Source organism: Lepidochelys kempii, chromosome 15 (assembly GCF_965140265.1).
Source record: "Lepidochelys kempii isolate rLepKem1 chromosome 15, rLepKem1.hap2, whole genome shotgun sequence".
Lineage (NCBI taxonomy): Eukaryota > Metazoa > Chordata > Testudines > Cheloniidae > Lepidochelys > Lepidochelys kempii.
This window is the reverse complement of record NC_133270.1, coordinates 15,285,615-15,422,795: the sequence shown is the minus strand read 5'-3', so window position 1 is coordinate 15,422,795 and position 137,181 is coordinate 15,285,615. Positions and strand designations below refer to the sequence as shown.

Sequence of the window (137,181 nt, the reverse complement as noted above, 5' to 3'; positions counted from 1 at the left end):
GGTGAGCTTAGACCAGTTCTTTGAAGACAAGCTTCCACATCACAAAAACCATCATCACAACCAGTTTCCTTGTTGGCACCAGAATTCTAAGAAATAAAGTTGTGATATGTTGCAACCTTTCAGCATGAGTACTTATGTTTTTATCTAACTTCTTTGTGTGTATGCTCTGAACATAAGACATTGGCAAGTCCTTGCAGGGAGATGCATATTGCTGCTCTCCATGCTGCACTAGTTCTGTGGATAAATAGAAAATATCAGTCTCTTCTACTGGCAAACCAGCACTTTGCACCAGGACTAAATCCACACCCACTATGCTGATACCTCAGAGTGCATATAAGCACATTATATATAAATATTACATGCATTACAGATGTCAGTTTCTACACTCTAAAGTTGATAATGCACTGTTCATTTTCAAAGTAACAACTTGCAATTTTGCATAGGCTTAGCAGAGAGCAGCCTGGCAGAAGTTACATGGGTTTCCTAGAGGAAGTGATAACACAGTTTTGAAGAAAAAAAAAGTTTGAGCTGTTATCTTTTGGAATTCGTGTGGTGCTCTACTGGTAATGAAGTATATTCTAAGGCTTCCTGTTTATTGTGAGGAGATACAACGTTGATCACACTGTAAAAGCTTCAAGCATTTGTTAGTAAATGCTGCACAAGAAAAATAATATCCAAACACAAAATGGCCTGTGGTGTCCATGGTATTTATCAACAAAAGGAGATTTTCCTGCCACATCAAAGGGATTACTTGTGCAAGACAGACAAGAATGGAATGGGAGCCATGCTTAATTTGTAACGAAAGAGGCATTAAAACATTAAGCACTGGGTGGGTGGCCAGAGAGCAGTGGCTTCTGGCCAGATACCCAGCTCAGAAGGGCAGCGGCACAGAAGTTACTAAGGGTGGCCTGGTATGGTGTTTTGCCACCCTTACTTCTGCGCTGCTGCTGGTGCTGCCTTCAGAGCTGTGCAGCCAGAGAGAAGCAGCTGCTGGCCAGGAGCCCAGAGGTGCTGGGGCTATGAACTGCCAAGCCTAGTGGTGCTGGGGCTCAGCCCTGGCACAAATTAAGCACTGAATGGGAGCCAATTCCACTCCCCCTGAAACCAATGTCAAATCTCCCATTGATTTCAGTGGGAGCAGGATTAAACCTCTGGCCGAGGCTTTTGTTTCTATATGTGAGTTGGAAGACTTTTGAGTAAGTGAATGTTTTTTTAATTTAATGTTTGTGGGGTTTTATACAACAATTGTGTGCAGAGAATTAAAATCGGCATAATTACAGGATAAAGTATCTAGAAATGGCACAAGATTTAGATTTAATTAAGATTTGTTTCGAACAACAATCCATAACAGTCCAAAGAGTGAATCAAACACACAGTATGTAGAGACATACAGAAGTATGCATACTTGCTATGTGGATCTCTCACTCAACAGCTTTGTTTTCTCAGTTAATTAGTCTTGCTAAATTAACACTAGCCCAGACCAGTAGATTTGTAAGAAACAGGGGGGCAAATTCTACAGCAGTACAGACTGAATTTACAGTGCAGCTTATCCTGGTGGCAGATATAAAATATTTGGCAGGGAAATAAATGAAGCTGAAATCTTGAAACTGGTGCAGGATGGTCTCTGTGCTTGTGGTCAAGTCATAAGTATTACAGAGGAAGCTAAGAAATTAGCATTGAGCTAGGTAATATAAAATACAATGAAAAAAAACGGTCCCTGCCTCAAAGAGCTTCCCATCTAAGTAGGTTTGTTGACCTCAGTGCAGACTACAAGACTTATCTGTTTCTCCAGACTTCATTCAGTGGAGTGTTTGAACTGGGTTCAGGGGCTTTTTGTTTGGTAAGTGTGGTGGATGGAAGTTTAAGACCTGAGGTTGACTCGATATAATTAGTGCTCCTTTAAAGGACTAATATTCTGTGTATTAGAATTAAAAATCTTGCCAGCTGGAATGGTTTGGAGCCTGAATTCCAGAATGGAATGAGCAGATGTATATTGTCAATAAGGATCCACCCATTCTGCCAGCTCCATTCATTTTTGTTAGTACTTTATTTGTCTTGTTCTTCGGAGCTAGTTAACATCATTGTAGTTAATTAAAAAGACATATGGCTTTTTAGATTTTGGAAGACCTAACAGTGGGAGAATTACTCTGGTTGCATTTGTATTTTTTTTTATTTCAGATGTACATAGAGGATGATAGGACCGTGTGATAAATGGAAACTATAACTACACTATATGTAATGTAGATATATTCATACACACTACATCTCCTTCTTCCTCCTGCCCCCTCCATGGGATGGATCATGGTCGAGTGTTTAGACCAACAGACCAGGAAGCAGGAGTTCTAGTCTCAGTTCTATCACTGACTTGTGCAACTTCGTGCAAACAAGGTAGCCTCTCTGCGCATCAGTTTCCTGATCAATACATCCAGTGGTTGCCTTACAGGGGTGCCATGCAGCATACTCAGTATTCATAAAGAGCTTTGAAATCCTTGGACTAGCGCAGCAAGAAGTATTTTCTATTATTACGATAAAGGCAGCCCTTCTTTGAGGAGATTACAAACCGCCTGTCAGGTAGGAGTTATCACCCCCATTTTAGAGACAGGAAAACACACACACACACACACCCCCCCCAAGTGTCTTGTCCCAAATCATATAGCAAGTGTAGGAGAGCAGGAGACAGATGGCCTGATGCTCAGGCCTGTACCGCAACTACTAGACCCTAAGATGTAAACATATACAAATAGTTAATCAATTACAAATTGTTTGGATTGATGACTCTGAAAGAGTGCCATGAGAAATGAATAGGAGCAAAGTGAGTACACTCAGCCCTCCTACAGATCTCCAAAGTTCTCCATTTTCATATCAAACACTTTATACAAGGGCAGTGTACCACCACCATTTCCCATTACTTTCATGAAGTGCAGCTGGATAAATGCCAATATGCTAATAAATTCCCAGCCGACTCTGAACAGCTTTTACTGCAACTTATCTCAGATAATAAAAATACAGCAGTTGTCCTGTTAATGAAATCCCAAGTTTAGGGAAGTCCCCTCATGGGCGTAAACTAACTCCTAATGCATCCATCATGGGAATATCAAGGAGGAGTTCTTTGTGAAAGTACAGGAAGGAGATTTATCAGGGACCTTAAAAGAACCCCAATGGCAAAGCATTTTACAGAATGTTAAAAATACTTCTATGGATCTCAGGCCGTTTGATACAATTCAAAATGTATCAGTCACCATCAAAGCTGTCCAAGATAAGGCCCTTATCTACTGGTATTTGTTTGTGCTGAAACAAAAAGAACCCTGATGCATATACTGTGAAGCTGTCCAACAGTCAGGCAGCTGTGGAAAGACGTGGGTACAAGAGTTAAAACCATGCTCAGTTTAAGGAGCCAAATCTCAGTTGAAAATTTTGTCCTAGCTTGTTTACCTGCTCACCTGGGTTTAGTCCATCACAAAGACTTTGCAGCCCCCAAGAACCAATGATCACCAAGCACATGATTGTACACAGATGAAAAAGTAGGCTTATGCCCAGAATAGAGCCATGGTATTTGGACTTGTCTGAATTAGCAGCCAAAGAAAGAATAGCTTATCAACAGAGAAAGCAATTAAATGGATCTGAAGACATTTGGACCATGTTCTAGATACATTTGGCTAAAAGTGCTGAGATGGCTCAAGGAATGCTAGAGTTCATTCCTCCTAATCCCTCCTCTTATTCCCTCACCACCCGTTATACTCTCCTTCCCTTCTCTCCCTATTCATATAGGTCTTCTCCTATTTTAAATCAGTTACCGCCACTCGAACGTGTTCCGTCTATGTAGTATTGTCTTGTAACTTTGGAAAGTTGTAAAATTGCATAATTCTATTGGCACTATCACAAAGCATGCAGTATTTGGAAATATATACCAGCTGTAAGTCATTTATCTTTTGGTACTTTTCATTGTTTGTTTCTTTATGAAAATCAATAATAGATTAATAATAATAAAAATATTAGATAGCTAGATTGGATAGCTCAGGCTATTATTCTTGCATACAGAGTGCTTCTCTGTTCAACTCAAGTGCACTTAGCAGCAGCCTGTTCATGTGAAGTCACTTTCTTCCCTTCCTCCTCTTACTGTTGCCAAGACTACTATCCTCCCTGTCCCACTGGACCACAACCCCAGTGTAATTTTTTAACCCATCTCCACTCCGAGGACTGACACAAAGTCCTTCTGGAATGTCTCCAAAACCCCATCCATTACTCTCCCTTCCTACTGCCAGCTCCCCCTGTCCAGGTGCTGATTGTCTGGTTCTGCTATCAGTGATGCACCCACCTACAATGTTGAGGAGGGCAAGGAGTGGGAATGCAATAAGTGCCAAATCTGCACTTACGCTCAAATAATAAAATGTTGGGGGAGCACACATCCCTGATACTCTCCCTGGTGGTTACATCTATGATCTCGGCTACTGCTAACTACATCTCTCTGTCTCTTGCATCGCTCTTCTCCAATCTAGCCATAATGCAGTAATAAAATTCATCTACCATGCATATACTTTAATGGTTACTCCAACCTACTTCTCTCCCCCACGCCTTTAGTCCCATAGCGGTGCCTAAGCCACACAACCAACCACTCTTTCGTTGCCTTTCCCTGCTTTCCTTGTCATGCCTGATTCCATGCAGTTAACCATGTCTGGAAACCCTTCCTAACCCAGCCCACCCTGCTTTAGCTTCTTCAGATCTCTCCCTTAAAAACACACTGCTGCACTGAGGCAGACAAACAAACACTAGTTTTACCTTCTTAATACTTGTATCCAAAAAGCACAACCAAACAAAACTGTACATAACCTGCAAAAGAAGGCATTCACCCAAACAATCCCATTTATCTTATTTCCCTGCCTTTCAATGCTTGTTTCCATCCTTCATCACATCAATGTCTTAAAGACAGATTCTGATCACTGACACCTGTACAAATCCAAAGTCACTGAGTGGAGCGACTACGGATTTTTTAATATACGTGTAACAGTGATCAGAATTTGGCCCTTTGACCATAAGCTTTTAAAGACAGGGATATTGTCTTTTGTTTGTTTTTAAAGCACCATGAACATTTATAGTATTATATAAATAACATATTTAAACCTGCCATGTGGAATCCATTGCTAGCTGTGATTCTTTGCTTTTCTCTTGCTGATAATATGGTTAAGTGTGATATTGTCCTACAAGACACAAAGATCCAGTGACTGAAAGGTGAAACTAAAATTCAAACTGGAAATAAGGTTGTCAAAGTTCCTTCCCCACTCTGAATTCTAGGGTACAGATGTGGGGACCTGCATGAAAGACCCCCTAAGCTTATTCTTACCAGCTTAGGTTAAAAACTTCCCCAAGGTACAAACTTTTCCTTGTCCTTGAACCGTATGCTGCCACCACCAACCATGTTAAACAAAGAACAGGGAAAGAGCCCACTTGGAGACGTCTTCCCCCAAAATATCCCCCAAGCCCTACACCCCCTTTCCTGGGGAAGGCTTGATAATAATCCTCACCAATTGGTACAGGTGAACACAGACCCAAACCCTTGGATCTTAAGAACAATGAAAAATCAATCAGGTTCTTAAAAGAAGAATTTTAATTAAAGAAAAGGTAAAAGAATCACCTCTGTAAAATCAGGATGGTAAATACCTTACAGGGTAATCAGATTCAAAACAAAGAGAATCCCTCTAGGCAAAACCTTAAGTTACAAAAAGACACAAAACAGGAATACACATTCCCTCCAGCCATTTTACCAGTTTATTTTACCAGCCATTAAACAAAAGAAAATCTAACGCATTTTCTAGCTAGATTACTTACTAACTTAACAGGAGTTGGACGGCTTGCATTTCTGATCTGTTCCCGGCAAAAGCATCACGCAGACAGATAGAACCCTTTGTTCCCCCTCTCCAGATTTGAAAGTATCTTGTCCCCTCATTGGTCATTTTGGGTCAGGAGCCAGCAAGGTTATCTTAGCTTCTTAACCCTTTACAGGTGAAAGGGTTTTGCCTCTGGCCAGGAGGGATTTTATAACACTGTATACAGAAAGGTGGTTACCCTTCCCTTTATATTTATAACAAAGGTGTAATTTTTTTAAATAACAGTGAGGTTAATTAACCATTGGAATTGATCAAGGGTCATGGAGGATTCTCTATCATGGGCCATTTTTTAAATCACTATTGGATTTTTTCCTAAAAGATATGGTCTAGCTACATCAGGAATTATTTGCGGGGGAGAGGGGAGTTCTATGGCCTGTGTTATGCAGGAGGTCAGACTAGATGATCACTTGGGTAACTCCTTCTGGCCTTAATCTATCAAATCTATAAAATGTAGGTAGGATATGTGCTAAAAAGTCTGATGCAAAAACAAACCAAAAAAAAACATTCCTGAGACACTCTGACCTCCGAGCATTCTAAAAAACACTCTGTGGACTGATGTTCCCATTTGTAATAAATAAATAAAATAAAATAAATAAAGATACCAGGTAATTGACAAGAATAAGAATCTCAGAACTTCATTATGAGCCCTGGAGCAAAGCTCCCTGGTAATTTATTAAATAGAGGTGAACACTGACTGAGCTTCCAAAGCGTTGAAAGATACCACTGGCTGAGCGGGTTAGCGTCAGTTAACCATCTTGGTGTTTTGCTCAGTCCTGTCTTGGGACTCGAATGATTCAGCAACAGCAGCTGCATGTGCCATTTACCTTCCCAAGGCTAGAGCATCTTTCAATTGAAAGGAAAGGTTAACGTCTTTTGCAGCGATCAGTCCTTCATTCCATATGGCACAAGAATGTAATCTGTAATTATGCAGTGTATTATTTGAAGAAGTTAACCTATTTGTTCAGCTGAGGGATTGACAGGTGATATTGTTGTGAAATTCACTAACAGGATATTTATAGACCTTTTATCTCTACCCACCATCAGTCCTAAAATGTCAAATAATATCTAGATGGAGGGTTGTCTCAGTTCAACTTTCCTGCTCTGTTGCTTTCTGTTGGTTTTGCTTTTTGAGTTCACCCCCCCGCCCCAACCCTTAGTGCTTAGAACTTGGCAGAGAGAAGCAAAAGGGAATGTGACTCACCCTGGTGATTTCATTTGCTGTAAAAGACCTGAGTAACTGCTCTAGCCCAGTTACAGGAAAGCTGCCCCCCTCCTCCCCCAGCCTCAGAAAAACTTAGGCCCATGTTTGTAACATGAGCAGCCCAGCTGATCTCAGCGGTCATTATATCATTCCTCTTCTGTTCACTAAAGTTTCTTGTTCTGTATTCAAGTTAACCCCTTCTTGGAACTTGAAAGAGCCTTGAGATGAGGGGGCAGCTTCCTGCTACGAACAGATTTCCGATTAGTTTAAGAGTGGAGAGGTTTCAAGTTCTTTCACATGGAGCTGTAGTTCTAACAAAGCAGGATTCAAATGCCTCCCTCCCTTTCACTTTTGTTACTGCAACAATAAAAACAAAGCTTAGACATTAGCTAATCTGGCAGCAATTGGACGAGAGTAAAAACTTGTCGTGGGCTGGTTTAAAACAGTGTCAACATAGAATATAATAAAGTAGTTAGACAGCCCAAGAAAGCTCAGTGTGACACTGCTACAACAGCTTCATTACAGAGTTGAAGGGAAGCTGAAGCAGTTTCCCTCTGGATTTTTTTTTTCTTTTTTTTGAAGGGGAGGGATGGGTCAGGAATATAAGAAAAATCACCACAGATGCCTTTGCTGCATTCTACCAAAATATATTTTCATTTTTAATTATGTCATCAACAGGGACAGTGGCATTCGCATTGAGGGGGTGGAACAGATGGCCAAGGCTTAGTGTAAGTAAGATGTTAATTAAAACAACTTTGGTTTCTGCTCGAATAGGGTTTTTGTTCAGCTTCAACATGGTTAGCATGAGCACTTGTTACAAAGGACAAACCAGAATGCCCCAGCTGCTTCAAGGCTGCTCCACATCCATGTCAGGGCGGCAAGAATCCTCCCATAAATGCTTCAATGTCCCAAATCCTTGCAGTTACAGAAGCAAGTGCTGGGTCCCCCTCAGAAGCTAGGAATCCTCCTTCCCCATGGGAAAAAGCTCCTATTTCTAACCCAATGGGCATATAATGACTTTAAAGTGACAAAATTTTTAACATACCAAGGGCAAATGGAGGGGGAACTAAGGTGGCTTTAAGCCACCTTTGTGCCATCCTGCTCCTGGGCTGCTCGGGGGGCTGGGGCGTCCCCTGTTGTAATTTAGGAGACAATCCCAGCAACTTGTCCAAGTTAGGACAGCCCCAGGGAGGCTGCCCTATCAGCCTGCAGACCTGCCAGAGATCTCCATAATGGTGCATCCTGTGGACACACCCCTTATGCCAGATCTTGCAATGTGGTCCATAGAAGGCAGCTTTATGGCTGTGTCTGCACCAGGAAATTTCCCCCCTAGTCAGATACACGCTTTCAGGACCCTTTACACTGCTCTGGCCCTTGCACTTGTTGAAAAGGGGCCCTAATGGCAGCTACTTGAAGAGGATGTTAAAATAGAGAGAGAAGCTCATGGACAGAAGGTAGGTGAAATAGACCTATGCATCTTTGACTATTTATCACACGGCTTTGCAATTCATCACACAGCTATCACCTCTCCACCTGTAGAGTATAGGGTTGTGTGTATGTGCACACACACCGTATATATTTATCTACTCCACAGTTCTTATAAGAGTGCCCATCACCACAGGGTTTGTGCAACACAGCATACGACTTTATACATCACAGGCTAGACACCATGTTATGGAAACCAGCCCCAGCCCCTGTATAAACGATCTGAACTTATCTCGCTATTTGTGATGATTAAAAGTGAAGCTTTCCCAGACGTTGGGTGAGGTTTCATCTCCCGAATTTCCTATGCGCCACTCATTCTGATTTTAAATCTTAAGTAGACCAGAGGCAGGTAGTGAGTTGGGTTAACTACAGCTGTGCTGCGGTAGGGTAGATGCTTCCAGCAGTGACAGAAAGGGCTTTTTCCCCTCAATGCAAGTAGGCCAGCCTTCCGATAGGTGGTAGCTAAATCAATGGAAGAATCCTTCTCTTGATCTAGCCACATCTACCCTGGGGAATAGTTCGACCTAACTATGGTGCTCAGGGTGTAACTTTTTATCACAGCCCTGCGTGATGTAGCTAGGCTGACCCAAGTTTTGTGTGTAGACCAGGCCTTAGTAAAAGCCATCCCAAGAGTGGCTGAATCAGAGAGCTACTTGGAAGAACAGTTCTCAAAGAGTAAATACTATTATGCATGCACATGTGCCACCTAAACAGAATGCACTGGGCCACAACATTCATAGGTGGAAGGTCTGGCATCTGCTTTTTATATTGCAATATAATGGGGGTGGTTAGACCGCCAGTCACATTCAAAGTGCTCCGTGGCCCATTTGCTGATTTGCCACTGCTGCGGCTTCTTCCACCCCAGTGCTGAAAAACAAAATGAGGTAGATAAGGCTCCATCTTTGGAGGGATTTTATAGAAACAGAAAGTTTGGTGGAGGCCACGGAACTCTTCTATGAGTTTGCCACATTCATCAATGGATATTTTTTTCCCCAGGGTGGCAAGGTGACAGTTACAAGGAAGAGGATAGAAGTTGGGGGGAGGAGAGCAGGTATACAGTGGGGGAGAACAAGAGAAGAGGGGAAGGAGAGAGACAAGGACAGGAGTTGGGCAGGATCTGGGCGAATAGGAGCAGAAGGGTTGATAAACACTAGAGCATAAATTGCCAAAAACAGTGGTATGTGAGCTCGTTGGTAGTGATGCGCTATAATAGGTTTCTCTGTCCCCTTTAAGGGATAGTGGGGGCTGTGGCTACCCAGCCCCATTCCATGACATGGCTTCTTGAAGGAAAAAGGTATTCAAGGGAGTGAGCTATCTCCTTAACATGATAAAAATACAGCTGTTAGATGCCTTCTAGGAGGATTAAAAGGGAGAGGGCTAACAGTGAGGAGAGAGAGACTCCCTAAGGTGAGAACCAGAACCAGGAGGGAGAGTGGTGGGATGGGGAAGACTTCCTGAATCATGGCCCTGCATCGAGGAGGGTGGCTGGTGGGCCCTGGAATCCAGAGGGCAAATGTGAGTCTCAGGACCAAGGGAGGCTCCATGGAATGGGGTTGGAACCTCAATACTGGTGGGCTGGGAAAGCCTGTTTGAATCATTTCACAACCCCGTGCAGGAGGGCTGTGGAATTCCTTAACCAAGAGGAAGGAACGGTGAGACCGGGACAGGAGGAGACGCGAGGGAAAGAATCCAGAATGGTCAGGGGCCACAGCTTCCTGGCTCAGAGGGAACTAGGAACATGAAGCCTTGAGGAGAAAAAAGGGCGAACTGGAGTTGAAGTCCCGCACTTCCAAACAAACCTCCTGCAAGCTCTCTGTCCCCCGCCCCCTGTTTTTACACATACCCCGTCAGAACCCTTTCTGCCCTTCCCCCCAAGCCCTCCCCACACTTCAGCCAGAATCCCACCCCCCTCCGCTCCCAATCTAACTTTGTTAGACCTGAGTGGGAAAATGAGTTTTCCTGTTTTGTGAAACTTTTCGTGATTTCAAGAATTATCCCACTCTGCATCAGGACAAAAAACTGAGACCTTTCAGAGATGGTCATGAAAGATCAGAGAGAGAGAGAGAGAGAGAGAGACCCATCAACCCATCCTAGAATAGCCAATAGCCTGGTGGGCAGGGCACTCATCTGAATCAAGCCAAGTAGGGACTATGCACCTGGTCTGTGCATCCCAGGTGAGCATCCTGTCCCCAGGCTGTTCTGAGGTGTTTGTCTATCTCGTTTTGACTAGAAATTCTATCCTAAACCTGAGAAACCTTCCCAGTGAAAGTTCTGTCAAAACCGGTGGGTTCCTGGAAAACGTAAGTTTCTACAAAACAGCCTTTTCAGTTTCACTGAAAAATTCCCAGCCAGCTCTAAACCTCATGCCTTCTACCCCTCCCACTTTGACTTCCCCAGCCTAACTCCCTTCACATCGAATTCCCCCCAGGCAGATCTCCATCAGATACATTCCACAATGAAATTAAGTATTTACAGACTTGTAGTAAATTAAGCTATTGTGGCCTAAAATAAAGGTGCACAAAAAGGAGAAATTTGCACATGGTTCTTCAAACGTCCGTTTAAGAAGGTGACACACGTATCAATAATGTTTGGGAAATGCTGCACTAGAGCACATTCCCCTAAAGAAAAACAACCCATCAAACCCATTAAAATAAAGGGAACCAACAGCTCTTGCATAAATGTAAACGTTGATTTAAGTGGAGTTGCAGGGATGAGTTTAGCTTGAAATTTATAAAGCACTTTCAAAGCAGGAGCATATTGCATACAAATGAGTGGTAAATAATTTGCATTGATAATAGAGCTCCAAGCAGCTCATATAGACTGAGAAAAAAAACCAAAGCAAACATACTGTACAATTAGGAACTGGTCATTAAATAGCATCTAGCTATCTACATTTGTATATGCACTCATTACCATGGTGTCTGTGCAGTTATTATTCACATTTTATGTTATTTTTTGATTTATGTAACCCTTAATATACACACCTTGGAGTGCATTACAAATTGGCAAACCATATCACTGAAATAAGCAATACTTGGCATTTATTCAGTGTCTTTCAAAAGGCAGAAGAATACTGTTCTTCTGAATGGATTCTAGGATATCACAGGGAAACCTAGATAGATAGGCAAAGGGCTTTAGCCAGGATCACCCAGTGAGATAGAACCAGGGGTCCTGATTCCCAGTTCCTTGGTTTACCACTAGACCACACAGCCTCTCTAACTACTGCTACTGTACATCTTGGATAAAACATTGCAGCAGCTTTAGAAGCATATAGCAACACTACACAGCAGGTCAGGTGCAGGAAGTGAAATATGCAGCCAATTGAAGCTTCAGGGCAATTTAAGTGGGTTGAATACACTTACAAATATTAGCAAAATGAAGAATTTGACTTAATATGTATAGCAAGCATAGCAAAGCAATGAGTAGGGCAGAGCAATGAGAGAGTCAGGAGATTGCAACAGCCTACAAATTGAAGTAGAGATGGGAGGGCTCTTTGAGTTGCCCCAAACTTCTGCCTTTCATAGAATATCAGGGTTGGAAGGGACCTCAGGAGGTCATCTAGTCCAACCCCCTGCTCAAAGCAGGACCAATCCCCAACTAAATCATCCCAGCCAGGGCTTTGTCAAGCCTGACCTTAAAAACTTCTAAGGAAGGAGATTCCACCACCTCCCTAGGTAACGCATTCTAGTGTTTCACCACCCTCCTAGTGAAAAAGTTTTTCCTAATATCCAACCTAAACCTCCCCCACTGCAACTTGAGACCATTACTCCTTGTTCTGTCATCTGCTATCACTGAGAACAGTCTAGATCCATCCTCTTTGGAACCCCCTTTCAGGTAACTGAAAGCAGGTATCAAATCCTCCCTCATTCTTCTCTTCTGCAGACTAAACAATCCCAGTTCCCTCAGCCTCTCCTCATAAGTCATGGGTTCCAGTCCCCTAATAATTTTTGTTGCCCTCCGCTGGACTCTTTCCAATTTATCCACATCCTTCTTGTAGTGTGGGGCCCAAACCTGGACACAGTACTCCAGATGAGGCCTCACCAATGTCGAATAGAGGGGAACGATCACATCCCTCGATCTGCTGGCAATGCCCCTACTTATACATCCCAAAATGCCATTGGCCTTCTTGGCAACAAGGGCACACTGTTGATTCATATCCAGCTTCTCGTCCACTGTAACCCCTAGGTCCTTTTCTGCAGAACTGCTGCCGAGTCATTCGGTCCCTAGTCCGTAGCGGTGCATGGGATTCTTCCGTCCTAAGTGCAGGACTCTGCACTCGTCCTTATTGAACCTCATTATTAAAGTATTTGTATCTGTCGAAGACTGAGATTAGATTGGGCAAAACATCTGAAAGCAAAGCCCAAAGGCCAACCCCCCCTTCAATAGTCTGCAGCCAGGAACACAGTTGCGATCTAACAGGTCCTTGTGAAACACTGTGGCTACTTCCCATGCACCTGCCTCTCTGCTGCTGCTGGGAGTTTAACAGTTCATAGCAGCCATTACCATCACAAGCTGTTTTTATGCTGTCCCATTCTAGAACCATTTCAGTACAAGGAGCATCCCCAGTGGTCTCTTACTCACCCCCAGCTCCTGTCTTCCCGGGACATCTCAACCAACACTTTGTGAATCTGCATAGGCCCTGTGAGCCCATGGAATCTCTGCTTCATTTCATTAGCTGCCGGCATTTGTGCATGTCACAGACGCTTGCATGGATCACTGATGGATTCCAAGCTCCAGCAGTCTTACTTATTAGTAGATGGACACAACTAGCCCACTCCAGATCTCACTGCCCTAGAGCAGCTCTGGGAGCTCTAGAGGACATCAAATAATCTTGTTCAATATTCACTGAAAATTGAGTCACTACTAGGTATTTAACTCAGAGTAAATAAAAAAGCAGTTTGATTCCCCTCCCTAATATGAAGCATATGTGTTCAGAGCGCTCCAAGGGGCTATGGCTACTGTAGTGGGAAGAAATGAAGAACGGCAAAACTAAGACGGAATAACAAGAAAGGTTTCATGGTCAGGAAGCCTATTAGCTGGTGGAGTAGTCTCCCAGTGGGAGGACTAGAGTGCTTTGGCAGACCTAGCTTCAGTGCTCCTAGCAAGTTGCTGAGAGACACAGGGCCCACCGCCATGCAGGACATTCACCACTAGCCTACTAATGAGCCTCCTGGCTTGGCTTATTGCTGCTATCTGAGAAAAGCCCATTGATTTTAAATTTCATTAAAAACAAGATGTTTGACAACAATTTTCTGCAGCACAGCTGCAGTTTAAAGAGTAACTTTTGGAATCATGGGAGAAAATACCAGGCAGAACTTCTGAACAACTTTTCACTAATATTTTGAATATTTATTTTAAACCTTTTCCTAGACTACTTAAATAAAGATTCCAACACTGCTTGAACCCCCTTTCTCTCCCCCTGCTACCCTCTCCCCAGAAGCTAGCTGCTTTTTCAGATGTACCCTCCGATCTAATAGCCACTTTCCTTTCTATTATTTCCAGATAAAACAAAAACAATAATAATAACAATAATAAAATAATGTTAAGGCAGCGTTAAGGTTGGGAATACATAATCAGTAATTTCAATAAAAGCCAATACAAGGATGCTGTAACTATCCCAAAAGCCAGCATTACAAGAAATCAAAAACACATTAGAGAAATACAGAATTAAGGCACACAAAGTACCTTAACTCTTCCCTGTAACAACACTATATGTTTATGATGAAAGCATTTGTAAGAGTCTGTGGACCACTACGCCTCAACCTTAATTCCATTTTAACAGTTTGGTGTCTTGGAATTTCCTTAATTTTTAAAAATATCACACCTGAACACTAAACAAGAAACCTAAAGAGAATGCTACCTTACAATGGCTGCTTTGGTGTGAATTTGGCCCTTAAAATTTGCAGTTGACTTATTGGTTTAGAGGGCTGTGTTAGTAAGACTGGCACTATGTGCAGGAAGGCAGAGAGAGCCAAATGCTTTCCCAACACTGCTGCCTCCGTTCTGCCCGTAGCGCTGTTCCAATGGGCAGTAGAGCTGAAGCTGCAATGCCATGGGAATCTTTCCAAACACTGATGCCAGAGCTAGTATGCAGCCAGTGAGCCTTTAAAGAGCAGACACAGTTGGGCCTGTTAATGTACCTATGAAAAACTCTTGACAAGCGTCCAGTCTCCCTTATATCACTGAGTCATTACAACTCATTGCAAAATACCTGTAGAGAAAGGGTGGTGATTGGTTGAATTTCCTCTGTCACAATGGCCCCATGTAAAAGTTACCTGAGCCTGGCTAGAACCTGTACAGTCAAAACGATTAGATAAAATCATTAATTTAGCTTAATTACAACCTAATTTCTTCAACTGCAGGTGCTGTGCAAGATTTCAACTAATTTTCATTATATTGAAGTGTCAGTTATTCCATTGGTAAGGTATTTGAGGAAAGAAAAAAAAAAACTGACACAGGATGCTAAGTTTCCTAAAGAACCCACTTTTCAATTCATAAAGTAATTAATGATGAATGCTCAGAAAATATATTCTGCATGCAAAGAGTAAGTTTGGGGGACACTAGGCTGTATTTTTGATACAAAACAAAGACTGAATCCCTTTAATTGCAAAATGAAGCTCAGCCTTACCTGCAACCAGCACCTCCGTAATAAAGAAGGGCCTAGTCTAACACTTGCTCACACAGGTACCAGTATCTCTGCAGGACCCAAAAATAGATGAGATATTACTATTAACACTGGACATGCATGTTTACAGGGAAAGCACAAAACACCAACAAAAGAATTTTCAGAGAGATATAACCCTTGTACTTCAGGGCTTAAACCAACCTTTAATTAATGGGAATTAGGAAGAAACTTTCCCTGGGACAAGTTATCCCCTCCCTTCGAAATGTAGGGTTTCTTGCCCACTTCTCTGAAGCAACTGGTATTGGCCACTGATGGAAACAGGAGTGGATGGCCCTTTTGGTTTTAAGGCATGACAGAACCTAATTTAAAGATAGTGTCCAAACTGCTAGATCGTGCCTTTCTATGCCTTTTTCTTTTAAATCATGTCAGTGGCAGGCTTACTGCACTCACAAGTATCCCTAGCATAATAAACCACACAGGCAGGAAGGTATTAATGTACTATGAAAACATTTCACATTTTAAGCTTCGAGAGACAAGGCAAAAAAACATGAATGCAACATTGGCTGTTTCTTTGTTAATAGTGCCAGCGGGCACAACCAAAAACCTTTTTCGGAACTCTTTTGCCAAAAGGTAACAGAGCCCTCTAGAGGCAGGAAACATAAACAGACCCTTCATAAACCTAAAGGAAAGGAACGCACAGATGCCTGCAGCCTCTGTCTCTCCTGCATATCAGAGGCCTTGTTCCTCAGGATACGAATGGCTGCCATTGACTTCTGCAAGGCCCCTGGAAACTACTGATTTATTCCATTGCCTTCAGCCTTTTGATTTTAATGATGATTGTTCTTCAGCTGCAGTTAGGAACACAGAAATAATTAAGTCAAGAAAACCAGGCATTAAGAATAAACTTCACCTAAACAGCCCAGTCAACGTTGCTATTAAATGATTTCCTTGGCATTTTTTCTTTAGTCCCTCCCGCCAGGTAAAATCCTAGTCCTATTGAAGTCAAAGGGAGTTTTGCCATTCATAGCCAGGATTCAGGAGCCTAAGTCATTAATGCTTGTAAAGTGTTTTGAAATCTTTGAAAATAAGTGCATTTTACTCTGAGCCAGCATTTGTGTTGTTACTTCACTAAAAAGATTGCTAGAGAGAAAGAGGGCAGATATTAAAAATCTGACTCCATTAAGTGGGAAGTAGAAACTCAGAACTTTTGCCTATTGCTTTAAAAAAAAATCATATTGAATACTGGAAAGTGACAGGAGTGTAGGTTACCTTATGTAACAGTTTCCTGGAGGTATCTGCTATGCTGCCCAGAGCGTGATTTGGAAAGTACATCCCTTTACATGACAGTAGAATCTATTTCAGGATCAGGAAAATAGAATCTCAAACTTCTTACCCAAATATTGTAGCTAATCTGCTCCATTACAAACAGTGGAGTTAGAATAATTTCTTTCTGGATTATTCTGAATGAAAGACTCTCCTCAAGGGGAAAAATGTACCATAAGTGCTTGTATTACATGACCAAGTTGATGTTTTCCCAGACTTATTCAGAACATTTATAAGAGCTCTCTCTCATTTAATGTTTAAATAGCTGCTGCCCCATTTTAAACATTCTCCCCATTCTAACTGATAATTAAACTCTCTCCCATCTCCTCAGCGCACTGCCTTATTAGAACAGTGGTTTTCAACCTGTGGTTTGTGGACCTCTGGAGGTCCACAGACTATGTCTAAGACTAGAAAAAGGAGTCTGCACCTCCATTTGAAATTTTGTAGCGGTCCACAAATGAAAAAAGGTTGAAAACCACTGCTTCAAGGGAATGCCTACATTGCAGCTGGGAGAGTGCCTCCCAGCCTGGACAGATGGACTTGTGCTCGTGGGGCTTAAGCTACTGCGTGAAAACTAGTGTGGATGGAACAACTTGAGCTGGTCGGGTGGGCTTGAGAGCATTAGCTGCAGCTCAAGCTGCAACATCCACACTATTTTTAGTACACTAACTTGAGCCCTGCAGTTCAAGTCTGTCTACTGGGCTGGGAGGCAGGCTCTTGGCTGCGGTATAATGTCCCTAAGCAGGAAAACAAACATCTTACATGTGACAAGGTATAATACTATCCACTAGCCCATTACCCTGGTCAACTTTTGTTTGGTTTGCTGGAGCTAGTCAGCAGGGGTACCCACATCCAGCTACACCTACTTAATGTATGTTAGATCAAAACCCACCGTATTCTCTAGTACTTTATTTTGAACATTGCTTCTTGCTTGAGTGCCCCAGCAGTACACAGCTGTAGCTGATTAGCTCTGCCATTGCCCTGTATCAGAGGGAAGAGGTCAGCTGAAGACACTTGGCCAAGAAGAGCTATGGAAAGGGATGCTCATGGGGAAATTTGGGCACTCTAATAGATGACTTGAGAACAGATGCTGCTGATTCACTCTGCATAGGTGCAAAGCAACAAACTCTGGAAAAGCTGAAGCCAGGTACCAGTGAGGAGGACCAATACAATGACAGGATGGAACTTCAGTACCAAGATGCAATCCTGCTCTCCTTGAAGTCAGTATCCGATTGCAGTGGCAATGGACTCAAGTCCTTACGGAGGAGATTGGCCCTTTGGACACCCATTGCCAGGGAGCAATGGGAATGCGCAGGACATATAAAGTGAATGCAAGTTGTACATGGATTCTTTACTAATAGCAATCCCTTCTGCAGCCGTCAACGAACTGCCGCTGCTCTAGATTATGGATTTACTTGGACCCTGTGAAAGCAGGATCAGTCAGTTCTCTAAGACCACAGGTAAAGGCTCAGTGGATCACAAACTAGAGAATCTCTGCCTTAGGAAATTAGGCAATCTAGGTCTGGGTATTCGCCAGTTTCCTAAGGGTTAATGCCAACATATCCCCATCCCTCTAGATACTGCTAAGCCATCCCCCGCCAAGGCTGTCTTACTTTTAGCTCAACAATACTTCTGAAGAGCGATTACTTTGCTTTTAGAATGCGCCAAGCTGTACAAAGTGACAGCCATTTTCAAATAGTTACCCATTGCTCTGGCACTGCAGAACATTAGTCACTGGGCCAACTCAATCCTGGGTGTAGTTTGTGTTGCTAAGTTCAGGGTATAGAGAAGCAAAGGAAACCCATAATGAGCCAATGGCATATATCTGAAGACAAAGTTTGACTGTTTGGTTTTAGAGTACCCTCAGTAATAAAACATTTTAAAAATGCACTATATTAAATTATTGGATTTTTTTTTAACAACCATGTTCATTGTAAGAGATTTTCAAAACCACTATTCTCGAGTCAAAGGGTTGCTTGTTATATTTTTGAAGGCAGCTTTATGGTGGTCTTCACAATAGTGTCCTTTCATTCACAGGTGGTGGAACTGAGGGGGCTATCACCCCGCAATGGGAATATTGGGGGCAGATACATGTTTCACCTCTGCAAGGTATTTTGGGGGCAGAAGAGTGGGACCTGGCTACCTTTCCATGCCTGCATGTAGAAGGATGCGGGGGAAGGAGGATGTGGAAATGAGAGAAGGATCCCAAAGGACACAAGATCAGGCTGGTTGCCAGAGAGCAGGTAGGACTCCCTGGTCCAGTCCAGACCAGGCTTCCAGCCACTGCGAGTTCCAGCAGAGATGTTTGGCCCAGGAAGAGGCAGGAACACATGCACCAGCTCAAGGGGTGTGGGGGACAGGACAGGGTGCATCCATGCACAGGCACAAGTAGCTGAGGGGAGGTTGAGGACCACAGGGCACCAGCTTCCACTGCCATAGGAACAGCAGCAGCAACTGTTGGGATGCCTTTTCCCAACCTGGAGTCAGCTGTGCGCCCCTCCATCTCATCTCAGTATTTCCCCCTTACTTCTGCTCCTATCCTATGCCCCCATTAAAGGAAGTTTTCGTTCTCCCCCTCCACCTCCCATTTTCACCTTCAAACCTGTTCTTTCCTTCTAGGTACTGCGAGGGTTCTTTCCTTCCAGAGCTCCAGCAATCTTTTCCAGTAGAAAGCCTACTGAAAAATTCTGACAAGACGAAGCTGTATTTGCCAGCCTGAAATGGAAAAACATGATCTTGGAAGTTAGTCATATGGCTCAAGTGTTTTTAAGCCACTTCTGTGATTAAAATGAAGAAATGAATAACAGAATCTTTGGATCCTTGCAATTTATTAACACTTCAAAACACGTCCTACAGTAAGGGAATCTCTTGCCCCTACTCCCTTTGCTACTCAATCACTGTTCTGAAACAATTTAAATTCCTTGCAATAGGCAAATAGATACTTCAGGCACTATGTGAATACAAAAGTGACAATATAAAAACAATTAAACCACATGCAATACACGTAAATATATAAGGAAATGTAGCATCATAACAACACACACAAGCACTGTTAGAACAATTCACATAAGTGAATATACAATATGCATAGCATGTTTAATAACAGGTTTACAGCTCATGTACAAGTAATCAGTCAGCCTAAATAGGAAAGAAAAAGTCTTAAAATACTGGATAACTGCTTAAGCCACAGCTTACAAAACCTGCTGTATCTCAGCCTCTCTGCAACTGCAGAGTAACAGTCAAAATAAATAAGTGAGGACTATGTTTAAATGACACAACTAACAGATCCCTTATTTCTAATAATGGGTCCTTCTTGTTTTCACCCAAGGTTCATTAGCCAACATGCTAAGAGGAGGTTGCCAGAATAAAGCAATAGTTGTGTACTCAAAAACTATTTTAATACTGATCATAATTATGTGCATTTTTAATCAATACAAGTAGTTACAAAAGTCTAACATTACTGCTAGATGTCTGATACTGTGTTTACATTATATTATGTACCTAACACTGGAGAAATGTCTTGGTGAGAAGTTTGAAGTATACGTATTAGATTGTCTTTCTTTTTTGTTCACTTGGGGTGGGGAGCAAAAGGAGAACCGAAGAGGCAAATAATTCTCCTTTCAAACCAGCCTAAAATGGCTGGAAACAAGCGTGATTCCTCTACAGGCAGGGTGATAGCAAGGTGTGTCCCAGACGAGGATAGAAGTTAAGCAATATAAACCCTCATACTACAGGCATAAGAAGCTCTAACTGCCTGGATTTTAGATGAAGCATCCCCTATTGGCAGGTTATGGCATAATAGGAGATTAAGGTCTTCCTCTGAAGCATCTGGTATTGGCAAAATGTCAGTTACATCCAATCAATGGGTCATCTAGTCCTGCGTACTCTGTATGGTATTTCCTATGTTCCCAATGCCAAAGGCTCATTTGCAGCATCGGACCACAGATCTGTATTTTTATAGTGGAATTAAGTCAGACTGGACAAAATTATACAGGGCATCTGCACTGAGCCAATTCAGGTGGAGTTTATTGTCTAGAGTTGCACACAAACTTTGATGCTGGTTCCAAAAGAAGACCATTTTTCCTTTCTAGATGAGGAATGGCAAGGGAGAAGTGGGAAGAAAAGGAAAAATGAGGTGGGGATAAGAGGCAGACTTAGATCTCTTGAACTAAAAGGTAAAAATAGATGCATTGTTTATACTAAAAGAAAAGGAGTACTTGTGGCACCTTAGAGTCTAACAAGTACTCCTTTTCTTTTTGCGAATACAGACTAACACGGCTGCTACTCTGAAACCCATTGTTTATACTAGTATAACATTTCCTCCCATCACAGAGAATCTCTAGCAAATAAGAATGACATTTTATATACTATATTGCTCAAACCCTAGAGCAAACAGCATCATTAATAAATAGCTTAGCAATAACTAGAATCACATTAGACAAAAAGAACAATATGCAGAGGCAACTACAGAAATGGATTGCATTGGGGATCCCTCTCAGAAGCCCTTAAGATTCCTCTTGTTTTCTAGCTGTGTCTCCCTTATCCTTGAAGTCCTAAAGGACACCATCCTTTTGACCAAGGAATGGATAATACTCCCTTCACAACTGGCAAAAGTCACACCTTAACTAGGTCACTGCTGAATGACACAAACCCCTAGGAGCTGAGTGCATTACTTCCCATATCTTGCTAGGCCTTGGAGATCAATCCACCAGGGGAGGAAATACTAGGGTCTTCAGTATGACAATACAGAGCAGTGTCACTAGGCTGGCCAAATACATGAGTTATCACCAAAAAAAAGCCACTACTAGTGATATTAAAGTGTTGTTGAGGTTTGGTGCAATATGGCTCGTTACTTGTGAAAGCAGAAAGCTCTGGTAAATCATGTTTTAACTAGGGGAAATCTGCAGAAACAGATCCCCAGTCCTCAGCAAGTTAAATAGATGTCTGATTTCTTCATGCTAAAAAGTACATATCAGCAACAAGACACGAACCCCTGGGTGTAGGAAACTTGTCAATAAAATAAAGCAGACAAAATGCATTAGCTTAGAACAGTGATTTCCTTAACTAAGATATATTCAAACAGCACACTGCCAACTTTCTTCTAGCTTGGATTTTTTGTATTCCATTGTTTGTATTCCAAGAAGCTTGAAAATATTTTTTCTCTCTATTGATTTTGTCCTCCTTTATTGGAGGAACGTTGCATTTTGCAAAATTTCCTATGCTGCCAACACAGCTGTCTTTTGTTGCTGGTGCACAGGAAAGTAAACAATCTCAGCAGGAATGTGCACAGCTTGGAAAACCCACACAAAACTAGAACTGCAGAACAACTTAGGATGCTCACATGGGTTTCCTCTTTTCAGAGGGTCTCATGAAAACGGGGACTTTAAAATTGAACCAGAATTCAAGCTTATAGCGTGGATGGGACTAACCTAGTCTTGTCCATACTACAAGTTCTAACCCTTTTGGTAGAAATGGGGTTCTGGGTTTTGTAGCATAGACCTTCCAATGGTAGCATTCTGCAAACCAAATGGGTGCTTCAGCGCAGTAGTTTTCACCCTTCTCCAGACCAGGACTCTGTTACAACAGACATTTTTGGAACCACCTCCTCCACTAAACCAGAAAGAAAGCGGTGGGAGGTCACAACCGCCCTTCCTGTTCACAACCCAAACTAGAAAAGATATATACATAATAGATGCATGGGGAAAACCACCAATTATTCAAGACAGTTTAGATGATTTTGCATTAATTTTCCAAACATTAATTTTTGGATGAGATAAAGCCTGGGAAATTTCAACCCAAAAGGAATTAGTCCAAAAGTTATGAAAAACTGCAAAGAGGCTGTTAATTCTGTGCTAGTATTTTGCCTAGCACAGTGTGGCTAGGATATTGCACTAGAGCCTAAAGGCACCTGTAAGTAAGAACGGAAGTTTTAATCCAAATGTAACTAACAGCTATCTATATATATAAAAACCACCTGCAGTCTTCAAGTGTTAGATTAACAAGGATCAGAAAAATTCGTTAAGGCTGATTTTTCCCCCACACATCCCCAGAAGCATTTGCTTTTACTCAAATACAACACGTGGCAATACATAACAGTGATCCATTAATCTTTCAGCAATTGTAGAACACCCATCACTGTGGCATCTAAGTGCTAAGAATGGAGTAGCAACATTGACTCCAATTTTCCTAGCTTTTGTCTGTTAAGTTAGACCTTGAATTTTCTTTTAACATAGCTTTTTTAATCTTAGGAAGTTTCAACTGAAACAATCTTTCAATATATACCCTTCATAGACTTGTATGTGATTTAAGCAATTCTCTGGTGACATCTTAGGAGCCAAGACCTATTGTCCAATACATATTTAAAAAACACCTGTATTTCCTTGGTGGTCTTTAATAGCATCTCTGTTTGGAAAGCTCCTTTTAGGATTTGTGGGAGGTGGCTGCTACGTTTCAGCTCAAAACTATTCTTTTACTAAAATATCAAGTGAAAGTGCAGATTTCTAATGGAAAGCGCAGCAGACCTATATCCAGAACCCAGAAAGCAAGCACTTCTCAAACAGAGGACGAAAAAAACCCCCCACAACTTTCTTCTGGCAGTTTTAGTGTCTTTTTACCATACAATGCTAATAGCCCTGGGAATGCTTTTTTTTTTTTTTAAAGCAATATATCATCTGATCTGAATTCAAGTAAGTGTCTATTAAATGCTATTAAAGTCATCACTATGATTAACACTATTCAACTGCCAACTCTGCTGAAACAACTCCACGCCAATTACTCATCCTAGCAGATCCAACCCGCAATATCAATTCATTAACACACTTCATGGCATTTACTTACAGCAGCAACTGTGTGGTAGCCGATAACCTGTGTACACAGAACTGTATATCTCAGCCTAGTTCCCTTGCATGCAATATGTTTAGAATTCCACTTATCAGCATGAACCTCTAAGGACACAACAATACTGAGCAAGGTCACAGAAATCACCTAGGATGCTTTACTTTGACCCCATTCCTGACCCCACACCTCACTATTATAAGACAAGGTTATCACTCTAGTTCTGCCATTTTAAAAGTGTTTTTAATTTCTTCCAGCACTTGGTATTTCTCCATAAGAAACTGACATTTGTAGCTCTATTTTCCAGCCCACTTCCTTTTTAAAATAGGCACTAATAACACTTAAACGTGTTCCTGTCTTGCATGCTCTCTTTCATTCCTCTGTCACTGTTAGAGGGTAAATTTTACTTAATTCCCCCTCCCGCACTGTTCTAAAAATTGCTCTGTCTCTATATCTCTCTCTAGCTCTCAAAGGTTCTACAAAAAACATGTCAAACAGACATTAACAGGTTGTGACAGGAGTCCTTTTCCCTTGAACAACTCTCCTTGTTTACAACCATGAGTTATGAATTTTTGGTCCTTTTGTTTACGTTAGACCCAGAACATTTGTTTTATTAATTTATTTTACATTTCTTTCAAGGACTAAAGAATAAAAGTAAAAAGGATTAGAACTGAGCTGTTCAAGCACAAGGGAGACTTGTACCATATCTAAGCATCATGAAAAAAGCAGGTTTTCATCCCACAGAAGATGAGGCTTTTAAGTGTCTGTTGCATTGTTTTTAAAAGACTACATTTTAGTGCTTGGTTACTCTGAGCTACTTCTTAAAAAGGGACACAATCCAACTTGAAATCTATTCAGATGAAAAGTAGTTTCAGGTACTACATCTGCCCTGAGTCCCTCAGCCAATTTTTGTGGTTTCACATCACTTTCCCCTCCTTTACTATTGCTATGTAAAAGTCCCCAAAATAAGGGAAATCTGACTGACTACACAGAGGAAACAGTAAAACTGACTATATATAAATTGCTGTTTATATGCAGAAACAAACAGACTGACAAAATAAAGACTATATTCTTCCCGCTGCCCCCGTCTTGCTCAGGTTATAGTAACCTTAACACAAGAATGTAAAAAAAATAAATTTCAGGCAGAAATGTGATTTTTAATTTGATGGTGCCCCTTTGAACTCTGTTACCAGTATCTAAAGTGTGTCATGTCCAGTACTTCTCTTGATCAGACGATTATACTAGTTTTCTAGTACACTCACGGATGATAGACCCATTTCTATTTCAAGAGCATGTTTAGTTCCTGGCAAGCTGAACTTAAATTCTACAGAAAGATTCCGGGATTCTGCAGCCATTTGTTGAGGCAGACTAGGAATTCTGCAATAGTTTCATTTAAAGGGAGTTTAAATATGAAAATTAATAGTACAACAGGGAGAGTAACTCCCTGTGTTTAAATCTGATGCTGTTCCCACATGTTCAACATGCCAATTTCTTTTACATCAATGATGTACAACTGCATCTTAGACATTGTCACGGGTGAAGCTGCAGGTTTTGACAGCTGGGTAGTTTGGGGTTGTGGGATAATCAAAGCTTTTAGCTAAATCATTTAACTATTTTGCAGTTGATCATTTTATGTTGACATTTAAAGGTCTATCATTAGGTTTCAGCATTACCAACCCAGTTACATGAATAAGGAATGTCACATTTCTCAGATCATTTCAGGCTTTCTATCGTCTCTGGAAGAAGCCAGTGTCAAGGTTTGCATTCAGAGTTTCAAAGAAAAGCATAAAGTTAAGGGCTGGGTTTTTAATTTTGTTTTAATTAAAAGCTTACTTTCTTAAGCACAATTCTGCACTCTAGGAATTCACAGGGCCCTACCTATAACTCAAACCTATGGGTCTAAATCTGAGAAATTGTCTGGAATCATGAACAGTTTTATGTGCTAAGCTCAACAAGAGAGCCCAAGACATGTCCTTGCTGTTAGCTATAAAGGCAACTTAGCCTGCCCCCCCTGCCTCCCAAAAATAAAAATATATGCATTTTTAAAAGCGTTCACACACTTGAGACTATTCCCAGATAATAGCAAACCTTGGTTAAGCTGCGCCATACCAATAATTTAAGGAGGTGGCGGTGGGAAACAAATATGAAGAGAATGGTAAGTGCAAAGAAAACCAGGAAATTTTGAAGAGAAAACTTGTAAAAAGATCAAGCATTTGAACGTATGGAAATAAAGTTAAGATCAAATGACCTTAACTCCCTATCCCATTGCCCAGAGAACAACCAGAATTATATGATAACTGTAATCAGTCAATAATACACAGGATCAAAAAGAAAAAGAAGACTTATACAGTGAATGAAGGTCTGTGTCTTTTTCATGGCCATAGACAGGTCTCAGGAAAAGTAGAACTTTTTAAATGTAGATGAATAAGCAAAGGAACTCATTCCTCATGATCCATAAGGGGTACATATGCTACCAATCATGTAAGTGTCATATACAGCACGAGGATACGTACATATACAAAGCCTCCTAAATCAAGATAAAATGTGCCACTTATACAGAGAGCAAAGGATAGGTTTAAAGCTTCCTGTGTTTCCAATATTTTTTATGCATGTCACTCAAAGAGACACTCTTCCCACCTTCCTTTTTAAATTCCTGATATTTACTAAATGCTACAGGTTGAAGTTTTTCTTTTATAAAAATTCATTTATCAAATTTTGATCAAGGACAACTATTGATGCAGAAGTAGTTTCAGAGGTAAGTACTGTGTACAACAGGTTGCACCTTTAATGACAACAGTGTGTCAGTCATAACGTACTTGTCTACGTACATAAAATCTGCTAACTTTTTAGCCTGGTTGGTTCTGCTTAGATCTGTAGGAGCTGCTGACCTTTGAAAGCCTGTAGGAGCCTCTGTGAAGCTTAGAGGATGACATTCTGGCCCCACTGAAGTCAATTAGAGTTTTGTCATCCGCTTCAGCAGGACCAGGATTTCATCCAGAAATTCTCCATCAGTCCATGAAGATTCAAAAAAATCCACAGCAAATAACTCCAAATCAAAGTATCCGTATTTCCCACTAACTATGGATTCTGCTAGTCTAAGTCATTCATTGGTTTCTGCTTTAAGCTGAAGTCTCATTTTAGCTCCCATATCTGAAAAATATCATGTCTTAGCCACTTGATAGTTGGCTAAGATATTCTCACCTGGCAAGGAGCCTCGGTCAGAAGTTTCAGGTGGATTTGTTTAATTTTGGCAGCATTACCGGGCAGACGATTATAACAGAAAGGTAGGTACAAAGGGCTTGGCTTTTAAAGTGTGCCTGCTTCCCTCCATATCTTTGAAATGCTGTCAGAGTTCTGAAACAAAAACAGCAACTTCATGAATCTTCCAAATCTTACACCACCTCTATAAGCTATCCTGGTTTTGACAAAAGTAACAGTGAACCTGAGAGGTCCAAAAGACACAGATAGAATGCTCAATTTCTGAATATGGGGACTTGTCTCCTCAAGATGCCAAAATGCACTAGGTCACCAAAACCCCAGCAAACAAACCTAAGCTGAAGTTTCTGGGTTGCATCATTATAGAGGTAGGATATGACAAAGATTCACTGAATTATTCTTATAATCAGGGAAGTCTCCAAATTTGAACAGCCAGATTTGGCACAAAAAATTCCCTCTCACCTTCCACCTTACCTACCTCACTTGCAGTAAGAGAAAGCTTCTCCCAAGCATTTTAGAAGGGTAGCAAAATTTCTCTTTATAATAGAAAAATGGTTACAACCTTAACTATGGAGAGGCTACCGCCTTTCCATAATACATTAACAGAGCCACTGTCAGAGTTACTAGGTGGTGGAATATTCCTCCACCCCTCACTCATGGAGTTACTATGTTGAATTGTATGATCTTTTGGGGGTAACCTGACAAATAAATCACTTGGATAATTGAATTATCTTACGTTAGCTGATAGCTTATCATAGCACGAGCACAATCAGTGCTGCTCTGCCTCCTCACCCCACCTCATTATTTTAAGGCTGCTATCTGATCAAGCTAAGACAAATCTCAATTTTCCATAGACGTTTACTCCCCTTAAAACATTTCCGATTTAAAATATTCGGGGCATTTTAACCAACAGGACTGCAGTATGAAAACAGTATGCCTAAGTCAAAAGTGATGTTACATTCTCACCACCTGAGGGGCTGCTTTTCCTGTTCAGATACAAAAGTTATAAAATAAATTTGCAACATAGCTCTCAGATCCTGCTCATACAGAAAGTTTCCCGGTGATGGGAACAGTGACAGAATCAGACTAGAGGCTCCAGCAGCACTGACTGTGACTGTCATGTGTCTGCTATCTGCTAAGCAATGCAATTATATATGCACGCATACTGCGTGCTTGCACCCATGCATATGATATACACGTCACATAGTTCTCTAATATAATCTCAACTTCTCACCGCCTCAGAAAGTTACTGTATCAAAATATATATACAATCATCAATGCAGTATTGCCAACATCCAGCAACTGTGAGTCAGGCCTAACTCTTTTTTTTTTTTTTTTTTAAACACACACACTTGGGGTTCTTTTTATTGAAAATCTGCACAGTGATATTGGTGCACATAGGGTTTGCCCTCTACAAAACTGAGGGTTAGAATTTTTTTTAAAATGAAATTGAAGATTCTCAGGTAAATAACCTGAGGCCAGCTAGCCGGGGCCTTTAAGCAAACACCAAACATCAGGAGTCTCACAAACACCACAGAGTTTGGCAACACTGAAAAACAAAAATGTTCTTGGAACACAGTTCCTGCTCAATCATTCACAAAAAAATGAAAGAGCTGTAAGTGCATTAAAATATTTATATTAATGAAATAAACTAAATTTTAAAAACAGAACTAGAACATGGTCACCTGAATTTGATAGAAAACTAACCTTTCCCATCCTTTTCTGAAACATTTAAGGCACTTGAAGGTGGCCAGTTTTTAAAGCCAGACAACAAAAGTGTACATTTTTAAAATCCTATTTAAATAAAAAAAATTTAAAAAAATCCAGTAACACTGCAAAAAAAGTTCCCACAACCATAACGTTCAGTAAATACTCAAAAACTTTATGAAAAGAAAAAAATAAAATACTTCACTTTGTTTATAGCAAACCATAAAAAACGATGTGGCAAGTACAGGGCCTATTGAACTGGCAGAGCATAAACACACAATTTCTATGGACCCCTTACAAACACAGTCAGCAAGTGTCCTCTCTTTTCAGGTTACCAAATAGCTAATAAAGTGTGTTTGTGTCACAGAAATAACTCACCCTTACTCTTAAGTTATTCTTTCCATATCAGTCAATTAAATTAATTACCAGACCATGCCAGAGAGTAATTAACTACAGATTGCTTCTTCTGTTTAGGATATTCCTAGTTTCCCTCCTTAAGTGTTCCGTTGTATTTTCCCCATAATTATGAAAAGTCAAATGGTTCTTTAAAAGGATGAGGTTTCTATTATATCACCATCTTTCACAATTTTGTCTTTGGTACAAAATGATGAAGTTGAGAGGTCTCTGAGGGTATAACACGAAAAGCACAAGATCCCGTTTCTGGACACCTGATCCTCTAGAATACTGAACCTGTTCATGGAGATAGTGTGCAGTAACAAGCTTCGACTTGATGATGGCTTCTCTCCCCCACACACACCCTAAATAGGTAACATTACAATTAAACTATCTGCATGTTAGCTTTCTTTTTTAAGCACTATTTTGAATTAAAGCAGAACCCAAATAAGCATAATACAAATAAGTATTCTCCTCCATTAGCTTATACATTCCTTATCACCTCCAGGACAGAGGGACATGAACTGGCAACCTGGCAAACACTTTAAAACTATGTCCAGGGAAGAAGTAGCTGCACAAGTCTTCCAGCCTGCTCAGCTGTTTCAGGGGAAGAGGGGACAATGGATACAGTAAGATGAGCTCTGACATTTTTCTTTGTGGAATTTTGGTCACCTTATTCCTGACGTTTTACCCAACCTACTAGCAGCTTCTTTAATGGAAAGAAATTTCTTTAGTGGAACATATGAGAGTTAAGATTTTATCGTTGTGTGGCTGTCGCTCTGATTGTTCATCTCAGAGCTGAAAAAGTTAAAGGGTGAATCCTCTGCACCCTCATCAGCACTGAGGCTTTTAGGGTCTCCCAAGCAGTCTGCCAAGATGTCTGGGGGGTTCCTTAAGAAGGCCACCAAGACAGTGATGTTGTCACTGGATCCATTTTCCTTTGCTGCAGCCACCAGTCTCTCTGCTGCCTTGAGACCATCTCCTTTGTTTTGCTTTAAGTGATCTAGGACCAGATCCACCACGTCATATGGTCTGATGGCATCAAAGAATCCATCGCAGGCCAGGAGCAAGTAATCTTCAGAACCTGTCAGCTCAAATGAATTGCCATCTGCATTTCCAGAGATAAAGGGCTTCTGATATAGATCACCTAACAAGAAAAGATACAAATCTGATTGCTTTAATATGAACCATTGCCTCCTCTACCACCATTTCAATGATTCTCCAGCGTTGCAATGCTTTCTTTTAGGGCCAGATCATACCCCAGAGATCCATGCACAGCTCTCTCAATGCCCCATGAAGGAGATGGATGGAGGCTACAAAGCCAATGGAGAAGGCCTTCAACTCCTAACAATCCCCTGTGATTCATATGGACTTAAGGGCATCTACTGTGTTTTGGGGATGTTACCATGGCTCATTATACCCCTCCTCTAGAGCAGAATGATATGAGGAGCTCACCAAGGAAAACATCAAATTTTCCTCCCTCAGGAAATGCTGGGATGCTTTGGGTTTTGTTTGTTTGTTTGTTTTGGGGGGGGGGGAGGGCAAGGGAAAAGTGTGCATCTTGTGAAACCCTTGGAACACCAGGGAGGAAGCTTATTTTCATTAGCGATAATGACATGAGAGGAATAAGAACATCCCCTTGCACGCAGTATAGTGCCCAAATACTCAATTCAACAGTTCCACCTGTACACATTCATTTCAACACAAGTGATACAAGCTTACCACTTCTCAATTAAAGAAAAAAAAGAAGATACTGTATAAATGTATGATAACTTGCTTCAGTTCAGCCATTACAATTCTTCATTCACTGCTGTTGCCTAGGGTCTTTTCTAATTTTACTTTAAGTGGCAAGCATCCAAGAAAGTTCTTTCCACGGCATTTGGGAATATTATCATTTAAATGCAAATGGTCCACTGCCAATGTTTATGTTAGCTATTTGCAGTTTGAAGGATGACACAACAATTTGACTTTTGAAACACAGCGAAGAGAACAACTTGTAGATACTAAAATGGATAAATAAACTCTAAGGTCAAAAGCTTGTCTCTTTATTTAACAGAAGTTGATCCAATAAGATATTAACTCACCGACCTTATATGGAGATATTCAGACATCTATCAGATCAGAAGCCAATATTTGCTCTAGTGTCATGTACAATATACTCCGTAAGCTTGTTGGGCTTTCAGTTGCAACAGGATAGGTTATTAGAGGTGTTTCAAAGAAGGAATTGAACTAATTTTATTTTTTCCTTCAAAAACTGATAAGGGTTGTGCTGACCAAGCAATTTAATACTCCATTATTCAAGCAATTACAATAATAGAAGCAATTTACTCTTCAGCCCAAGCTGGGCAAACACTATAATCTCTTTATTAATAAATGGTTGTTTACTTATTCAGCCCCAGGATTTTTTAGATTATGTGTTTAAGAATAATTCAATTTTGACTAATTTAGATGGCGTTACTTACCTATTGCCCTGGAAACAGCAAGGGTTCCATTGACCCGCCAGCAGTCCATGTAGGTCACACAGCCACCTAGGGCTTCTATACGCATTCTCTCATCCTAGAAGAAAGAAGCACATCAACTCTTTATACTAAGAGCATATCCTATATCTTACTAAATTCACTGCTATCCAGTGTTGCAGAGAAAAATCTTAAATCCCTTCAACTTGTATACTTATAGTAGGATGCAAACAGCTTTATATTATCAAAGAAATGGGAATCAATAGTGTTCAGAGAAAAAATATGCTTAATAAAAAAAATCAGTCTTATTGCAATGTTAAGTTGAATATACATGAACAAGACGACATCTTCCCTATGACTGCATCATTGCTTGCTCGTGAAACTAAAGGGAAGAATCCCTATCTAAGTCATTTCTATAGGAACAAACTGGCAATATCCCCATCACTGTGCAAATATTTAAGATTGTGAATGGAAGTAGGAAGAAAAGGATAATTGTAAGGCTAAGGTTTTTAGATGTAGAAATAAAAACTGTATTTAGAGGCAAATTTCATTTTTATTAATATAATCCATACTCCTCAAGCCCTACAAAAACTTTAATATTCATACTATAAAGGAGAAGGTTCATGCAATGCCACCTCTAAAAACTTGCTACTGTCTTTTCAGATTGTACATAAGTCAGTTGAGTTATCTTTGACCTATTTTAATAAAAAGAAATGTAAGATTAATTAAGCCTGTTATGATACTAGACTATTATTGCCGTTTGGATGATGCTATTATGTAAGCCAGGTCTGAAATTAAAACATTAATTTACTAACTCAATGGTAACTTTAAAAAAAAAATCAGTTAATTTTGTTAATAAAAGGCTTGCAGTTGTAGATTTTTCATGGTTGCCCTGTATGCAAAGTTCCATAGTACTACAGTATTCACAAGGTTCTTTTTATTTTTTCTAAGGGGATTCCCAACTGAGAGTACAGATCAAATCTGTTCTTCAGCACAATCCTTTTTTCCTTTGGAAAAACATGCACTGAGAACACACACCTAGACAGAAGAAAGGCAAGACTGACACAACATAATTATGCTCCGTAACCGTCCAACTTAAAAGGGATGAAATCACCGAAAAGTGGCTCCATCTAGTCCTGCTAGAGACTTTAAATTTAATAGATGTAATTCATGAACACTTATCAAAAACTGCCAACAGACTGTATCCTCATCCATTTCAAGGATGAGATCGGCCACCAATACCATCAGCTCATCTTAATTAATTAGCCTCTTACAGTTTGTATGGCAACTTCCACCGTCTCTGTATGTATGTATTTATATCTTCTTACTAGATGTTCCATTCTATGCATCCGACGAAGTGGGCTGTAGCCCACGAAAGCTTATGCTCTAATAAATTTGTTAGTCTCTAAGGTACCACAAGTACTCCTGGTCTTTTTGCGGATACAGACTAACACAGCTGCTACTCTGAAACCTATCAGCTCAGTTTGTCATTCTAGTTATAGACTTGCATATGTGCCAGACTCCAGGAAATCTAGAGATTCCAAATAGTTCCAAAGCTACTTAGAGACCTTTTTTATAACATGTCTACAAAGAGACCAGTTCAACGTCAGTTGGTAGTTGGCCAGGTCTTCATTTAAAGAGATTCAGTGAGCCAAAAGTAAATTAATTACAGCCATTAGAGGAGAGAGCCAAAGAAAACAGGCTTACTTCTCTTTCAGGTTTGTGAGGTTCCATCAGGGTCACAGCTTTTCCCTGCTGCACCAACATTACCTGGGAGTCTCCAACCCAGGCTATGTGTAACCTGTTCCCCACAATTAAGGCAGATACACCTGTTGTACCACTCCGCAGCCTCTACAAAGGAAAACAGAGCAGTGCAAGTTAAACTGCAGTTTAACATCATAACATTGTAAATTAGGGTTAAGGCTACATTTATGTAACGGAGGTCATGGAAGTCATGGAATCTGTGACTTCCAGAGACCTCCGTGACAGTCTCTGCTTCAGCCCCAGGGGCTGCAGGATTCTGGAGCTGGAGCTGGCAGCCAGCAGGGTCTTGGCAGGGTTCCAGCAACAGGTGGCCCCCTGCAAGGTCCCACTGACACATGACGGACTCCTAGAGGGGGCCCTCGTCCGGGTTCCGGTGATGGGTGACCGCCTTGAGTGGTGAGGGGGGTGCCTCAGGAGAGAGGCTGGGTGTCCCATTTTTTCTTTGGGAAATATGGTCACCCCGCTGTGCTCAACTGCCGTGGGCAGGGGGAACTGGCCCCATAGCTCCTATCCACCACGGTGGCAGGGGAAACCATGGAGCTGCAGCAGCAAAAGTCACCGACAGGTCACAGCTTCCTTGAATTTTTGTTTATTGCCCGTGACCTGTCGGTGACTTTTACTAAAAATAACCATGACAAAAAACTTAGCCTTAATTAGGGTTAATTAAAGCTTGTTAACTGTGCAGTAATTTAGATTTTTGTGACTGGCAATCCACTGAATAAAAGGTACAAACATAAGAGAAAACACAGGTTTAGAGGAAACCCTATTCTAGCTTTCAAGTGTCTGACACTGCTATAGTTATGCTCTTCCCCTCGTCTTCACTAACTCCAACATTAGCTTCAAAGGGCCCAGAACCATTTGTTTACTTGGGTTTTTCTGAAAAGCAGAGGAATCAGTTTGATTTTAACTTCAGCAGGAAGAACCTTTCAGTACGTGACTTTTCTTCCCCATACAAACAGATGTAGCCACCCTATCTCTGCCTTCCTAGTGGCAGTGAAAAAATATTCTCAAGGTAAGCATTTCTCCACTGCTATATTACAGTCCATTATAAAAAGCCATCCTTGTTACACTTTGAATGGTCAAGTTTCAATGCTGCTGCTATAAAGATGGAAGAGTATCCTTCATTTGACGTTTACCACCTTCAGTTCCCTTACAATACTTTGAACTCAAGAACCTAGTTTAACTCATTTTTAAAATTTCTCATCCTCCAGTTATCTTGCCATACACCAACTTCACTCTCCCAAATATGGGGAAAGGAGGAAGAGAAAGGTCAGTGATGGTGCTAGTGGAACCAGCCTTAAGAAAATAAATAGAAAGATTTTCTTTGCCTTTCCTGTATTAAATTATGCAGATACAATTGAGGCTAGTCTTTTTTTTTTTTTCCCCCCTTCTTCTTCTCTCCAGGGAAGCAACTCTTTGTTGCCTGTATATTCCCTGAGATTGAGGATCCTGAAATAGCACTAACTCCTCACTTCAAAGTTTCCATCTCCCTGAACTTGCAGGCACTGGTTCTGATGAGAAGGGAAAATTTAATGTGACCAGTGAAATATTTTCCACTTAGGATACTTGGCAAACAAATTAGAATGAATTCAAAGTCTAACTGTAGGAGAACAAAATTTTCTGCATAACACCATTCCTGTTTACTGTTACCCAAGCAATTTCCCAACTGCTTAACCATAATGGAATCTGGCTCTATGTTAGGGTTGCCAATTTTGATTGGATGTATTCCTGGAGGTTTCATCACATGACAATCTTTAATTAAATATAAGATTAACCTTTAATTCCTGGAGACTTCAGGACAGTCCTGGAGGGTTGGCAACCCTACTCTACACACTCACCTCTCTTTCAGCTTTGAAAAGGAACATTTCATCAGTTTGCTGGAAAGAGCCTTTCAAGGCCTCAGTTGGGTTCTTAAGAATCTCCTTGTGTAATGCAACATTTACATGCAAATGAGTCGCTGCATAATTGGCGGCATCTACTCCACCATGGCCATCAAATACAGCAAAGTATACTCGATCAACATCATCCTTTTGGCAGGAGGGAGATACAAAGAGTTCAGAAATAAAAGTCAATTACCAGATTTTATGCAAGCATTTCAGTGAGAGAATATGCACACATATGTATGAGAGAGTGCAAGCATGTACATGGATACAATACTATGCAAATACACTGAGAGCCACAAACACCATGATCTTCCCTGGGAAAGGAAAGTAAGGTGACATGATCTAGCAAACTAATTTGGAGAGTAGGAATTAGGATACCTGTATTCTACTCTGAGCTTTCCCACTAACTGTGTGTAACCTCGGGTAATTTGCATCAGTTTACCAATGTGTAAAATAGATAGAATATAATCTCATGGGGGTATGTGTTATTTTTCTTTGCTCCTTGTTGATCACTGACCAGATTCCTGAAAAGGAATAGGAATTGAAAAGGCAGATTGGAAGGTTGTGTGGTTCCATTATATATTTAGTAAGCATCCCTGAATCCTCAACCAAAATGCTATTTTTCACCTTTACATCATCAATTCTCTCACAAAATATAGCAACACCCCGCGCCCCCAAAGTGAGTTATTTTCCCGCTCTCACCCTTGTGGTGGGAGCATATCAATGTCACAAAAAAATGTTATATAGCTAACCGAAACACACAAATCCAGTAGGTCTCTGCTCCACTACAGACCTGATAAAAGGACTGCTGTCAGAAAATCCTTTGTAGCACCTCCCAAAAGTGCTCACTCTGTGATACTAGGACATGAGTGTGTTTCAAGGGGTGTTTGAATGAATGCTAGAACTGACCTCTCCTGGCCACAGAGACTTACCGACAAGCCAAAGAGCTGATTGAATTCTGGGAGAGAAACATGTCTGTCCTCCATTTTCCGGCGGACGTTGCGGATGGCATGGCTGGAAATCAGCAGGAAGCACTTCAGTGACTTCAGGGATGGCAGTTGCTTCTGCCATTCACAGCAAATGTCTCGCAGCTTATTAAAGAAACAGCGCTGCAAAGAGCCTCCATCCAGCACTGATGGCAGAGAGACAGTAGGTGACTTAGTTGTATGTTTGGGAAAAGGAGAAGGAAAACAAATGAGGATATTCAAACCCAATCTCCTCTCTCCTACTTACCCCCTCACTTGTCTTTTCCTACAAGTTTTCTTCCCTAGGACTAAATGCATTCTCTCAATATATTCTGCCTGTACTAGCCTCTGGCTTGGAGCCAGAGTTCTGTCCCTCCCTTTAATCCACTGGTTTTAGACATATGAGCGCCTATGGATACACAGAATACTCCCTCCAAAAATCACTCCACTGGGACACTATGAAAAAAGGAGCAACAAATATATATCATTATGCTTGGCCCACACACTTCTGAGTCAAACCCCTCTTCAGAATCACAGGCAAAAAGTTCTGACCCAACAGTAGAGTATTATGGACAACAGGTCTTTCAGTCACCAGTTTATTAAATAGTTATTACCTCTGAAGCTCATCATGCTATCAAATGGCTGACAGTTCTCCAGGGCAATAGACTGCTTAAGGTCACAATGAGGATCCAAGGTCAGTTTAGTAAATTAGACATAAATGATCCAGTACTGGGAATTGTGAGTGCAATGTATTGTGCATACTGGCAGAAATGTATCCGTTTATAAAGAAAATTAGATGCAGATCAGAAAACTCTAAAGACTGTGCACAGGGCTTTTGTTCTCTTGACACAAGTCACAAATATTAGTCTGGGTTAGACCTAGGTTAAGTGCAGTTGAATTATATTCACTGAAAACAATGGATACACAGAATGTATCACGTGACAGATCAACTAGGTAATAACCCAGCACTATCAGACTGCAGAAATGTTTAAACTGTTGTCTTCTTCAATCATTTTCACACAGAGAGTGAACTATCGAATGTTAAAAGCATGAGGGACAGAAGACCATCTCTGCCACACTACTACTTTGCCATTACAGAGCAGAATCACAACACTACAGAGAGCAACAGGAAAAGTACTAGCCAGACACTCAAATCCTTTCCTGGACTCATCTCAAATTTCATTAATCCCAGCATTCAGTCTGGTGAGCAATAAACTGTGATATTTGTGATCATTTCTAGCTTAGCAATGCAGGGTCTCTCAGGTAGGCTGCAATTTTAAGTTTGCTGTCCAAGTAAAATCTCTCACCCACTGCTAAATCAACTTGCTTAAAGGGCGAGTAGAACTAAAGCAATTAACTATCACAGATCTTTCTACTTTACAGCACTGAAATTCTTTACTGGGTAAACTACCTTTTCAATTTCTATACTATAGCAACTCTTGCTAGCACTAAGAATGTCTCAGCATTAACTCCAGTTTCTCAAGCACATTCTCTCATCCACAGTACTGGATGTCCAGTTTCAGATACTTTCTTGCACCTGGTGAATGAAGAGCTTTGGTTTAATGCACCAAATATTGGCAAGTGGTCAGTCTGTGATATAATCACTTTTGATTTACTTATTTTTAGAAATTTTAAATAGGCAAGATATTTAATTCTGAGAAGTGCACTCATCACACATGCAGCTATTTTTAAATTGAGAAGATCAATATAGATGCTGGTCTACATATGCTGGTTAATATAGTCTAAATATGCATACCATTACACAGCATAATGCCTGTGAGGCAGATTTCCTTAACCAAGCATTTAAATAGTATAGTGATATTGTGTCACTAACCCAAGTTTTTAAAATTAGTTTGAAGTCTATTTTCATGAAAGATCAATGGTATTCTGGTCTATAATGGCAAGTCTCTCATCTCAAGACAAAAATTTCTCTTTTTAAAAAGATTAAAACATATCCTAGCAAATCAACAAAGTTATTTATTATTCGTATTATAATAGTACTTATAGGAATCAGTGAGGAGCGAGGCCCCATTGTGCTAGGCACTGTATAAACAGAGTGAAAGATGGCTCCTGCCCTACAGTTAAGGCAAGACAAGTGGGTTTAATAAGCAACTGAAAAGTAGGGCAAGGGAAACCATAAAACAAACAAACAAACAAAAAAGCCACATACATAGTTCAGATATGTGCATAGCTGGATGGTTTCAAATGCTATACTCCCCTCCCCACCCCCATACTCTAGCATAGTTGCTTGCAACCTTTTTGCTTTCTGTCCATATTCTTTCCACAACTCCTATTTCTCTTTCCCTTTGTATCTGGTCTCATTTCTCTTTTCTGTGATTTTTGTTCTGGTTTTGCTTTATATTTTTCCATTCTTGTTTTTATTCTTTACGTAAGTTTTAAGCAGTTTGTGAACTCCATGCCATGGTAAGCTGACACCGTTTTTTTTTAAATGATTTACAAGCTAAATTTTGAGTAAAAAGTTACCTGGAAACCAATGTTTGGAAAAGATAATATGCTGACATTAAGGATAGTTTTTCATAACTTTTCTACTTAAATGAAAAGGTTATGCTAATAAATAATTTAGGATATACATTTTTGTTCATGGAACATATTGTGTTGGAGAGTATATACAAGAGGAAGATAAAATGTAATGCTAAAAAAAATCCCTGTGTTGAGGAAAAACAGTAATACGGTGATAAGGAGACATGACAAAAATAGTGTAGAGAGCAGAAGTTATGTTAATTGAAGCTTGCACATGTGTATTGCACAGGTTACAGAAGATACAATGCTCAATGTTGACTGGAAGAAAGGCAATGAATAGGTCATGTGGAAAGGTATTAAAAAACAAAACAAAAAAAACCAAGCGAACAAGGGACCTAGTAGGAGAATGCTGGACCAGACACTGAGAAGACCACCATGAAGTGGCTAGGAGCAACCCAGAACCCTGGAACTCAGTAATTCGGGCCCCCAGCTGTTCCATCTTGCCTACTTATCTGTCAAACTATAAATAAATGATTGTCTGAAAATTTATAAACAAAAAGGCAAAACTGATTAAGTCTAAACTGAGTGGACTTGTGTCTCCATTTCCTACCTTACACCACACTGCTCAGACTACTGGAATTTTTGCAAGGTCATCTTCAAAAAGGTATGTTTTGTTGGTTTGCCCTTCCGGTTTTGGAATGTATTTTAGTGCCATAAGAATGATCCTTGTTTAAAACATTTAAGCTTGCTTTTCTAGACTACGTAGGACCACACTGACATAGATCTCTGGTTCCCACGCAGTGACATGCACTGCACTGGTGAAATCACATTGGCTACAGAACTCTAACCTCCAAACACCCTACCCCCAAAACAAAGAAATCCACATCTAGAATCCAATCAAGGGGATACAAATATTGAGCCAAACTTTCACCTTGAGTACCCAGGGCACAAATTGCATCTCCTTAACCCTGTGTGACAGTTGCTTTGGAAAGCAGATTATCCTGGAGGATGGTAATCAGCAGTATCATGACCACACTGCCGTGAGAATTCTAACCAGTGAAGGCAGCTTTAAATTCCAGCCAGGCTCTATATGAACCTCTCTGACAGAGGCTGCCTGGGAAGAGTGCTGGTCCCATCTCTTAGCGACTGGTTCTACCTACTTTGGGAACTGCAGCAGTCAACTCTGCTCTCCTCCCCGCAAAAAACAGGAAGCATTGGAAGTTTACACCACCATGTCCCCCTCTAGGCAAACTTCTGTTGGCACAGTCAGAATACAAAGGATTAAATCCAATGAATCAGATAGCAGCAGCAGTCTATATACAGCGAGTGAATACTTATGATTACTAGTGCTTTGTCCAGCATGGGCTATTTTGCCATCCTTACTCATATTGAGTATTCTAAAAGTAGTTCTATTTAAATCAGTGGGACTGCTCTCAGAGAAAGCTATTACTCAAGTGAGTAAGGATGGCAGACACTAGGCCTATGAGACTGAAAATTTATGAAAGGGTTATGAGGCATCCACAATGTCATCTAGGGTATTGTGGGAATGAACAAGCCAGTTTCATAAAGAAATGCTTGCAGCTCTTGAGAGATCATCACAATTCTAAAAAAGAAAAGGAGTACTTGTGGCACCTTAGAGACTAACCAATTTATTTGAGCATAAGCTTTCGTGAGCTACAGCTCATCCAATGAAGTGAGCTGTGGCTCACGAAAGCTTATGCTCAAATTGGTTAGTCTCTAAGGTGCCACAAGTACTCCTTTTCTTTTTGCGAATACAGACTAACATGGCTGTTACTCTGAAACCATCACAATTCTAAGTAGCTCAGCTTTCCATAAGGGCCTGCAGTTTTCAAGTATCCCAGGAGATGGAGCCAATTTACTATCAGCTCAATTCTGAGAAAGCAAACTGGGTTGGCATATGAATGAAAAAATGTTTCCTGAATCTGTGGGACTAAAGAGCTGCCAAATGTCTTGAGAAGACTGTGTTTAAAAACAAATTTTGTTTATACTTCCTGCACTTCCCTTCCAACATTCTCTATTAAAGTCTACCACCACATAATTTTTCTATGCTCTGGAGGAGGAGAGCTAGTACTCGCTATTTAGGCCTTGGCCAATTTGATTGAAACCAGCTATTTCCATATAAAGAGGGGGCGTGATAACAGTCTACAAACACATGAAGGCTGTACACATCAAGGAGGGAGAGAAAATATTTAGGATGCTGTAAAGGATACAGCCAAGAGTTATGGGATGAAATTAAGAAAGAAAATTTAAACTGAATATTGGAAAATATTCGACAATGAAACCTAATGGCCAGTGGATTAGTCTTGCAAGGTAAGAAGTGGAAGCCCCATCCTGCAGGGCTTTTAAAAACAGATTGGAGAACGTGTGTAACAGGAAATAACGTTTCATTGTCTGTGATGGTCTAGATTACCCAAGAGATTATTTCCATTTCTAGCTTCTGATTCCTGCAGCATCCGACCCTCACTCCAGCTCCAAATCAAATGGTAAAAGGAGGTTTGGTAATGCTTAAAGTTAAACATTCTAGTGAATAAATGCGATGGAACTGGTTGTTACACAGTGCTCAAACAGTGCGCAACTGTCTGTTCCCTACCCAACGTCAGCTGGTTGTGAGGGAATGAAGGCACCAGGTAGAAGGTCCAACAGTGCTCCACCCATCATCAAGTAGTCCATACAGTAATGATGATCTTATAGAAGATTAGGGTTGGAAGAGACCTCAGGAGGTCATCTTGTCCAACCCCCTGCTCAAAGCAGGACCAACCTCAACTAAATCATCCCAGTCAGGGCTTTGTCAAGCCAGGCCTTAAAAACCCCTGAGGATGGAGATTCCACCACCTCCCTAGGTAACCCATTCCAGTGCTTCACCACCCTCCTAGTGAAACAGTGTTTCCTAATATCCAGCCTAGATCTTCCCCATTGCAACTTGAGACCATTGCTCCTTGTTGTGTCGTCTGCCACCACTGAGAACAGCTGAGCTCCATCCCCGTTGGAACCCCCCGCCCCTTCAGGTAGTTGTTTCACCAAATGTAAGGGCCTGGGGTTTTGACACTTGCAGGCTCAAGCGTGACCATAGGTGCTGTCATCTTGACCCTGCGTGTGGGCAGAGATGCTCAAAGATTTAAATGGGTTGTACTTATGATGTTTAATGTAGCTGCGTAGTAGAGACCCCACCGATTCCAATGTGGACTGAAAAGGCACATTAATGGACTACCATTAGCTAATCATTGAAAAGGTTACTCGTGTAAAGAAACAAACGTACTTCAAAATTACAAAAGGTTAACTCCTCAAGAAAGACTGACAATCAACTCTTCACAGAAGTCTCTCCATTTAGCAACAAAAGAGCTAGAGTGCAGTTACTCCTTCCAATGTGACTCAACTCTGATTTTCAGGAAGTAGGTAGCTTAGCAGTTTCTGAAAAATCACGCCTCTTTATTGGACACCCCAAATCACTAATCAGTTTTGAAAGTCTTGATCCAGGTCTCGACTCCATGCTTGCACCTTGACCACAAAGTCATCCTTCATCCCACATTCTGTAAGAGCGATAAACGCTCTGCTCCCTATTTGCTTGCCAAAACATCCCACCAGGTACTCCAGGAAGTATTTCAAATTACAAGTGTTCCAGCAGACAACCTGTGGAAATCCACAGAGGGATATTATACTTACAGGTGAACTTCCTCTGGTCTCCCTCTTTCTCCTCTTCCACACTCTGCTTCTTAAAAACAGAAAGATCAGTCTGTAGCACTTTGTCAATTGCAGCGTGGATCAAAGATGCTGCAAGAAGAGGCGGTGCATTCCTGATGCGAGGAAAAGAAAAAAAGAAATATATTGTATTAAATTTAAACTGAACCGTGGCCTTCCTGAAGTCAGCAACCTCATGGCTCAAAAAGTTAGAAAGCCCCAGCAGCTACCAATAATTGTGACTCCTGGTCAGGGATGTAACTTTAATAGTCTCCAGAGACAACCGAAAACAAGTGTCACACTTTAGTATTACCAGTATTTGTAGTATACAAAGACCTTTATAAGTCTCTAAACTCAGTTTAGATTCAAAGATAGCAGTTCCCTTGAGAATGCAGGGGCCAGAGGTGCATGAAGTGTGATTTCGAACTGCTGCCTCATTTTTAACTCTTTCAATCACAGACTGCATCTTGTGCTCTTGCATTCTGTGATGGGAACTGTTACCTACAGAGCCTTGTTAGGACTGAGCTCAGGCACTCTGCTTCTCTCACTGTGTGCCATGTCTTCTTTATTTTTAAACAGATATGATAGGAGTTATTCACCTTCCCACCCCCAGTACTCATTTCTTTTGGTGGGTTTTTGCTGATTTCTTGCTTGAAATGTGGATAATTATCCATTGTGATATTACAAAGCATATTAGAATCCCAGTGTATGGTATGTGCACATCACTAAACACATAGCATCCAGAGCTCCAATACACTTTGGACAGGTGAAGGGAAAGGTGACTGAATTTTTGTGCAAAGTGTAACATCTTAGCACAGCATAGGTCAGAGAGAGGTTGGAATGTTTTGCCTCTAGCATTCCAGTCCCCAGGTTCTCCTGAGCGGAGGCTCCACAAAACCAGTGCAGAGTGGAACTGAAAAGAGAGTGTCCACTGGGGATGAGGCTTTAAACAGATATACTACATGCATAATGAGAGTTTTATATGATACACACAAGAGACTCGTGATAAGGCTTTAAATAATAAATTTGCAGATTCAAGGGAAGCCTGTTCCAACTTTAAAGTTGTGTGACTGCAAAATAATCATTTCATATGCAATATATCTTTGTAGCAGGTATCAAGAATTCACTGCCGAGGATCTCTGGGAGGAGAGGCAGTGAAATAAAAACACTACTGGGAACGAAGAAGTTCATGAACACAGGACTTCAAACATGGCTCTGAGAGTCTCTGGATATCGACAGGATATTAACACTGCATCCAAAGAAGTAAAATGGTAAGCTATCTGGATCAGGTCAAGGACAGGTTTGGGTGGGAGCGGGGTTTCCTGGAAAGAGTTTGGGAAGGCCTGCATAAATTGGCTGGCTTTAACATAATAAATGCTCTATAAAGATTCAAACCCCAGTTTTCAAATCTTAAAAGAACATTTTTAGCACCACTAGGAACTATGAGCTCAAATGTACAGTAAAAGCGATTTTATCCAGCACTTCACCAATCGGAAATCTCTAGAAACCAGCACTTCTGATCTTCATTGAAAGTCCGGTTTATAGCCTGGTTGGCACGGGGCCAGCAAAGGGTTGGGGGGCTTGGGGGGAGGGGTGCGAGGTCCCATATCTGGGGGATGCTCACCTCAGGTGGCTCCCCACAAGCAGCAACCTGTGCACTGCCTCCGCCCGCAGGGGCCACCCTCGCAGCTCCCATTGGCTGTGGTTCCTGGCCAGTGGGAGATGCGGAGCCGGCGCTCGGGGCGGGGGCAGTGTGCAGCGCTGCCTGCCATGTCTCTGCCTAGGAGCAGCTAGGACAGGTCGCCACTTGTGGGGAGCTGCCTGAAGTGAGCGCCCCCCGGACCCCCTCCCACACCCAATCTTCCTTCCTCTTATATAGCTGGCATTTTTCACTTACCAGCACCCCCCCTTCACCCAACATGCCGGATAAAACAGCTTTTACTGTATTTCAAAAATCCTTGCTGAAAAGCAGACTTTGTCAAGTATTCATGGCCATGTGTACCTCCTGCTACTGCAAACAAATCTTCATGCAGGTCAGCTGGCTGCTAATATAGAACTTGTTTTATGCAATGTTCTGTAGCAACGATGTCCTACTTTAGTTTGAGAGTGCCTTCAGTACTCCAAAAACGCACAGAAGTGTATTTGCAGTCCTCCTTTCATTTCAAAGCTTTCTTGCCAAAACCAGAAGCTACTTTGCCATTTCTGTTAGTGCATGGTTAAGCCTGAAAAGGTCTTTGTTTTCCTATCCAATCTAAACAGACAAAAGCAAATCACATCTGCTTACTAGGAATATGTTTGCATGACTGCGCTGACAAAATGGACAACTGGAAGTTTCAAGACCACCTTGCAGACGAGAAATGCAGTCAACCTACGTAGAAATGCAACAGCAGTAGGAAAGTGTTAAGCTGAAAATGTTCTACTTCTCCCCCTTTTGAGCTGCTGCATCTTTGTGGGGGGGAAGGAGGAAGGAAGGAGAATTCAAAACAACATGAGTGCAAGAATGCTTCAGCAACTGTCAGCTGCACAGCTAGTCTCTGCATTGCAGAACAAAGCATAGCATGAGGAAGTCATGCAGCGGCACCGATTTAGCATGTCCAGTGAAGACACATTACATGGACAGGAGAACGCTCTCCCATCAATGTAATTTACTCTATGTAAACGAGAGGTGGAAGCTATGTGACCAGGAGAGTGTCCCTCGCCGACATCAAGCAGCGTCTACACCATGCTAAATCAATGTAAGTTATGTTGCTCTGGGTGGGTTGGGGGGTTCACACCTCTGAGCAACGTAACTTACATCGACTTAGGCGGTAGCACCTTTACATCATAAGCCTTGTCTACACTAACGTGTTCGAAAAGTCTAGTCTAGACAAAGTAGCATATACATTAACCTGTGCTAGGCTGATCAAGTTAAAGCCTATACTCCCACCTGAGCTTTCATTCAGCCAGATAGCTTGTCTACATTAGATATTTCAAGCGTATTAGTTAGAACATGTTACCTAAGATATTCTAGCATCACACCTTTTATCTTAGCCTAGAAATGGTGCAAGTGTTTGTACCATGATTAAGTGTCAATATAAGTTCTATCTCCAGAGATGGAAACAGAAAATATTATGAGGAAAACAGCAGGAAAGAAAATGGGTGAAACAAGAAGAGAAATCACAGTATACTTTAATGGCCATTAAGAGCCACAGTTAAGGATCTTTTCTAGACTTACCTATGGTGCCTTGTGAATGGAATTTGAAAGCTAAACCAGATTTCTAGTTGACATTAGAATAGTGTTCAATACTTTGGTTTCAGGCATGGCTTTTGTTCTACCTTCAAAAGCCTTGGCTCAGTATGGGCTGGACCCTAGACACAACTTTAAAGCACAGGAAATGCTGTAATGCACAAGTCTCACTGAGACCTCTAATCACAGGAAGCGTGCAACATTCTTGGTAGATTCTGCCCTCCAAGTAAAGGAAAAGAATTACAAACCATCATGTCACATCCTTCCATTCTTGCCAATTACCACTCAGCTCCCAAAAGGAAATTCACTGAAGATTCCTTAGCATTTTCAGGAAGCAGAGCAGGACACTGCCAAGTGAGATGTGGAAAAAATAGCTTTGCAGTGTCCTTTTTTGACCTGAAATGAACCTAGATGTTCTGAGCTACATTTTATAGGGTTTTACTAGCAGCACTATCTATCAAACCGGGCACAGTGGCACGTGCCTGTAATCCCAGCTATTTGGGAGGCTGATGGATCACTAAGGTTGTTCTGGGCTTTGGTGCACTATGCTGATCAGGTGTCCTGTGCCATTGACAGCCTAGCCAGTGGGTGGCTGAAGGACTGGCTACAACAACACGAACCAATCGATCAAGGTGAAGCTGACTATCTACCTTGCCTCCTCTTTACTTTAGCTCATATGAAGTTACCTGCATGGCAGTGGTGTTTGAGATTCAAATTAGATATTAATAGGCTCCAGCCCCACCTGCTCCAAAGCAGAAGATTAACCAAAAAATTTATATATATTTGGTTAACTGAGGAAGGGAGCAATGGACAGTTACAATCAGTCTCTCTTCTCCTGGGAGAGAGATAGTATGGAGGAACAGGAGCTGATTTAGAAGAGGAGGAATTGGGAGCAGAAACAGTGCCTGTGTTCACGGTCCCTTGGTAGGCTACACCTGCTGTTTTTTTGCAGGGATGCTCTCTCTGTATGCACCCCACGGGGCCAAGCCCCAGGCCTTTACCGCTAAGGGTGGAATTTGCAATTTACATACTCTCAGACCAGGAGAACCTGGGCTACAGATCCCTGGTATCAACCATGACTAATTCAGCAGGTCTAACAGGAGGTGGACTATTGTGTTAACTCGGTTTACAATTTACCTAAATTGTAAGCTCAACTGTAAAAAGTGAATGACAGTTCATAAGTTGTCACAATGACCTGTTATATAAAATTGTTTAAGAAAAGATGCAAGGAGATAGAAAGACAATTAATTTAAACTGAAAAGGTTTTACGGGTAATCTTAACACTGTTCTTGAGTAGTATGACTGGTAAACAAGAGGAGTAGAGCACTGGAAATCAATTGACCAAAACTGGCATGTCAGAAATTAGACCTATTGGTGGACAAAATAATGAGGAGATTGGCTATTCCACCCATCCCTTTTGGGAATTTTAAAAAGCAACGAGACTTTGGGGGATGAAAATTAGCAGAAGGGAAAACTGCAATGCTGGCTGACTGGAAGACAAGACAAGGAGAAGGAGCACATTTCACCACCAAGACTGCCACCCCCCACCATCTCCTGGGACCCCAGACCTTCTTCATCCTAATCCTGAGACACATCCTGACCAGACCAGACCCTAGAGAAGGACCCAGATGACAACACCTCATCCACCGGCTCTGGCTAAATCCTGAACACAACTTGGGATGTGAGACTGTCTCCTTCCCTTGTCCCCAAATTTGTCCTCTCGCTCTCCTTTTTCTTTCTGTCTAATTAGTGTCTGGTTTAGTCAGGCAAGCCTGCATATTTTGCAATACCACTGTAAGCCTGCGAAAGAGGCAGCTAAAAGCAATGCCCCAAGCAGCCCAATGCTGGTACCAATGTGTCAAGTCTGAGTGGCTGATAAGACAAATGTGTGTGCCAGTGTTTTTCCAGCAGTGAAGTTGCAAGAGAACACCAGAGACAGAAGCTGCATTTTATATCTTTGCTGTTCTTTTCTCTTCCCTCTTGTATGTGTATCTGTCTTGTTTTGTCTTCGAGGCGGAGGGTCTCGGGGGTATGGACATTGGGCAGGGGGCTGCTCGGGCCCCAAGTCCAGGGCAGGTGGAGGGTCCGCCACGGCTCCCCACAGCTGCCCGCCCGGCTATTAAAATGGCTGGCGCCACTTCCCTCCCCCCCCCCGCCAGGTCTGCGAGAGCCACTCGGGCAGCTGTGGGGAGCCTGGGTCCCTCCACCTACCCTGGGCAGAGGGCCTGGGGGGCAGGGAAGCAGGGACACTGGGCAGGTGGCTGCTTTGGCCCCCCACCCAGGGCAGGTGGAGGGTCTGCTGCAGCTCCACAGCTCTTATCATGGCTGGGCTGCAACTCCAAGCCGCCTCACAGCTGGAGCTGGGTCCAGGACAGCCACACTGGCAGCTGTGTGGAGCCTGGGTCCCTCCACCTGCCCTGGGCAGGGGGCTGGGACACTGGGCAGCAGGCTGTTTGGGCCCCCCACCCAGGGCGGGTGGAGGGTCCACCGCAGCTCCCCACAGCTGCCAGCGCGGCTCTCCCCAACCCAGCTCCGGCCGGCTCAGAGCCGCAGCCCAGCCATGGTAGGAGCCAAGTGGGCAGCTGTGGGGACCTGCAACAGACCCTCCACCTGCCCTGGCTTGGGGGCCCAAGCAGCCCCCCGGGCAGCTCCACAGGTCTCCCCTCGCCCTCACCAGCATGGAGCCCAGCTGGGGAGCTGCAGGAGAGGGGGGAGCTGAGAGCATCCCCCAGCCGTGTCCCAGCCCTCCAGGCTCCCTGCCCAGCCGAGGGCAGGTGGAGGGTCTGCGACTCCGCGCGGGCTCCCCACAGCTGCCCACATGGCTGTCCCCGACTGGGCTCTGGCAGGGGGGGATGCCTCAGAGCCTCAGCTTGGCCCCCAGCGTATAGCCCTGCAAATCTGCGGATATCCACAGATAATTATTGCGGATCCTCGATCGGATGCAGACTCGCTATCTTCTCCAGAGTCACTGCCCCAATTATGACACTTTCGGAAAGGTTCTGAAAGCACGATACCGACCTTCTGTTGTGCTCTGTGCCCACAGATTACAGCTGCTTTAGAACTGAGAATTGTGCAACAGATGGCAGACTCTGAACAGCTGTTCTCTGGTGTGCTATACAGGGAAAAACAAGCTCTATACAACTTAGTAGGTGGTGGCATGAGGACTTGCAAAGACTGATCAATACCTAAAGCCCCAAGTCCTCCTGGCTCTTTTAAAAATCTAGTTTAGATTCTTCCTCCCTGTCTCAATCGCCCCATGTGATACTTTCAGAAGATCATCTCTGTTATACGACCAGACAGATAAGAGGCTCCCGACTGTACCTGTGAAGTTTAATGCAGGGGTTCTCAACCTTTTTCTTTCTGAGGACCCCCCAACATGATATAAAACTCCACAGCCCATCTGTGCCACAATAACTGGTTTTCTGCCTATCAGAGCCAGGGTGGCGTTAGGTGGTAGCAAGCAGGGCAATTGCCTGTGGCCCCATGCCACAGGGCCCCCATGAAGCTACATTGCTCAGGTCTCAGCTTCAACCCCGGGTGGCTGGGCTTCAGCCCCATGCAGTGAGATTTCAGCTTTCTGCCCTGGGCCCCAGCAAGTCTAATGCTGGTCCTGCTCAAGACCCCCTAAGGGCCCCAGACCCCTGGTTGAGAACTACTGATTTAATGGATATATATATATATCAGAGAATGGTATGCTGGCCACTTGCCCTTGTCCAAGAAACTCATATGGAGCTATTCTAGATGTTCAAATACATGGAGTCACACTAATACTGCTGTGATGAGCATGGTATAAAAGTCTAAACATATTAGATAGAAGTTTTTGTTAAGAGAACAGAAGATTGGCGGGGGCAGTCTGAAAAAGTGTAGATGGATTCTCTGCTTGGAAGGGAAGTGACAGCATTTCCAGATCAGAAATCGTCTAGGAAACAAAAGCGGTCCTTAATAAAATATTCCTCCCCTCCTGCCTTGTAATTAACTGCAGAACATTTTCATTCAAGTGAATCTAATGGTCATTACCTATTTATATTGTGGTAACACCCAAATGCCCTGATTAAGGTTGGAGCCCTATTGCACTAGGCAAGATACAAACATCAGTCAAAAAGAGAACAGCTGAATGTTCCTAGATGACAGAAAATGATTACTACACAATTTCAGCAGCCCACTTGTTGACTTTTGTGATCAATGTTTTCCTGGTCTTTAAAACACACAGGGAAAGGAGGAGAATGAGGGATTTTAAAGATAGAATTTTCATCTTCTCTCAGAACGGTTTTCATCCAGCTGGAAAAATAAAATAATCACCATAGGATTCTTTTCTGACAAAACTGTCAAAGACTAGACTTCAGGATCTGATCTTCAGAATCTCTATTATTGCTGGCTGAAGTATCTATATTTTGATAACAGCCTTATAGAAAGTAGATACTACTAAAGAACCACCCACCATTCCCTCTTCATTCCCAAGAGCAAGATCAACAAAACTCAAACACACATAACATGTTGGGGAGGAGGGGATAAACAATCCCCGCCCTTCCCACCTCATCCATTCTCTGCTGAGTCAATTCCAAGGGGAATACAGCTCTCACTGAAGAAGTCTGATTCCAAGTCCTAGATGGTGACAGGTTATTGATCACAGTAAGGGGTTGAGAGATTATAAAACTCCCTGGGGAAAAAAACAACAACCCAGTAACATCTGTTATTAACCTTCCCTCTGTGAGCCATAAAGTGAAGCCCAAGCCTTGTGGTGTGGGGCACAGAATTGCTATGTATCAATTAACATTTTAAAGAGTCACATGGGGGTTGGCTCTCTTAACTTAATTGTGTATATATAAAGTCTGCTGCAGTTTCCACGATATGCATCTGATGAAGTGAGCTGTAGCTCACGAAAGCTTATGCTCTAATAAATTGGTTAGTCTCTAAGGTGCCACAAGTACTCCTTTTCTTTTAACTTAGAAGCATCCCCTCCCCTTTGGGAATGTTCAGAATTGTAACTGACAGATGCATGTAGAGACTTCTCTGCAGTAGAAGCCCTGCCCCAAGACAGCCACCCACCCATGGCTATGAACTAAATGGCACTGTTCAGAAGTGGAACATAACATTTAGGATAACAACGATTTCAACAGAAGCAGAGTAATTTCATACAAACTACTGGAGCAGAGCCTGCAAATTCTACAAGTGGAAAACTGAATTAGTTTTTCCAAGGATCAAAATAAATCAATGTATTTTACACAACTTCTGGCAGTTCACAGAATCCCACAGTGCACTGGTCACTTCTTAGGTGAGCTGTCTAGTCTATTTTCTGTTTTCTACTTGCAATGGGTCAAGTTTGCCAGAAACCAGTTACCTGTATTGATGAGTGCTACTCTGCGCGGAGCGCTCAATTATGCATTATTTTGTCAGTATCAAGTTCTACAGTATTGTCCTGCCACCAACTCCTTCAGCAGTAAGCATGTTTCAGAAGATGACACAGGCAAACACTTGGGTCTAGGTAGGGGGCAAGAAATTACAGCTGCAGCTGAACTCTGCAGTTTTCCACCACCATATCCAAAGGCCTTGTTGAGCATGGCATCAGCCAGCCTGGAAAGCTGCTCCTAGTTAGGGAAGAAGTGGTCAGCACATCATGCACAGCAACAGCTTGAGCCATGCCAAATTTAAAGAGATGGACAAATGGTCTATATTTTTGTGTGTTTAAAATAGAAAGGAAATCAAACTAAACATGGAAAAATTGATAGAATTTAGCTACTTACTTGGCTCGATGGCACCAGCATTTATATTACATTGTGTCTGCCAAGACCAGAGATCCTTTTTAGCAATCTGCTCTTCTCCGGATGCAACTCATAATTTATTGTGCATTTCTATTTAATACATGAACACAAGCACAGCATTACCAGGGGCAAAATTCTTATTCAACTTCCACAGGCCAAAGCTGAGTGGGGGCAAGAATGGAAATATTACACAGCTCAGTCTATCTGCTGCCAGCCATCAAATGTACATAAAGAACTCTGGTGCAAAAACCAGCTAAACTTATTCCTGAGAAATGGGGGAAAGCTGGACTATGATATGATATGACACTGATCTAAGATGGCAATCCCAATACCCTAAGATTTTTTTTTTGTCCCCAACAGAAAACAGCACAGTGTCTCCAATTTAGATGCTGATCTCCTGATATCATGCAAACACGTGTTCAGATTTAATCCAAACAAGAGCTCCAAACCAAGCAATATCCAGTGTTACCAACTCTCATGATCATGAGTCTCATGATATTTGATGTTATACTTAAATCCCCTGAAAGCATACAATTAGCAGAGATCTCCACTTCCATTTAAAAAAATGAAGTAAGTTTCTAGTCCTCATGTTTGCAGAGAAAAGCTGGAAAACATAACATGGCTTAAATGACTTTTGAACATTTCTTCTGGCAAAACTGATAATCTCATAGCTGTTCTGATGTGGAACTTTTCCATCTCATCACGACAAAGATACCAGTTTGAAAGATGACAGAGGGAATACAATAATGGTTTATACGAATATACTCACTATAATTGTATTAATCCCAACCCAGCTGTGGTGGTAAAGGAATTTTAGCACATATTAATTATGGATGAATCATCTGCAATAAAAAAAAGTTAACTTTGCAAGTCTGAAGTGGAAGCAGCCAAGGCAAAATTCTGCTTCATTGGTCACAAACAACTATTAGGGCTTGTCTCCACTTACTGGGGCATCGACACTTGGGTCTAGGGAAGACCCGCTAGATCGACTGGCATACACTCTCCCATCGTCACTGGTACTCCACCAGAATGAGAAACACAAGGTAAGTTGATGAGAGAGTTTCTCCCTTCAGCCCAGCATGGTGTAGACACTGCAATAAGTCAACCTAAGGTACGTCAACTCCAGCTACGTTATTCACGTAACTTAGGTCGACTTAGCCCCGTAGTATAGACCTGCCAATGCACTGGTTATTTTAGCAAGCTGTGTTAATAAATGACATCACATTACTATTGATGTCATTTTCATCTTGTGTGCAGGACTCTAAAAAGATGCTTCTGATTCCAACAATACCATTGATTAGTGTGAACAATGGGGTTTCTAGAAGAGGCAGCCATTTCTGTTAATCCCATGATTTCCTTCAATCATGCTACTACAGAGTACAGCAGTTCCCACCAAATACAGAAAGAATAGTTTGTAAAGTCATGCTTCACGTGAGATATCACCAACAATCTGTAACTCCTGGATGAGTCACTCTTATTCTAAAGGCTTGCTGTGAAAACAATGTTGGTACGCCCACTACATTCCATTATGATATTTGTAATGTCGCTAAATACTTTGCATTACTGTATTATATGTTGTGACAGGGTCAGATGGCTAAAGGAGAGCAATAGAAGGCAGATATATTAGCCCCAGGTTAAGTAGGTCCCTTTTCCCTGGGTAAGGTAACAGGGAAGGTTCCAGAACAATCAGGAACCTTCTGGAGACAATTAAGACAGGCTGATTAGAACACCTGCAGCCAATCAAGAAGCTGCTAGAATCAATTAACGCAGGCTAATCAGGGCACCTGGGTTTTAAAAAGGAGCTCACTTCAGTTTGTGGTGTGCGTGTGAGGAGCTGGGAGCAAGAGGCAGTAGGAGCTGAGAGTGATAACATGGACTGTTGGAGGACTGAGGTGTACAAGCATTATCAGACACCAAGGAGGAAGGTCCTATGGTGAGGATAAAGAAGGTGTTGGGAGGAGGTCATGGGGAAGTAGCCCAGGGAGTTGTAGCTGTTGCACAGCTGTTCCAGGAGGCACTCTAGACAGCTGCATTCCACAGGCCCTGGGCTGGAACCTGGAGTAGAGGGCAGGCCCGGATTCCCCGCAGATCCTCCCAACTCCTGGTCAGACACAGGAGGAGTCGACCTGGACTGTGGGTTCAGAAAAACGGCCAAGCTGAGGGCTGCCATGAAGCTCCAAGGTGAGCAAATCCGCCAATAAGTGCAAGATCCACCAAGGTAGAGCAGGAACTTTGTCGCAATGTGTGTGTGTGTGTATATATATATATATACACACACACACACACACACACACACATATACTGAAACTACTGGATCACAGTGCTACTGAAAGCAGAGGTTGTGTCAAAAAAGAGTTACCAGCATCACCCAAAAAAGGAGGTATGAGAAAGAGCCATTAAGGAGGATTCAGGGGAGGTATAGGGACAAGAGATCATTTTCTCTTTATATACATAATTACACCAAAGCAAACACTGACAACCTGAATTCCCACATTTCCTAATTGTTGAGTGCTTGCCTTACAACCTGAATAATGTTCTTTTAACATACTATTTTTACCATAGCAAATCCTTGCCTCATTTGTCCAGAATTCCTGTCCCACTCTCCTTGCCCAGGCATCCCAAGTTCCCCTTTCAACCTTCCAGCTCCTTATCACAATCTTCCTTCTCTGCACCTTGGCTCCTCATCAGATCTATCACCTTCTTCCCCTTGTCCAAATGCTTCTCAGCTCCAGTCTCGTTTTGCCCAGCCAGTGCATCTCAGCCCTCCCTTTCCTACTGGCTCCCAGAGCTACTGTGATCCTATTTCTCTCCCTGATTCCAAGTCCATTTCCTTTCCCAGACAGTCACAGTTATTTCTCCCATCCTCCACCCACAGCTCACAGCCCCCTTCCCCTTCAAGCTCCTTGTCCCAATCTGCTCTCCCTGCATAGGTGTGACTCTTCTCCTCTTTGCATTCAGATCAGGTAGCTTCCTCCTCCACATTACCTGGGCCCAGCATTGGGGGGGGGGGGTGCAGTCTGGCCCTGAGAACCCAAGAAAGAGACAGTATCTTTGCTTTCAGTTCTGGGGCACAATATGGCTCTCAGCAGCCCAGAGCTGCAACTGCAGGAAAAGTCCTGCTCTGCCATGCGTTAGAGTTCTGTGTACTGGCTCTTTAGGGAATTTAACTGCTAAAATCTAAGTCACCTCTAAAGAGCATGTGCAATTTTTCACATGCTTATAACTTGGCCAAATGTGGGCAGATTTTCACGGGGACAGCAAGAAGCCCAAACACAAAAACCACTCTCCTGCCCAATTGCAAGTCCCTCCTACCAAGTAATGGGGGGTGCTACAGCTTTTCAAAAAAAAAAAAAAGATCTCTGGATTTAACATAGGGAAAACATTTTTCCCTAGCCTCATTCTTGGAAACTGCTTTACCATTTTGGCTAAAGTTTTCCAAAACATCCATCCTGAGGTAGACACCCAGCATGGAAAACTTCAACCCGAATGGTTAATATTTGGCAAAGTTATAAGAAAGACCCTGTTGTCAGTTGCTTATAACAGGAAATGTCAGGCAACTTTAATAGGCGGCTCTATCAGCCTGAGCCTAGAGCAGCAGATTTTATTATGGATTTAAAATATAATTCATTTAAAGAATAATGTCACTGGAATACATTCCAGGAATCTGTAGACATCACAAGCTAATCAAGACTAAACCACAAGAGTGACTAGGATCCATCTTGTATTTAAAAGCCTAATGAAGCCTATTTATTGACTTTCAATTTATACACATAGGGTAAAATTTTCAAAAGCACCTATCCTAAGTCCCAGTGTAACTTAGGTGCTTTTGAAAATTTTGCTCACATTGCACAAGGACTGAAGATTTCAAGTGTCAGAAGCATAATTTTCCTTCCTGTCCCAAGACTTATTTCCAGTTCTGAGATAATTCCAGGCACTTCCAGTTATTCTCTCTCTCAATGCAACTGTACTCTGTACCAGATGTATGGCAGCACTATTTTTTCCTCTCAGAAGGAAAAGAAGACAATCACAGAAGACAATCTGCATATCTCTGAGTAATACTTGGCTCCCGGTCAGGGAAAATAAATCGGGATGCAATGGGAAAAAGGTGAAATAATAGACAAAAAGCACATAACGCGCCCTTTGAAAAACGGGAATGCTGGATCAGAGCATTACTGTGAAATAGTGGAACTGGTGTCACAATTAATCTTGAGGCAAAATTAAAATAATTTAGATTTTCCTTTTAAAAGTGTTTTTTTGAAACCAGAATGCCTGGAAAAGAAATCTAACATTAACTGAAGGGAAAAGAGAGAGGACAAACCCTTATTGAGAACAGAAATATTTGACATTTATTGAAAACCATCAACAGGGTGGTGAATATGTACTGGCAAACAAACAAAACCAAAAAAACAGTCAGAAAGGCATTGGCGGTTGGGGAGACAGTCAAAACAGGAAGTTAGGAGGAGTCTCACAACAATTATTGTAGTAGAGTCTCTTCAAACAGGAAGCCTGCTTGTGTTTTATATTGTGTGTAACCAAAGAGCCACCATCTTCTAATAAATTTCAGCTCCTTTAAAAAGGGAATCTGAAACATTTCTATACTAGGATGGGACACATTTCACTTTACTTTCTAGTATGTGTAAATTAAAAAAGTTTCAGATTAATTAAAACCTTTAAAGCTACTGGAAAGCATTTCTGGATTCCTTACGCATTGACCCATTTTCTATAAGTCTTCATGGCAGGTGGCTTTTACCTGAAAATATTTTTCAAATAAAAATTCTACAAAAAAATATAAGAGTATTATTTAAGTTCTCACAAGCCCTCATTCTGCAAATGCTTAGGAATGTGTTTAACTTGGCAGAATGCAAACAATCCTGTTGACTTAAATCGCACTACTCACAGTGTATAAAGTTAAACCCACATGCAAGTCTTTACAGGATCAATGCCTCAGACTGCATAATCTCTCAGACAAGGAAAGTATTTGATGTGTATAACTACAGAGCTATATAAAACTATTATTCATAGTGCCATCTATAAAGACAACAGTGCGTATCGAGAGCAAGAGTTGGATTGGGCTTGAGCTAGCTAGCTGCTTCTTCACCATAAACTGCAAAACTGGTGGTCCAGAGTCCCTTATAGAACCTGAAGAATCCCATTTAGTTTTCCACTCATTCCTCTCAAAAGCCGTGCCACAGAAACCCTTCTCCCACTGGTGGATGTCCGAACACGGCTCCCTCCAGAGGCAACAAGTGTTTTTCCTTGCATTGGATTGCTAAACAACAACACTGGATGCAATCTCAAGAAACAAGGATGCTGCCAGTCCATGAATTCTGGGCTTGTCTATGTGGTGCAGCAAAGCACACCAGAAAGGTGTGATCTGTAAAGTCCTCTACTGCTGTGTGCAGATCCAGCTGGTGCGCTCTAAAGGATACCTAGTTTGTATTAAGAAAAGGAGTACTTGTGGCACCTTAGAGACTAACACATTTATTTGAGCATAAGCTTTCGTGAGCTACAGCTCACTTCATCGGATGCATTCAATGGAAAATACAGTGGGGAGGTTTATATACACAGAGAACATGAAACAATGGGTGTTACCATACACACTGTAACGAGAGTGATCAGGTAAGGTGAGCTATTACCAGCGGGGGGGGGGGGGGGAGAGGGAGAGAGACCTTTTGTAGTGATAATCAAGGTGGGCCATTTCCTGTAGTTGACAAGAACGTCAGAGGAACAGTAGGGTTGGGTGGGCAGGGGAGGGGGGGAAATAAAAATGGGGAAATACTTTTACGTTGTGTAATGACCCATCCACTCCCAGTCTTTATTCAAGCCTAAGTTAATTGTATCCAGTTTGTGAATTAATTCCAGTTCAGCAGTCTCTCTTTGGAGTCTGTTTCTGAAGTTTTTTTGTTGAAGAATTGCCACTTTTAGGTCTGTAATTGAGTGACCAAAGAGACTGAAGTGTTCTCCGACTGGTTTTTGAATGTTATAATTCTATAATTTTTCTAGCAGTAGACCAGGAATAAATAAGCCTGGGGGGGGAGGGGGGAATATTAGAATGAGGTTGTGGGACTCAAGGAACTCTCAGATGTAGGCTGTGTAATCACAACTGGCTGGAGGGCAGGTATGTGAAGAATTCTGCTACTGACAGGGAAAGCTCCTTTCTGTGTAAACAGCATGAGTGACAGATAGGTTGAAAGCACTGCAAAAGCAGCATGGACTCTCCACTTCCACTGATTCACACAAGAACAGAACTGAATTTGCAGCTATAACTAGCAGAAGCCCCAATTCCTAAAAGTTAGTTCTTTTTCAGGTGACCAAAACACAGAAAGCTCCTTTTTCCTGCATAGAATTTTAGGAACATCATCTTGGTTCACTTGGTGATTAGTTGGCTGGGTGTTTGTTCAAGACATGCACCACCGTGCATTGGTGGGATCCATAAAGTGCACATCCAAAACTACTCTAATCTCCTAACAGTTTAGAAATCACACCACACACCACGTATTTCAGATCCAACTTAAAAATACAACACTTTCATTAAACGGTGCTCTGATCAAAGACAGCTCAGTCACAAGTTCATAAATGAGGACTGTCTTGAGATCACTACACTACTTTTCATTTCTGACCTTAATCGGAGACTTAATTTGCATTTTTGGTGTTGGAAAGCTCAAGAGTATGAATCTAATACACCAGTCATAATAGCCTGACAATTGCAGCTTTTAGGCCACTGATATTAGAGGAATATATTGTAGTTGCATTTTTTAAAAAACAGTTAAAGGATTATGTTAAAATGTTTGACTTTTCCAGAGAAAACTTACATCCTTTCAAGGCTATGCTTTTTATGCACTCAACTGCTGAAAATAAAATCATTGCATTTGTCAAAGAGACAAGTGTGGTCTAGAGGTCAGAGCACTACAGTGGGGCCAGGATAGTCCCAAATCAGATCACTTTTAGGGCCTTGGGTATGTCATTGAACAAATAGGAGTGAATTTCAAAGTCACCTAGGTGACTTGGGAGCAAAAGTTGCTAAGAAAGTTAATGGGACTGGTACTCCTAAATGACCTTGATGCTTTTGAAAACCCTACCCGATGTCATCCCACCAACCCCAAATACCCACCCGAAAACTGGATACACAGTTTACACGTTAGGGAGGTGTGTGTACCTAAATGGAAGCAATCTTAATTTTCTCTCATTCTTCACTTCATTAATTCCTAGCTGCTTTGACAGCACAAAGCCATCTTTTTATTTAGAAGACCTGTGAAGATCTACATAAATCCACAATATTCTTCTGCAAGTCCCCTGTAATTATTACCTTCCATAAAGCACACACTGTGGTAGGTGCTTTGCAGAACATATCAAATATGGTCCCTACTCTGAAGTGCTTACCAGAGACAGAATGTAACAAACAGGTAGGCAGACAATGGGAGGGAAGAGAATCAGAGGTCAAAGGGTTACATCAATAAAATAATGTGGTTGTTCTGTCTGGGTAGAGAATCATCATTTACTGATTAAATTATAAAGCAACAACAAAGCCAGAGGTTAATGGGCCTCCTTCATGAGTGAGTGGGTGAGTTCTGTTTCCTGAAGCGTGCAGGTGGTCAGACTGTATGATCATGATAGGCCCTTCAAGCCTTAAAAATCTATGAGTCTATGAGAAGGAGCCTCCACCAATTAGAATCAAGGTGAAAAAAATATTTCCCTTGAAATTGTGATGTAGGATCATCAAAGCAGCGTAAGTTTATAATGGCAAGCTGTTAAGAACTGCAATCTTGGATGCTGAAAATGACAATGTCAACTTTGTCTAAATATTTGTATCTATTCTAGTTAGAAGTATCATACTTCAACTGCAGTCAGCTTGGGTAAGTCTGAAAAATTGTGTTTTTTCAGTTTATTTTGTGCATTTGACAGTCCTTTGTGCACAGTGAGCTGTGTTCCATGCCGAGTCAATCATTTAGGCCTTGATCCTGCAACTGGATCTACACACGGGTAGAACACAGCACCCACTGAGACCCACTCTGAAATCGCAGGCTCACCCGCTTAAATCCAGTTGGAGGATTGGGACTTTTAGTTTCCCGCATTTATGTGCGTCTGTCACAAAGGAAAAAGAAAAACATTTTAAAAAGAAAATGAGACTGTAAAAATTACAAAAGTTGGCAGGGGTCAGAGGAACATATGTATTAAAAAACCTTGTGTTTACATTTGTTTTGTTTTTTTAATACTAATTAGATTTCAAGACAGCATCTCTTTAAACTTAGTCCAATTCAAGCAGTAGATAGCACAATAACAATAGCAAGGACCCTGTCAAGGTTAGAGATGTTTTCTGAAGATTTCTTAACAGATGTGCGGGATGGTAAGTTCCACGGACATTAGCAACACTAGGAATCCTAGTGCAAATAGGATGCTGGTGTATTATGTCATGTAACCTGGCTCAGAGCAAGTCTAATCACACATGCCAGTCCACCTAAAGCTCCCAGTGTGGTGAACACCAGTGCAACTCAACAGGTGATAGCAACATTTTCCTATCCTAGACTCGCCATTACTCCTGTTTCCATGCATGGAGCTTCACTCTCTGCAGTTACACCAATAGAGCTCTGCACACCTTTGTCACCCTGTACCAGTTTCACTGCTTACTATGGGGTTACTATCTTTCTGATTCATGCCCCAGACGACTTTAAGGGGCATTGTCAAGCCTGCACAGGCACCCTGGACACAGGGTCTCCCAACCCCACCATGTAAAGTTGGAAGTGTCCACGCAATACACATGGCTCAGTTTTCAGCAGTGCATAGGGCAGAGAGCCAGTTACTCGGTGCTTCCCAAAAACAGAGCATGTGCCCCAACCCATGGGCATAAGAAAAGAGACATGGTACAGCCCCTCGCTCTCCTGCACCAACCCACCCAATCATACACCCACATTACTTAAACCCCCAACCCCACTAACAGCCCCCGTCCCCAGTGGGCACAACACCCTCCTTTCCTTCCCCTCCCGTGCAGTGGGCACAGGCCCCTCTCATCCCCGGCTGACGGGCACAGGCATCCTTGTCCCCACAGCCACGTCCTGGCTGGCAGGCACAGCCTCCCCATCCCCCTCCAGCTCGACTGTGTCCCCCCTGCCCCAGCTAATGGGCACAGCCCCCTTCAGTTCTCCCCAGCCGACAGGCACAACCACCCATTCCCCCCAGCTTTACTGCCCTCCAAGCCCCAGCTAACAGGCACAGCGTCCCCAGCTCTACTGTACCCCCCAGCCCTGGCTGACAGGCACAGCCCTCCGCCAGCCCCCCCAGCTCTACTGTCTTCACCCCCCCCACCACAGCTGACCGGCAGCCCCACTCCCCCCCCCCCGCCCCAGCTGACAGGCACAGCCCCCCCCCCAGCTCTACTGTCTCCCCCCCCAAGCACCGGCTGACAGGCACAGCCCCCCCCAGCTCTACTGTCTTCCCCCCCCCAGCACTGGCTGACAGGCACAGCCCCCCCCCAGCTCTACTGTCTCCCCCCCCCCCCCCAGCACCGGCTGACAGGCACAGCCCCCCCCCCGCTCTACTGTCTTCCCCCCCCCAAGCACCGGCTGACAGGCACAGCCCCCCCCAGCTCTACTGTCTTCCCCCCCCCAAGCACCGGCTGACAGGCACAGCCCCCCCCCAGCTCTACTGTCTTTCCCCCCCCCCAAGCACCGGCTGACAGGCACAGCCCCCCCGCAGCTCTACTGTCTTCCCCCCCCCCAAGCACCGGCTGACAGGCACAGCCCCCCCGCAGCTCTACTGTCTTCCCCCCCCCCCCCAAGCACCGGCTGACAGGCACAGCCCCCCCCCAGCTCTACTGTCTTCCCCCCCCCCCCAAGCACCGGCTGACAGGCACAGCCCCCCCCCAGCTCTACTGTCTTCCCCCCCCCAAGCACCGGCTGACAGGCACAGCCCCCCCCCAGCTCTACTGTCTTCCCCCCCCCCCCCAAGCACCGGCTGACAGGCACAGCCCCCCCCAGCTCTACTGTCTTCCCCCCCCCCCAAGCACCGGCTGACAGGCACAGCCCCCCCCCCCAGCTCTACTGTCTTCCCCCCCCCCCAAGCACCGGCTGACAGGCACAGCCCCCCCGCAGCTCTACTGTCTTCCCCCCCCCCCAAGCACCGGCTGACAGGCACAGCCCCCCCGCAGCTCTACTGTCTTCCCCCCCCCCCCCAAGCACCGGCTGACAGGCACAGCCCCCCCCCCCCAGCTCTACTGTCTCCCCCCCCCCCCCCCAAGCACCGGCTGACAGGCACAGCCCCCCCGCAGCTCTACTGTCTTCCCCCCCCCCCAAGCACCGGCTGACAGGCACAGCCCCCCCCCCCAGCTCTACTGTCTCCCCCCCCCCCCAAGCACCGGCTGACAGGCACAGCCCCCCCCGGCTGACAGGCACAGTCCCCTGGCAACCCCCCGCTCTCACCTGCCGCCCAGGAAGCTCCTGGCCAACTCGGCCAGCTCCCCCGGCGCCTCGGCCCTGCTGAGGGCGGCGCTGCCCTGCGCGCTCCAGGGCAGGGGATCCTCCGGGCCCAGCGGGGACGGGAAGTCCCGCAGCAGGGAGCCCAGGACGCCCCGGGCCGCCTCCGCGGGCAAGGCCATGGCCGCGTTGGTACGGCCCGGCGGGCGCGGCGGCCGCGTTGGTACGGCCCGGCGGGCGCCTTGCCTGGAGCGGGGCACGCCACGCGCCACCGCCGGAGGGGGAGGGGGGAGCGAGGCCACCAACCGCCCCTGACGGCGGCTTTAAGGGCAACAGGGAAGGGGCGGGCGGAGGAGGGGGCAGGGCCTCCGGGGGCGGGGCCAGGAGCCACCCGGCCGGGGGGGGGTCCACTGGTGTGTGGGGGAAGGGCAGGAGCTGCTGGAGGGGCAGCGCGAGCTGAATGGGCGCGAAGCGGGAGGGGAGCTCTGGCTTCACTGCGGGGGGCGTTTACACAGGGGGAGCGGGCCCGCTGCCGCTCTGCCAAGGCCAGGGCTTAGTCTGCGCCAGTCTGGCTTGCCAGGGATGAGCCCCGACACCTCTGGGCGGGGCTGTTCACAGCACCCCCCCCCCGCACACACACACCCCGCTCTGGGCTTGCTGCACCAGCTCTGAATGTAAAAAATTGCTTGAGCCCCAGCACCTCTCTCATTACAAATTAAGCATTGGCCAGGGACCAGGGAGAGCCGGGGGCGGGGGGGGGGCTGACCTCGAGAACCTTTTTTTGCCCCCCCTCCCCCTTTTCAATATTTCCATCAAAGAAACAAAATATTACAAAGGATTTTTTAAATGCCTCACACCACCTCATAGCCAGTCTCCGCCCGGGCTGCTGCTGGGGCTGGCAACCTGCCCCTTTTCCACTAGAAAAAGCTGATCCTCCAGCACAGAGTATAGGACTGGATCAAACTTTTCACTGGAAAGCAGGCTAGCCAACTGCCCCCTTGGGCTCCTGCCTGTGCCTGCCCATGCCCAGAGCTTCAGTAGGTGATCCTGGGGCTGCCCTTTTTAAATTCCTCTTGGACATGGGAAATTGTCCACAGGGTACAAATTCTGGTTCCTTAGCTCTGCTGCTGAGGTGTTCCCAAAGCAATCCTAGAGGGTAGGTGGGAAGGGAAGCTTTAGACATTTGACAGGTTTCAGAGTAACAGCCGTGTTAGTCTGTATTAGTCTGTATTTGCAAAAAGAAAAGGAGTACTTATGGCACCTTAGAGACTAACCAATTTATTTGAGCATAACATTTCGTGAGCTACAGCTTATGCTCAAATAAATTGGTTAGTCTCTAAGGTGCCACAAGTACTCCTTTTCTTTAGACATTTGGTGCATGTGCTCAGTTAGGGAGCCAAGGGGGCAATATTCCCTTATGACCTCATGTCTCTTAAGTGAGAATCTCCCCCAAGCCTAAGGATACTGCAGCACAACTGAGCTTTGGGTGACCGTGCTAGGCAGATGTTCCCACTCTCGAGCACAGGGCCTGGTGCAGAGTGTCATTTGCCCTCATCCCTAACATACTGTAATGGGCAGGTACATCCATCAGGTTACAGGGACAGAAATGACTAATGGTTAGGAGTGGGAGTTAAGAGATGTATTGTTCACTAAATATGTATGGCTCAGAGGGGTGCATAAAGGCAACATAGATATATTTCACCTACGCTTAGTCATTGGCACACCAGGTGTTCGGGAAATTTTTCAAGATCTTATGTTCATATCCCAACATTGGCTTCCATTCCCACTGAAATGATAAACATTAGCTTACGAACACTCACATTCTCAGCTATAGAAGGTTCTCCCCACCCCCCAAGTGATTCTTTTCAAAATGGATATTGCCACATCTTCAAGGAAATAAGGTACCCCTGCTGGACAGCCTTACACAGCTGTTTAAGCACGAGTTCCATGGAGTTTAATGGAACTAGTCACCACATAAATGTAAGCATGTGCAAAAGTCTTTGCAAGACTGGAGCTTAAGCAACTCAATCCTACGTATTCCATTAATGAACCATGTGATCCTCTGTATTTCCACGTTTCTGCCATCTGTCTCCAGGTTTAGTTGTATCCTCTCCCCTACTATGTTAATGAGGGCAGCGTGACTAGGAGGTAGAACACTTTAAACCTATTCCAAAATCCTATTAAATAGTCCAACAGAAGGGGCAGCAGCAGATCTAGTCTATAATAAATAATTTCAAACAACTTAAACATCAGAATTTGAACAAAAAAGAGGAAAAATGTATTAATCATTCAGTAATGTTTTTTTTTTAAATCAACTACTGAGGTGATCAATTTTTCCAACATTTGAAATTATTTTTGTAAAACTATTTTTAAAAGGTTTGTGTGACTGCGGTCCCAGTAGGGGCCAGCTGTGGTCACTCAATTAGGGTGAACTGCAAAGAATGAGGCAGACAATCCCCATAAAGCTGGTGGATATTCCAATATGTAGATTTACCAAGACAACATAAAACAGCTTCTTAATTACCTCACTGGTTACTCAGAAGTCCAAACAACACAGTTCCCTTAAAATGATCCAGCCTCAGGCCTCCATCCAGGTACCTAAGTCAAATATGATGATGATTCCTAAAAATCTTTTTCATCATATAAAAGAAAAAGTTCTACCAATCCCAAAGGATCAGACACATTACCTCCCAGGTTAATGAATGTTTCAGATCTTATCCAAATAACCATACTCTTTTGTTTTTTAATTTTTAGCTTAGTTAATAAGAATTGGCTGTAGTGTGTAAAAGGTCAATATACATACAGACACGAGTTCAATTCATTGAGGTTCAGATTCATAGCAGAGATGGTGAATTTTGTAGTTGCAAAGAGTTATTTCAGAAATAGTCTTTAGGTTATAGTCCAATGTCATTGCAGGGTGCTCCAGCTTAGGACTGGGATCTCAGTCCTTTTGCTAAGCTTCCGCTGTATGAAGCCTCAAGCAGATCTGAGATGACAGAATCAGGACCCAAGGATCTTTTATACAATTTCATGTCCTCTTTGGCAAGTTGGGAGTTCCTCTGGGAACAAAAGGTAATTAGGATGACTTTCAAGGTGCTCCATCACTAGTACTTCGCTGTAGAATTAACATGAGGCAATTTGCTTGTTCCTCCACCTTTCACAGTATATTTCAAAGAGAGATGAATACCGAGATATCCCGTGTTTACAATTAATTTAAATGCTAGGATGTTCTTTTTGATCTCTAAACTATCAGAATACAGCATAGACAGGGGCTGTTGATTACATTGTCACTACTCATACATATGTAAATACACAAAACCACAAACATTATCCCTCCACATGTCTTTTGAGGGTTATTTATTTTGCAGGATGTTTAACCCTTTCTGGCCATGTGTCAACAGTTTGATTTTTCCCTCCTGTTTCTGAACCAGCTTTAATTAATTAATACAGTTGACTTGTCATCAACCATTACTTTGAATTTCATCCTCATCTAATAGCTCCTCTGACAGAAAAATGGAGAAGTATCTATGTGACCGAATGCACCCCTGTATTCACACCGGACACACTATTGCAATCTGGCATGCTACAGCTATACACAGACACTCAGGGTGTGACCTGCATGCTACTTTACTGTTTGTGAGGCTCCCACATTGGGAGTTACAGCAGCAAAGTTTTGTGAGGCACCCAGGCTGTGAGGCAGGTGGTGATGCAGCCCCTCACTGCTCTGGATTGTACCACAGAATGTCATAATCTCTCTCTCTAAACTAGATAGAAATATCCCTCTGAGGTCCAAGGTTGGGATCTTAAAAGAGGACTAAAGGAGATAGACTGATAATACCTTTAGGCCCCTTCAGAAAACAAAACAAAACTTACAAAACAACAATGTAACACTGACACAAAGGCCCCTTTGCAAAGGTGCCCCTGTTCTTTGCAAACAGCTCTCATCTCAGAACTGCCAAACTCACTACATCTGATAGATTGCTTAAAGTATTGATCTAAAGAGGGAAATATATAAAGTCTCTTTTGAAAGTTTGCAACTTATCAGTGTTCATAATCATGGTGTGATGGGCATACAGGTAGTATTTAAGGTATAATGTAACTATATTGAAGTTTATGCCCTTATGGTTTTAAAGTTAAAAGGCATCACCAGAAGGTAATAGAAGGTGGCCATGAACTCTGCCATCCTCAGAACCAACAGCCAACTGTGACTGGACATCATCATCACAAACAAGGACCAGAAGATGATCATGACGGTGGAAGTCACAATGCCCTTTGAGAACAGGACCCTGGGCTTCCACGACACTCGAGTTCGAAAGGTGGAGAAATATGCCCCTCTGACTGAAACCTTGAGAGCTAATGGTTACCAGGTTCAGATGCGCTGATTGTCAGAGCCCTGGCCGCATGGGACCGCAGTAATGAGCAAGCATTGAGAGAACCTGGAATCAAATCAGCACTACGCTCGGCTGATGTGGCAACTCATGGTGTCGGATGCAATTAGGTGGTCGAGGGACAGCTACGTAGAACACATCACTGGACATCAGCAATACCAGAAGGGATGAACTGGAGGGAGTGCTGATGAGAAGCGCAATTTTGAAAGTAACTAAAATACTTTCCTCATGGATTGTATTTTCTAAATGGACAACCTACCCTAAATTCTCAATTACTGAGGGACAAATCTTCACTCATTGCTATAGTTGCTTTCCACAACCAACTCTCTGTATAACTTTTCATGAGTGATGTACCTGAATACTTGGATGCTAATATCTAAACTGTATTCTTAAATGTATACACCTAAATTTGGGTTATTGCTGATTATGCACTACATGTATCTTATGACTTTAATAAACTTTGTATTTGTGGATAATCTAAGCACTATACCCAGATGTATAGACACTTCTCTTAACCTGTGTACTATATAATTTTTTAACATTGCTTCGTGATAGCCTATTTATGCAGGAGGGAGTTGCCACCCCTCCTTGGTTAACCAGCAATGTAATGCAAAGTTCAATTGTCTACCATTGCCCCATCATAAGACAGTCAATGGAAAATCATCAAAGACAACAGCAACAATCAAAACCAGCTCGAGGTAAAAAGTGAACATTGTAACAGACAGGGGATGGCCCTGTCTATGAATAAAAACAAAAGACTGTCTAGTAGAACCCAGAGTGGGTAGAGGCACTCTGGATTCATTCATTGAGGAGATATCTATTAGAGTGGGGGTGTTTCCATGAAAGGCTGGATCCCGGTTCCCATGAAGCCAGACAGCTCTGCACCATACTGAACTTTGGGGAAAACCTACTTTATTAGGTAGAAAAGATTACTATTTGTAACTGTAGACCCTAGTTAGCATTTTATTATTTCATTTTGTATTGTAAGCATTTGTTTCCATCACTCTGTTTCTAATTTAATCTTTATTCTTTTAAAAAACCTACTTTTGTATTATTGTAAGTGCTCACAAGTACTGTGTGTGATACAGGAGCGGTGGTTTATGGAAAACTGGTAAACTAGGGTACACAGCTCCTTTCGGGGCAGAGGACCCTTGGATTTTTGTGAGTAGCCAACACCAGGAGCTGGATCACAGGGAATGCTTCAAAGGGACTCAGGTACTCCTATTGTTAACTTGCAAGGCAAAGACAGGACTGGCATAGCCCAGAGGAGTGCCCTTGCGTGGCTAATAAGTTGGTGGAGTTAGGGAGCCAAGACCCAGCTACCATGGGCAAGTCTACCTCACGCTAGGGACAAGGGTAAGAAGGTGACTTGGTCCTAGGTACCCTGACAACCATCACAGGCACCCACCTAGAAGAGTTGTACCAGATGCGTCTAGGCTACAATGCCATTCTTCTGATTTGACCCATATAGGCTAGAGATGGAAAAGATCTATTATTTTATCAAGTGAGGGACTGAATCTATTTCTTTAGTCTTCTAGTTTTCTCTCTAGTCTAAATTTTCAATGCCCCAACAGATGGGCCTTTTAGCACTTCCCTCTGGAGACTATTGCACAATCTAACAGCTCTGTCAGGAAGTCTACCCTGATATGAAACCTAATTGCCTAAAATTCCCTCTTCGTAATTTAAAATCCTTAATCCTAGTTATAGTCTATCCTCTCCTCCTCAACTCCAGGAAAGGCAACTTGTCATCTATGCACACCTTAGCCATCTTCAGACTCCATAGACAACAGCAGTTTCCAGTGGGCACTTCGAGCTGAAGTGAGCTGTAGCTCACGAAAGCTTATGCTCAGATAAATTGATTAGTCTCTAAGGTGCCACTAGTACTCCTTTTCTTTTTGCGAATACAGACTAACACGGCTGTTACTCTGAAACCTGCTAGTAACAGTTTTACTTTCTTGTTGGGCCAAGCACCCGCTTGCAAAACTGCCTTCCACAATTCTACATTAAAAGCAAAACAAACAACCTCAAGTGACAGGCACAAAAGCAGAAGCAAAACTTGAGCAAGAGCATTGCATAGCTCCAAGAGGAGCATAGCACAGCCAGTGCACACCACACAGCATGCAAAATAAATACTGAATGGTGCTGTGTCGTGTTTGACCTAACAGGGTGCCATGAATATTGAGTCACTGAATCACAAGCTGTCATAAGCCAAATGTTCCAACTGTCCAGAGAGTTCTAATTATTGACTTACAGCAGGAGAAACCTGGATTGTCATTTAACAACTCCACTTTTAGACGACACTCGCCATGGCTTAGTGCCTTTCATATAAGCTGCTCTGTATTAGGGTGCTATTTAACAGAGGGATCAATACTCCCTGCAGATTCTTGGCCTCTATCTTGTAGAACTGTGGGTTAAACAGACATTTCTGCTTCACTGTTTGCTAGCTTAGCTCAAAAGTCAGAACACCATACTTGTCTACCTCTTAGCCATAGTCACCTTGAAAGTTGTGCAGTATCCAGAGCACAAGCCCCTCCCAATCCAAAATAAAATCACTAAAATCTAACGGCCAGTATTTTGATCTGATAGACATGAAGGACAAATTCATTCAATTATTTCAGTCCAAGAACTGTTGGAAATACTACCTTTGCACAAGAGGGATTCAAAAAGATTCTATGCTTATCACTTCCTAACTGTGCAATAACTAATTAATCCACTATATAAATCAAATACTACAGTAGCTTCTTGATGTAGTCCAAAATAATGGAGTGATGTAACCCATTTATACACAGAATTACTATTTTGGAGGATGAAGGAAGAAGAAGCTGACTGCTGGAAAGCCAGGGTAGAGTGCAGTACCCAAGAACCAGGCCACTGAAAGGTGAGTTTCGTAACACCAGCAATTCTCAAAGTGTGAAGCTGGCCATCTTGGGGAGCCTCCAACAAAACAGGAGAAACAGTCTTGATCATTTTCATTTAAAATTCAGCCAAAGCAGGACCATAGGAAGCAAAAGCAAAGCAAGACTATCCTATAGGAAATACAGTCTGTGCTCCATTGATTTATACTAATTGGCTTTTGCAAAGTCCCAACTGGAAAAGTGAGCGAACACGTAAGGGAAATATTTGGCTCTCCAGGACTATGTTACCCTACCAGAATTCACAATTTGTCCTCCCCTCCCCACTATGATTTTTCTGCAATGGGGAGAGTCTCCCCACAGCCTCATTAACAACAATTGTTTCAAAGACAGTTAGAAGGGATTCTATGACTGAGAAACCCTACTAAAGTGACCATCAAATTCACTGTTCTGTTTATATACCAACCCTCATCCAGAAGGAACTTGATAATTATATACATAGCAATCACTTCATCCACCACTAAAATGCTGTCACCTCTGGGTTGAAACATGGCAGCTGTTAAACTGCAGATATTTAAACTCCACACCATTTAGGACAAGAATATGGACCAAATCCTCAGCTGGTGTAACATAAAAATTGAGGCTTGAGTCCAATTAGACCAGCTTTAGAAAAGAGTCGGCCATTGTTACCAGTTTATCTGCCCATTGACTCCATTAAGGAGCTCTGCTGGGGTAGCATTTCTAGCTGACTATAGATTAAGCAAGTTCAGCAATAATTAGAACTTAATGACTTCAGTATTGCTGCATGTAGCTGCAATGCATTGAATCCCTGAGTCTTTTCCCACCCCCACACCCCAACATTCTTTCCAGACATGTCTATTCAAGACAGTTTAAGTTCCTGTTTCTTCCACATCCCATCACAAAAGCTAATCATACAAATTCAAATATTTTGGAACACAAGAGCTATTTCTGGAAACAAAATGGGGGGGGGGTCTTTGTGTTAAAACCCTGTGCACTGTTACATGTGGGTAACTCATAAGGGAGTTTGTAAAGTTATTTGAAAATATAAAGGGCTACATAAGAGCCACGTAACATTATAACCTTTACCACTGGCTTTAAATTACATGGTTCAGGGCTCAGTTCTTCAAGGGGCTGAGCTCTTCAATCTCCTGGTAATGGGAGTTTAGGGCTCTTCTCAACACAATGCAGCATCAAGCCCTGAGTTGCCATGTGTTAAAGGCTTCTCTACTCCGGTCATATATATATAAAGGGAAGGGTAACCACCTTTCTGTATACAATGCTATAAAATCCCTCCTGACCAGAAGCAAAGTCCTTTTACCTGTAAAAGGTTAAGAAGCTCAGGTAACCTGGCTGGCACCTGACCCAAAAATGAACAATGAGGGGACAAGATACTTTCAAATCTGGAGCGGGTTTTTGGCTCTTAAAAATCCAAGGCTGGTTTGTGCTCATCTTGTTTATTCTCAAGTCTCCCTAGGAAAGGGGGTATAAGGCCTTGGGGGGATATTTTGGGGAAATAGGAACTCTAAGTGGTCTTTTCCCTGTTTTGTCTAAAATCACTTGGTGGTGGCAGCATACTGTTCAAAGACAAAGCAAAATTTGTGCCTTGGGAAAGTTTTTAACTTAAGCTGGTAAAAAATAAGCTTAGGGGTTTTTTCATGTGGGTCCCCACATCTGTGCCCTAGAGTTCAGAGTGGGGAGGGAACCCTGACAACTCCCATATTTTTTAGCCAGCAGGGCCAAGTTCATTCTTACCTTGCCCCCTCAGCTTTTAAACACACTGGAAAGAGAAAAGGCCATTAGCAACTAATACCCCGATCCTGCATGGGCAGAGCCTTGTACTTGCATAGAGATAGTCATGTTCTTCTCACACTTTGGGCCCAAGAAAGTGAAAGTGGGTTCTTGTCAATTTTCTGTCATCTTGAGCCTCAGCTGAATGGGATTTGGAAAACAGGCTTCTCCATAGGTCTGGATCTAATCCCAATGTTTTAAGGTTTGAATCTGGTGATTTCATTCTCAATCCCCCCAAAATGCAGGGGAAGGCACAGATTTTAGATTATAGGTCCCAGTTTGGCCCCATCCCTAGTTATTCTGGAAAAAGTATGAGGGTGAGAGGTTGTGAGAACAAGTTCTATTCCTACATATTGTATGTGTTTCAATCATGGTATAGTTTATTCGCTTTTCATTTCATTTATGAGTCCTGAAACCCTGAAAGCATTTTGGAAGAGAGCCTCTCAGGTTATAGAATTTACATCCAAGATGGCTATCAGGTGGGCAACTTCAAACAAATTAAATCTCTGTAGGTGATGGAGCACACTAGAGCTACCTTCCACCAGTAACATTACATGTTCTTTCAAGAGCAAGAATTACCCAGATATAAAACAACTTACATGAGTGAGCCCAAACTCTGAATAAATTAGTCCTCTCTTGCTGCTTGCCTTAACATTACCCCGTCCACCACCTGTTAAATTATATCTTTGTCCTCTGCGTTGTATCTGTCTTTCCATCCAGAGATCACGTCCCTTCTCCCTTCAGATAAAATCATCTCCTATCCTGTTTCCTTGAAATCCAGATTCTGATATTCTCACCACTCTTAAGCCTCTTTCCTTCACTGCCTGTCCACCTTATAAAGCACCCATGCTCCCAAGAAGCCTAATTGTTACTCCAGCTGTGACCGTAGGGTGCATAAGTGCCTCCTCAGGCAGGGACAAAAATTGCAGCTGAAAACCATAAGTCACGTCGTTTTTTTGTTGTCTTACACGTCATACAGGAGCCAAATGATGGCTGGCCACAGCCATTTTTTCCCACCACGCTCTCCTTTTCCAAAATAGACCGAGCACACATTTTAAAAGAAAGGTTTTAAATAATAGACGCAAGTTATCCTCAGAATGGAGTTTACCCTAGGAAAGTAATGCAAAGGTAGAAGAGATCAATTTTATAAGCTATAGCTCCTCTGTAACTTGACAGTTCTGACTTTTCACAAGAAGATCCACAAGCAGGAGATATACAAAGCTCACCTGAACGTTAGAGCTGCATCTCCAGGGGCCTCACCCATTTGAAAATTCTCTCCCCTTTTTGTGCTTTTTAAAATAAAACCCAGAATGTGCCTTTCATCCAATCGGTTTTAAATACATACTCAAAATTCCCAGTCACCTCCCTGTTCTCGCTATCTCCTCTTCTGTGGGAGACACTTGCCAGCGATGGCTTGACATACCAAGTCTTCACCACACTCAGACGAGGGACAGCGAAGATAACCATGCCACCAGACACTCTGCTTCCTTCCCCAGACCTGAAGAAGAGCTCTGTGTAGTTTGCAAGTTTGTACCTTCCACCAGCAGAAGTTGGTCCAATAAAAAGTATTACTTCACCCACCTTGTCTCTCTCATAGCCTGGGACCAAACATGCCATTTTAGTTATTCTTTGCTGCCCTCTGCTGGGCCACTTCCATCCTGCAGCAATCAGGGACCAACCCCTGCCAATATGCTCAAAGGAAAGAGCATTTGTAAAGACAGGCACTTGGGAGTCTGAACAAACTATGAATATATTTTAAAAGCAAAATTGAATAAAGCCACCCTCAAAATTACAAACGAGAGGCCCACTCCTGTGATGTCAGTTGCAGTGATGGCGCTCTGCTGCTGGAAACTGCACAGCACCTTGCAAGATCAGGCCCCAAGATGCCCTGCATAGACAGAAGGGGAAAGGTTGTCTATGTGTGGCCAGAAGTTATAATAAAAGCAATTTCAGAAGGGCTCTCAGGCTTTGTTCAAAAGCAAGGAGGAATGGCGGATTGCCAAGAGGATGTGAATTCCACACTTTGGGGGTGATCACAGCATACATCACCGCGAAGTCACCACCAATTGCCAGGCTAGCACATGGACAGTGGAATCTATTAAAGCAGATCGGCATTCTCATTCTGCCCTATTAGAATGCTGCTCCAGGAGGAAGCTCAGAAGAGCAGAGAGGATTAGACTAGAATAGAGTCTAGTCCCCAATGGATACAAACATAAAAGTTTAATTGTTATGGGGTGAGAAAAAACTGCTGCAAACTGAACTTTAAGACCTGAAAAGAAGCTATCCCATGTTCAGGCTCTAAAGCTCTTATTCCACTAAGATTTAGTGTTTAATAGAAGAAAAAGAACAATTTATGGAAGAGGCAGGTTTTTTTAGACTGTGATGTCATGCCTTAGGCCTTGTACACACTGGCGCTTAACTTCAATATAACTTAAGTCACTGGCATGTGAAAAAGCCACCCCCCTGAGCGACGTAAGTTACACCAACCTAAGCGCTGGTGTGGACAATGCTACGCTGGTGGGAGAAGCTCTCCCGCTGACATAGCTACTGCTGCTCGGGAAGGTGGAATAATTATGCTGACAGGAGAGCCCTTATTTGGGGTCAAGGGTTCAGAAAATGCATTATAAAGACCAATAAAAACAGCACGGCTCTCCAGTGCCACTGGCTGCGGCTTGTCATTCTTCTATTGCCAGCAAATCATGCAACAAGCTGCTGTGTGCGTATTTCATGCTGGAATGCAGTTCTCAGTTTTAAAACATACAAGAGCAAATGCCTATTTTGAACTATGGTAAAAACCCAATATATTTATAAACATTTATTCATAGAGATTTATCTGACACCTGTGGCTTCTGCATCTGTGTTCCATATAAAATTTTGATGACACCCTGCTTTTGAACTCAATTAACCATTGTTAAAGCAAGCCTTTGGGGGGTACAGATGGCACAAACCCTATTCATCATCAGCTCAACAGGAAACTAAAATCTAGGAAACGATGATGGCAAATTATGTATGACGAGGGTCAGGTTCTGTACTATGCCTCTCAGAAGGTCAGTGCAGCTCTTAGGGACTGCTCTAATTTACCGTGGCTTTATCTGGCTGCCTATGAGCTGCTCTGCAGTCCAGAATTGCTGGAGCCCAGAATACTCTTACCAGTGATCAGTGCTGCTTTCTTCCTATTGCAGGTCGTGATTTGACAATTTAACAGCCCATCACCATTCCTCATTTTTAAAGACCCATCCTTAAAAGACACAAATGATCCTCATTTTCAAAGCCTCATCTTAAGGTTGCAAAAATGGGACAATGATCTTAATCAGCTCTTGTAGCTCTGACAAAAGCTACTCGAGAATGATACAAAGGGAGAGTTTAAGTCTCTTTTTCTGCCACGTACAGGTAATTCTTATTGGTAAGTTTCCTGTATTTTCCTCCTTCCCCTCCATGCACTGTGCCCAGATAAATGAACTCCAGTTCAAATTTTAAAAGGATTCAGAAGCATGTAGTTGGTCAGGACTGGTCACCTAGGGGCATTTTTTAGCATTTGCATTTGTGTGAACAACAATTAAGGTTGTACAAAGATCCAAACTGTTTTACTTTTCTAAAAAAGACAAAATGTAAATGATCAGTGATGTTTTTAAAATGCACTGAGAAGAAAACAACAACATTTTATACAAGGTTTAATTTTTAATAGATGTTGTGTGAGCATTATACAAAGTATGCAGCCAGAGCTGCCATTTTGTCCTTGGGTCTCTTTGGGTTGGGTCTCCCTCCAGGTCTCCTGCCCTTTCCTCTTCCTCGACCCTGCCTTTTCCCCTGTCCTCCACGGTGCATAGGGTGCCTCGTGGCTGCGTGCTTAAGCTCCACCAGGTCCTGGAACACAGGGTCACAGAAGACACAGCCTGAATGCTGTGTCTCGTCACCAGGGAGGGGAGACTTAGCTTTATTAAAATCCACATCCACAAGGGCCGCATCACATGACTCGCAGGTCTCTGGCGACACTCGCACCTTGTGGGCATTCTCAAAGAAATGCACGATCACATTGCATTTGTTGCAGGCCATCTTCCACTTGGGACCTGACGTGGGATCTAGCACCAGAACCCCATTCTCGCATTCCACACACTGCCCGATTCCAAGCATGCTAAGCGAGTGCTGGCATGTTGGGTGAGTACACTCGTTGCAGCCCATCCCTAGGGAAGAGAGTAAAACCACATCATCAGAAACTTTGTGTTCTATTTTTGCATTTTGCAGGAAATGTGATGTAGGATTTAAACAGAGCTAAATGTACTCTATATACCCTGACAGTCCTACGCACAATACAGTGGGTTAAGAATGGAGTCTCAGGCTTAACTCAGTCTTCTCAGCCCAGAAGTCTAACTGTGGAAACAAGGAGAATTCACTAGTTCTGGAGTAAGACACTCTTCCCCCCGCAGCTTAATAAAAAATAATCACCCAGTGATATAAAATTGGGTCCAAGACTTAAATAGGTAAGACCCCATTCCGATCAACCCATTAACATTCTGATGTTTGCTGTGGAACTACTCCATGGAAGTCAAGAGTGGAGCTTACAGTATCAGTGAATCATAGCTATGGCGGAGCTGAAGTAGGACATGCAAAGCTCTTGCTCTGCACTGCCGCCGTGATTGCTCTGAAGAGTTCTCAGTGTCAATGTACAATGAAGAGTAATGGAGAAATTTAGAATGAAAATACACTATGTCCCACTGAAAACAGATTTATGATGTCCACTTGTTGTCTCACATGGAGACTGTAAGCGGTTTGGAGCAGGGAACCACCTTTTATTGTGTGTGTGTTGTATTACCGTAGCACAATGGAGCCCTGATCCACAACCGAGGCCTCTAAGTGCTACCTTAATACGAACAAGAATTGTGATAATAAAAAACTGGCGTTTTAGCTAGAAGTCAGTCTCATCTCGGTACCCAGGCTAAATACACCTCCGACCCCTTCTTGTCTCTCGAGTGCACTCCTCTTTCAGGTATCAGGCTTTGAGCCACCACTTTGCCTGTGTTTAAAAAAAAAAAAAAAAAAAAAATCACACGATTCCCGCCCTCTCAGACCTGTCCCTGGGCTGCAGTCTCTTGTGTGCTAACCATGACCACCTCTGCAAGACTGACTCAGATTCAGTACCTGCAGATCCCTTTCCTCCAGGAGCTATAAATAATGGTATCTAGTGACCAGAGGGTCCTCTCAAAGAAAAGCATGGTTTATTTAGAACCAAAGCATTTCAAAGAAAAAGATCTTAAGATGCTGACCAAATCTAAACACGCCTGTCTTTCCCTTAAATTTACCATTCCTTTGAAGCCAGGGAAGGCCCCAGTTGTTTCAAACAATCCTCCAGAACTGTCAGTCTGTGTTCTCCAGGGACAGCTCCCTTCCTCTCCAGAGGATCTTTTATCTACAGCCATTTTGTTTCCTTCTTGCCTGCTTTTACAATAGTCTCCTATTAAGCTAGACCAATACATTCCTATGGGACCGCCCAGTAACCCAATATAACTACACAGTGATTATCTCACTGATCAGGTCACACACAGAATTCATAAAATTATTACACAGCAGCTCCACGTCTGCCACAATGAGATCAATTAAACTTAGCCTATTAGTTTGAAAGTTATCCTAATCGGAATGCTCAATAAGATGCATTGCATATATTGAGCGTTATGAAGGATACCCTGCATGTGCAGAGAGGCTGCTTTCTAATTTATTTTGATTTATAAAAGCAGCTGTGGTTGTCCATCCAATTCTCAGAGTACCCACTTTATAAGCTGAAAAATAATACATTCCTGCAAACGACAGTAAAGGAGTTTTCATATTAAAAAACATCCCACTCCACATTATGGGTGTTAGAAAAATGCTCTGTTTTTAATATAACTGGACAAATATGAGACTGTTAAATATGATATTTTTCAAATAAATTATTCATTTTGGGGAACTTTGACAAATATTTTGCCAACGCAGATGAACTTGGTGAAATTTTTCAAAGTAAAATGGTCAAAAACAACTTTTTTTTTTAACATTAGAGTTGAGCTAATAATGAACAAATTTTAAAAAGCTAGTGAATAAAAAGAATTTTAAAATTAGTTAATCCCCAAATTTCCCTGCCTTTAACTCAGCTTTACCAGCTCTAGCAAGTACCTTCTCTCAGCCTAAAGGAAATTCACAACAAGTTTCAAGATTAGTTCAGATGTTAAAATCAATCCCTGTAGACAGGGATTTATCAAGGAAATCCTGTTAGATTCTTAAATTCAGGAACAGCCAGAAACGTGACTGAAAAAAATAGTACCTTCCTACTCAACAGATCTGTTCCTGTGTATCTTTAAGTCATAGCCATTTACCTCACTGATGAACAATTTTGAAGAATTCCTTTTAGCACAGAAGAGCCAATAAAGTTGTGGAAGAACAAACTGGTTTCTACTATTCCTCATTAACTGAACTAAGATCCAATTGCAGAACCTTTGTTAGTGGTGATGAAGGGGCAGAGAGAAGGCCCCAGCTTGTTTTTAGGAACTTGGTTAGAAAAAGCACTTTTTCAGTTCTAAACTCTGCATATTTGATATGGAGCCTTTGGGAGGCAACAGTTCTAGACACTTACGATTTGGTTTTGAAGTTATTTAGCTGAACAGAATTTTAACGTTCATACCACTGACTGGGAATCTACTAAAAATGCCCCACAAAAGACCAAACAAATAATTGATTTTAGAATTGTTACAATGTGGTTGATCATTCCATATCTCAATGGAAACTCTACCTTTTTTCATGTCCCTGAAGGGTGGATGGTTGTAACAGTATGGACATAGTGGGTAGCTCTTTCCTCTGGATCCGGAAGACCACAGCACCAGCTCAAAGTCATCCAGGGGGCAACGCAGCTCTTTGTAGAGTTTGATGGTGCCATTCTGGGGAAGGCTGTATGTTTCATCACAGTGAGAACAGTGCAGACGGCTTGGCTTGGCCTGGAAATAGAATAAGAATCTCCAAATAAGCTACAAGAAAAGGAGTACTAGTGGCACCTTAGAGACTAACCAATTTATTTGAGCATAAGCTTTGGTGAGCTACAGCTCCGGGGACCGCTACTGGTCTCACACTGTCCACAGGCTGTGCCTTGATCAGAAGGACTTGGGCCCCCAAAGGGGCACCGGGGAGGGAGTCTTCTGTACGCCACATTTCCCACACCCCATTAAGTGAGCTGTAGCTCACGAAAGCTTATGCTCAAATAAATTGGTTAGTCTCTAAGGTGCCACTAGTACTCCTTTTCTTTTTGCGAATACAGACGAACACAGCTGCTACTCTGAAACCTGCAAATAAGCTACAGCTCTGATCCACTTTGTAAGGTTCAAAACCTCCAGTAACGCAACTGTTATTGCCACCTGGCCTGCTCCATGGGGAGAACCCCCTTTGGGCCTTTTGAGAAGCTCTATTACATTTTACAGGGAGCCATCTGAGACAAGATACAGATGAACCCAAATGTATTAAGGCAAAAAGATATTTTTAACCATTGATCTTCAGCAAGTAACTTTTGAAGTACAAACACAATCTCTAGGTTACCTTACCTGGATGTACTTCATAAAACGATGGCATTTGCCACAGCGAGAAAGAGGTTTGCCTGTGGCAGCTAATGGTGAAAAAGACACTTCCATCAATTCATCCATACCTGCAGAAAAGAAATTGCATAGGTTTTGGAACCCTACTGCTACCTTTTTCATAGTGAAAGTCACCCATCTCTCTGCACATAAAATCTGAGAAAGAGTCTGCTGGGCCAGAAGCAGACAAAATATTTAGTGATAAACATGTTATATCTGTGCACTCTGTTTGCAAAACAAATATATGTACTATAAAAGCTTTCTAAAAGAGCTGTAATAAGCATGCATAAGACACAATATATTTTAGCCAGTTTTAGTGTTTTGCTTCTTAATACCTACCACCATGCAAGCAGGTTACAGATTTCAAGTGCGACTTTGTGTATGCTGTTGTGATGGGGTGCATTCAGTCTTAGCAGCTCCCAGCTGGGGGCCCCGCTGTCCAACTATACCCCACCCCAAGAAGCAAGTTTGTCTACAGAGGCTTCTCCAAAGAGGCTATTTTGGAAACCACAGAGACCTTGGAGGCTTGAAGGGCTAGTAACAGCCAATCAGGACCCTGCTGGCCCAGATAAAAAGGAGCTTGTCTGACCTTAGCAGTTCAGTTTCTGGCTAGGAATAGGACCAGAGGGGCAAGGCAGGTTACTCCTCTCCAGCCAAATGAATGTAAGGAATAGCCACAGTTTGTTTTCTGGGTGCATTTTGCAAAGCTGGGTTTGCAGGGAGAAAGGGGACTTAGAACCTTAACCCTGAGATAAATGGTGAAGCTAAAGGGCCCAGGAAAGAAGCAGCAAATAACAGAATTGAGAAGTACATGGCTGTTGTTTATAGGGTTCTTGGGTTGGAACTCAGAGCAGTGGGTGGTCCTGGGTTCCCAACCAGCCACAGGTAAAGTGGCATAAATCCCAAGAAATGTCTGGAACTTGTTTGGGAGCCTGAATAAAGGGCTGAATTTAAAGGGCCCAGAGCTGGGGCTGAAGACCTTAGGCAAGGGCAGACAGACTGTTTGTTTATTGGACTCTAATACCCTGGAAGGGGTTCATTTGGACTTGGTGACACTATACCCTGACACTCAGAGGCACTCCAGAATGAGTGCCCTGTTAACAGATGTTCATTCAAGTTCTCTGTGTACCTAGTCCCTTGAAAGGTCTCCTGAAGAATTATGGATTCTCTCAACTCCTTACCAACAATTAGCCAGATTTTGGAGAACTTCAGGTGTGAAGGAGCCTTACCTGCAATAGAATCAACAAAGTAGTGAAACTTCCTTTTGAAGATATCAAGGGTGTGCTCCAGAACCTGCTGATAGTTTGCTTTCCCTTGAGCTATCAAGTTGAGTTGCTTCTCTACTGCACTGCGGATTGTAGGAAGCACCAGCTCGGCATCTAACAAAGTCAGAAAGACAATGGGGAAGCAGCTATTAAACAAGAAAGGAGATTGGCAGACAACAGGGTGGGAGCGGGGGCAGTGAAACTGTCCATCCACAAAGAGCTCTCAAATGAGCAAAGAAAGCAAACTGAAAAAAGGACAAATTTTTAGTGATAATGCTAGGGGTTTGCAGTAGCTTTTTAAGGTCTGCTACCTGATTTCTTCTCTATAAATCCTCCTGTCCCTAGAGATGCAGTCACTGTGCTTTTCCCTCTTCCCCAGGGGGGTGAAAAAGAGGCTGTCTCCAGACATCACTGCAGCTCAACATGTGATGGGGTGGGGGGGGGGACACAAACTGTGCACAGCCTAAATCCTATACTTCTGCAACAAGAATGAGCTCTACAGTCCGGGGTAGTGAATGATCCTTAAAATCCTGCGGTGTCCAGAGTTGGCCAGGAACATAGTTAAATGAGAAGAAAATGACAGAAAATAAAACAGCAGCAACTGACCTATTTTGTAGTAACCATGAACCAGAACAATGCCAAGGTTTGTAGGTTTTAATCTGCGACCACTCTCCACTGTGACATAGTTCCGCTGGCAGATATTGTTAATGTGAACTGGGATACTTGCATCAGTTCCTGTCACACACAAACACAACATCCTTCTTGAACACAAATTACAACTTTACATGCAATATTCTATTCTCTCTTCCCCTTTCCTGGTTTGTAAGTCAGACACTAACTCTCTCTCATGCCTTAGGCAAAGGCTAACATCCAGTTCTCCCCACTTTTCCACATCATTCTCCATTTCTCAGCTACTTTTTCCCTTTTTGCTTAAAAATTCATATGTTCTTTTCAAATCTACAGGAAAGACTTTTCAGTTACAAGAAATCTGCAACACGTACTTTGTTTTTAACTCTTCTGCTGCTTCCAGGGAGACTGCTATTATGGCAACAGCTGTCTCATTCTATGTTGTCAGCATATATATACATATACATATACACACATATATATACATATACATACACACACACACACACACACACATACATACACACACACACACAATGAATGAAACTCCACTAGAATAAGGAGGATAACTAGACCTTTTCAGCAGTGTGCAGTTCACTGTACTTAGGAAACAGTTTAGATAAAAAAATAAATATTATAATGCTGAAATGTACATGCTACATTAAGATACCAGAGCCAACATGTACAAAGCATGCTGTAAAGGCAGGAAGTCAGTCCCTGGATGGAGCGAGCACATACAATCTCTGGTTAATTGAGGAGTAACACTGATGGGGTTATGCAAGGAATATTGTTTGGTGCTCTTTGGACATAAGAGTAGTAGACATGAAATGAGAGGAGGATAGGAGAGAAGGAGGGAGAAATGTGCGGACAAATTCTTGAAGGCCACCTAAAAGATGCCAAGGACTTTGTGATTTGAGAGGAAACATAAGCCATCATTGAACATATTTACAGGAACACTAATAGGCCATTTCTGACAGAGAAACTTCAGAAGAGCAACTCCTTGCCCTCTGGGAGGAGTATTACAACATCATGTAAAGGAGACACGTTCCTACCAATGCCATGTTTCTCCATCAGAGTGATGAGTTCTGCTTCAGTCAGGTAATCAGGAGGATTGGTTTGTTTCTCCAGCAGTTTTACTTCACTGACTGGGAAAACATCTCCCTTCTCACAGTTGGGGAGGCTCTCCTCCAACGGGATGCTTTGCCAGGGCATAATCTCAGTGAACCCTGTAAATAAAAATAAATGGAAACTGGACCGTTCCACAACTTCCTAATTCTTTCTAATTCTAACTGGAGCTGTACTACACAAGTCAAGGCTGAGAAGCTGACCTAATGGCAGTTTGCACTGCCACACAGAAGATCATGGATACCAGACTAAGACGAGGCCGGAAGCATTAAGGAAATAACACAATGAACCTCTAGAAGGAGTTGCTTCCACCACCCAACATCAAACCCTCTGTGCTGATTCTGGAATGCTGTTGGCAGGCCCCAAAAGTTAGCCCTCCTTGGCTAGAAATAGAATGGCATGAGATCGAACTTCAAAGGAGCAAGAAGGGTTTTTTAAAATACCAAGTGTGATTAGGCAAAATTAGCACAAAGCCTTAAATTATTTCCTTTTAGTACCAACAATAAGTTTGCCTTAGCAAATATAAATAAAAGACTGAAGAGCATACAATCTGAAACAGATCAAGTCTCCTCCTGCATGCAGGGGCAGCGCTTTTTAGCATGTTGTGGGCACAACTGGAACAGAAATCCTAAAATGGGTCACACTGGGAAATCCAAGTGTGAGGATGAGAGCAAGAGTTGGTGGTGGTTGTTTTTTTTAATATTGCAAAAAAATGCTTTAAATTCCCCCACTCTCAAAGCCCTTGCTTTTATTTTAATTTCTCTTCAAATTTTTATTTGGGGGTAGAGGGAGAAGAAAGTCATAACTAACCAAACAGTTTTTCCCATGTTTTCCTTACCTGGTGAAATAACCATCTTTCCTACACAGGTAAAATGTTCAGGGCCAATAATAAAAGAAATGGTGGTTTGGAGATATTTGCAATCAGCGCAGACAGTGGCAATGAAATGTCTAGTGATATATTCATACAATCGCCATCCATCACCACCTGAAGACATACAACACCTTGTTACTCACATAAAACCAACTTATGTTGAACTATAGAATACTTGTTTAAAAAAAAGTTTGCTATAAAAACTTTACAGGAAAAACTGGCACTTAAAGTAAAACAAAATCTAAAAGTTCACCTATTTTCTCTTTTAAATCCACTCTGTCGAGCTTTGGTATTACAACGTACATGGATTGCCTACTGATCTTAAAGGTACTGTAATATACAGGCACACGAATGGTCTTTTATCTTTAGTTCTGAACTTGCTTGCCATTATGAGTTTAAGTCAATTTTCAACATTAATATAATGTATTTTTCTGTAAATTAATCTACTGTTCCTCATACTTCTATTTCAGCTTTTCAGGAGTTCCGGTGCAGTCACTAACTTTACTTTTTTTTTTGTTTATATACCAGAAAAGGGTCAGTGACTCAGTTTTTTCTGAAAATACCAGCTGGGGTTTCCAAACCAGCTCCAAGACCTCAGGTACCCAACCTTCTTGCAAACGGCTGTTTTTTTATAGTAAGAGTTGTGTGTACCTAGTTCTGCTTCTGTTGCAGCTCTCATTGGAGTAATTGGAGGATGGTCTCCTGCATCATGGCCTTTCCTTGGACGATTAACACCTTCTGACAGCAATGCCTTTACCTACACAAAATGAAAAGGAGAAAGCAGAAACAAGTTGATAACACATCCAGTCTCTACAGACTAATGTGCTTTTCAGATCAAATCCATAAGATCACAAACCACAGAAAATACAGTTACAAATTTGTATACTGACTACTGAGGTCTACAGACCATTAAGAGATGCTTGTGCTATTTGAGAGCATGGATTTCTTGATACTGTTTTCCCTAGACCACTGGCCAAGAAAGAACTTGTAAAGCATTTCAAATTTTGCTTCATACACTTACTGTTTCTGCCCAGTAAGGGTTATTAGTCTGCTGTCTCAAAGGTTCTTTCAAGTCAAAGTTTTCTGGATAGTGGGTTGTTTCTGTTCGAGGGTAGCTAATATAACCCTGAGTATAAAGTCGTTCTGCTATTTGCATAGTATGTTGTGGACCCATTCCTAGAAGAAAAAAAATAATCAGAGCTATGCAGAAGATTAATCTCTGCCACAGCAAACATTTCCCCATGACAGGTCTTAAATGCACTACTATGATGTGTGTATTTTCTACAAAAGCATTTCATGACCAGAATCTGCTACTTTACCCTACACTTCACTGCTGACAAATTCTCTAAAATTATAACACAATGATCTTATATTACATTGTAGCTAGTAATCACTTGCCTGCATTGCTAACAATGTGTTCTAAATGTGCTTCCTTTATTTCATGAGACAAGTCAGAACCCAACACGTTTTCTCTTGAGAACAGTTTTAAAACTGAAACGTTTATATCTCCACATTATCTACATACCCAAAGCAGCGCTGGCAACTCGTAACATTTCTACTGTGTTCAGCGCCAGTGGTCTCTGCTTTGCTTTCTCCTTCTTACTCACAGATTCTACCTTAAAAAACAGAACAGCATTTCCCCAGTAAGTTCTGATCATGTTTATTTCATGATACTAGCATGAGTTTCATAGTTCGTCTAAGAGCACTACACAGGCTTGTAGTATCTATTTTGTTTTATGCTCTGTGTCCCCCAAGTCCCAAAATATTTCTTATTTCAAGGAACTTTGATTGGTGGAAGTTTTAGTAAAGGTTGAAAACCTGGCCCTAAGGTGTCTTTGTGCTAGAGGCCAGTTTAGCCCCAAGGTTAGGGGATGGAGAGAGGTATCTTACTGACATCTTTACCACCCACTCCCTCAGCTGCATGTCACTTCAATCAGCTGATGATTCAGTCCTTAATCCAAGTATAGTATCAGTTCTAACTATAACCCACATTTTTAAAGGCTTCATCTACATTCTTGGAACACCTTGCTGGGTTTAAGCACATCAATCCAAATAGACCGTCAAACTAGTACTGTATAGAATGGAATTGGCAGTTAATTGGCTATACAGACCGTACCATACTATGTATGTATGACTTCTGGTTTTAGGTTTTACCAATAAAAACCCACTATACTAAAAAAACAAAAAAAAAACCCAACCAAAAACCTCCAGGTATTTTTCCGAAAAATACCAGAAATTATTACTTGTATCTAAGGGCTTGTCTACGCAGTAATGTGAACTACTGAGGTGTGATTTCTTAAATGCATTGATTGGTTCGTGTAGGCTCTGCTGGTGCACATGAAAGGTTCCCGGGTGCTTTAACGTAGTGCCGTTTGAAACGGTACTCTGTTAAAGCATACTAGGAAAGATTTACAAAGAGACTACTCTTTACAGTATATACAAACAGAAAGCCTGGAAAACCCCTATTTTTGGACAACTATGTAAAATTTAAAAATTGCTAAAAACAAACCCCCCAAAACAGAAGCCCTAACCTTACACACGACCAAGTGTTTCACTACAGGAATTTTGTCATATAAGTAATTCAATTCTGATTTATAAAGCAGCTCTTGGGAAATAAGTCTATTCAGCAAGGACAAAGCAGTACTTCTCAGGTTTAGTAATACAGACTTCTTCTCTAAGGGAAGCCGCCTTCCACCATGAGTGATGCCAACTCCCAAAGTCAACATTATTATTTGTATTATCGAGCGCCTAGGTGTCCCGTCCATGGATGAGGACCCCACTGTGCTAGGTGCCATTGGAAAGGGCCTTCCACAAAGAAGGCTACATGCCTGTAACATTAAAATGACGTGACCCACAATCATAACTCTTCTACCTTTCATTCTGCATGCACACTAAATGGAGCTAAAACCAAGACAAAAACGACATTTTATTGAATACCTTTTCTATTTCAGAATTAAAAGTACTATATAGCTATCTATATATATAAAACTTAGTACTTAAGCCATATGATATATGGCTTTACTTGTACTTACTACTGTTCTTACCTTTGCTTCTCTTGCCATCTTGGTTATGTTTAGGAACATTTGAGCAATCTCCCGATCGAACACCCTAACTCTATCCCACTCCAAAGTGAGAGAGCTTTCTTTTTCATGGTTCACCTACAGGGAAAAAAAAATAAAAATCTAAATGTTTTGTATTTAAGTACAGCTGACACACTCAAGCATTAACAACTTCTAGGCACAGTCTAAAGCCTCCTTTTGCATGGACTTCTGAGAAAAATGTGGATTCTTAGGTCCAGGGTTGTAGATGGCCTAGCTGGAGTTTCAAGGTCTGGTTAATAAGTTTCATCGTTCTTGCAGAGCAGCCAAATAACTGAAATATTGAACAACAGATTTAAAGTTCCTTAGTGATTGTGGGTGTTTTAAATTACATGGGATAGGCAGCAGATAAATCAAAATAGTTTGTTAATATAGATAACTATTCCATTTGTAATTATCTTAGACAGAGATGACTAATACAATTCAGGTTTAAAATCCTGATCATAAAAATAAGTATCAACCTGCACCATCCGGGTAAGGATGCTAATAAACTTAGGCTCTCGGAGAACAGAAATCAACATTTGATGTTGACATTCAGGAGAAGCATATCATGCAGGACTGGAAACAAGGAAACAAGAACTGACACATTAGCTTTCATCTTTTCATTTAAGATATAGCAGTCTATTAGCTTTTTATAATCCTGCTACTACTTTTTAAAGAAGTCAATGTACACACAAACACAACTTTTTGGTTAGTTCTCAGAGCTTCAGCACCAGCAAGGCTAGTGAAACTGGTGTGCGCTACCAAAGTATTCAGAGGACTCACCTGGCAATTAGTATACCATGTGTTACACTTGCTTCAAAGCTCCCAGGCTCAGCACTGTGTGTTTGGCAGGCTAATTAAATCACGTATTGACTACAACTAGAAAACCAGTGCAGGGGAATTGGTCCTGCTTCGAGCAGGGGGTTGGACTAGATGACCTTCTGGGGTCCCTTCCAACCCTGATATTCTATGATTCTATGATAGGGGCTTACTTACCTGAAGCAACCCATTTTGAGTAATCATTCTGGCTGAATCTAAGTTTAGACTGCTAGGATTCAAGAAGGCTGATAAACTGTGCATATAATCACTTTAAATTAAAGCTGACATCTTTGAATCTGTGCCATGAAGAGTGATCACATGCATATAAAATTAATAAAAATCCATCAGTTCTTTACACTGTAAATTATAGGCAATCTGAATTCTAGAGAGCTGTCACAAATATATAAGTTAATACACAGAGACAAAAATAAAAATGAATTTTACTGATAAAATGTGCACTAACAAAACAGACAACTATGAATGGCATAAAAAGTTACCTTGGCTTGCAGCACCCAATAAGTTTCAGGTTTGAAAGACTGGATTTTATCATGTCTTTCTACACAGAATCCAAGTGTCGGGGTCTGACATGGCCCAAAGGAGATGAGTGAGCTGTCTAAATTGCCATATTTCCCCTGAAAATATTTAGTTTGAAACCTAAGGAAAAAATATTGACAAAATTGTTTAAAATTTTTTGTATGTTAATAAATTCTATTCCCTTCAAAGGGTAAATTTTCATAAACTTACATGGATACATATCAATGTAACGACACACAGAGCTTAGAATATTTTTTCAAGAATGACCAAAATCTTTAATAGTCAATGTAATAAATAAATAAATAAATAAATAATCCTTCCACATAGGATCCTGCTACCTCTTGAAGAGACTGGGAAGGGAGACTGAGATAGAAGTCAGGGTATACAACATTTTTAGAGCCTGGTTCAGGAAGACTCCTTAGCTAGAGAACATATATATCAGAACTGCAATGGACAATCAGTGGCTCTCTTTCATAAGAACGGAAAGAACAAATTTCACAAAAAAGTTAAAATTAAAAATAAAATTAGGGTTACGGTTTTAATTAAAAAAAATTATATGTATAAACTAGGTAAACAACGATCAGCACAAGAACAATCCTCTGTTACCTTGTAAATGCGCAGCCAATTCTCAGATCCAGCTCCTGGCGGGCATCCACTGACAAAGCCTCATTTCGATTGGGTTCTCCCAGGGAGTTCATAGCATTGCAGATGTCTGTGTCGGTAATGGAACTGAACTTTGCTCTGTAAACTGTCTTTTCAGTGCCACGAGGTTTATTCATAACAGGAAGAACAGCATCAAGAACCTAATGGAAATAGAAGCATGTGTTAACAATCATAGGAGGCAAGAGTTTTCGTGTCTGTGCATCTCTCTAACAAAGATTACACAGAATAATAGCCAATATCTTACCACTTTCTTCCCACCAATGAGATTTCATGCTTTTCCATTAACACGCTGGCAAGAGCAGTATTGCTCATATATACACATTAGAAACACGTTAAGGAATAAGCACATCATAAGCACTTATTTACTAGACACCGGCAGCTAGTGAAAGTGAAGAACTATTTCTAGACAAGTGCAAAAAAGAAGTACCCATGGGATTTTGTTTGGCAGAGTTCACAGTATCACCCTGCAAAAGTTTGCCAGCTTCAATCTGAACCAACCTTTTAAGGCCTCAAAGACAATTCAGTCATTATGACAGGGCTAAATAAAGCTGCAGATGAACACAATTTTAATAAAACAAAACATAGCAAAATCCACTAATGTAGTGTTAATCGCAGCTGCAGGATAGGTACAGAAGTAAGGCTGTACAAAGTGACACATTATATCCTTTTGTGGAAAAATTGTTAATTTTAATTCTATACCTATTGTGTACCAAATCCAACTCTCTTGTGCACTTTAAGGTGGCCTCTACAAGCTAAAATTTCTACCTTCCCAATTAACAGAGCACTGTGGTGGCCAAGTTTTTACAAAGACAATAAAACAACTATTCCAGCTGTGAGATGTAGAAGGACCTTCACCACAGATAAACAAAAGTTACAAGACTGATTTATGATTTTCAACTAGTGCCCTAGATGTTGAAAATCCATGAGTTATTCACCAAGTTATTCCATGCCTTAAAAATCTACTAGCTTAATTTGTGTAGCCTTTAGTACATATCCACAAACTAGTAAAATGCCTGGTAACACAATGTATAGTAAAACCTACATATGTTATGGTTTTATAATAAAATAGTAATGAAAATCTTACCTCAAAACAGATGTTTTCCCCCTCCTTATCACAATCCAACCATAAAACAATGTAGTCACAGCCTCTTCCTTCCACCTATAAAAGAAATTAAAGCTTTCCAACAATTGAAAAGCAACTTCCTTCTGCTCATAACTCTTTCAATGTTAATATATTTATCTTCTGCACTTGTGAATTCAAATACCAAACTAGTGTTGAAACAGGGACGTTATTTGGGGGAAGGGCTGCAATAGAGGGGAAGGAGTATAGTGGCTAAAGCATGGAACTGGGAGCCAAGAAACCTGGGACCATATTCTCCACCTTCCTTCCTCCCTCCCCTTTTTCAAAAAATCCACCTGAAAAAACCCAACTTGTTCTGTGAATCAATATAGTTATAATGAACACACACTGGTGTATGATTGTACCGTACCTTTAAACTAGAAAAATCTCAGAGCAAAGAACTATTTATTTGGGATCTCTCAATGACTCTACGCCTCAACAGCTTCATTGCAGCTGGATTCTATTCCTGGCTCTGCCACAGATAGCATGTATAACCTTGGGCTAGTCCTTTAATCTTCCTGTTTCCACATCTTTAAAACTGGGATACTACTATCTTATCTCACAAGGAAGTCATAACGCTTAATTCATCATTTGAAAATACACTCAATCCTCAGAAGGACAGAAATGCAAATTGTTTTTATAGGATTTCCAAAAAGTATTATTTTGTAAAAGGAACCACCCCCCCCCCCCCCACACTGCACATTCAGCAATACAGCTACCTTCTGGAGACTGCATCGGTGAGGAGTGATAAATAAAGGACATAACTAGTTTTAATAAACAGCTCACTTTCCAGGGCTTATGTGCGCTACAAATAAAGTGAATTGTGAAATGAATGAATTGTGTGCCTGTTGTAAAAAGTGACACATTAAGGGTCAAATTCCAATGGCAATGGCAAAACTGAATTCAGTGGGGCAAGGATTTAGCACTAACCAAACAGCCACTTAACAATAAAAGAGAAGGCCTGGTGGATTAACAAAGAGCTGCCTCCTGTAGTGAGGAAAACTGAGCCCTGGTCTACACTATGAGTATAAGTTAGATTTAGCAGTGTTAGATAGGTTTAGCCCTGCACCGGTCCACACTACGAAGCCATTTTTTCTTTAAGGGCTCTTAAAACGGGTTTCTGTACTCCTCCCCAACGAGTGGATTAGCGCTGAAATCGACCTCACTGGGTTGAATTTGGGGTAGTGTGGACGCAATTCGATGGTATTGGCCTCCAGGAGCTATCCCAGAGTTCTTTATTGTGACCGCTCTGGACAGCACTCTCAACTCAGATGCACTGGCCAGGTAGACAGGAAAAGCTCCACAAACTTTTGAATTTCACTTCCTATTTGGCCAGCATGGTGAGCTGATCAGCACAGGTGACCATGCAGTCCCAGAATCACAAAAGAGCTCCAGTGTGGACCGAATGGGAGGTACTGGATCCGATCGCTGTATGGGGAGATGAATCCACGCTATCAGAACTCCGTTCCAAAAGACAAAATGCCAAAATATTTGAAAAAAAATCTCCAAGGGCATGAAGGACAGAGGCTATAACAGGGACCTGCAGCAGTGCCGTGTGAAACTTAAGGAGCTCAGGCAAGCCTACTAAAGAACCAGGGAGGCAAATGGCTGCCCTAAGTCAGAGCCCCAGACATGTCACTTCTATAATGAGCTGCATGCCATTCTAGGGGGTGCCCCTAGAACTACCCAAGCCCTGTGCGTGGACTCCGTCAATGGACTCTCACGCAACAGGGATGCGGATATCGGGGAAGAGGAAGAGGAGGAGGTTGAAGAACAGCAAGCAAGTGGAGAAACCGTTTTCCCCGACAGCCAGGAACTGTTTCTCACCCTGGATCTAAGTACCCTCCCAACCCACTGAAGGCGGGCTCCTGGACCTAGAAGGTGGAGAAGGGACCTCTGGTGAGTGTACCTTTGTAAATATAATACACGGTTTAAAAGCAAGCGTGTTTAATGATTAATTTGCCCTGAAGACTTGGGATGCATTCGCGGCCAGTACAGCTACTGGAAAAGTCTGTTAACGTGTGTGGGGATGGAGCGGAAATCCTCCAGAGACATCTCAATGAAGCTCTCCTAGATGTACTCCCAAAACCTTTGCAAAAGGTTTCTGGGGAGGGCAGCCTTAATCCATCCTCCATGGTAGGACATTTTACCACGGCAGGCCAGCAGCATGTAGTCTGGAATCATTGCGTAACAAAGCATGGCAATGTATGGTCCCGGTGTTTGCTGGCATTCAAGCAACATCCATTCTTTATCTCTCTGTGTTATGCTCAGGAGAGTGATATCATTCACGGTCACCTGGCTGAAATAGGGGAATTTTATTAAGGGGACCTTCAGAGGTGGCCGTTCCTGCTGGGCTGTTTGCCTGTGGCTGAACAGAAATCATCCCCGTTGCTACCCACGTGGTGGGGGGAGGGGTGAAGCCATCATCCCAGAGAATTGTGTATGTGGGTGGGTGGGTGGGGTGTTAGTTCGGTTTGTGCTGCACGTTAACCCGAAAAACCGCAGCCCCTCCTTTTCAATGGCCAACCCATTTTAAAGGGCCAATCCAATGGGTGCTTGGTATGTGAAATGAGTGTGCTGCTGTTTGAAACCATTCCCACACGTTAGGAAGGTTAAAGAAGCCAAAAGACTGGCTTACTATGTCTGTCTGCAAGCTGAATTCTGTTGCCTGCCGGCCCTGTGTGTGTGTGACCTCTCACACCAAACCAGCAGGCCCTCGATATAAGAGGCAAAATGCGACCTTGTAAAGAAACCACACGTGCTATGTAATGTTAACAGTTTGGTTCACCATGAAAGAGTCTACCCATTGTTCTCTAAAGTGTCTCTTTTTAAAAGACTAATCTCCCTTTTTCCCCCTCCCACAGCTGCAAATGTTTCAATACTCCCCCTATCATCTCTGTCCCAGAGGCTATCAAAGATTAAAAGCCGAAAAAAAATGCACTCATGATTAAACGTTCTCTGAGCTCATGCAGGCCTCCCACGCTGGAAGAGCCCAGCACAATGCGTTGAGGGAGACGTCAGAGTCCACGAAAGCACAAAATGAATGCAAGGACAAGAGGGACGAGCGAGAGGAGAGGAGGGATGAGTGAGAGAAGGAGGTGGCAGGATGCAATGTTGAGGCTACTGGACGATCAAACTGATATTCTCCGGCATATGGTTGAGGTGCAGGAAAGGCAGCAGGAGCACAGACCGCCGCTGCAGCCCCTGTGTAACCAACTACCCTCCTCCCCAAGTTCCATAGCCTCCTCGCCCAGATGCCCAAGAATGCAGTGGGGGGGCCTCCAGCCACCCAACCACTCCACCCCACAGGACTGCCCAAGCAACAGAAAGCTGACATTCAATAAGTTTTGAAGTGCAGTGTGGCCTTGTCCTTCCGTCCTCCCCCACCCCATCCGGTGCTTCCCTCCTCCCCCTCCCCCACCCCCCCAGGCTACCTTGGCAGTTATCCTCCCTTTGTTTGACGAATTAATAAAGAATGCATGAATTTGAAACAACAATGACTTTATTGCCTCTGCAAGCAGTGATCAAATGGGGGGAAGAGGGGGTGCTTAGTTTACAGGAAAGTATCTCACAGATATTGTGGAGCGCGCAGCAAGCAGTAATAACAATGGGAATATTGGTTTCACTGAGGTCTAACCAAGTCAGTAAACTGCGCCAGCACGCGTTTAAACATCCAAATGCACATTCTACCACCATTCTGCACTTGCTCAGCCTATAGTTGAACAGCTCCTGACGACTGTCCAGGGTGCCTGTGTACGGCTTCCTGAGCCATGGCATTAAGGGGTAGGCAGGGTCCCCAAGGATAACTATAGGCATTTCAACATCCCCAACGGTTATTTTCTGGTCTGGAAAGTAAGTCCCTTGCAGCAGCCATTCCCACAGATCAGAGTTCCAAAGATACAAGCGTCATGTACCTTTCTTGGCCATCCTATGTTGATGTTGGTGTAACGTCCCTCGTGATCCACCAGTGCTTGCAGCACCATTGAAAAGTACCCCTTTCGGTTTATGTACTGGCTGCCTTGGTGGTCCGGTCCCAAGATAGGGATATGCGTTCCGTCTTTTGCCCCACCACAGTTAGGGAATCCCATTGCAGCAAAGCCTTCTACTATGACCTGCACATTTCCCAGAGTCACTACCCTTGATAGCAGTAGCTTAGTGATCGTGTTGGTTACTCGCATCACAGCAGCCCCCACAGTAGAGTTGCCCACTCCAAATTGATTCCTGACTGACTGGTAGCTGTCTGGCGTTGCAAGCTTCCAGAGGGCTATCGCCACTTGCTTGTGAACTGTGAGGGCTGCTCTCATCTTGGTATTCTTGCGCTTCAGGGCAGGGGAAAGCAAGTCACAAAGTTCCATGAAAGTTCCTTTATGCATACAAAAGTTTCGCAGCCATTGGGAATTGTCCCAGACCTGCAACACTACCTCCCACCACTCTGTGCTTGTTTCCCGGGCCCAGAATCGGCGTTCCATGGCATGAGCCTGCCCCATTGCACCAGGATGGCCAAACTGCCGGGACCTGTACTTTGAGAGGTGTCCATGTCCTCATCACTCTCCTCACCATGCTATAGTCGCCTCCTCGCCTGCTTTTGCGAGTTCTGGTTCTGCATATACTGCATGATAATGCACGTGGTGTTTAGAGCTGTCACAAGTGCTGCAGTGATCTGAGCAGGCTCCACGCTTGCTGTGGTATGGCGTGAGCAGGAGAGCAGAGTGGCAGTGGAAGCGGCAGGTGGATGACGATGCTGACAGCAATATGACACCCGCACGGAAAAGGGCGTGAAACGATTGTCGCCCGTTGCTTTCACGGAGGGAGGGAAGGGTAGGCTGGCAGCAGTCGGTGCTGCTGGCTGGGAGAGCTATCCCTCTGCCAATATTCCAGGCAGGACTGAATCTCCATTAGACAAAACTTGAAGAGAATGACCTGAGTCACTCCCATTTATGTGCAGGCGCCCCCTACAGACCTCACTGAGGTCCGCCAGGAGCACCCACGTCTGCCCAGGCGCCCTGACCAACCTGACCAAGGCTGTCCAGAGCACCCAGGAGACAATGAGGACGGCTACCAGTCGTACTGCACTGTCTGCTGCCACAAAGCAATGAGCTGCTGCTGTGTAGCAATGCAATCCCATGTCTGCCAGCACCCACGAGACGTACGGCGACGGTGAGCTGGGCAGGCTCCATGCTTGTCGTGGTATGGCATCTGCATGGGTAACCCATGAAAAAAGGCGCGAAACGATTGTCTGCCATTGCTTTCATGGAGGGAGGGAGGAAATGGGGGCCTGACGACATATACCCAGAACCACCAGCGACAATGTTTTTTGCCCGATCAGGCATTGGGATCTCAACCCAGAATTCCAATGGGCGGCGGAGACTGCGGGAACTGTGGGATAACTATCCACAGTGCAACGCTCCGGAAGTGGACGCTAGCCTCGGTACTGTGGACGTACTCCGCCGACTTAATGATCTTAATGGTTTTAAGTGGGGACACACACAACCGACTGTATAAAATCATTTTCTAAAAATTCGACTTCTATGAATTCGACCTGATTTTGTAGTGTAGACATACCCTGGCTATGGCTACGCTACAGCTTATGTCAGTATAAGTTATGTTGCTTAAGGGCATGAATAAGCCACCCCCCTTAGCGACCTAAGTTACACCAATCTAAGCACCAGTGTGGACAGTGCTGTCAGTGGCAGAGCTTCTTCTGCCAACAAAGCTACTGCTACTTGCAGTGGCTGGAATAGTTAAGTCCACTGGAGAGCTTTCTCCCATTGGCTTAGAACAGGGATCTCAAACTCAAATCACCATGCGGACTAATACATTGGCCCGAGTGCCGCATCACTGACACCTTTTCATACAAAGTTACAAAAGCCCCCTCCTCTGCCTCAGGCCCTGCCCCTACTCCACCCCTTCCATGAGGCCCCACCTCTGCCCCACCTCTTCCCCGTCCCCATTTCAACCTCTGCCCCAACTCTGCCCCTATTCCAACCCCTTCCCCAAATCCCCAGCCCCACCTCTTCTCCACCTCCTCCCTGAGCACGCCATGTCCCCGCTCCTCCCCCCTGGAAAGTCCTAAGCACCGCCAAACAGCTGTTTGGCGGCGGGAAGCGCTGGGAGGTAGGCGGAGGAGTGGGGACGTGGCGTGCTTGGGCGGGGCGGTGAGGAGCAGAGGGGGAGTCGGTGCCTACGACAGGCTGCAGGAAATAGCTCCGCGTGTTTGAGACCCCTGGCTTACAGCATCTGCCCGAGCAGCGCTACAGCGATGTATCTGAATCAGCTGTGCTGTTGTAAGCCCTACAGTGTAGCCATAGCCCCAGAGCTGGGAGCACACTCCTCTACCTCTTCCCAGATGGTATTCGAGCACAGTGAAAGGCACGACTCCCAAGATATGGGTGATAAACCAGCAGAAAAAAGTCCAAGTGTCAGGTAGTGAAGAACTCGAGAAGACATTTGGGGGTACTCAGAATCAGAAGGGATTGTTGAGGTCACCCTGCACAAAGTAATTAGGCTGTGGGAAGCCAGGGTGGGATTATGCTTGTAGGCTGGCTACTGGTGTCAGAGTGCTGAACCATAACAGCATAGCATTAAGACATCCAAATTTACAACGCAGGGGGTGAAAGAGACCATTATTGGTCTGGGTGATCTCCCAAGTGTTACAGATGGCTACAACTCAAGTAGTAACATATTTCAGACTTTGAGAAACCACCTGCTTTTCTGGGGACAGAGTTGGAGAACATGTTACAGTGTTGTAAAGGACATGGTACCCTTCTAAAATCCAAAAGGAGAAGGAAATGGTTGGGGGTAGACAGATTCAGTTCCCACTATTAAAATGAAGCATTGTAGAACCTCACTAGTTCACACTAATGGCCAGGAGACAAAGATATGGAATTTTGTTAATTAACTGGCAGCGAACAGCAGAAAAAACAAGGGTAATGCATCACAAAATGCTGTTTTAATTTTTTATTCTTCGCATTAGTAAATCTTCTGTAGAAGATTTGGAAAAAAAATTTAGTAATACGAGATCTCATATAAGCTCTCTGCTATTAAATCTTTGCTGACACGGAGGACAAACTGTGACTTTAGCAATAACTCTAGGGTGTAAGGATTAGCACGTTTCTATTTCAATCGGTTTAATAAATAAAGGGAGAAAACAAAAATATTAAAGAAAAAAGAGCACCCTGAGTCAAAACATTTACAGTTCAAGCCTCAACCCCCCGAACTTTAAGATAATTAGCGGTGGGAAAAACATCTTTCATTGCCAAAGGATGAAAACTATGCAAATGGCCCTCTAGAAACGAGGATGAGGAGGAACATGAAAGATGGGACTGGTAGTCTCTGGAATAAAAGTGTATGGGAATTAGCAGCAGTGGCCTTGGATTCATAGATTACAGAGCAAGAAGGGACCACTGCGGCCATCTAGTCCAGAGGTTTTCAAACTTTTTTTCTAGCTGAAGAGAATTGTTGATACCTAAGACCCAATGGAGTTGGGGCAGGTGGTTGGGGTGCAGGAGCGGGTCAGGGCTCTGGGCTGTGGATTAGGGGTTTGGGGTGCAGGAGGGCGTTCTGGGTTTGGGGGGGCAGGAGTGTGGGACTGGGGTGCTGGCTTACCTTGGGCAGCTCCCGATCAGCAGCGCAGCAGGAGTTCTAAGGCAGGCTTCCTGACTGTCCTGGCACTGCGGACCTCGCTACGCAGGTCTGGTTCCTAGGCAGAGGTGCACAAGCGGCTCAGCACAGCTCTCGCCCACAGACACTGCCCCCGCAGCTCCCGGCTAATGGGAGTGCGGAGCCAGTGCTCGGGGCAGGGGCAGCGCACAGAGCCCTGTGGCTCCACTGCCTAGGAGCCAGACCTGTTGCTGGCTGCTTCTGGGGCACAGTGCAGTGTCAGAACAGGTAGGGACTAGCCTGCCTTAGCCGGGCAGCATCACCGACAGGACTTTTAATGGCCTGGTCGGCAGTGCTGACCAGAGCCGCCATAACATTCTGTGACCCATTACTGGGTCGCGATCTGCAGTTTGAAAACCACTGATCTAGTCTGACCTCCTGTATAACACAGGCCATAAAACTTCCCAAAACTATTTCTTACAGTATATATCTTTTATAAAAACTTCCAATCTTGATTTAAAAATTGTCACAATGGAGAATCCATCATGACCTTTGGTAAACTGTTCCTATGACCAATTACCCTCACTGTTAAAAAATGTACACCTTATTTCCAGTCTGAATTTATCTAGGTTCAACTTCCAGACAATGGATCATGTTATACCTTTATCTGCTAGACTGAAGAGCCCATTGTTAAATATTTGTTCCCAATATAGGTACTTATAGACTGTAATCAAGTCACCCCTTAACGTTCTCATTGATAAGCTAAATAGATTGAGCTCCCTGAATCTAGCACTACAAGACACGTTTTCTAATCCCTTAATCAGGCTTGTGGCTCTCCTCTGAACCCTCTCCCATTTAGCAACATCCTTCTTTAACTGTGGACACCACAACTGGATACAGTATTCCAGCAGCAATTGCACTAGGGCTAAATAAAGAAGCAAGATAACAAGGGAATCTCAAGCAGGAGTAGAGAGGTTATGTACGCAAGGATTGCATTTGCCCTTGAGGCCACAGTATTACATGGGAGCTCATGTCGAGCTGATTATGCACGGCGATCCCCAAATCTTTTTCAGATTCACTGTTTCCCAGGATAGACTCCTCACATCGTGGATGTAAGGCCTATGTTCTTTGTTCCTAGATGCATACATTTAGTCATGCTTGTAGTCAGAGAGAACACTAACCATTTAATTCCACCCCCCACAAAAAAAACAACTTTAAAATACATCTCATAAAGAGTACCTGTAAAAATTTCACCATAGTCAATTTGGGGTTAGCTTCTTTCTTTTCTGTAGGGGCTTTGCTAAAAAGTTCTGCTGGATCCACTTTGTCCCAATTGTTATATTTTCCTGAAATGGGAAAGAGTAGTATCGGGCGTTCTAAATACCTTAAATGAAACACTTATTGTACAAACACATGGCTTCAAAGTGTATCATAGTATGCTGTCTTCAGAAATGGCATTCTTTAGGAAAGTTCAGTCCTTCATACTCCTCCACCAGGTACCATAATGACCTCTAACTTTGATTTATATTAAGATCAGTAATATTTTAAAAGGGACATCAACTAATAACACATTTCTAAGGGAAATTTGTTTTGTAACACATTGCTATAACTGAAAGATTAGAGGGAGGAGAAAAAAGGCTATTTTTCTCTATTTCCGCAATTTACTCACTTTGAGCATTTAACAGTCCTTTATGCATAGACAATTTCATTGTTTCTCCTATATAGTCAGTTGGGTCCCATTAGCTTGTTTCATCTTCCATATCTCATAGTCTTTGTTGATTGTAATTTCTAGCACTAACATGGTGCTGTACATCTTCAAAGCACTGTGCAAACTATTTAATCCTCATAACACCTGTGAGGTAGTTAAGTATTATCTTCATTTTACAGATGAAAAAACAGTTGTCAAATGACAATCCCAACGTCACAGAGCGAGTCAGTGATAGAGAGAACATTAGAAACCAAGGAGTTCCTAGTTTCCAGTCATGTACTTAAGCCACTACACAATGCCTTGAATATTCCATAACACATTAGACAGTGCCCTTTTAATAATATTTTACGTTTATAAAGTACCTTCCATTCAAGAATCTCAGTGTGTTTTACAAACTTGAGCAAATTTAGCCTCTCATCTCCCCATTTACAGATTAAAATAATGGAGGCACAGAGAAGGTAAGCGACTTGCCCTCGATCACACACAGTCTGTTGCAGTGTCAGGCATGAAACCTAGAGCTTCCGACTCTAGTCCCATGTCTTAACCCGAAGGCTATCCTTCCTTTCACCCTCCTTTCTCTTATCCAATTTTCACTGCAGCACTTACTCGGATTTTACTGTCAGAGTTATCTGTGCAGCTATTTAAAAAAACAACAACAACACTGGTGCAAAAACTGCTCAAATTCAAACAGACGACAGACAGACACTACCTATGAAATCCAGAGTCATCACATGACCACACACAGATGTCATTTTGAAGTGGACACTCTGCCCTATGAATGATCCAGTGTACTCATGTACAGAGCATGCTCCATTCAGCCCTTTATGGGAGGACATGTTTCCTGTTACAATAAAAATAATAATTATTAACAGGCACTAAAATACTGAAAGTAATCTTGTTTCTTGCATCATGAAATTCACTCTTCCCTCTGTATCTCAACTCAGATTTCCCTGAAACCCTTTTCCACTCTCTAAACAAGTTTCTCTCCTGCCAACTCCCACCCTTTGGGCCTTTATTAACACCCTTCTGTTTAACATACCCCAAACTTCCTTCCTCTCCTCTTTCAAAAATTCCTTCTGATAGCTCAACTTGTCCTGGGGATCAAGATAAGTATAATGAACACACTCTTCTCTATATATGATCTGTACTGTACCAGCTCATACCTTTAAGGCAGAATAGCCTCAGAGCAAAGGATCTGCTATTTATTTGGCATCTCTCAACAACAGTACATCTCTATGTACAGTAAAAATACTACATTAAATAACAAAAGCAGACTCCTGTAACAGAGGCTGCTACTTTATTTTTCAATTTTATGGTTGTCTGAGGTTACGAGAAAATGGAATGATATAGAAGAGCTCTATAACAACCTTTTAAATTCTGAGTGCCATGCTGCTTCCTCATGATCAGCTGTCTGCAGCTGGCAGCCAAGATTAACATTGGGAGGTAACAGCTGCCCAACAGCATCCAAGTTAGCTGTCCAGGGTTTTTTTTTAGCTCCCAACTTCCCTGAAGTCTAGTAGTCTTTGTAACGTGCAGCGATTAGTAAACTGCTTCACTTCGAAGCAAAGCCATACGCTTATATGTTCTAATGGATTTAGTCCCTACAATACAAATATACTGTTTGTCAGAAAGACAAACAAAAAAGGCTGAAGAGATTAGCACATTTTCCATCTTACCTCTTGAGAGGATCTTGGCTATAGACTGAGCCAGAGAAGGCTTCTCTGCAACCATAAACACGGTCTTCATTTTCAGTTGAGGAATTCAAAGGGCTTCAGGCCTTAATCATGGGATTTTAGCCTAGCATAAACTATAGTTTGTTCTCACTGTGTTATCCTTCAATCTAAAAACAAACAAACAAACTAAAACACAACAGTTCTAAATTAAATGAAAGCATTTGTGGAAAAAATGCTATACAAAAATGTGCCAACAATACACATTTTTCTGTTCCTAATTATTTTCAAATAGCTATTCCTTTACTCTAGGATTGTCTTTAGGTACTCCTCTGGTTACTTACCAGTGGTATCAGCATTTCTATTAACATGCAGAGGTTTATAGCTTGACTAAGAATTCACTCCAGGATGAAAGCTGCCATAGTTTTCCAACCAGGAACTCCTCTGGGGGCTACAGACACTTTTAAATGACTGGAGAAAATAGAAATTTCCATTTTCAGAAGCCTACTTTAAAATTCTGTGATTTTTTTTTCACCCATCAAATACAGCTCTCCAGGATGGATGATCCGTAATGGGAACTAGCTTTCTTAAACACTGTTTTTTCAAGTCCAAAACAAACTAAGTAGTTCTCTCATTCCCCATCCTCCTCTCCCATGTTATCTAAACCAGTGGGTCTCAACCGGGGTCCAGGGCCCCTTCAGGAAGCCTCAAACAGGTTTCAGGGGGTCCACCAAGCAGGGCCAGTGTTAGATTCACTGGGACCTGGTGCAAAAAGCTGAAGCCCCGCTACCTGGGGCTGAAGCCCAGGGTCCTGACCCCTGCCACCCAGGACAGAAGCCAAGGCCTGAACAACTTAGCTTAGTGCAGGCCCCAGGCGGCATCAGGCCCCAGGCAATTGCACTGCTTGTTCCTCCCAAATGCAGGCCCTGACTTTTCTATGCAGAAAGCCAGTAGCACAGGTGGGCTGTGGAGTTTGTACAGCATGTTGGGGGGAGGGGAGGGGCTCAGAAAGAAAAAGGTTGAGAACCCCTGATCTAAGCCACAGTCCGACCCCCCCGGGCTCTGGGTTCCTCTCGTCCGAGCCTCCTGAGCCACGCCGGGATTTTCACGACGCTAATTCCACAGGAAACCGATTTCACTTAATCGTAAAGCGACTGGGAGGCTCGCAGTCCCCGGAGGGCAGCGGAGGCGGCTATCGCACCGCCGTGGTGACACCAGCGCTCACGGCCGCGGTCACCTGGGCCCCGGGGACGCCACGGGCCCGATCCCGCCGCCGAGATGCCGCACAGGGAGCGCCGGGCCCGGCCCGATCTCACCGCAGGAGCGGGGCCCTGCCGCGGCCCGCCCCTAGGGGGCAGCCCCCCGCCCGGGGTACGCTCCCAACCTGCTCGGCCCAGCAGCGCCCGGCCGCTCCCGCGGAGACACCCTGACAAGGCGAAGGGTCCCTGTGCCCCGGTCCCGGCTGCGGCGCTCGACGGGCCGAGTCCCGCCGGGGCGGTACCGGGGTCGCCCCGCCAGCCCCTGACCCAGAAGGCGCCCCCCGTAGCGGCACGCTCACCGGCCCCACAGCCGCCGTCCGCCGCCATGGACACCGCATCCACCGCCGGGTCACACGGCGCCGGAAGCCGCGGGGCACTGACACCTCCCCCTCCGAGACGGAGAGAGAGAGAGAGAGCGCGCGCCGCCCCGCCTTCACGGAGATGCTCTCCGCCCATTGGCTCCGCCGCCTGCCCTCAGGGAGAAGCTCTCCCCCCATTGGTCCCGCCCCCTGGCCTCAGCGGGAGGCTCTCCGCCCATTGGCTCCGCCGCCTGCCCTCAGGGAGATGCTCGCCCCCCATTGGCCCCTCCGCTTGCCCTCAGGGGAGATGCTCTCCCCCCATTGGCCCCGCCCCCTGGGCTCAGCCGGGGGGGCTCTCCGCCCATTGGCTCCGCCGCCTACCTTCAGGGAGATGCTCGCCCCCCATTGGCCCCTCCCCCAGGGACAGCCTCTCCTGCCCCTCTCCTGGAGAGGCACCTCCCCCCCTCCACTGAGCGCAACCCCCTCCCCCTGTGCCCCCTTTGCTCCGCTCTGCTCCTGGGGCCCCGCCCATGCTCACAGGCCCTCTCCCCCTGGCCTTGTCAGGGCTGCAGCAGGGCTTGAACCAGCCGCTCCCTCGGGCCCTCATTGGCTGGGAGCCACCCCTGCCCTGCCTCTCCCCCCAGGCCCCACTCCTGCCCTGCGCCCCCCCAGTCGCTCCTTTTTCCCGCCCCCTCCATTGCTCACGGCTTTCCCCCCGTCCCACCCTCCCTGCGTGGCTCAGGAGGGACTCTGCCGCCGAGCCGGGGCTGGGAGGTGCAGCCGCCAGACGCAGGAAGGAGGTGGCCTTGGCTGAATAGGGGCTGGCATGGGTGAGGACTCGGCACCTCCCCTGCCCACAGTAACCGCACTTCGGGTGTCTGGTCAAGAACTGGCCACCCTACGTTCAAAGCACCAAAGGTCCGAGTCTCACTGGCAGTGCCCAGTATTGCCACTCTAAGCACTGAAAAATTACAGGATTTTAGACACCCAGACTAATACATTTGGGTTCTTTTTATTCTGGTTTTCGAGCCTTTAAGATTCATGTTTTCCAGCTTTTGTTCCTAACCATGAAGGCTAAAAACCTCCTTTAAAAAAAAAAGAAAGTTGAAAGTCTCAGTAGATCACCTGACTCTGGGAGCTGGGGCTTTAAGAGTAACACCAAATATTGTGAGAGTCACAATAAAATCATGAGCATTGTCAAAACTGCCTGCACCTTATGCAATCATTTGCAACAGTGCATGTGGGTAAATAACACAACTATTCTGAGGTGGTAGTGTTTTGCACGCACTGCACAGGAATAAATGACTACAGAAGGGCAATGGAGCATCAGGACCCATGTCGTCTAACATTGATCAAAGCAGATCTTTTGGACACAGTGCTTATGACATGGGCAGCCATGGAAGCCCTCTTTACACCAGGGGTCTGATTCTTCATTGTCATGCACCTTGCACAGTTCACACCACCACAAGTGGCAAAGCAGGTGTGTGTTGCACCCCCAATAACTACACAAGGTTCAAGGCAACAGAATCAGGCACTAGGGCTCCCAATGTTGCTGACACTAGTGGAGCTGAATTGAGAGCAATGTTGGGACATTTCTGAAAATTGTCCAGGCTGAGCTTAAGTTGGGAAAAGGTTGAAAGGGGATGAACAATAGCTGCCCCCTGCCCTCCTCGTGCCTCTGTTATTGGACACGGTGAAAGAGAATTTCATTCTTAACTCCCTTGCTGGTAATTTTCTCCATACTAAGGCAATAAAAGCAGCCCACTAAGTTGTTCTCTAGAGTCTCTTCCACAGGGCAGTTCCTGCCACTACCTGTTTTTTAGGCACCTCTATGTGGCGTGGACAGTGCAGACTTTGTAAAGCAGAAGTTACTGTTGCTTCTCAAAACATTAACCTCTGCTACAATAAAAGGAATGAAAATACCCTACATTAGTCCTTATGATATGCAGTTGAATAGTTGTGTTTAAATCCAATGGAGGGCTGTTGTAGACATGTACAAGCCAGTTCATTACTTGAATCATGTAGTGTCCTATTTTACAGTAAACTAGGTGACCTCTCTCACTGCTCTGACTTCTGGAATGTAAAAGAACAAAGATGGAGTGTTAAGAACTACAGCACTTTATTTCCTCCCACATAATGAATTAGATAGAAATGGCTTTTATCTCGGAAGGTCAAGCTATTGGCAAGATCACTAAGGTTTGAATAAATATTAAAATATGAATCAGATTTTGATTGTTCACTTGCAACTTATTTACAAATGAGGCCTGACTTAGAAATGTGCCTTTCCAACTGCAGTACTCTCTGCAGGGAGAAGACAACAAATTCTGGGCCAGATCCTGGAACTTGTTAGGTTAGATTTCTTCTGGGTTGGAGGTAAGAATGGAATACTTTCCCCACCACAGAGGGGCAGCAGAGCCATTCCATCTCTGCTGTTGAGTTTGAAGGATGCTGTGCTCTGACAGGGGGTTGGGTGTGTTGGTTAATGGATCAGTTTATTTGCATATCAACTTCTAAACTCTGATGTGCCCATGTGTGCTGGAGTGGAGGAAACTCCTGAAAAATATAGCCCTCAAATATGCAAGTTTTGCAAACCCTTTGTGCAGGAGCCCAGTAGGCCCCTACCTCAAACCCTGCACAGTGGAACCACATAATTTCCACTGCTTATTGGGCCTTCTGTGCGAGGAGGCACTCAGATACTGCAGTGATGACTGGAGCATACAAATCTAAACAGAATAGAGTGGGAAGCAGTTGGGACAGAATTTACCTCTCCATGCACATTCTCTGTGTAGAAATAGAGTAAATAGGAACAAATCACTTTATCTGACTGATTGGAAGTAAGTTTTGTTGACTGGTGATTGAAATTACCTGTACAAGAAAAATCAAAATGAACAAAAAGTTCTTAGTTCTTTGGCTGCTCTGAAGTTGGGACTTGTTAAAGCCAACGCATTCTGCTGTTTCAAACTGTCTATCCCTCAGACATCTGGAGAACATCTGGAATAATCAGGATGCAAGTTACAACGGTCTTCAGATATGTCAAATACATATTTTCAATTTCCTGTGGTAAAAAACAACATTTTAAATGACCAATTTAACATAAAAATTGACACTTTCTTAACTATGGAAGTACTGTTGTGTCTCTCTAATTTGCGGCTGAAAAACCCTGGGCCTGATCCTTGGCCCTGCTCTGGTCCCTTTGTGTGTGCAACTCTGATGGTGCAAGGGATTGTACAGATGGCTTATCTGGCCACATGAGCCCTGGAGGAATTCCAACTTAGCACAAAGCTGACATAGCCACCTCTATGCCAACCCTTTCCATCCCAGCGTGTGTGGTGTGTCAGAGATTCTCGGCAATCCCCATTTGGATTGTTTGCAGCTGAGTGCAAATTAGACCAGCTTTGAGTTTGCTCTAATTTGCAGAGGGGGATAAAATACCAGGTTCAAGGAGCCACAAAAATGGCATACAGCTGCCTTTCCCCCTTTCCTCAGGTACTACACTAAACTATGCTCAGCTAGACCTGAGAATTGGGCCCTTGCACTAAAGAACACTTACTAATGCTCTAAACACTTATTCTATATACTCAAGAACAGCATCTCTTTGCCTGCCTGCTCAAAGATCTGCTAAAACTGCCTTACACAGTGTACAGAGGATTTTCCCTAGCAAAGGGGGATACTTGGCAACTGTCACTAGGCTATAGAGGTGCAGGGGCGTAAGCCAGGGCATCCCTACTTCCTTATCTTAGCTACTGGAATGCCCTGTAGGAGTCTTAGGCAGCCCTGGGGCTGCTCTAAGTTGCACTTGCACTAGAGGAATCCATATGCACCCACACCCCCTGAAATGTGCTAAGTGCTCCTCATCTGCAGCTTAGGATCTGGGGAACAGTGTTCAAAGTTTTAAATAAATAGCATTGACAGGTCAATTAAAGGTTTGAGTAGTACTAGCTTAGTTAGTTTGTCATGATCCAAGCACAATTCTTTCTTATTTCAAGCACACTGACAAGATACACACATTGACTCTGCATCTAAGTCATATATGTGCAGGAGGTCAGAATACATGATCATGATGGTGCCTTCCGATCTTAAAGCCTATGAGTGCAAGGCAAATGGTGGTAAAAAGTACTAACATTAACTGTACTAACATAGCAAATTGTCAGACCCAAGATTAGAATAAAGGTCTTTTGATTCTACAGCCAATGCCTAATGCACTAGGCAACTGTGCCCAGGCAAGTCACTGAACTCCTCTATCTATCTAGGTATTACCTGGCTTCCGTCATATAAGGGCCTCAGTGCCTTACTCGCCCTGTCACAACCCTCCTGTGACAACACTGAGCAGACCCAGATGACAAGTTAAACAACCCCCCCATCCTTTTTAGTTTCTTGTATTCATAGTAGTTGCTTTTGTGTCAATAGGAAATGCTGTCTTGAACCAGTAATTTGAGCTGACAAGCATTCCTCGATCCCTGTCCTCAGCTTCCAGCTGAACTGGGCTACAGCAGCTTCTCAGTTCAGGGCCCTTATCTAAGACCTTCCCTGAGGATATTTTCTGGAGTCCATCAGTGGCTACCTTCAAAGTCCACCTTTGATCATCTTGGCCTCGAAATTTTCACTTGATCTTCCTTTCTTGAAGGATGTTTAATTTTTACGCCCTGTTTATTTGCATGCAGATCCCTCTGGATTTGGGCCCAGTTTGACTTACCTTTCCTAGTTTGCACGCATTATCTCAAACACCGTTATAGGAGGGACACTTTTGAAATCAATCAATGAATAAGTAAGATGTGAAGCCTGACTTTGCTACCGTGCATCATGGGTAGCAATGGGAGAGATGGCAGCAACTTGAACGATGGTAGTCGATCACCGACTGCGTCTGGTGAGCCTCCACTAAGGTTCCCTTTCTAGGAAAGCGGGCGGCACTTTGTATTTGGGGGAGGAGAGCGGACGATTAATATTTTTTAGTTTGCATTCCAGTAGCACTTAGAGGCACCCACCAAGCTAACGGCATCATTGCACCAGTGCTGTAGAAACACAGGCAACACACAACTAGCACAAAAGCTTTTGCACAGGTTGGGGCAAATCGCCTTGCTGTGCTCCAGAGAGCACACAGCAAGCTGGACTGGCCCCAGATCTATGCCAGTTGTTCTCAACCAGCAGAATGTGTACCCCTGGGGGTACACGGAGGTCTTCCAGGGGGTATATCCCCTGATCTAGATTTTGCCTAATTTTACAATAGGCTACATAAAAAGCACTAGCAAAGTCAGCACAAACTAAAACTGCATACAGACAATGACTTGTTTGTACTGCTCTAAATACTATATACAGAAATGTAAGTACAATACTTATATTCCAATTGATTTATTTTATAATTATATGGTAAAAATGAGAAAGTAAGCATTTTTTCAGTAATGGCATGCTGCAACACTCTTGTATTTTTATGTCTGATTTTGTAAGCAAGTAGTTTTTAAGTGAGGTGTAACTTGGGGGTACACAAGACAAATTGGATTCCTGAAATGGGTACAGTAATCTGGAAAGGTTGAGAGCCACTGATCTATGTGATACACTAAACCAGGGGGTTTCAAACTTCATCCATTTGTAGACCCCTAAAAATTTTTGAATGGAGGCATGACCCCCTTTGGAAATCTTAGACATAGTCTGCGGACCCGCAGGGCGCGGCGGACCACAGGTTGAAAACCAATGCACTACACACAGAGCTCCCGATATTTAGCTGTACTGGAGTAGGTCTAGCATATTCATCCACTAGAGGGCAGTGACACTGCAACATATTTGTTGGCCAGGTTCTGGGTTCTGGCTGGTAGCAGGAGGCAGGCAGGCAGCTGGTTACAACGTGGAATGGGGATCTTGGAAACTCCTCTTAGGGCAGGAGTGAGCAAACTGGGATTAACACTTCACAGAGACACACATTTTACAGCATTGTTCTTACTTTCTTCAGTGCGACACTCGGTAACAGTGGGCCTGGCTCCAGGACATTATAAATTCACATTGTTCCCTTCCCAGTTGTATCATCTCTCACGTGGAAAGTTGAACTGCGGCCCATGCGCTCTCCATGACAGGCAGAACTCTCTTTTGCCAAATGTGTGACAAACAGTCAGACTCAGCAGTGGGAAAAGGGCTGGAGATCCAGAACCCTCACCCTTGCACAAGGGCTACTTCGTGCTGCATCACAGAATTATTACCACGTTGGACGAACTAGACCGTTCATCTGTTGAATGAGTTTGGTACGGGAGGAAAGGTATCTGTCTATCTCTGTTCTGATACTGATGCCCATCACCATTCCGGGGGAGTGTTCAGGCCATTAGGGATGGGGGTTCATTCCTCATCACAAGAGTTAAAAGCCAGACAGCCGATGAATTCTTGAAAAGTGGAGCAGAATGTTAGATTGGGACGACAGCCCTCATCTCAGTTACCCAGCCCCCAACAGTAATCTTTGTACTAGGTGCAATTTTAAGACCCCACTAACTTGACCCCCACCCCAATCCTTTCAACTGGTCCTTGTCTCTGCAGTCTCTCTCTGTCTGGGGCAGCTGAAAGCCATAAAAATGCCACTCTATAGCTGTCTGATTGGAGTGCTGTAAAAAAGGAAGCAGCCCCTTCCCATCCTTCTTGTCCGAGGAAGACGTTTCATTCCTAGTTTAAATATTTAGCTTATTTTTCCTACACTGAATTGCATCAGACACTCACCTGCCTTACTCCTAATTATTTAATCTATGATGCTAGACCTTTTGATAACTGCTTAAACTGAACTAAATAATCTCAAAAAGAAAAGGAGGACTTGTGGCACCTTAGAGACTAACAAATTTATTTGAGCATAAGCTTTCGTGAGCTACAGGTCAGTTCCTAGCTACACCAAACTTCCTATTCTTGATTATTTCAAAGACTAAAGTCCTCCTGCTAGGTGAAATGTCTGTCTCATCTCTCTGACATTACTAAGAGGCAGATTTATCTAGTGGTTAAAGAACGGGACCTGCAGTCTGGACTCCAGTGTTCTAGTCCCTCTGGTACCACTAAGTCACTGTGTAACTTGTTACTCTGAAACCTGTGTAACTTTGGTCACTCAACCTCTTTGTGCATCCAATGCTCTCATCTGTAACATGGGGCTTATTGCTCCTCTACCTCACAGGAATGTTTTGAGGATTAATGTTTGTAAAGCACATTGATTTTGTCAGCTGGAAGAAGATATAGAAGGATCATGATGTTGGTGATGATGATTAATAACGTTCCCTTTGTCAGAAGCACTGGGCTCATTCTTGACTTCAAATTTACTTTTCCTTGTTTGTTTCCAAACACACACACACAAAATGGCCATGAAATTAACAGATATTGACAGCAGGGTCAGGCAGGCAGAAACACATCTGGAAGGAAGCCTCAGAAATTTAAAAGGAGGAAAAAGCAGGTCAAATTGTTAACATAAAACTTTATAAAACTATGTAAGAACTGTGCAGCCACAAAAAGGTGCTTGGAACTCAGAGTACGAAATCTATGTACATGGTATTTGTGCCTTCAGAGTGAGCGGACAGAATTCCACTGTATAGATACAAACAATATCCACTGAAATGGATCTTGCTGGAGAGCCATAGGTATGATAAAGATGATAGTCAGCTTCCATTCTACGAAACAAAAAAACCTTTGAATAGCAATTATACTCAGACAAGGACAGGGATAGTATATTATTAGCTGCTCTTGGAAAAAACCAAACCAAACAGGATAATCAACTTGATTGATCTTGCTTGTACTTTTCTCTCAGATTTTTAGTCCTTTATCCAGGGGAAGAGAAAAAAGTTAACAGGTAAACAAGCTTCTATGCCAGAAGACATCCAGGCTACAAATCGTATATACATCCAGTCTTGTATACATGTGTGGTAGCCTGCAATACTATTTGAGGACAAAAAAGTGCTAGAATAAAGTTAATGGGAAAGAATATGAGGAAGGCAAGAACTTGGTGACATAAGGGCCTGATTCTCATTATATTAATTACATTTACACACTGCCAGAGAGATGTAAAAGGGCTATAGTGTAAAGGAGAAACAGGCCCACAAGTATGGAAGAAAAACTGAATAAGTATGTTGTCTCCATTTTGTTTGATGTTTGGACATTCATAGGACAATATACATTGCAACTTAATTTTGTTTAGCATCTTCCATACAATCTATTTCCAAAGGAGTTACAGTAAATAATACAATTACAGAGTAAACAACAGCAGCTGGAGAGAGAAATCAAGAAGCATAAGGAATGGTGATCTTATAGTAAGTAGCATCAAATGCAAGTCCACACACAGTTTCACCATAAAGCAGTGTTATACATTTCATAGTAAATTCCATCTACTGTACATAGTCAATATAAATACGTCACAAAAATATTTCCACTGTTAATTGCTATATATATTAACTGATATTTCCAATTTTACAGAATTCATGAAAAGAAAAAATTTAGATACTGAATTCAAGACAAAAACAGTACATTAGAAGTATCCATCGGTCAAAGTTAAGATTGTAGTGTGATGAAATACATACTTCTTTATGCTTAAGAAAATATGTTTGTTTCTTATGTGGCTTGCAGAAGTTTTATTATGACCCTAATGATTCATTTCCTTGCTTTTAAAGGCTTGGATTCTGTAAATTATGGGTTAAGATAACTTTGGGCTGTCACTTAACAATCTTAGCTGGTTTGGGAAACAATTTTTTGTTCATTCGATTGTTTTGGAACAAACCGTGTATGTAAAATTTCTGCATTGAATTAATAGGCTAGATCTTCAGCTGGTGTCAACTGGCGACTTCAGTGGAGCTATACCAATATACACCAGTTGAGGATTTGGTCCAGTGTTTCTTCTAACAAATAAAAAAAACCAGCATACAATGTTAGCCTCCCATTCCTCCCTTGGCTTTAAGCTTGCCTCTCACTCCAGGACATGGCCAGATGTCATCTTTAAAGAAACCCTGCTTCTGCCATACTCCTTAGCTATGCTTTTATTAGCTCTTCCCTTGATTATTGCAAATCCCTTCCTCTTTGGTCTTCCTACAGCCAACTCTAAGTTTCAGGTGTCCAACGTACTGCAGCTAAACTGCTCCCCCTGCTCCCCCGCAGCTTCAGTTTAGCTGCAGTACGTTGGACTGTAACACCTGAAACATCTGCTGGGATCCCATCTGGGTGGAAGAGGTGGCTTAGTGGCCAAAGCATCAGACTTGAAATTGTTAGACTGCTTACAACCACATTATCAAATTCCAGCATGATCTTCTCATCCTTTCCTCTTTCTTAGGAAGGAACAGTGAGATCTATATAGCTTACGCTGAATGGCTGTTTTGAATGATACCTTAAAAACTGAGGTCCCCTTGGCTCTGCACAGACATTATATATTCCATGGTACTTTTCATAAGAGTAAGGTGTTCCGTTGCCTCTTTGGTCAAAATCCACCACCAGCCCACGTGCGTGCACACATGCACTGTTGTGCCATGGCACTCCACCAGAGAGCTGGCTATATTTCAGTGGTGCTGTCTATAGCTTATCAAGGGCTCAGAAATCATTAGGAAAGGACGCTGCATTGCTATCTAGCAAAGTATTACTCTCTCAGAATTCATTTCACTATTAACCTCCTGGTTTTCCAAACTCTCCCTGGATCAAAGGCACCCTTCTTTTATACCCCTACTTCCTCTGCTCCTCAGGCTTTACCCTATAACTCAACGTGGTCAGGGAGTTGCTGTTTCACTTAGGTGGTCTCTCCTTTTGAGCCACTTGTTTCAAATATTATGAAACTTCTTTGCTGTAATTCACAATAGACATTCATCTCCACCCACTCCTCTCCCCACCTTTAGAGCATCCTTCTATTCCCAGCATAACTAGTATACAACAGGTTTCAGAGTAACAGCCGTGTTAGTCTGTATTCGCAAAAAGAAAAGGAGGACTTGTGGCACCTTAGAGACTAACCAATTTATTAGAGCATCAGTTTACTTCTTTACTGCTTTGACCGTGTAGCTTTCTTATCCAACTCCAATGGTTCTCAAACCGCTCAAGTCTGTGCAGCTGCTTCTGTCACAACAGGAAAACACCCATCATGTTGCAAGCAGTGATCTTCTTGCTAATAGTAGCCCAATCCATTTCTACCATTGCCAGATACTTTTTTGACCCCATGAACTAAGAAACAAGCCTCTCTCTTTTGCCTGTGCATATGCTTTAAATGTTACTTCTTTGCCCGGTGCTTTTTTAGGTGTAAACTGAATTGTGGTTCCATTTGTGGACCTCACCAAAAACGGTGTTAGAGGTTGGACTGTAAGTGCCAAGTGGCAATGGTGTCAAATCACAGAAAGGTCACTTTCTTCCAACACTGAAGAAAAAACTTTTGTAGAATAAGGAAAAACAAAAATTATCCTCAAAGTTACTGGCCCCAGTGTGGATGTATAGCCATTGACACCCTTGCAAAGTGGGTGTGAAATCCTACCAGATAAGAGTTTCGGTATTTTCCATCCTCCTTGCACAGGTATAAATGACTACCCAGGGTGCCAGGATCAGACCCACCATCTTACTCTCTCTTTTATTGAAAAGCTTGTGTTAAAACCTTCACCAGCCCCCCCTTGTACCTGGTTTCTCAGTAGAGTTTTAAAGAAACAGTACATATTGTCATAGTAACCAGCCAACTGTGACTAGAACACTGGAACAAATTAATTTTACTCGTTGCCTGTTTCCTGCTCTTTTAATATTACATTTGCATGACAAATATTTCTTTCACTTTCTCAGAAAATGAACTCAGTCTCCGAGGTAGCCCCGCAAAGTACCTGGCCACATGGATATTTCCGGCATAAACAATCATTGGCCTGTTTTTAAGAGGTGCTGAGCACCTGCACCTCAGCTTGACTTCACTGGAAGTTGTAGTCATTCAGCACCTCTGAAAATCAGGCCCGGTTATAACTATTTCATTAGAAGAAGAATGGAAATCTTCATTTGGTCTTATTTCAAGGCAAGGCAGTAATTACTGAACTTCATCTGGTTAGCATGGGCACTACAACCTACATAGATATTATCTTCAATGAATTTGTTAGCACAGCAATAACATCAATCAGCGACTATTTTGAGGTAGGGAAGCAGCTTGACAGATCCTTTCAAAGGAGAATTAGGTTCCTAATTATCTGCGACCCTGTGTTTTTCAAAATCATTATAGCCATTACAGTACATTGCTTGTCTCCGAGATGGCTTTTCCCTGCTCCATTTGTGTTTTCCCACATTCTCTGACATTGTTTCTGACAGAAACTTCTTGGTAAGCCAAGCTGTGGTCCTAAACTGAGCAAGAGATGACCTTTTTTTACCCTCCAGATGGCTAAAAACACAATGTAGTTTGAAGCGTTGTGTGTTCTGAGACTGAAAATTGTTGTGAAAAACCGTAAATTATGGGACAGACCAGAGGGACCCGTAGGATTTTTTAAAAAATGGCATGAAAGATAAGATTAGGGGTTGGAACAGAGGGAATTGTGGGAGCTTCACCTCACACTCCCATAATCCCCTGGGAGGAGCACTGGTATTCCACAATGCACTGCAAAAAGTCCCACAGGCAGTTCACTGAATGGTGGCACGGGGAGCACTGTGATGCCTACCTACAGTGCAATGTGTCTTTTGCCAGTACAACAACTCACTGTGAGCACATGCTGCACCAGGAAAGGCAGCCAAGCGTGCATGAGTGCGAGTGAAACTGCAATGTCAGCAGCTGTATGTTGGCACGAATACTACCTGTAAAACTTCCTAATATAGATATGGCCTGAGAATAGTTAAAATCTAACACTTGCACTAAGAAAGCCCTGGTATCTGCTAGCCTTTGATAAGTGTGTCTATGGTATAGGAGCAAATATCACTTACATGCAACTGTGATTCTCTGTTCTTACCAATCATTTTTAGCTCATTTGTGGGTTGTTGTTTATTACAGTCACGTAGCACGAGTAGCTACTACAGTGAAACTGTTAACAAAGCAGGGAGCTTTGTTTGTTGGCAGAGCTGTGTGACTGCTCCCAGTCAGGTATTTTGAAATTCCATTTCAGTTTGCAATTTGATAGGTTAAGGTATTTAAATGGATGGGCTGCTGCCATAATTTTATCATCTGAGGTATGTGATGGGGTATGTGGGGGAGGGACATAGAGAGGGTGATCAGGAGGTTGGATGAGCTGGGAGGGTAAATGCAGTATTTAACACGTTTATTAGTTCTTCAAACTGTTGCATTAGCATGTGTCTGAAATGAAAAAACAATTAGCAACCCAAGTCAATTTCAAGATGATGATCTTAGGTCATTTTTTGCATAGCTTTCAAAAGAGCCCTCCATACTTATACAGAATGCTGTTGAAACTATTATTTGAAAGATGGTTTCTTTCTCTCTTTTTTGCATTTCCAGCAGCAGTTTGTAAAGTGAAGGAAGGGTTAACTGAACAAGAGAAGTACGAATGCTGAAGACACTTTCAGATACCTGGGGTACCTTCGACTTCACAATGTTGACCTCTGACTCTTGAAGTTTATCAGCACGTTCACTAATCAGGGGTGTTTAATGGAACAGCCACATGGATTCTTGGAATTCTTGAAACGTTATGACCCTGTCAGTTGTATGAAGACTAAAAGTTTTTTGCTTTTGAACTCACTATAGTTTGCACTGCCTTTAGAGGCCTTTGATAAATACTTGCTGATTTCTTACCTAGCTGCTCTAATCTGCCCCCGATCATCATCCCAGAAAAAGGGCTTTATTTGTGGGCATTCATCACCTAACAAGGATCAAATCAATATTTTCTCAACTACAGAAAGGGAAACATTGTGTGCCACATTTATGAAATCTAGCAGATTCCAGATTTATTGTCCTGTTACATGTGGCCCCTTTGTGCTCACCTTCAATCTCTAAAGATCAGTAAATCACAAACACCAAATACATTTTCCACAAAAATCAACCTTGCTTAAGAACTTTTAATGCAAATATGCACTGGATATATACTACACTGACTGTGCCCAGAGAGTGCTCTTTCCGGCTGGCTCATGCTGAAGGGTTTCCAACAAAAAATTCAGGGTACAGTTACAGTTAGGGACCCACAAACTAGATCGGATGAAACAAGTGACCTGAACTTTCCTCAGGACTCAAATGGATTCTCAGCTAAACTTGCTGAAGTTTGAAGAAGTGACGCTAACTTGGTTTTAAATGTATTAAATAAATAAATAGGTAAATAAATCCCTAAATCACAGAAGTTAGAGATGGAAGACCACCTCATCTTGTCCATCACTACTAAGAACATGCTGAACTTTAGGTACATTCTTAAGCCCCGTTGCAGTCAATGGGAGTTAAGCATGTGCTTGCATGCTTTGCTGAATAGGGATGGACTGCTGATTTGGAGCCTCAATCAGTGCATTGTTACTCCTGATACTTAGAAATGGATAAAAACTGAAGAAAAAAATTTGAATTCTGAATATTAACCTGTGTTCATTCTCCTTGTGTTTGCCTTTGGCAAAAATCAAAACAAATGAATTCACTGGCAAGAGTGTTCACGGCAAAAACCAGTTTAGTTATTATTTGTTATTCACTAAGTGGTGACAGTGTGCTAAAATATTTTATGGGGATATTGTAGAATATTCAAGGAATGAAAATTGCAAATCAAGTCATGAGTCTTTGCACCAGTACCTTGATTCTAAGAGTTACACTCGCCCTAGGTAAGTGTTTTAAAAGTGCTCAAGGAGACTCAAAAAGCAACTTCAGCACGTAGGGATAAAATGGGACAGAGGCTCCTCAGTCACTTAGGCACTGTTGAAAAATTTGCTCCCAGATCAGCCCAGTAACATGTGACTGAATTGTTTAATTCAAACAGCTTGAATTTTGAGTACCAAATATTTGTAATAAATTGTGACCGACCTACAGCCCAAGCCATAGGTGCTGGAACTAGGGGTGCTAGAATTGCAAGAAAAAGAGGCCAAATAAAGAGCCTAATAAATTGCATGTTATGAATGACTCGTCCAGCTCCACCTGCTGAATTTTCATGAATGTTGTGACTGATTAAGTTTTAAATTACATAGTGGGATTCCACTTTATCCCTTGTGAGTCTATTCCTCAGTGTAATAGTCCTCACTATCAGAAGAATGTGCCTGATATCCAGCCTAATTTTCTTTTAGCAAATTTCATTTCATTCCTCAGAGTTTTAATTCCTTGGGCCACGTTTCAGAACTGCTCTTTCTCCTTGAAGTTGATATTCTTCAGATGCCTGGAGATAGTTATTAGATTCCACGGCTTAGCCACGCTCTAAGAGATTTAGTTCAAGATGGATGACAGAAAGGACCTGAGCCTGTGTCAGAGTCTTTGCATGCTCTCAGACAGGCAGCCTCTCTCTTTCCTCCTTCAATAAATTTCCCTCCCCCTCACACTAACAACAAACAGAAAAATCCTAAAAATAAAGTGACATGAAATCCATGCTGGTGCGTAACATGCCTCCTTTTTTGAGAAGAAGAAAAAAAATACAGAAAAGTAACAGGACTTTTTTAAATGAACCATTCCTGAGCAGGTGACAGCAGCTCTGCCCCACAGAGCCCGGAACCCCACTCAATCCAAGATGCAGGCAAGCCAAACCACAGGTATCCTACCCACAGCCCAGAACAACACTGTCAGGCATTTTGGAAGTCTCCATGTCTTTCACTCCTATCCAGTCCTTATTTTCAGGCATGTTGGTACCTAATCCCATGTCCTGCCCTGAGGATGCACTTTACCCTGTATTTCACTACTACAAATAAAACAGTTTAATGGTCCCATACAAATAAGCTTTGTCTTGAATTTATTGTACCATTGTCTTTTATTTCCTTGAAACATAGGTCAATTTAAGACTGAAAGGAAGCTGAAGTGACTATGTGGCAAGTGAAAGAAATTCTTCAAGATAAACCCCTCCTCCCCCGCCAAAAAACCCCCCACATACCATCTAGGACAAAGCCCTGAGAGAATAGACAGCCTTGCAGTGAACCCTGAAGGTCCACAAGCTTGACCAATGCGGGAAGAGAATTCCAGAGAGGAAGGCCACCTGTGGAGAAGGCCACCCTCCTGCAGCCCAACAGCCTTTCAAGTCTAAGAACTGTGCGCAAGTGCATCTCAGGTAATCTCCCCTCTTAAGGTGGTGACCTCCCATCTTCTGGTTTTACACTAATGCAACTCTATTGACTTCAGTGGAGTTACTGCTTGTAACAGATTCTAGGCCCTTGCACGGAAATGTAGGGTTCTTCCACTCTGTCAGGGGCTTGATCACAGGATAGACATCCCAAGTCACGCTGAGCTTAGCTCAGGGGTTTTCAGTTAGCTACCGTCTTGGCAGATAAGGCTTTGTCTGCTCCAGCATCGATCTTAAATTAGCTAATATAGTCAGGGCATAGACGGATGCTGGTGTTTTAACTGCTGTGTAGTCTGTGAAGCAGTCGTCGCTGGCGTCACCTAAGGCTGAGGTTTGTGTTTTGTGGTTGTCATATGAGCTAACCTTAAAGGCAAGCCCACTGTCAAGTTTGGACCATATCCCGTGTGTGCAGAGCCGGGTGAGAACTCCTCCTGCTTAGAGTCCTGCTTGTCAGCTGTGTGAGTGACAGCAGAATCGGGACCGTGGTTGCTAATAAAGTCAGGGCCCAAACTACACAAGGCTTTGTAGAGCGAAATACGATCACTGATATAACAAGTATCAAAGTACAACAGGAAGAAACCGCCACACCACAGGAAACACACAGAAATGGCAACCACAAACTGCAGGTGAGAAAGCACCACTGAAAACTTTAAAGATTGGCTCATGTCTCACACAGCAGTGAGTCAACACAATGCCCTGCTATTCCAACCCCTCCCTCTGCCCGTTAACCAAACCGCCCAAGCCAGCGTAGTCCTGCCCACCAGCCAATCAGCACAGCCTGACAACAATGGATATGTTTATGTAACCAGCTGGTTAAAGATAAAACTTTACAAATGAAATACCATGTAAATCACATAAGCCGTATAGCTGGGAGCGGGCAGCGTTATGTGAAACATTAGCACAGGCTAATAATGACCTAACAAGCCACACTTGAGAATTTTTAAAGGTAATGGCCAACTTGTGAAATTATTGCTCCTATTATTGCTCCTATCTTTCAGCTAGTACATGTGGGCTGCTCTTAGGAGCATGCTGGGGCTAGTCTTGTGACCCTAAGTACATTTTCTTCCTTTGAGTATTTTAGATTTACCTGGCCCACATGACTATAGTATCTGAGCCCCTCATAATTGTTAATGTGTTTACCTTCACAACACCCAGGTGGTGAGGAAGGGAAGTCCCTTTATTTCCATTTTACAGAGAAGGAACTAAGCCACTGGAGAGACTAAGGCCCAAATGCTCAAGGCTATTTGGGTATTGAAATCAATGGAAGTTAGGCATCTAAACACCTTCAAGGATCTGGGCCACAGAAACTAAGTGGCTTGCCTAGGGTCACACACAGGAAGTCAACTGCAGTGCAGGGAACTGACCCTGGGTTTCCTGACACACACACCCCGGCCGGCCCCGTAACCCCTGGACCATCCTTCCTCTCAATCTTTTATCTCATTAAAAGTGAACTCTAGTCAGAAAATCTGAGCCATACCTTGAAAGTTCAGTCATGTTAGGAAAATCGGAGGGGTTTTATTTTCCCCCTCCCTTTTTTTTTTTTTTTTTTTATTTTTTGTCATGGAAGGGCAATGTGTGTGTGTGTGGGGGGGCTGGCTCTTTAAGACTGGAAAACATTTGAAATCTGCCAGCCACTCTGAGACTGGAACCCTTTGCAGTTCCCAAGAATGTTAATGGTTTAAGACTATAGGGCAAATTGCTCATTAAAGGTGAAGCCAGTGAAATGTTAATGTGTTCCTATCCCTGTTAAGGCTGCAGGATACTTCAGCTGCTGGTGAAAGTTTAATCATCCGAGCTTAAGTGAACAGTTTAGCTAAAGTGAACAGTTGGTTTCATGCTTCACTTACTGAAACATTCTGAGCAGCAAGACACCCATTTGGCTTTGTGTGTTGGAAACAGCTAATTCTTTATGCATTTGTATCTGCTGGCTGGATTATTATGTGCACTGTCGAATGTAAGACGTTCTTGTAAGAGCCTTACAGTGGATTGGATCAGTGAACATCAGCCACGGCATGAGGTGACTCAATAAACCGCAGACGCTTATTGGTAGGGCAAAGTTCTCTGGGAATGCCCGAGGTGGAGTGGAGTCCAGATACTGCCCAAAGACTACTTGCTAGGAGATTCAATGCATAGTCTGCTTGCCACAGACCTCTTTGGTGTGGTACATCACAGTAGTCTCTCTAGCTGTACTCCTTGGCCAAGAACTTACTTTTCACAGTGTTGTGGTATATTTAATATTAGCTTCATGCTTTCCTTTTTTGTATATATGTAGTGCTTTTTCTGCGTGGGTTTTATATGGTGTTCTTTTGACGTTATTCCCATTGTGTAAAAATATATTGAGCTTTTGATGTATGATACTCTAATGGGCCAATACATATTGCTAGAGGGTGTAAAGCAGGGGATTAAATGAGCCTAAGTTGTTCTGCCCTTGTATCATATTACATTTCAACAGATGCCTAAGAGGGATCAAGGAGTTCTGTTGGCTCTGGATAGTTACAATCATAACAGAATAGTGGTGTCATTAGAATTATAACTAAAGCCCTCTTAAGAGCCCCTTGATGTAGACAGATTTTGCATCTGTGGGAAAAATGTAATGAGAGCAGAGATGTAGTGTACGATATCATGAGATATTAGTGAGATATCATTTTAGGATCCCTGGTATTGAGCTGAATGAAGTTATGGCAAAGCTGGGAGTTGATGATTTGAGGCAGAAAGTGGCGGGGGGGGGGGGGGAACAAAGCAGGGAAGCTTATGTAAACGTGGACTTCATAGATTGCTAATGAATATGGGACGCAGAAAGGTGGTGGCACAAAAGAGGGAGGTGAAGGACTGACTCTGAGTGATAGCATCGACAGTGGGGTGAAGGAGTAGTGTGTTATGGTAGAAGAGTTCAGTCAACATAACTAAAGAGTAGTTGGCCAGAAAGGAACAAAGTCACAACAGTAAGATACAGCCTGTGTTGGACAACTGGAGACATAGATCATGGCTGTTCGTTACCAAATGCAGCACTGAGCTTAAGAAAGATGAGGAGACAGAAGGTACCAGTGTCAGATGAGAGATCCCTAAACTGACAGCTTCACTAAAATGAAAGGGTTATAAAAGATCCTGGAAGGTTTTTTTGGAGAGGGGGTTTGATATGAAAAAAATTGACTTTCCCCTATTCCATGTTAGTCCTAAGAAATGGAGCACTGGCTGGACTGGCAGCAGGAGTGCCTGAAGGACTAGGTTGGGTATTGCACGCCACAGCAGATTTGCCTTTTGCCTCATAGACTTACCTCTGTCTTTACTAACGTCATTCTGACCTTGTTGCAGTCTGAGGCCCTGAAACCCCATTCAAACAGCAATACAGTGAATTAGTTCCACTTTAGCAGAATGAAACATTTCTGGACCTCACATCCACCCAACTTCTGCAGCAGGTCTAGGCAACCATAGTGAGCATGGTTGGTACTGAGCTACCAAAGAAAGAGATTTGCATAGGAGCATCCACGGCTCCCATTGAAGCGGGTAGGAGTTCATCACCTCTGAAAACCAGGCCATTTTTATTTAGGTGCCTAATTAGAGATTTAGGTCCATAACTTAAAGCTCATAATTTTGAACTTTTTGACCAATTAATATAATAATTGCTAGTTTATTTCCTGCTCAGATAGGCAGTAAATCAGTGTAGTTTTAGAGAGCAGTCAGAATAGATTGGAAGGATTGTGGTACCCATATGACAATGGGATGCCAAATAGAGTTACAATACCATTCAAGGCTTTCCGATGAAGTGAGCTGTAGCTCACGAAATCTTATGCTCAAATAAATTTGTTAGTCTCTGAGTTGCCACAAGTACTCCTTTTCTTTTTGCAAATATGGCTGTGTTATTAATGATTTATTAATTATTATTATTATTTGTGTTGGGTAGCACCCCAGATGTGCCGGGCACTTTTCAAACATAGAAAGAGGTAGGTCCCTTGCCCTGAGAATTTGACAGTGTGCAATAGAAAACTGTGGTCTTGACTGGCTTTTTGTGTTGTGGTTAAATACTTGCCACCACACACAGGAAAAGAACTATGTGCTTGAGTCTCAAATGGTGACTTTTGGGTTATGATTCCTGCTTGTGGCCCTGTCAAATGTATCTTAATTTGTTAACAGTTTTGCTCCATTAGGCTGACTCCGCTAAAAGGCTATAAAAAGTAATAGTCCATTTGTGAGTTGACTGCTATTAGCTACAAGTGTTAATTCATGCGCAAAAACTATAGGGCTATATACATTCAGCTAGTAATGAAGTGGAGGAGATTACATAGCTGGTAAGGAAATTATTCCCATTGTAGATTTGGTGGGTATTCGTCTGTAAGCAGTTGTCCTCCTGCTTTAAGAAAAAAAAAAGTGATAGCTTCTTGTTTTTAATCACACTCTTGTCAGTTCTTCTAATTGCTTCACAAACAACATCACAGGAGTGGTTAATTGGGCCCTTCAGCTTTTCAGTCATAACAGTGTTTCTGCTCTGCAGAAGAAAAAACAAATTCCAATCCATGGCAGAGGCTTAAATTTAAAAAAAAAAAAAATCCTGCGTGTGTGTGTGTGTGTGTGTTTTACAGAAAAAAGGGGGATCAAAAAAAGGTTTCTGAAATGCGTTCACGGAAAGGTTGCATTCCTTTTTATAATGTGAATCTGTGTCTATGTGGGGAAGGCGTCCTTTAAAAAGACAACACTTACGTTTTACCACAATTTAATAATTAAGGGAAGACACTGCACGAACATTCCACTTGATGGAAGTTGTACAGGAGAAACAGTTGCACGTGTAAAACTTTAAACTAGCATGTGCAGAATGCTGCCACCTACCTTTTTACACATATAAAACGGGTGGAGTCCATCATGCACCCTTCCTCTATCTACTCCACTGGCTGGTCAGCATTTCTTATAGCCAAAAATATTGTCAAGAATACGGAGTCCTTCTAGAGGGGATCCCATAGGGGTTTGTTTTAATGGGGTTTTGTTTTTCAGTGGCTGTGCTGCTGTGTTTATGTGAGAGAAGGTAAGGTCAAAGAAGCGTGCCTTGCAGGTGAAGCGTCCCAAAACAGTACCCTGCACACACAACTATCCCCCTGGAGGAGGAGAGAGAACAAACCCCCGATGTTAGCCACTTTGCTTAACGTACAACTAGGAGGTGCTCAGATACCATGGTGATGAGGATTGTGTAGGAGCCTACTTACAACAGAATAGACTACAGTAGAACCTAGGAATTATGCACAGCTGGGGAATGGAGGTTGTTCGTAACTCTGAAATGTTCGTAATGCTGAGCAAAATGTTCTGGTTGTTCTTTCAGAAGTTTACAGCTAACATTGACTTAATACAGCTTTGAAACTTTACTATACAGAAGAAAAATGCTGCTTTCCCTTTCTGTTTTTCGTAGTTTACGTTAAACACAGTAATGTACTGCATTTGCTTTTTTTTTTTTTTTTTGGTCTCTGCTGCTGCCTGATTGTGCATTGTCGGTTCCAGATGAGATGTGTGGTTGACTAGTCAGTTTGTAACTCTGGTGTCCATAACTCTGAGGTTCTACTGTAATGCATATGATCATGAATAAACAGAATGTAGTTTAGTGGTGATAAGATTCGTGAAGGTCCTTAGTTCCGGTGGGGGTTTGTTTCACAGGCTTCAGACGAGCCCTGGAGAAAACTTTTGTCTTTTACCCAGAGGAGCTTTATCCTTACAGTAGAACAAACCCACGTGCCGGAAGTGTGCTGACTTTATTATGGATAAACAACAAGGAAATCAACCAGGCAGAATCACGTTGGTTTATGCTCCAGAAGAAAATGAGAAGAAATCAGTATCTGCCAGTGAGAAAGGGATAAAACCAGTGGGAAAAGAAATATTATTTTCATCCCTTCTGGGTATCGTAAGCACTGGAAAGTAAAAACTAAACAACAAGAAATTGCAGTGTATTTTAAAAAGGAACTTGATTTTTGTAAAAAAGATAATAGAATTACAAGAGATGGCCATTAGTGTTATTAATTATTTGTATTGTGGTAGCACCTAGGAGCCCCAATCATGGACCAGTCCCCCATGGAGCTAGGTGCTGAACAAACACAGAAGAAAAAAATTTGTCCTTGCCCCAAATTTGCCTTCTAGCATTCTACTTCACTACATTCAATCATAACAGTTCTCTTATGTAGCAGGAACTCCTGGGGAAAGCAGCTAGATTTACTCTTTCTCCCTCTTTTTCCCAGTTATTTTGATAGGTTTCCAGGAAGAGCCTGGGCACTTGCAGAAGCAGCTAGCAGCAAAGAAAACCTGCAGCACCGCATGACAGGTCAGCCTTCTGTGGGCCAGTGGTCTTAGTGCAAGAACTACTACAGTAAACTATTCCCCTGCACTATCTCCAAGATACGCCAGAGTGATTTTCACTAGCCCCATGAGTCTCATGATTTCTTAACGTCTTTGTTTAAATATCTACCTTCTCCTTTCTGTTCTCTGCCTTTGTCCTGCCTTTACATTCTTTTTTCACTTCTGCAGCCTTTCCAGCTCTCAGACATGCCTCTTCCTTGGACCCAGCACCTTTTTGCACATCTTGTTCATCCACATTAGTCTTTATTCCTATCAGGACCTTTTATTTGTTTGTGGTTCCATGGCCCACACATCCCTTGGGAAAACATTTAATTTTTTTTCCAAACAGTTCCCCTTATCAGCATTTTCCCAGTGCCTTTTGCTATTTGGTTTCACCCAACGTGACCTGCAGTCTTGTAATATTTTCCCTGCTCACACTCACCATGGTTTACTCCATCTGCTCTCACTTCAGTCCTGTTTTCACTAACTCATTTGTGGTCTCTCTTGCTTTCCCATTGTTCACCTCTAACTCTCCAGCCTCGTCTGTTCTGTGACTTAAACACAAGTAAAAATTGCTCTCAGTGCTGCAACTCTACAGCCGTATTTCCCATTAAAGCTGAAAATGTTTCTCAAGAGTCTTGGGGAATGAAGTCAATGGGGTTACTTTGTGTGTTTAAAGTTATGCACATGGCTAAGTACTTGGCTGGATGGGGGCCTTAATCTTTTTGCAGTTATTCAGTATATTTAAGAAACAGTTTCAAGCGGTTTATGTTGGAGCAGTGAAGAGACACTGAGGTATAACTGCTCATATTTTGTGGGCTCCTGCGAAGTCAAATGTGTTTAAAAAATGAGGAGACATTTCTTCTCCAACAAGAAGAGGAGGTACTAAGATCAGTTGTTGTATCTGCCTGGCATTCATTCACACAGGTATTACAGTCTAATCAGTTTCTCCAATAATAAATATCCATAACATCAAGGACTAAGTTATGAGTCAGAATTGGCCAGGGTAGAGGGAAGAAATACACAGGGAAGAAAATGAGCCTGGAGGTAATACTGAAAGTCATAATGTCTTTGTAAACCCAGTGAAAATATGGGGAAAGGCATCTTTTGTTTCACATGTACAAAACTCTCCTCAGTGTAACCATCCTGGTGAATGGGTGGGGTGAGGCCATGCCAACATGCTGATAGTGCTGGAAAATCACACTTGCCACTCCCCAGTGCAGAAAGGCAGATTATACCTGTGCCTGGGGAGATGCATTGTAGAGACAGAGCTCTCTGTGCCCTCTTCCCAGTTCCAGAGAATCCTAATTTAGTGCCGTGTATTTCCTAGAAAAAACCTAGTGCAAAATGTGGTGGCTTTTTTTTTGAATCAGAAGCTACATTACCTGGAACAGGACAAAGATCTAACGGGAGCTTAAAGCTTCAAAACCTGCCCAATGCTTAGAAGCAGAAGATAGCACATACCATTTTAGAATGTACGAGGAGAAATGTTTATAAACCCAACAGAAGTTATTCTGACACCACGTAGGGGATTATTGAAACCATCTTGCGAATACCATGTGCAGTTCTTCTTGGTCTCCCAACAAGGACACCTGGCTGGTCAACTCCCTGGTTTGTTGTCATTTTCCTGAATTTTAAGAGGGTATTATCATCTTATTTTAATGTGTATCCACTACGTTATACAAATTGCCTCTTCAGGAAGGTGCTTCATAATCCAATTATGTTATTAGTAGCAGTGGAAGAAATTTCAGTATTAGAGTATCGACAGAAATGGCTATGCTGTTTTAGAAAAGAGGTGGGAAACGGAAGAAAGGAGGGGGCTGTCAGCTGATGTGTCAAACATACATATACAAATAATGAACTAAAGAGGCGTTGCAAGGGTACCAACGTCAATGAGACACTACAGATAAAAGTAGCAGAGACAAAATCAAGCTCATTTTAGTCTGAGTGTGTTACAGAGCTAATCAAGAGGTTGAGAAGGACAAATCATTGCTTGGAGAAGTGGAACACACGGTAAAAAATCCCAAATGCGTCAGTGCTCCTGGTTTCAGCAATCCATGGATTGGATGGGAGAAGTTTGCAGGGCAGCATCAAGTCTTCAGAAATGTCTTCAAAACGTGTGGCATGCCATTGATGGACTCAAAAGGTAAAAATATAGCAAGCAGAGGGGATGCAGTCCTTGATCTGATATTCACAGATATGGAGGGAATAAACCTAATGGGAAAAGGAGGCTCAATAATAGAAGATTAGGGAAACAACCCAGGAGGCACATGTGGTCATTGTTTCAGCAATCTAATATCGTTCTGTTGGCTAAACCTTTGTTTTACTGTTCCATGCGAGTGTGCGCATACATCTTTTAATAGCTCATGGCTTGTCATTTGGCAGTTTTAGATCTACAACTCTTTCATGACCCTGCTCTCAATGTACCATGAGATCCACTTGGTGTGTTACAGATGACATTCCAGGCGCTCTCAAATTCAAACAGCCAACCATGCCAATGAAAAAGGCAGACATCCAAGAGCAAGTAGGTTGAAAGGATTTAGATCTGAATAGTTGAAATAAAAGTGCATCAGACTCACTATGCCACTTAGGGCCAGGCTTTCAAAAGAGCTCAGCTCCCATTCAGGCACAAAAATAAGTAGCCGGATTTCCAAAATCTTTCAGTGTGCCGGTGTCCATTGGCTGCTGAGAGCTGATGAAAGTCTGGCCAAAAATGTCACAATGGGAATTGTTGGGGGCAGAGTACTTTTGACAACCTGCCCCTTATTTAGGTGCCTAAATGGGAACTGAGCTCTTTTGAAAATCGGGACCAAATTGCAAGTGCTGAGCACTTGGAAATCTGGCATTTAGGTCCTTCACTTTGTAAGGTCAAAGAAGCTCATGGAGTATTTTACATGTTACGTAGTAAACTATCAGAAAGTGCTTGCTATCTAGACACAGAGAAGAATATCAAAGTACTGAAGAGCACAGTAACCAGTGGGGGATCCTGGACATATTTCCATAATACATGTAGCCCCTTTGTAGGAAATCATATGAATGCCCATGTAACTGATTAATCCTCCGGCACATTTAGGAGAAATGCATTGAATAATATATACCCATTACTAGCCTTTGTAGACAGCTCTTTCTATTAGCCTGAATGGCTTGTCATAATATATTCAAAGTGATACATGATGATGGTGAAATCTGTTATCCATTAAAAAGGTGCTGAACACCAGCTTGTCAGAAGACATTTTTTTTTCCCTTCAGTTTTGCTCCTCATTAGTTTTTGAAGCCTGGAAGTTATAGAACAAAGTTCATGTTAAAGGCTACCACCAATATTATCATGCTGCTTTAACGCTGAAGCAATCAACTATGGGAAAACCTATATTCCCTGATCCATTGCACCGCATTTTTACTCTAACCATTGGGAGAGCACACACATCATGGAGAGAAAAATGGTTGCAGGTGACCAATATTTATCTGAAAAGTGTGATTTCCTCAAAAGCAGCTTGATGTGGCTTCCAGTCTTGAGGTTCCCTAATGCCGCGGTGTCTGATTCTGAACTCATTTACTCTGTAAATTAACACTTTATACCAGGAAAAAAGAAAAGGAGTACTTGTGGCACCTTAGAGACGAAAGTTTATTTGAGCCTGGGTCTCATCTCTATTGTTTATTTAATGGAAGGAATTCAAGGCTGCATTCTGATTACCGGGATATAGTACATGGAAATGAGCATGTCCTCCTCAGTACCACAAAGTCAGAGACATTTAACCATATGGGTCTGATTCTGCCATATATGCTCATTAAGATTAATTTTTGAGTCGGTTACTACACAGTGTAAGGGTAGCAGAATAGGACCAAGGTGTTTGGCTTGATTGGTTTTTATTTTTCTCTTGCTGGTCACTGAAGGTGGGCTTTTCAAAGTAACCTAGGAGATTTGTACACCCATTTGTACATCCATTGACCATTAACTTTCATATAAGATGCATCCGATGAAGTGAGCTGTAGCTCACGAAAGCTTATGCTCAAATAAATTTGTTAGTCTCTAAGGTGCCACAAGTCCTCCTTTTCTTTTTGCGGATACAGACTAACATGGCTGCTACTCTGAAACTTTATACCAGAGTAATTTCATTAGCTTTAACTGAGTTACTCCACATTTGCATTAGTGTGAATGAGATCAGAATAAAGCTCTCCACTTCTGATTCTGCAATTTAATTCTCGTTTCATGGGAATGGGAGCTTTTTGTAATAAAAACACAGGCAGGTAGAATTACTTTGATTCTCTAAGCAAATTCAAGACGGTGTGTTTTTGTAGACAAGGGTCTGGTTTGCATTCAGTCCTCAGGCATTGTCCTCTTGTTGAAATAAACCTGGTGCTTTCTAAAAAATACTACCTTTGCATGCAAAATGCAAATGCTAAGGGAGGTCAGCTGCTGCAACCTCTTTCCATCACCTAGAGAGATTCCTAAAAAGGCTCAATTTAATTCTTCTGTGAAAAGTTCAAGCTGCAGTGCAAAAAATTCTGTGCTCCCATCTTCTGGATACTAACTTTTTCAAAGAAAACATTCCCCGTCTTCATGGCACATTTCCCCTATGCACTGAGACTTTGAAGAATATGATTAAAAGCCAATGATAAATTTTGCACAAGCTGGTGTGGAAAATAAATGGTTCTCAGTACTGTTCATCAGATTCTGGGATTGTTGAATCAGATTATTAGATTGATGAAGAAAGGAGTGTAGACAGAGTATGATCCTGTTGCCATTGAAACCAGTGGGGAAAAAACTCACACTGGACCTTAATGGTACAGAATTAAACTCTCACAGAAGTGAAATAACTGATTGCTAAGGCGTTGGAGAGAAACGGTACTGAACCAAACCTCTAGACGTCCTTGAACTTTGAGGTGTTCCTGGATCCAGATCTGTATTTTGTGCCTGGGTCTCATCTCTATTGTTTATTTAATGGAAGGAATTCAAAGCTGCATTCTGATTACCGGGATATAGTACATGGAAATGGGCATGTCCTCCTCAGTACCACAAGGTCAGAGACATGTAACCATATGGGTCAGATTTTGCCATATATGCTCATTAAGATTAATTTTTGAGTCAGTTACTACACGGTGTAAGGGTAGCAGAATAGGACCAAGGTGTTTGGCTTGATTGGTTTTTATTTTTCTCTTGCTGATCACGGAAGGTGGGCTTTTCAAAGTAACCTAGGAGATTTGTACACCCATTTGTACATCCATTGACCATTAACTTTCATATTTTCAAATCAAGCATTTTAATATTTTGGAAATATTAATTGTTTATGTTGGAATTGAACAGCCCAGTCCCTTAGGCAGCTTTGACAATTTCTTTCCTTTTCCTTTAGTCCTCTTCTCTGGATGACATCTCCCTTCACAGACACAAGCCTTATTGATTTTCAGCCAGGTAAGTTTAAAAATAGAAGTGCAATGCAAAACACTGGATTCAGTGCTTGCTTTTTCTTTCACAGAATTCAGCATGGCAATGCAGCCGTTCTGAGGTGTGTCTGAGGTAGTAGAGAAAGGGACTGGTGAATATTTTTGAGTGAATGCAATAAGATTGAACTGCTTTTACCGGTGGAATCACATTCTTAGTCATTTGTGAATATATAAACAACCACTGGGTTAGTCCCGAAAACATTCATGAGTCCTACCATATGAATTTTGGCACCAATGATGATTTATCTGGAATTTGTTCTGGAAAGTGTGTTCTTCGATAGTCATCATTCATTGTGCTCCTGTTTAAAAATTTTCAGTCATCCAATCAGGGATCAGAAACACTACCATGTGACATCAACAGGGTTCTGTATGGATCTGACTGTGTGATCACGTGGATAATTGTGACAAGGAAGCCAACTCTACTGATCCTATAAACTGAAAAGCTAAACCTTTCAACACCCAAAAACTCTCCTTGGTAAAAACAAGACAGTCATCAAGGGACAGTTCTAATAAGGAACCCTTTTTCTGAAGCTGTAAGTGTGTAGCATCTTCAGAATTTCCAGCATAAATTTTGTTTAGCCTTTAGTTAGAGATCCACCTTTACCAGGAAGTTGATTCTTGTTGGTCCCTTGGCTTCCCTGCATTTTCACTGCATTTTTTTAAAGACTTTAAAGGCAATTTACTATAAAGAGAAAAGGAAAATTCAATGACAGAAGTCACCCTGTGTGGGCAGAGAGCAAGGCTTAGGGTGAAGATTTTAAACCTCCATGCCCTCAACCCATCTCTCTCTCTCTCTCATAAAGTGACTGGAACCTTAGTTTATGTCTCCATTAGTGCACAAAAGTTCCAGCCCCATTCCATAGTGTGGAACCGGAGGGACAACCTAAAGATATTGTTGTTTATAATGAAGCAGGATAAATGACTGCAGTTCTCCATTAATTTTAATTGCTGCAGCAAACCTGGGAGTGCTTTCTTGTGTTAACCAGCCAAAGAGCTCAATGGAAGCCTCTTTGAAGGCTCACTTGGCTCCCTACTCAGTGACATTTCTGCTCTTAATGGTATTGCTATTATACCAGACAGCACATTAAAAAGGCAGCAGCTCACAGAAAGGCTCAGGCTAGAATACACTGAATTAGTACTCCTGGAATTACAGTGCAGGGTGAGCTCCACAGGATGTTCCCATCTCCATCAGACTACGTTAACCAGTCATTGTGCTCCAGCATGATTAATTGCATGACAGCAACAGCTAGAGGCCTCAACCAAGCCTGGGGCCCATTGTGCCAGGTGCTGTACAAACACACAGTAAGAGATGGTTCATGCTCCCAAAGAGTTTACAATCTAAAGAGAAAAGAAACATGGATAGAGAGAGGGAAGTGAATTGCCTCAGGTCACACAGCAGGTCAGTGATAGATCCTTGGTCTCCTAAATTCAAGCCAAGTGCGCTAACCACTGGACTAAGCTGCTTCTAAATCCAAAGAGAAGGTGGGCTCTGAGTAACAGAGTGGCCCCTTTTTAAAAGTTTCACAGGGAAAAGCACTGACTGGTTTTTAATCCTTTAGATGCCCCAGGATGTATAATATACTATGGTGTATTGAAAACTGTATAAACATTGTAAGCTATCACTTTAAATTGTCAATGAGTTTCCTGCTCCTGCTTGCAGGCGAGGGGGCCTTGTAGAGAAGCATGCGACCTGGATCTAGCAGCAAAGAGCTGCTTAATCTGCAAAGAGCCAGTTTAGAGTGAGGTGGGGCAAGTTGGGCCTCTGCTTTGGAAAGCAGCCTGCTTTCTTGCTCTCTGTTTTTGGCTCTTGTGTATTAATGTTCTGGACTTAAAGAAATAAATCTGTGTTACCTACACTTCCAAAAGAGTATTTTAGTTTTTTATCCAATTTCTCTGTTTGTATGCTGTGAATGTAACATATACCAAAGTGGTTCTCTTATTGATTGGCCATATGAATGCCTAGCTCCAGGGAGATTTTATGCTCATTCCAGAGCCAGCATCAGGCTTTTCAAACATCGGATTCCACATGGAAAACACAAGTCAGAATGGTTCAGCCCTGAAGTCACATATATCTGGAGCTCTTGTTCCCCTTAAAGTGGGAGGAGTTGCACCTTTATGGAACATCCCCCCCAAACCACACAGAGCCCCAGAATCACCAAGGAGCCAGAATGCAAATGTCAAGGCTTCTGTATGAAGGGCCTGCCTCTTTGTATTGTCTTTCGGGACCTCCTCCCACTCTGGAGCCAGTCAATGCCACCCCCAATGGCTGCACCATAGACACTGTGGAGGAGTCTCTGGGGGAGCAAATGTTGCGGTTGTTTGTTTAATTGCTTTTTGCCACTTATAAAATAGGCCTTTTGATGCAATGACACTAAACAATGAAATCTAACAAACATCATTCCGCAGCTAGACCATTATTAACCGGTGCCGACAAAACAAGTCCCCCACCATACGAACAAAAACCTCAGAATTCCTGCCCACAAAAACAACACAGCCCCTCCCCTCCTACCCTCCCAACGCACACCCTGAAAGACATTGGATAAATATGTTAGCCTTGCAATGTTCCCTGAAGGTCACCAAGCCCAGGCTCTGTCACACCAAAGAAGGAAGCGAATTCCAGAGTCAAGGACCCTTTACCAAGAATGCTCTGCTCCCAGCCTTCACATGCTCAAATGGAGGGACCCTCAGATTGAGCATTCCATATAATCTCTGCTTCTGCGGTAAAACACAAAGAGTGAGGAAATGAGCAGAAACCAACCAAACAGGGCTTTATACATCAAAAACACCACTTGCCTTGCACCTCCCAGAAATGAAATGACAACCAGTGCAGTCTACGGAGCACAGATGTAACATGTTCTGTTCACTAGCCACTGCTGTGTAGACCAGCCACTGTAGCTTTGCTAGCTCTGATTCAGGAAAGCACTTTTAAGCACGTATTTAAGTCCATCCCTCTTCAGGACAGCCCTTGAGCACATGCCGAACTTTAAGCATGTGCCCAAGTGCTCTCCTGAATAAAGAGACTTTCCTGAATCAGGGCCTGGCTGAAGTTTGGTCTTCCAGGCTAGCCCCAAGTGGAGCATATTACACTGATCCTATCTGGAGGTGACAAAGCCCTGAATGACTATGCTGAGGTCCCCACATCCACAAGGGAAGGTTCAAACAAATGTAGGAAAAAAGCATCCTTGGCCACAGCTGCTGTGTGAACATGCAGAGGCAGCCGGGTATTCAATAAATCCCTTAGGTTGCAAACTTGAGGAACAGGAAGGGGGCACTGTCCCTGAGCCAGTAGCATCTCCACTATTTCTTCTGGTTAGTTCTTCCTCACCAACCAGAATCACCTCTGTCTTTTCTGGGTTGAGTTTCAGCTGCATAGCTGTCATCCAAGCCCCAAGCCCCTGCACCGTCTGGGTATAATGACACAGACAAAGTTGAGTGTCATCAGCATTCTGTAGGCACTGCAGCTCCTGGCCATCACAATCTCTCTCTCATCAGCCCCACATATGAACTGAACAGGAGAGGTGATAATATAACTCCATGTTATCCCCTGTGAATGAGTCCTAGGGACAGAGGAGCAATCACCCAAAGCCCCCTGGTTCCTCTCAAAGAAAAAAGAATAAAGCCGCTAAAGCACAATTCTCGCTGTCCCAGACAGGGTCCACAGCTGTGTCAACACCTTGTGGTCAATAGTATCAAAGGCAACTCATTTTCTCTAACAAACTCAGCATGGCTACTTGATCTTCATCCATCTCCAAAAGGAGATCAGCAACCGGTGAAACCAGTGCGGTCCCCTGGGACCTAAAACCAAACTAAAACAGGTCAAGGAAATCTGAGATGCGAGGTATCACCAGTTGCCTCCGCATATTTGTAATCTTCCTCCACAGTAGGGGGCAGCACCTTTGCAAGGATTGTCCCTCAGAAGTCCTCAGGGTGCTGAAACTAGCATGTCATCCAGGTGGCATGCTCCTGATTCCCAGATCCAGGCCCTCCCCCATAATTTGCCCGTCACACCCCAGGCCCAGACCCAAGAAGCTCATGGAAAAGGGATTCATCATTCTGTGCGGGCAGGGGGAATCATCATGCAGAGAAACAGTTCTCTTCTCTACATGTTTGTGGCCTTTTCTGACCCATTTTCCTCTTTCCTGCAAGGTCTGTAGCTCATGGTCTCTGGGATGGAAAATGCCCCACTGCCTCAGTTGTTTGGAGACTTCTAGTTTATTACCCAGCATAGAGATGCTAAAATATTGCACAGCCTGGGCCTCAGAGCCTCTGAAATGCTGAATGTCAAGGGGAAGGAAGACACAAAGAGCTCCAAGACCCCCCAATCTGGCTTTCTCTAGACCTCAACATAGCAAATTGACATGGGCCTCTTTTTGCCCCTGGCTCTTCCTATAATTTAAATGCTTTAACCTTAAAAGGCAGCACTCAGGAGTCATGGTACTCAAGTGTTAAAGCTAATTCAGGGGGTGTTTTTGCAAAGGGGTAGGAGGCCTAAGGGACTCTCACCTTTGGGACCTGATGTTTTCTTTCAGCACAGGTCAAGCACGGTGCTAGGGCCTACAGCCGAACCCTCCCAGGCTACCTCGTAACACCAATTTCCTCATTCCTGTGCTGCAGGGATCAACAGATTAGAAGCAAAGAGGATTTGAGGCTTGTTTCTCAGTGGTGCTGAGTGCCTGCTAATCCCATGAATATGGACAGGAAAGGCGGGTGCTCAGTACCCCTGGAGAAGGAGACTGTTAGTCTTTATCAGTTCTCTTCTTTGCAGTTGTTTCTAAAGGGCTTCGTGAAAGGTGCTGAACTGACAACACTGACAATGACAATTGCATCCGATGAAGTGAGCTGTAGCTCACGGAAGCTTATGCTCAAATAAATTGGTTAGTCTCTAAGGTGCCACAAGTCCTCCTGTTCTTTTTGCGAACACTGACAAAGGTGCCAATTGTAACGATGGCTGTGTTGAACGGATGCCTGTCCAGTAGGAACTGTGTGAAGACCTCTAGTTCTTTTTATACGATTGCCATTAATACCTTACAGTTGGAGTATGCAAGTAATTACCATTACTGTGCGGGATGCACTTAACACTAACAAGGTAAAATAAGTTTAATAGCAATTGTTGTAGAACAGAATAGCCACCAGATAAGGACTCACTGTGCTTGCTCTAGATTTGACCTAGGGGCACACAAGGGAATGGCTCTATACCCCATTAATCCCATGAAGCCATCCAGCTTCTATTACGGAGTAACTACTGAAATAAAATGTCTTGTCAATGATTTTGTGACAGTATATCACAGGGTGTGTAGCTCAGAGTATGAAACTACAGAACAATGTGTTCATCCCCACGCTGTAGCACAGAACTTCAATGAGCCCTCCAATACGGTCATTCCAAGATTCTAGCTGGGTTCTTTCCTAAGAATTAAACTGGAGTAATGTACGATATACATACACACTTATACCAGTAAAAAACTACTGTAACTAACCAATCAGCAAAGCTGCCTACCATCTTCCTCCTCTTGTGTATGATATTTTTGCATTTTGCAGCTCACCATCTTCTTTATCAACTATAATTAACATGCCAATGTCTCTGGGCACAGGAAGGTCAAGGGAGCAGATTCATTTAACTGGAAGCCAATGCTAGTGGTAGTTCACAGATTTGTATGTGGGCAGAGCCTCCAGCCAGCCATGTCCCTAAAGAAATGTACCACACAATGCACGACTCCTTGTTACTTGGCATGGGAGAGTAGGACTCCCCTAGGCCCAACATTGCCACCCAGATGAAATGCAATCCACTAGCCAGACAAGCAAATACATGAGGTGTGACAGCTATGAACAGCTTCTGAAAGGAAATAAAAGGCAGATGAAATGCACTTAAAAAGAACAGCTTTGGACCTACAGTTTCTTGCATTTCAGATTAGCTGGGACCAGTGTTTATAGGCATCTCAAAGTTGTCGTCAAACCCTGGCACCATTCCTGACTGTCATTCGCAAGAGCAGACTCCGTATCTGAATAGATAAAATGTTCGAGATGACAGCAAATGTTATAGCTTTCGGGTCCCAACAAGACCCAGCATGAGGTGCAAATGGGAAGAAGAAACAACTCTCCAAATAGCAGTGTAACAATCTTCACAAGTTCATTTACTGCCTGTAGTTCTACCCTGGGATGTTACCAACAAGCTTGGATATATTTTCAAATGGAAGTCTTTTTGGTGTTTTTAAGTAGTTTATTGTTAAACAGGCTTCCCTAAATTGCTATTTCCCGCTCTCTCTTTTGCTGGTTAAATCTCGGCTGAGATTTGATTGCTGTAGGACAGAGGTATGTTAGGAAATTTGATGCAGAGAACAAGAAAACAAAAATCAGAGGTATTCAGCCTGAAAAGAGGCTTTGTCCAAGGTATAATTCTTGTGTGTTTAAGGACAGAGTAATAGATTTGGAAGGATAAGTCATATATCTTAGGATTTTCTTCCCTGCCCCCTTTGATTGATTAATTCCAGTCTCTTCAGATCTTTGCCTGTTCCCACAAACCTGGAATCTCAGGATTGTTTGATTAAGTCATGGTTACCATGACAATAAAAGTGCCTCTGGCCAGTGTGACCTTTGACTGGATTCAATTCACTGAGGGATGGACAGACACTATAGAAAAAGCTTTATCTTCAAGTCCACTACGGCATAAAACTGGCTGCGCCACACTGGCAATAAATGATTTTGTCTCCCCTTTTAAAATATAAATAAAGGCTGAAACTCTATATGGAACCTTGACGAGATTTTGATAGTCAGTTTCTCTGTTAATATCACATCATATAAAATAAATGCAATCAAAAGGCAGGTTGTTTGCGGGGGTTGGTTGCAAAAGGTAGGTTTTTAGCACAATCAGAAACACAAGCCAAACTCATGCTGCACGTATGAAAGAGCCCCTCACAATTGTGACTTGAAATATGTATTTTCTGATCACATCAGATAGAAAGGATTCCTTTCTTCTGATCCTGCCCCGCCCCCAGCTCCATTCGGAGGGCATTGTGTTTCTGATGCTCACATAGATAATTATTCCTTTTCGGATACTTTCGTTGTAAATCCATTTCTGCAAAAATAAGAGGACAAAGAATAGGTGGTGGGGGCAGTGATTTCAGAATTAACCCTGCGCTGTGATTTGTAAATGGGCCTGACAGAATGACAGCAACGCAACTCATGCGTGCAGGATTTCCAAGATCCCTGGTGGGCGAGTACGCTGCCCCTGTGTGTGGGGTGCGCCATGTGTACTGTTCTTCTGGCTGCTTGGCTCCCTGCACTTCAGCCCTCTGCAGAGGACAGAAACGGGTTCACTAGTCCACCCTAGAACAAAAAGCCAGTTAAAAAGGGACTTGGCAGCTCGACATTATCCCTGCACAATCTGGCTTGATGCTAGAGGTGGTCTGCTTCCCAAAATGGAGCAGATCTCAACAACGTGACAGTAGAAGGATGAGTGAATCGAGAGATTAAGCCATTGGGGAAAATGTGGATTTAAATGTGCACAGCCACAGTTAACCACTACTGACGTGGAAACCAGAATCCCATCCTTAGTTTGTTCAGTCAGGGTAATCAACTAACCAAGGACACTGTATAAAGCCAAATAAATGGAAGAAAAATAAATGCCAACCACTCTAAAGGAAAGTGGAAAGAGGGGTCGGGTTGAGGTCATATTTGCGTTGGTTTTACGTGGGTTAAAAAGTGTGTTTAATTTAAAAGTTGGATCCATGCAGCAAAAATGGGATTTGAAGATAAAAACTTCCCCTATGTTCAGACACAGGGCTTTGGTTTGGACTCATCTCTCTTATTTTCAAGGATCTTTTCTTCTTCTGCTTGCTTAGGGCTTCCTTGAATTCTGAAGTCATGTGCATTATTTCAGCCTGAATGTTTGTTCTCCCGTAAATGGCCCATTGGACCTGTAATGCTTTTGTTTTTCATCCCACCTGCTTGGGAATGAGTGGTGTCATGTGCCATCATTCTGACAGGACGCTGCCGTTGTTACATAATTTTGATTCACAGGCCACCTATAGCTAGCAAGTTGGATGGGTTTTTTTGTTTGTTTTTGTTTTGTAAGGCAGTTGTATTTTAGTGGGGAAATTTATTTATTTATTTTTTTAAAAAGGAAATACAAAAGAAAGCCTCCCTCTTCTGGTGCAAGCATTCATGCTTTTAAGAGAAGACAAACAGTAGCATTTTCAAAAGCACCTAGATTGCTCAGGAGCCTAAATCACACTGACTTTCACTGTGGTCTGGACTCCCAAGTGCCTACGTCACTTTTGAAAATGGTTTAAGGCTTTTGAAAATGTTACCTGAAGTCGTCTGCTTCTGTGGATCCTAAATAAAACTTTACAGAAGTGTAAGTGGGGATTCTGCTGTTTGACTAGACATCACCAATGTAGGAGCTCACTTGCCCCATTTACCATCTATAACAGCAAGACTGGAAAGCATTATTGACGTAGAATTAGACTGTTCCATCTCTGTCTTCTCCCTCCCCTCATTCTTTTGATGCTGAGTACTTCCAGTTGTGCCCCTACAATCTGTAAACTCTTGACAGTATTTTGCATTTCCCCGCAGTCTCTGTCTTTCTCTGTGAGACTTCACCAGCCTATTAGTGTTAGAATGTGAGTGTTTATTAAATCCAGATATCTATTTATCTATTGGTCTATCTTTATGCAGTTCATATACGGATATGTCTGCAGAAGCAAAGTCCTGAGTATAATGTTCCATTAGAGTGAAATGTTTACATAAAGGAAACTGAGGAGTTTAGCTATTATAAACCTGGAGACTGTCAGTTTAGTTACAAGAATGTCATATACAGTCTGTGGTAAGCCTTAAATTGAGACCCTTTCCCATGTCTCTCCTTTCAGATCTTTCCTTTTCGTCTTTGCTTGTAGTCGACCGGAGATGTAGCAAAGGCTGGTTCAAATGTGATGAGAATAGTTAGCGAACATCGTGGTTATTGACAAGACATTGGCTTGGGTATTTGCGGGTGGCTGTCGATAAGCCACATGGCATGTTGACCAAGTTGGCATCTCTCCTTCAACTTCATACAAAAAATCCATCAAGACCCCAATTCCACTTATGCCCAGCTCCAAAATAAATCCATACACAGCAGTGGCCTTTTTTGTTTTGTTTTTCATATTGGAATTGCCACGGATACAAAGGTGGCTGTCACCCTGACTCAAGCCATCCCGTGGCAAACCATGACTTAAGATATTGGCCTGACAAACGCACAGTACCTGCCTATCTTAGGTATTTATATGAACCACATTACCATAGTTTCTGAGCCCCTAACAATCATGTATTTACCCTTCCCCCACCCTCATTGTGAGGTAGGGCAGAGCTATTATCTCCACTCCACTTACAGATGTGGAACTGAGGCGCCCAGAGAATGTGACATGCCCGAAGTCACACAGGAAGTCTATGGAGGGGCAGGAAATTAACCTCTTCTTATAAGCACCAGGCTAGTGCTCTAACCATTGGACAATCCTTTCTCTCTAACATCACCCTCTCCTTCTCCAGCTTCTCCCCTGACCCCCGCTGACAGCATCCAAACTGTGATTTTGGCAGAGGGGGGATTAAACTCCCTGGATGGGTCAAGGAGGGGACACCATCCCCTGGGAAAGAGATTTGAAATTACCTGCCATTTGGTGCAGTCTGGTGCATTCCAAAGGCTCTTCAGGAGTATCTTTATGAACTGTGGATAAAAGTCATCGCAAGTGGGGATGGTTAAAGCAGACTTCAGAGAGGAGATGAATTGCTCTAAAGTCAGCT

At 42.9% G+C, this 137,181-nt stretch overlaps 2 protein-coding genes across 12 annotated transcripts; both read right to left on the bottom strand.

Moving 5' to 3' along the window:
* Positions 1 to 19,327: 19,327 nt before the first annotated feature.
* On the bottom strand, positions 19,328 to 61,627 carry PPM1F (protein phosphatase, Mg2+/Mn2+ dependent 1F). Of its 2 annotated transcripts, XM_073313627.1 has the most exons (7): positions 61,309 to 61,627; positions 41,897 to 42,027; positions 35,702 to 35,901; positions 34,725 to 34,913; positions 32,830 to 32,973; positions 31,129 to 31,222; positions 19,328 to 29,813 (listed from the first exon to the last, which is right to left on the bottom strand). In XM_073313627.1, the coding sequence occupies exons 1-7, from the start codon at positions 61,482 to 61,484 to the stop codon at positions 29,416 to 29,418; spliced, it is 1,332 nt and encodes a 443-aa protein (XP_073169728.1). In that variant the 5' UTR covers positions 61,485 to 61,627; the 3' UTR covers positions 19,328 to 29,415. The 2 variants fall into 2 exon arrangements, with proteins under 2 accessions (XP_073169728.1, XP_073169729.1); XM_073313628.1 differs by lacking the exon at positions 61,309 to 61,627 and having other exon boundaries at positions 35,702 to 35,926; positions 41,897 to 41,984.
* Positions 61,628 to 74,009: 12,382 nt separating this feature from the next.
* Positions 74,010 to 100,664, bottom strand: TOP3B (DNA topoisomerase III beta). Of its 10 annotated transcripts, XM_073313725.1 has the most exons (19): positions 100,574 to 100,657; positions 99,360 to 99,486; positions 99,022 to 99,185; positions 98,055 to 98,186; positions 96,877 to 96,983; positions 88,003 to 88,077; positions 86,862 to 87,058; positions 86,219 to 86,375; positions 84,867 to 84,980; positions 83,348 to 83,438; positions 82,844 to 82,998; positions 82,474 to 82,579; positions 81,790 to 81,936; positions 80,879 to 81,052; positions 79,806 to 79,934; positions 79,164 to 79,313; positions 77,905 to 78,005; positions 77,106 to 77,307; positions 74,010 to 74,532 (listed from the first exon to the last, which is right to left on the bottom strand). In XM_073313725.1, exons 3-19 carry the CDS (start codon positions 99,089 to 99,091, stop codon positions 74,051 to 74,053), a joined length of 2,589 nt encoding a protein of 862 aa, XP_073169826.1. In that variant the 5' UTR covers positions 99,092 to 99,185; positions 99,360 to 99,486; positions 100,574 to 100,657; the 3' UTR covers positions 74,010 to 74,050. The 10 variants fall into 10 exon arrangements, with proteins under 10 accessions (XP_073169826.1, XP_073169828.1, XP_073169832.1 ...); XM_073313727.1 differs by lacking the exon at positions 99,360 to 99,486 and having other exon boundaries at positions 100,574 to 100,664; XM_073313731.1 differs by lacking the exon at positions 80,879 to 81,052.
* Positions 100,665 to 137,181: the final 36,517 nt, after the last annotated feature.

Excerpts from the sequence above, each read along its gene's own strand:
- PPM1F (XM_073313627.1), bottom strand. The coding sequence starts at position 61,484 with ATGGCCTTGCCCGCGGAGGCGGCCCGGGGCGTCCTGGGCTCCCTGCTG. Across the intron at positions 42,028-61,308 it reads AGGAGCTTCCTGGGCGGCAG|GAATGCACCGCCTCTTCTTG; the intron begins GTGAGAGCGGGG and ends TCCTCGCATCAG. Across the intron at positions 34,914-35,701 it reads ATCAGCTCTTTGGCTTGTCG|GATGATGTTGATCGAGTATA; the intron begins GTAAGTCTCTGT and ends TCCTGCCAAAAG.
- TOP3B (XM_073313727.1), bottom strand. The coding sequence starts at position 99,091 with ATGAAGACCGTGTTTATGGTTGCAGAGAAGCCTTCTCTGGCTCAGTCT. Across the intron at positions 86,376-86,861 it reads ATTGGCTGCGCATTTACAAG|GTTTCAAACTAAATATTTTC; the intron begins GTAACAGAGGAT and ends TTTTTTCCTTAG. Across the intron at positions 79,935-80,878 it reads GATGGAGAAACATGGCATTG|GAACTGATGCAAGTATCCCA; the intron begins GTAGGAACGTGT and ends TGTGTGTGACAG.